The sequence below is a fragment of the Poecilia reticulata genome, chromosome 2, assembly GCF_904066995.2.
Source record: "Poecilia reticulata chromosome 2, P_reticulata-male-v2, whole genome shotgun sequence".
Classification (NCBI taxonomy): Eukaryota; Metazoa; Chordata; class Actinopteri; order Cyprinodontiformes; family Poeciliidae; genus Poecilia; species Poecilia reticulata.
The window spans coordinates 18,389,819-18,528,179 of record NC_088831.1 but is presented as its reverse complement, the minus strand read 5'-3'; the positions used below and the strand labels follow the sequence as shown (position 1 = coordinate 18,528,179).

General features: G+C 41.0%; 3 protein-coding genes across 5 annotated transcripts; all 3 read right to left on the bottom strand.

Annotated features, from left to right (window-relative positions):
- Positions 1-24,265: 24,265 nt before the first annotated feature.
- mao (monoamine oxidase) lies at positions 24,266-62,665 on the bottom strand. Its single transcript, XM_008437263.3, has 15 exons — positions 62,460-62,665; positions 49,524-49,618; positions 48,369-48,506; positions 36,389-36,493; positions 36,204-36,295; positions 35,293-35,434; positions 33,236-33,385; positions 31,922-32,081; positions 31,747-31,843; positions 30,673-30,726; positions 30,521-30,578; positions 30,334-30,431; positions 28,805-28,916; positions 28,039-28,101; positions 24,266-27,961 (listed from the first exon to the last, which is right to left on the bottom strand). The coding sequence occupies exons 1-15, from the start codon at positions 62,638-62,640 to the stop codon at positions 27,806-27,808; spliced, it is 1,701 nt and encodes a 566-aa protein (XP_008435485.1). The 5' UTR covers positions 62,641-62,665; the 3' UTR covers positions 24,266-27,805.
- Positions 62,666-76,704: 14,039 nt separating this feature from the next.
- ndp (norrin cystine knot growth factor NDP) lies at positions 76,705-110,213 on the bottom strand. 3 transcript variants are annotated; one of them, XM_017308164.2, is made up of 4 exons: positions 109,808-110,213; positions 109,626-109,692; positions 84,323-84,769; positions 76,705-79,063 (listed from the first exon to the last, which is right to left on the bottom strand). In XM_017308164.2, exons 3-4 carry the CDS (start codon positions 84,536-84,538, stop codon positions 78,839-78,841), a joined length of 441 nt encoding a protein of 146 aa, XP_017163653.1. In that variant the 5' UTR covers positions 84,539-84,769; positions 109,626-109,692; positions 109,808-110,213; the 3' UTR covers positions 76,705-78,838. The 3 variants fall into 3 exon arrangements, with proteins under 3 accessions (XP_017163653.1, XP_008435495.1, XP_081455219.1); XM_008437273.3 differs by lacking the exons at positions 109,626-109,692; positions 109,808-110,213 and adding an exon at positions 105,830-106,164; XM_081599093.1 differs by lacking the exons at positions 109,626-109,692; positions 109,808-110,213 and adding an exon at positions 104,898-105,448.
- Positions 110,214-121,148: 10,935 nt separating this feature from the next.
- efhc2 (EF-hand domain (C-terminal) containing 2) lies at positions 121,149-137,658 on the bottom strand. Its single transcript, XM_008437294.2, has 15 exons — positions 137,517-137,658; positions 136,271-136,456; positions 134,967-135,117; positions 134,624-134,847; positions 133,423-133,674; positions 132,551-132,658; positions 131,343-131,481; positions 130,554-130,719; positions 129,068-129,210; positions 128,085-128,281; positions 127,454-127,587; positions 126,759-126,953; positions 123,350-123,442; positions 123,122-123,221; positions 121,149-121,349 (listed from the first exon to the last, which is right to left on the bottom strand). Exons 1-15 carry the CDS (start codon positions 137,556-137,558, stop codon positions 121,221-121,223), a joined length of 2,259 nt encoding a protein of 752 aa, XP_008435516.1. The 5' UTR covers positions 137,559-137,658; the 3' UTR covers positions 121,149-121,220.
- Positions 137,659-138,361: the final 703 nt, after the last annotated feature.

Sequence of the window (138,361 nt, the reverse complement as noted above, 5' to 3'; positions counted from 1 at the left end):
GTAAACAAACAAAGGTGGTAAGAAACAGGAAGCTAACATGAGAACCCCGACAAAGACCTGAGAAAACCAAAGGCTTTATGTTCCATGGGGGGGATTAGTGGTGGATTACAGCTGGGAGGGAACTCTGACAGATGTTTAGTGGAGAAATGACACAAGGAGAGACGATTAAAAAGAAAATCACTGAACACAAACGGAACTAGAAATACAAGAATCGGTTCGGTTCAGTTCTATAGCACCAATTCACAACAAGTGTCATCTTGAGGAGCTTTACAAAAAAAAAATCATAGCAATTCAATCACGCATACATTCTAATTGACTCTAGTTCTAAATCACTTTATTATGCAGATTAGTTGAAAACCTTTTCTATCTAAGCAAACCCAGCAGATTGCACCGACTTGCAGATTCACTCCTCCTGGACGAACACATGGATACAATCGTTTGTGTTGTGTGTTGATGACTTTACAGCGATCCCTCATACAGAGAAGGCATGGAGCGACAGTGGGGGAGAAAAACTTCCCTTTAACAGGAAGAAACGTCCAACAGAACCAGAACAGAGATGGATGAACTGATGTAGGATTATTGTGGATGTTCAATAAAGAGTTAAGAGCAGGAGAGGAAAGCAGTTAGTGATACAACTTCATACCAATTTAATGTTTTGGATGTTTTGATTCAATGTTGCATGACTCTGTGCTATGTGTTTAATAATGTAAAGCTCTTTGAAATGCCTTGCTGCTGAAATGTGCTATACAAATAAAATCTGATTGATTGATTGATTGATTGATTGATTGATGACATCATCAACTCCAGGAAACTCACAGGCAAACACAAAGTCTAGAAAAACTACTGAGAGGAAACAAAGAGTTAAAGGGGTGGTATTATGTTTTCCAGGCACATAGTGCCATTTTATAGAACAATCAAGTAATTATGTTGTTAATTTAACTTTGTAAAAGAAACTGGGTCTCTGTCTCTTTAAGAAGCTTCTGCTCTTTCTGAAACTTCGCCTTCAGGAAGTCATCACAATTTCACTCCTCTATTAACTCTTTAACAACATTTTTACCAGCGTTGCACTGCGAAGTATCTCCTATAATGAGCTCAGCAGATGCTCAGGTCCACCAGGTCTTTGCTAATTGGTGTTGGCTAGTCTGAAGGAGCTGATTGGGGGAGTCGTGGGGGGGGGGGGGAGAAGGCTGCTCTATATGCCAAAAACTCAGAAGCTTGGAAACTGCAGCTCAGAGGAGGAGCTTCATCCTCGATCCAGCGCTGCACAACTAAATGGTTGTCATGGAGATTAAAGATTTTCTTAAACATGCATGATAGAATCAAAGCAACACTGCAGCTATGTTTTTCATGAGTGGATAACACTATAATATAATTTAAAGCTGAAAAAAATAAAATTTACATGGCACTTCCCCTTTAAGAGTTGAAATCATTCTTAAACAATGAATGCAAATCGGAGAGTAGTAGAAGAAGAAAGTGAGGGGAAAACAGCGGTCAGTTTGTCCTCCAGCCGATGGCAGCGCAGAGTCAGCGCTCGCACAAACGAATACACAAAGAACAACTGGGATCAACATCACTAACGCCTACTGGATCTAGAACATGAACACAATCTCATAGTAAACAAAGTGATGTTAGATTACAGGCCTAAAGTGATTTCCCTTCAAACAGCTAAAACTATTTCTTTATCCAATTTCCCGGCCACTTATCAAGTAGGCCACTTTTTAAGAGTGGCCTAATTTCACTCTTAAAGTGGCGCCGCCACTTTAAGATCTAAAGTTTCCTTTCAGTGAGCAGCTTTGTCACAAATACAGATGTTAACACATGGCGGCAAAAGCTTTCATTTGTTCGGCCTGACTTAATGTACAATTATAATCAGTGCCGTTATTTTCCTTCATAAGCGAGTTATTGTTTGATCGTGGGAACGATTAATGGAGATTGAATGAAAAGGTTCACGAAAAAAGATTCCAAGAGTGGAGGAAGAGAAGGGAGAAAATAAAAAGAGTCATATCTAAACACAACAAATGTGTAATTGTGTACAAATCAGTGAGGGTGCAGTGGGCCGATGGTGCTTCTGTGGGCCGTCTGCGAAGTGCTAATGGGCCTTTGGAGCCGCGCTCATCAGAGGAGGCTAATGAAGCATTTTGAGTGTGTGCAAGCATGAGAGTATCTATTTGTACAATTAACCTACTGGGGCAAAAAGATTCCCGTCAGACGGTTATTGATACAGAATTTTCCTCTGGACACCCTGAAGTGAGTCAGTCTTAATGAAATCACACGACTTCCTTTTCATTACGCAGAACCAAACAACTCCTTACTCTCCCGTGTTTTACAGAGGAAGTTGAATTTATTTCTGAGTGGGATCATTTATTTTTTGAACTCGAGTGTCTGAATGCTCGTCCTGCATGTTTTAGTCGTTTCCCCGTTTCACCCTAAATGTGAAACGTGAAGCGTTAGCTCATCAGACGTTGACGGCCTGTGAAAGTAAAAGTCACAACTGAAAAGGTCGGTGCGGTTTGGTGCGTCGTGGCCAAACGTTGATCGGGTCAGTATCTGTGTTTCCATTCCAAATGTGCGCAAAACTTTGTCAATATTCAATGAATGTCAAAAAAAACATCCAGCGTTTCTTAATTGGAATCACACATGAATAAGCTTGTTCTCATGATAAGTCATTATAAAACATGCCACGCCATCATCCTCCAGCAACTTGCCATCAGTTTCTTCTTCATGGTTTTTGCACCAGTGGTAGTTTTTTCAAAACTGGCTTGTTTCCGTCAAGCAAACTTATTTTCAAGATGTCAAATTGCGCAATTTAATGGTCAACGGAGACGCAACTAGCGATGACCGTCTTCTCTTTGTCAATTCTTCCTCACTAGTTGAGTCATGCCTCACACTGCTGACCAGTTTTTCTCCAAATAACTTTTTTTTCCAGTGCAGAGGAGCAGCATCTGTTTCTATAAAGCAGTTCTCATATTTCTGTGCAGCAGGTGATTGTAGGCCCATCGATTGAACAGTTGATCAACCGACTCGTTCCTTCCCCTTTTGCTTGTTCGCTGAATCGATTCGCCTGCACTGGTAGGCATAACACCAGCCCCAACCACCACTCAGCAGAACTCGCTGGCTTGCATCCAAACACTCAAACTCCAAGTGGCAGAACTGAAAACTCCCAGACAGTCATGAAGCTTTAGAGAAGTCCTGGCTGCTCCCCGTCTGTCTGTTAGCATCAGCAGCGTGTCGCTGCAGCTGCTCTCTCCTCCTCAGGATTAACTCTGATACGTTTCCTTGGTTGCTGGCCCCTCACCATGACAGCCACCCTGGAGACGCCACAGGTGCATGAGGATATTATAATCTTCTGATCCGGTGAAAAGCTCCCCTGTTCGTTTGATTTGCTGTAATTGCAACAAAGTGCCAAGGTATGATGGAGTGTATTTGATGTGTCCTTAGAGAAAAGCGTGCACACACACACACACAGAGACACACACACACCCACTGATTACAGAGGAATCCTCGTGATGCGTGTGGACCCACCGCCGGCCTGGGGAGACCACGCATCTCAGTGTTTATTTTTAGTGAGATTATCTCCTTATGTTTTCAGCCCGAGGCTTTGTCAGTCTGTCTCTGTTTGCAAAATCTTTTCCTTCATCGCCGTTGTTATAATAACATAATAATAAAGTCATCCATACGCAGCATAAATAAAAACGATGCTGCTTTGGAATGTTGGCTCCTCATAATCTTGAGTTTGTTCGTGGACGATATGGTTGGGGAAAAAAATGACCTAGTGGTTTCAAATCAGTCAATATCAATGATTATCAATTAGGTTTTTTGTTTAGAATATCTGACCTTTCCTGTCCTAGCCACAGTTTTAACTCAACACCAGTTTGTTATTTTTCAGCAGTGATGAGTCATGTTGGCAAAACCACATGTTACTCAGCAGGTTGTTGCTAGGTAACCAAACAGGAAGTGAGTTAGTTGATGCCACCAAGTTTTCTTGGCTGGATGTGAGAAGCTGAGCAGCTAAAGCCTTTCCTCTGCCTACATCCCCCAGAATGCTGTGCGGCTCTGGATCAGAGTTTAGTGAAATGATCGAACATTCGATTGGACGATACATTTTTATCAATGGCGATAAATAGCACCATTGATTTAGAATATAATATACTTTACTGATCCCCAAGGGAAAAGTGCTTATTAATTAACAAGCTAGTCCATCCAAGGTGTAAAAGGTTAAAAATGTTACTTATAAAAATAAGTAAGTAATTAAAATATGACTGAATATGAATAAATAAATACATTTATCGCTTAGACCTAGCTACATGGCAAAAGTCTAGATCCTGGCCGTTCTTTCTGGGTACACGGCCTGTGGACCAGGTGTTTGTCCCGTCAGACCGTCAGTTACAGAAACAACACAACCTGAAGTAAGCGTTGTTCAGAAGTTCCCTTTTGCAAATGGGAATATTTTTCCAAGAACAACATTGGTGCTCATGGCGCTACGAAAGTTATGCCATGCAGTCATAGCTTCACAATTACCTAAAAAAAAACTAAAAAAAACAGAGTATAATCTTTATTATCACAGCAGCAACACAAGCTCTTATTGTGATAAAATTCAAGGTTTATGTCTCCAACCTGTAGTTCAAATTACTCCCAGCTCTTGTTCAGGTTGTTTCAGGCTAATTCTGCTGGAAAATCATCTTAAACATCTCACCTCCCCGAGCTGCATCTGAGCCCACAGCGAGCATCCGCCTCACACACACACACGAACGCACACACACACACACGCACGCACGCACGCGCACACACACACACACACACACACACACACCCCCCCCTCCCCCCCACACACACACACGCACACGCACACACGCACACACACACACACTGAAGCTCATCAGGCTCTATATTTTACCTCAGAAAATGCCCAACATGGAAATAATGGCATCAGGAAAAAAAACAAAAAAACAAGGCCATCTTCCAGTAGCAACACAGCTCAGCATGACTCAGTTAAAAGACAAACTACCACATCTCGTTCTCTCTCTGCTGCACACGCAAAGGAGGAATCAAAGTCTTTGCAGGAAAAAGTGAAAATTGGAATGGTTTGAATGTTTTCATACACCGACGTTCACGTTCGGACTCTGAAACGGCCGCGTCAGAACTGAAAACAAAAACAAGGCGGGGTCAGGGGTCGTTAGAGATCACAGGAGATTCTCCATGCTGGAGTATTTCCACAGAGCAGAGCAGTAAGAACAGCCCAGATCTGCTGCTGTGCTGCTGCTGTAGCTGCATCTCAAAACACTTTATCTCTCTCTGCCCGCGCTGCTGCCTCTCTGCCTGCTCTGAAGGGAACAAAGCTATTAAAAACTGCACACATGCATGCACACAGTGCTGCATGCTGGACGCTCAGGCCCCCCTGTGCAGGCAGTCATTCACCCGGACCGGCTGTCAAATTGAGATTGTGGCTCTTTTGGACCCAACATGTCACCAGGAACATTTCTTCCAGAAATAATAATTTTAAAAAAAGAGTAGCAGCTCAGCTGTGACCTTCAGGATCTGTCTTATTAATCTTAGTCTGCTCAGAAATTCGGCTTTGGACATAGAGAAAAAACATGTTAGTTTGGTCCTAGAGAAAATCCACACACTGACGTTAAAATGAATTTGGCCCCTTTCAGATTTACTCCAAGTGGTCAGATCGATACAAAATATTAATAATATTGATATTAAGTTGGTATATAGGATTGATTCTAGCGTGGTAATATTCATACTTTGTTTTTTTGTTTTTTTTGGTATTGTAGTTTCTCAACTACCTCAAAAAATTGTTCAAGCAGGAAAAGATGCACACAGATATGTTTTTAGTCTTTCTATTTATTATGATAATAAGTTAAAGGATTTTGCAGACACAAATAAACTTTGTCTAAATTATTATTACCCACGTGTTTTTTCTATTCAACAGGCTAAATAAACCAAATTATTGCCGTTATTTTTTTAATGCTAACTTTACAAACTCCACCCCAGGAACCTGCTCTGCCCTGGAATTTTGTGACAAAGTAATTTCTGATACCAATACAGAAACTTTTAATGTCTGAAAACCGTTTAAAAAAAAAAACACGTTCAAGTTCTGATATTTATTTCCCGCCTTTCTTTTCCTCCCATTGACATAAATTGTCTTCTCCGAGCCCTGACTGACTCTAATGTCCACATTTCATTTGTAACACATCTGGGGTTTTCTCTCCTGTTTCCACATTATCTGCCATGATAAAAGAAGCCGTGGATCCATGAACCCACAGAGGAGAGACTTTTAGGAATCCACTGGATCAGCAGCAGATCAAACTATAGAGCGGTTAAAGAATGACACAACTCTATATTACCGTCTCTTCTGTCTTACCTCATTTCTCCACGCTCACACAACTACAGGTTACTATGGAAACTGTTTCCCTCCCTCCTCCTCTCCTACTTCACATCCTTCCTCTCCTTAGTCACTGTTGCATTGCTAATCTTTTTTTCCCTTCGTTCATACCAGTAATTCATCCTATTTGTCTCTACCTCCCCATTAAGACCTGACATTTTGTTATCGACTCCATCTGGAGTTGTTTTAGCTTCTTTTTCCGCTCTGCTACCTGACTGTCCGCCCCGCTGAACCCAAAAGTGGGGTGCTGGCTGACTGGAAGGAAGCTGTAGGAGAAGCGGAGGGAGGTGAGGGGATGAGGCCAAGGTCGAAGGTTCACCAAAACTCATCCGTAGGATTATCTGACGCTCGGATGATATCGAGATTAGCAAATTAGCCTCTGTCCAGCAGACAGAGGTCAGCTGGAGTTATGGCTGATGTGGCGAAGGAGGATGATCATTTCCTGGAAACGAGGGCCTCAGAGTGGTGAGAGGGTAGGGAAGTTTGTTCTAAGTTTGTGTTATTTCTGCTGTAAGTACATCAATGTCACAATAAACAAGATAATAAAGTTTGGCTTGTGAAGAAACGGTGGAGATTTGAATCTAATTTTAGACGTGGGCTTCAAGACCTAACAGAGGGGAAAGTCAGTCTGTCACTCTGAGGCCTTTTGCTAATTTAAACCAGTGCAGCCAGTTATGAATCAAGGCGCTGTGGGAACTCTGGGCTGAACCTTAGGGAACCTTCAGTTCATATTATAAAGCTGCCTAATGAAGAACCTAGTGAACTAGTAAGAGTCTCTCTGAAGCCAATGACAGACTGAGACCAGGCTGCCGGCGAATTTCTGAGAATCTTAAACCGTTACAAGGTGATTTAAAGGAGGGTTACTATGTAGAAATCAACTTTATATCATGTTATAATGTTACATTCTCATCAAATCATATCTGGAGTGATGCGTTGATTGTTTTCATGCATGTTTGAGAAGTTCTTTAGTCTCCCGTGGCAACCATTCAAGGTGCCTACGCACAAAGCTCCGCCCATTTCCACACTGCTCCTCCAGACTTCAAATCAGAAGTTTTGTGCAGCAAAAAATTGTTTGTTTGTGCTGCTATCATTTTAAAAGGTTTCCAGAGGTCGACAAAGGTCAACAAGTTCCCTCATATTTACAAAATCAAACACATTTGCTGTCAATCAGCTGTTCTACAAAATGTTTAGCTGCATAAACACGTCACAATTAATTTATGTATATTTTGTTTGACTTTGGTCATTTTTGGGGGCGTATGGTTGATGTCTGGTTGAAGATGGTTTTTATTTTATTTTAGGGAGTATAACATCATAAAGGAACATTTTGCTGCACAAACCAACACAAACATAACACAGCTGACTGCCACCATATTTGGTTTGATTCTGTAAATGTGGACTGGATGGTTGACGTCTGTTCAGAGTCCAGGAAGTAAATGATTAAAAAAAAGAATTGCATTAAAGAATAACAAAAAAAAAACAAAAAAAAAACGTACAAACTGCAGGGAACCTGGGAACACGGAGCAAACGGAAGGAACCGTAGAAAGAGAGATGGTTAAATTCTGGGAGAGTGATTACTGACCGAGTGCAGCTGAGAGGGAGGAGGAGAAGGCAGGCTGCGGGAGAGAGAGAGAGAGAGAGAAAGAAGGAGGGATGGCACACGGAAGAAAGGAGAAACAAACACTAATACATGGAAAAAAAAAGATCAAACTGTGACAAAGAATAACTTGGTCAAACCTCAATGAATACTGACAACGACAGAAACAAAGATTCATCATGAATCAACAAACAAGCTGAGATCCTCCTGCTCTCAGCTGTTAGATCATGTCTAACTATCTGCATTGCTTTTATTTATTTATTCTCTATTATTTTTATTAGAATCAATAAAAAGAAGAACATACGATACACAACTCTCTACACACACACACTCACCCATCAACACAGTCAACAATACAATACTTACAAAAAAATGCAAATAAATAAAAAATTACAATGCACCAGTTTCAGCCCTTATTATGGCATTTTCAGCAGAAAAAAAAGGAAATTAAAAATGAAACTAAACCCCCACTCCCCGTCCCCATCTCAGCTCAAAGTTAAGAAAAAACCCCAACATAACTCTCACCGGACGTGTACACCCATATTCATAACCAAAACAGTTGGAACGAAAACGTTGCCATTTTTGGTAAAACTTTTGCTTTTATTTACTTTGAACCAAACCAGAGCACTGAGTGTCCAACAAGCGTCAGAACCCCATTGTGCAGCCAAGGACACAAAATGACCTCGTCGGCTGCACAGAGGTGCATTGTGGGGAGATTTGAGCTTTACGCCATATTTGACTTAGCTTCAAGATCAAAGTTTGTTTTTTTCTTTCCTGCTGGGCGTAGGAGCACTCACCTCTTTTTTTAAAATCACAAACACTTTCATCACCTCCTCATTACGTGGGGCACATTTTCAGTTCGCTGTGACTTTGAAGCATTAAAAGTTGATGTTTGTGAGGAGCTGATATTATGAGGCTGCTTCACTTTCATGACCAACAGCATAAATCTTAATTTTCTCTTTGTCATTTCCAGCATCTCAACAGCTGGACTGTAAACATGGAGCTGAAACCATCCACTGCATTTCTGCCTCGTTCGTCTTATTGGTCCATCTTTGAGTTGGCAGGAGGACAATAAACCCATTTTGACATTTCATACTCCCACATCAAAGTCAGTCTGTCTAATACTGGTTAACTTAACCATCGCCTACTTTAAATGGCGATGGTTATGGGGACTAAAGTGACTAAATCTTACATGTGAACTGTATTCATACAGAATTCATACTCCTGTTTCCGTTGATATTGGTTCTTTAATTCAATAAACAAAGTCAAGTAATGTGTATTTAAGCTCATGTTGGGTACAAAAGCACCTGGCAGTGCTGAATGAAAATAAACATGTGGTTAATAAGTAAAACAGCAAACTGTTTGTATAGTTTCTTTCCTGTTAATTCGCCATCTGCCAAAGTGCCTATGAGTAAGACTTACATGCTGCCCAACAATACTGCCAGTTGGTGTGTGAATGAGTGACTGTTGTGGACGGGTGAACCTGATTGTACACTGCAAAATCATTTTGAGCGCTTGGTATGAGCTCCTGATCAAAATCCAAACTATTTTGCTGCTGTGAAAACAGTAGAGGATAGTTCTGTTCTCCCACAGGACTGAGCCGCCATCTTGGTAGGCAAACGCAGCACAAAGCATGATGAACCATGACGATGACTTTGAGTCCAAGAAAAAAAATCAACAACAAAAAACAACAACCGTGTAGACTCTTTTGACCAACGTGGAACAAAAATCACTGCTGTCAGGATCGACTCGAGAATGTGGCTTTTTTATCATCGTCATAGCAACCGTCATGAGATTTAGTTACGGATACCTACCAAGATGGCTGTCAGCTGCAAAGTTCCTGGAAGTGCGACGACACAGAAGAACTACTCTACTCCTTTCTTCGTTTTTACTTCAAAATAAGAGTCTTAGGCATCGATACAGGGTGTCAAACTGTTGCAGTCAGAATAAGGTTGACTGACTTCATCAGGTGAAGAAGGTTCATGCAAACACCAATTTTCATGGCATCAATAATACACATGTTCACTTGTTCTGAAACTGAGTCAGAGTAAAAGACCCAGCTACCGTTGAAACCCAGCAATGTCAAAAAAATAAATAAATAAAAGCCAAAGTACACAGCGGCAACATTCGGTCTGGTTAAAAAACGTCTCTGTGGAAACCTCATACGCCTTATGGACTGATTGATACAAGCAAAATGTGAACATTAGGGGGACAAAAAAGCTAGAAGAATCACCACCTTCCAGCATTCTTCAGGTGAATCTCTTCATTGTGAGCCTCCGCCTCTGCTTTTGCTCACCGCTTCTCAGCCTTTTAGTCCCGGCCTGTGAGTCAGAGATTAAGGTGAACCTGTCTTCACCGGGCTCCGGACCATCTGCCCACAATGCAAGCGGCCACTGGAGCGTGTGAACGGGGTCAGGCTCGGGAGGAGGGAGACGGAGCGAAGCCGGCCAGAAAGAGGAAAGGGATAACTATTCCTGAGACGGTCTCCTGTGGCACGGTGCTGTCTGAGGACCAATAACGTGATCTGCCTTCGATTGACTCTGCCTTCTACGGCTACTTAGAGCCACCAAAGAAATCTAATGAATAAGGCAACAGTGTTTTTCTCCAGAGAGGGCTTTGAATAAATCAGGAGAAACACTTCAGCACTGTTGTGCTGCTATCTAAGCCTCAGAATAACGTTTTAAGCTTCTGTGGCAGGAGAAGAGATATCCCCCTTAATACAGTTTTAAATGGCTGACTGTGTCTTCACTGTGTTCCTGAGTAAACTGCCCCCCCTCCTCTTTTCATGATGTCCATAAACACATTTCTGTTATCAGTGCTTCGGGACAGAAGGAACCGTAAACTAGATATGTGGCAGAACGTTTCCATATTCATGCAGCGGCTTTGAATTCAATTAACAGGGTAATAGATACACACTCACCCGCTCCTTCCAGGGTTCAGATTAAAAATGTGATGTGATGTGTGTGTGTCATTAAAAGCTATTTGTATTTAAAATAATGAATCATCTTGCCACATGTGTTGCCATATTGAAAGAGGTCTAAACGTGAGGAGATGAAGCAGCTTTAAAGTCTTAATGTATACGATGTGCTTGTTCCTACTTTGAATAGTGTGGTGTGTGTGTGTGTGTGTGTTGGGATCAAACATGTGGATTTAACAGAGATCTACTGACTGCTGCTTGATAAAGACATTTCAATACTCTGAGCGCCTCTAGGACAACCGGACAACCTTATGTGAAATTAGTCAGAATGTAGGTCATGCTGTCAGATTCACCATCAACTTCAGGCAATGAACATACATTAGAATACGCACAGAGCATTTGCTTAATGTTCCATGAAATTGATTAATGCTATGACTGGCTCATTGGTAAAACATCAGAGTGACAGTTGTGTAAATGTCGTAGCAGTGCTGCATATTTCCAGTATTTTGTGTCATGTGGGAGCCATGACAGTTTGGTACATTTGGAGTAGTTTGAGCTCCAGAGGCTTTCCAACGATAAACTGGATTCTATTCCCGTTTCTGACCAATAGAATTTCCTCTGCCAGGCACAAACACAGCTTTAATGCGTGGCAAGAAACTACTTCTTTGCTCTACGTTAAATGTAGACAGGTGACTATGAACCCATCCAAGCACCGAACAGATGCTTAAAACAAATCAAGGTGTGGATGTGCCAAAACTTTATACAACTGACAAGAAATAAAACTCTAGTCGTTATCTTTGGACCTAAAAAAAAAAAAATCAACACCAAAATACATTAAATATCTGATGTTGTTGAATCAACCCTTCAGGTCAAACATGGAGAAGCAGCATTCAGATTTTATACTCCACTAACCAGGAACAAACCTCCAGAAAACTGTAAAACAGCTGAAACATTGTTCCTTTAACTCATTTGAAGGAACTTAGTTCACTCAGTTAAAGGCAACCTGCTTAGAGTTCATTTTTGTCTGCGTAACACTTTTCATTATGTCTCTGTTTTGCTACTATTATGTCTTTTTTTGTTTGTTTGTTTTGAACTGTCTTGTTGGTGAAATGAGCTGTAATAAACTTGACTTAATGATAAAATGCATAATACTTGTCACTTTGTACATGTCTCTTCTCGGGTTTCGAACACGGTTAGATCGGTTCTGGAGTCATTCACATTCTGGAGCTGAACTTGTGAAGTAAACGGATCAGAACAATGGATTCTCCTGCGTCTGGCAGAGAGCACAGATGCTGCTCAGCTCCGACTCCTTATTGCGCAGGCAAGACAGCAAGACAATAAAAAATGAGGAAATACAGCAAGATCCGTTTCTGCTGCGGCTCTATTAGGACAAATGCACCGAGTTATGCAAAGAACTATTGTCTAATAAGACAGAACAACTCCTCGCATAGTCACTTTACCAACAGCCACAATATACTCTCAGCTTCCTCTGTTGGTGCAGCTCAGCTCAACAACTTCGACTTTGTTTCCCAGAGAACAGAATATTATTTAAAACAAGGAATTTGTCAATTCAAATACAGTAGAAAAACAATTTACCCTTCGGGTTCAAATTTGAATCGGATTAGAACTTTTGACATGTACAACTCAGAAGTTTAGATTTTCGTGATAAAGTTCGACACTCATTTCAGAAGGAGAAACTCTTATTGGTGGGTTTCAGACACGTGACCCGGAAATTCAGATGGGGATCTGGAAGTGGATTTCTCCGGTTCAAAACAGAGCAAAGTGGATCATAATGAGTACGATAATAGGCTGGAACAGACGAGGACTCATCCAGCATCGAGGCGACCGACATGACTAACCATCTGGTGCTGCAGATCAGATGAAAGCTTTCAACATCCTGGAAGCATAACATTTATTTTGCTTCAGGTTGGGTCAAACATTTAGCATCAAAAGAAGCATTAAATGGTTTCTGCCTGGGTGAACAGCGAGTTGTGCTATTTTATTAGTCTACAATAACAATGCTCTCGCTAACAACAAGCTCACCCATGTTATTTCTATGTGCTTAGATCTACTTGTATTTATTTAGCTTCTGTAAATCCGAATTTACGCTGGAGTCGTATGTTAATGTTGAGTCATACTGAACTCCCACAAAGCAGGTCACCCATTTACAGTGATCTACAGGAACCCCATTAAAACATGGTTCGACCAAGCTACAGCGCTAAAATAATATATCTTACCTTACATATGAATGCTTGTCTTTGTAAGAAACTATCCTATAACACAACTGAAAATACAATTTAAACGATGCGATCACTACCTGCAAACTCTGGCATTGTTAGTTTCTGCACCTCCAGTTTTACAAGCTGTAGATTGTTGATCCACTTTTCTCCTCTTTTTTTTGGTACGTTTCTTAAAATTAACTCCCTTGTGACCAACTACCTTTGAAACATGAAAATAACACTTATCTGTCTCTAAATTAGAACGGTTGGAACAACCATACAGGACTCACTTTAGGCATTTTGTTGATGGATCAACAGAAATCAATGGGCTGCTTTTACTTCCTGACCCCCGCCTGCACTACGTGACGTCGGTGCCGCGTCATCTGAAACCCAGCAGTAGATCTAATGCACATCGAGTGAAACATTCCAGGACGACGTTTTTTTTCCTAGAAGTGGAACAGAGAAAGGTGCAGCAGCAGGGATAATCGTCGTCTTCACAGGATTGAAAATCTTCGTCTACCTGTAAAATCGAGGACTTTCTGAAATTACGACATTCTTATTTTTTGTGCTGTACTTGTTGAAGCGGTTAACAGCATCGTCAGTTGATACAGCGGCGATTTTAGGCTTGTGATTTCTTTACCACCGGGTGTTTCCAGAACAAGGAACGCCAGGTTCACTGTGGAGGTTGGTTCATTAAGGCGCTCAGTAGGAGCAAGCACAGCAAGCAGGGCGAGAGGTTCATCAGTGAGTGGGAGCAGTCGGGCTCTGAGTGATTAGGGAGTCGCAACAGGTGTTCTGGGTGGGCGTGGGGTCAAGAGATGACTAAAGGTCAGCGTTAGCCGGGACTCTGCAGGGGAGGAAGGAAGGTGCAAACCTCTGACATGACCTTAGGGGGAAGTGATAACCACAACAGGATGCGATAGATGTGGAAAATGTACTCGTAGCCGTTTGTAGTCATGACAACCATTTCTAAAAAGTCTCCTAACTTCTAATTGAGGCTGTGGAAATGATCTGAAAGCAGGTGTTTGTCTCCGTCTTTCAGGACAGGTTGACATGTCAAGAGAATAGGAAACGCCGTTTTCCATTCTCACTTTGACGGATTTATTTCCAACTCTCCTGTTTTCATAAAGTGAAAAGTCAATTCGTTTGGCCGTCTCCTTTTCCCCTCCCCGTCTTCGAGCCATTCGGAGTAGCGTCGGCACTCAGGTCTCCAATCCTCTGCATATTTGTCTGTCCTGTCTGGTTTATTAGCAGCTGTGATAGCAAACGATGGCTGCTCTCCAAAAAGCACTCAAGGGAGACATTATAATAAACAGTGTCGCTGAATATGACAGACAAAATGAAGCACGTTTTTTTGTTTTTTTGAGCTGAATGACAATGGATTGTAATCACAGAGAAAGTGACACACTGTTCCCATAATGCCTTAAACAAGAGCAGCCAGAAATGGCAGCACTGCTGAGGTTTTGTTCTGCGACTGAAAGCGATGGAACAATGGACCGAGCTCAGATGGCGGAGGAACAAAGGACTTTGCTCCATGTCGGCTGACGGCGTTCAGAAAACTTAACGCAGGCAAAAAAAAAAAAGGGGGGCAAACTAAAATAACCTTGATAAAATCCACAACCATGCATCTACAGGATAGTCATGCCTTGCAAGAGTATTGCTAAACTAGCTTGATCCGAAGTGAACAACTGAGTTGCAGCTCTGTCTGTATGTTTAGAGATGTAGCTCTGGTTAAAGATGATCGTCCAATCAGACCTCTAAGGGTTCATCCACACCAGCCCTGCTTAGTCTGTGTTAATCGAACTCTGGTTTGTCTAGAAAGCCAGGTTTGTTTGGGGAGGTGTGAATGTGCAACTCTGATGAACTCTGGTCCGCCAAAAAACCTCGGCCTCGGTTCGGTTGAAGTGAACTCTGGCGCGGTTTGAATGCAGATGTAAACGCCAAGTGGATCGGAGACCGCTCCAAAAGCAGGAAGTGGACTATAGCGCAGGGCATTCTGGGTAAGTACAACCAAAACAAATGAGAGTGTCTAGCGCTGGCAGGAGAAATGGCTCGTGGTCTTTCACCAGCGACAAAAGAGAAATCTTACAACCACTAAAATCATTTGCTGGTCCATTTTTCTTTGCATTTTTTAAAGAAAGAAGTCGCGCTCAGTGTCTTCTAGCGAGATTTTTGTGTCATTTAGTGGTTCTTGGTGCAAGTTTTTCAAAGGGTTTGGTTCATTTAAAACAGTGAAACGTGAAAACGAACTTGCTCAGCCTACACTTGAGCGAGTCATCTTCTGATCAACACCTCCCTGCAAATACATACCAGGACACCTTGCTTCATCTACAGTCGTCGTAGAAAGTCCTTTCTCCTCCATTCCTCCCCTTTGAATTTTTCTCTTTGATGGATTTTTTTTGTGTGGTGAAACTTTAATCACCAAATCCCTTTAAATTCCCTTCCTGACTCACTTCTTCCAATAATCCATGACTTGACATGTTTGTAAATTCACCGCACTCACACCAACTTCCTCCCCCACTTGTCTCCTTCAGCATGGAGTTTTCCTGAGTGATTTCTGCTCTACAGGTGAGCCGTCGGGTTGCGATGAGGCGCCATGCATCATTGATGTGCTGCTTCACCCCGTGCACACATGCGCCCAGTTTTCCATGGCACCTGTACTGAGGTGGAATAATCCAACAATGATTCTGATTTGATTTAGCCGGGGTCGGCTAATTGAGAACAAGTTGAGATCAGTGGTGTGGACCCTCTGAGGCATTACGTGTTGAACTGGAATATGACGGTGTTCACCGATTCCCTTAAGTGCTCCCGTTTCAGTGTTTATGTCTCTGCCTTGGCTGTAATGGGCTGCTCACCTCCACAGGCAGGACACGCAGCAGAGAACTTCTGTAGCGCAGACGGACAAAAACTGAGAGCGAGTCTGCAGGAAGAGACTATTTTGCTGGAGCTGCAGTCGTTTCTCTCCTTCCCCCTGCAGCCTGTGGGTGGATTTACTCTGTACTTCGGTTATTTGATCACTTTTAGAGGAACGCCTCGCGTCACCATGGAGAGAGTGACAGACTGATCGGGCCTGTAAATTAAAACTCCAGACTTTGACTGGTCCCTTCAGCTCTGCTGGTCTGGTGCAGAGCCTGACTGGGTCAAGACTTGCCTAAAGAACAGGAACTTCTTTGTGTCAATAGGTAACTTCTCATCTGTGCAGACAGAAGTCACATGGGGGGAACCCCAACGTTCAGCCATGGGACCCCTCCTGTCTATATGCTCCCACAATCTCAGGTTTTAACATGTAAGGAGGTTAGTTACCGTTACTATGCAGCAGGTGATACTTATGTATAATGTGGTGAATCCCAAGGTTCAATGTTGGGCCCCGTCTTATTTATTAATATCTACATGCTCCCAGTAGGTATAGGTAGTAATAAGATTAGCTACCATGACGACACCCTACGGTTCAGTCCTGGGTCATACACATGTGACATTTGATCTACATGCTCCTGCTAGCTCAGGTTGTTTGTTGTTGCTTTGCAATAAAAATTAAAGTGTTTGTGGTATTAATTTTGGAATATTTGCAGTTATGTATGATGGAAACGTGACTTTTTATTTCTCACCGCTTCATAAATCAAGTAATCCGAGGCGGATGTAAGAAAAACATCCACCTGCAGCTGGACGTAAACAGCCTCTTGGATCCAATATTTTTCACCACTTTTGCCAAAAATCTGCAATAAACTCACAATTATGTATTTTTGTGTCGAAAAAAAGCAGGGATTTGTTGATTTTGTGTGAATTTCCACGATAATTAGCAGAAAAGTGAAGGGACTGATTGATGTGATTTGGCGGTAAACAGATAAAAACTTTAATTTGATTGAGAAATAAGGTTTAAACTCACCGTTATCTTAACGGTTGTATTTATGTGTCCCTTAAGAGTCTAGACGGCCGCACAAAAAGCTGTGGTGGGCCAGATTTGACCCCTGGACCTCGAGTTTGACTCATAAATTATGGATATAAACTCACCTTTTTAGAGGCATTTTTAATAACTGGAACATTGACAGGATATTTGATGTATCTTGATGATGGCATTTGACAAAATCCAATATTTGTTGCTGGTTGCAGTGTCGTGTGTTCATGGCGTGCAGCACCTTGACCCGCCTCGCTGCCGATTTAAACTCCAGCTGCTCGAATCGAGACGCAAACGTCAAGTCAAAGTTTCGTCCCGGTTTTCCAGATCAAACCTCCACGTTCTCTTCTTGACTTTCTTCTCTCAGCTCCGCACCGTCACCTCGTCGCCCCAAGCCCCACATGTTCAAACATCGCACCTGAGCTTTAACTTCTCTTTCCTTTGTCTGTGGGGTTTGACAGAGTGACTGATGGTGGTCATTACTGAGCTCTGACGGCTCCTTATCAGAGGAAATTCTCCTCCATGCTCCGTCAATGTCACCTGGGCGCCGCCGCTCGGCTTAATGGTCTGATTATAGCGCCGGGATCTCTGTAGCAGCTCAGACTGCAGGGAGGCCAAACCTCAACGTATGGAAACAATTAAGACTCTGTCTTAATGTAACAAAAACCCTGCAGCTCAAACTCTTTCCCTGTAAACTCATCTGTAGACAGTCTGTGTCCCGATGGAGCCTGGGGAAAGTTTTCACACCCCCTTTTAACATTTTGTCTGAAATGATTGACCCCCACGGGAAAACTGCTCCATCCAAAGTGTTAGATATTGGTAAATACAATCAATGCAACGGAATATGAAAAAGAAAAATACTGGGATGTAATTTGTGACTAGTTACATTAGTAATTTTTGATCAAACTTTTAGGAGTGTTTTTGGCTGTGCTTTACTTACTACTTTTACTCGAGTCATATTTTTATGAAGTATCAAAACTCTTAGTTGAGAAATTCTGAGCAACTTTCCAGAATAAAGTTTGTTTTAACCAAAAATTCAGCAGAGACAGAAATCAGGTACTTTCACAGCTTCTGTACTGAAATAAATTGATTTGGATTTTTTTTCTTTTTGTCGAATTCTGTTATTTTCTAATTATGGTACTTATAATTTTCATTTTGGTCTTAAAATATCAAAATTGTCACAACTTTATATTTTGGTCCATCTGATGACGTAAATTTACTATCATTTTGATTAGTTACTCAGTACTATAGTTAACTTTTTACCAAATTCTATTTTATTCTTACTTGAGGTAGTTTTTACTTTTACGTGAGTAAGAACATGTTGAAGCCGTGTTACTCTTCCAAAGTTTCACACTGACAAAGTTCATAAATATCATAAATGTGACATGGCAGGACAACTGTGTGCATGTTTTCCAAATCATTTAACACTTAAAAATCAATCAATGTTTGATTTTGTCTCAACCAACTAAATAATTTGCTCATTCTTACCAAAATACCTCCATGCTCGAGGTTTCACCACATATTCTTTCTTAGATTTTAGAAAGCAAACAAAAACAGAGGGCTGCACAGTGGTGCAGTTGGTAGAGCTGTTGCCTTGCAGCAAGAAGGTTCTGGGTTCGATTCCCGGCCCCGGTCTTTCTGCATGGAGTTTGCATGTTCTCCCTGTGCATGTGTGGGTTTTCTCCGGGTACTCCGGTTTCCTCCCACAGTCCAAAAACGTGACTGTCAGGTTAATTGGTCTGTCTAAATTGCCCCTCGGTGTGAGTGTGTGTGTGCATGGTTGTGTGTCCTGTGTGTCTCTGTGTTGCTCTGCGACAGACTGGCGACCTGTACAGAGTGAACCTGCCTCTCGTCCAGAACGTTAGCTGGAGATGGGCACCAGCAACTCTCCCAACCCCACTGAGGGACGAGGGTGCAAGAAAATGGATGGATGGAACAAAAACAGAAACAATGTCAAAAGGATGCTATTTTTTTTATTGTTCAGAGAAATAAAAGTAGGGAACAGAACAGCTGGATTCCCATCCAGAGAACCTGAACTCCAATCAAAATACGTCAACATTTGCGTTTGCGCCGTGAAACTCGTCAGCGGTGCTGAATGCTGTGATTTCCGGCGCATTGATTGGGACACAGTCCGAATAATTTGTGTCCTCTCTGTCTGAGCGCGTCCACGACGTCCACAAACATGTTCCATAAATCGTGAGGGCGGACGACTAAAGAGATTGCCTTTCCTGCCTTTCCTCGAACAGAAAACGTCTAACAAGAGGCGATGCTGTAATCAATTTTGGGATCTCGCAGTAAATCTCGCCGAGGTCCCAGCAGCCCAGAACAATAAGTTAGAGAGCCTATAGCGGTGAGAGGGGGATGGGAGGCCCCTCAGGCTCGGTTCAGGCAGGAATGACTCCATCCGGCCCGCTGATTCACCAAAGACCTGCTGCAACAATCAGCCAGAGCAGAGCAGAGACGCTGTAGGAAAGACTGATGAGTCTTCACCGTCCGTCCAATCATCTGTCGCCTTCCTCTTTATCTCGGGTACGTAATCAGAAACGAGTCCAGATCTTATGAACCTGAAACGGCTGTCTGCGTTTCCAAGGCAACAGGCGTCAACAGAACCAATGTGGTTCAATACCACATTCTGGTGCATCCCAAAAACAAAAATCCAACAGAATCGTTCAGACTGAGGCCCTGTTTACACGACGGTGAGCCAACGAAGATGTAAGTTCTGTTCCATTTCTATTAACACGTTTACATGGAGACATTCTAACTACAATGTTTGTTTACGTAATAACGGCACACATCGAAAAGGTGTAATGCCCCTCGCCAAGCCACTAGGTGGTGGTAGCGTACGCGCGCACACACACACGCGCACACACACAAGCCCACTCCCTTCCCGCCCCAGGTTTAATATGCCCATACAGCTCTCCCTTATTCCTGCACTCATAAAATATAGTAATTAAATTCAAACCATCATAGCATTTAGGTTTTTGTTGCCTCCTTAATTTAATTATTCTTCCCTGATGTCGTCACCACTTGTCTCCTCTACATCACTGACCTCATGTCTGTCTCCTTCACCCCTCGTCTTCGGTGTTCTCCACTAAGTCACATGGTAAAAAAAAAAATAGCATTATACTGTATATTAGTTGTAAAAACGACAGATCTGCCTCCCCCTGTCTGACCCGATTCATCTTCTCTTCTTTCTCTCCATGAATGACAGGAATTCTGTGTTAAGTAGGTTAAAAAAACACAGCAGTCAAAGCAAATAAAAAAAAGAAACTTTAATTTAAACGATGTCCTTGTTGGATAACAGTTACTCACTGGACCCTGCGTCTGACCCGACTTATCAGATACATCACAACAATAAACTGAGTCCAGTGGATTCTGTGCTGAAGCACTGAATGTGCTTTTTCTGATCAATATTAAGGAATTATTTACTCTATTTTTCTGAAAAGTTACGTTCAAGTTAGTTTCTTATTTCGAGTATATTAAGACATCTGTATTAGAAACTGGACCAAATCTACTTGGTAAGATTCAGTGTTTCTGCAGCGTGCGTGATGATCCGCGTATCAACCTGCAGGGAAAGACGCAGCTAAAACTTCATAGATGCATGTTTTATTAACGTAGTTCCAGGATTGATAAGAACTTAACTGCTACAGTAAACAACGAATGATTTGTAAGCACACAGCGTTCCTGCTCCCAATAAACACCTCGTAGTTTGGCTATAAGACGTTTTATTAGCCATTAATAAACTGGACTCTGTTAGAAAACAGAGTTTTATGGATGATATTTCCAGGGTGGATATTGATCTAAGGAGCATAAAACAAACTGCGGCCCCTCTTGGAAGTGTCGTGCGAACAGCTGAGCGGGAACGGTTCACCTCGTTTCCCCTCCGCAGCCCAGAAACGGATTCTGATCACATCCTGGAGAAAAAAACAAAACTCTCAAGTAAGAGCCGGGACATTTACTGAAAGATTGCAGCTGATTACATTGCTAAGTAGTTGTGATTTTTTTTTTTCCGAGCCGGTGGTTTCTAGGTCACACTTCAGGCCTCTGAGTCCAATCGGCCGTCTGACAGATTGGGAGGCAAATTGACAGTCAGGTTTCATATATCGCAGCGAGCTGCACTGGGGCCGGAGCTGCAGCCCAACAGAAACAGGAACTGCACTGGATCTGAGCTCACTATGGGTGTGTGTTCATCTGTGAACGCGTACGCATCTGCATGCATGTCAGTTGACACCTGTGTCAAATGATGGGGGGGAGGGAAGGCAATCCCAGCAGCAACCCATGAGGCTGCTGCTGCTGCTGCTGCTCACGCTGCAGTTATGCAACCTCTGCTGCAGCCTGGCGAGCGCGCTGTCACAGCCAGGGAGAGTGGGATTGGGAAGTGTTTACAGTGACTAAGCCTGGTGTGCCAGGCCGGGATTGGACGGGCCTCTGGCTATCACTGCTCACACGCAGAGTGATGAGAACAACATGAGTGCCATATGTCAACCAGCAGAATCAGCCCCGAGACAAAACATGACCAACCCCGGCCCAGGATTAATGTGACAGCTTCCCTCCTCCGTGTCAGTCTGCGTGCGTGCGTGTGTGCGTGTGTGTGTGTGGCAATAAACATGAGTGCAATGAGAGCTACTGTGTGTACATGGATGACAACACTTATGTTTGCACAGGCATTTGTGTTGTTGTAGCAGTTATCATCTGCCCCCTAGTGGACTCAAACAACACAGCCTGGGTCTGCATCCATCTATCCATATTTCTAGCAAAAAGATAACTAACAAAATAGCAAGACGGATAGCAAAATAAACAAAATAATCAAGATAGCTAGCAAGATAACAAACCCCATGACCAGTAAAATAGCTAACAAGTTAGCCAGCGAGATAGATGGCAAAAAGCAAACAAGATAATAAAGAGAGCAAAAAAGATAGCTAGCAAGATAGATAGCGTAATAACAAACAAGATTAACAAGACAGCTAGCAAGATAGCTAGCTAGGCTTCCAAAGGACCAACTGAGCACTTTTTTCTCACTTTTTTCTTCTACTGTGTCCTAATTTGCATTATTTGCCGTTATTTCACTGTTAACTTTGTTTTGTTTTTTTCTCCACAGAAGCTACATCTGGTCTGTCGTTCTGTTTCCTGGAGGAGGGCCTCGACTGAGACGAGGCCCTCAATGAATCGTTCTCCCTCTGCTGCCATTAACATTTTACTTTTCATTAACATAAATCACTCCTGTGTCAGGTCATCTGTTTCTAGTTTGTGTCTCCGTCTTCTCAAACCCCCAGAGAATCGCTGCAGAAACCCGACGGGACAAATTGGAATGTGTTTATGACTGAACTGAAATGACTTCTTTTTTTTTTTTTTTCTATTAAAGTGCCCCGAGATGACATTTGTTGTGATTTGTGTTGTAGAAATAAACTTAACTGAATTGCAATTACACTGAAAGACACAATGAATAAAAAGAGTTTGAAAAACCCTTAGAATGTCCTCCTGATGCATCATCTGGCTGTGATTTTTGACCGTCTGCGAATGTTGAGTTTCCCTGAATGGTTAGCAGCTCGAACAGGAAGTTGAGCAAATTCAGGGACGATAAAAGATGGCGGACAGCGTCTGGTCACAGCAGAAGTCGCCGACACACCGAGAACATCAGACTGGTCTGACAGAGATGAGCTGCTCTGTGTTTGGTCTCACAGGGATCAAAGTTAATGTCTGACATCTCTGACCAATGCCAGCGTTCTACTCTTTCTCTGCCATCTTTCAGGTCACGCTGCACCTTTTGCTGTGGTCGCATCACTCAGCTCCGGATCTATAAAATTCAACTTTGCGTTGAAGATTCCTCACTTCCCCTCATCCTGTACTCAGTGGACACTCAGTAGAGTTTAGTCTTGGACAATCATTTCATCCACGTTGGAAAGTTACCTGCATATTTTCCTTTTCTTGACTCTTTTGTCATTTTGAGTTATTTTTCAGTAAATTTATTTCAACCACCATAAACTGCTCCCCAACTTCCTCGGCATGGTTTAGAAACACAGTAATTTGTTGTCTTATTATTATTTTTTTTTAATCAAACATGCAGTTCAGAACATAGACCATAAAATTTTAATGAATCAATCAGTGAATCTGATTGGTCGGTAAACCAAGGACCTTCAAACAGCCCGTTTCACTGTTATGGTTGTTTGCAATTAAATGCATGCTCATATTTTTTGACTCACTGCCATTTTCTTCTCTTTGCATTTTGAAGATCCAACAAAATATGACCATCCATCCATCCATTTTTTTTCACCCTTGTCACTCAGTGGGGTCGGGAGGGTTGCTGGTAAAATATGACCGTTTTTGTCGCAAATGCAAACTTTTTAAAAAATATATGTCTTTGAGAAGACAGAGAAGAACATCTGTCAACTTGTCAATAAATAACTAAATTCACAAATAAATGAATAAAATAAAAAATAATCAGACATTGTCAGTAATGTCCGACATGTTTTCACAATCGCTGCATCTTCAGTGTAAACTATGACTTTATATTCTTGCAATTCCGACAGTAAATGCTCAGATAAAAATCCAAAACAGAAGTTTATGTTTCAGTTTTGACCTTATCTGATAAAGCTAACAGAGTTCACCACTATGATGACAAGAACATAAGGTCACATTTATTCAAATTTAAATGTTCACTGAGGCTGGCTGACCTCCCTCTTTTCAGATTAAATTTTAAAATCGTGTATGATCATCTTACCTGTATTGTTACATGAAGTTCATGCACCTCTTTTTCTTTTAGCACTCAGTTGTACAAAACGTCCTTGTTCCTTAAACATCCGGGATTCAGAGACGAAACGACTGTATTTTGAAGCGTGTTTTCTCTATTTTCCAGATTGATTACAGTCTTTTCAATGCGTCGAAGAAGAGCGACTTTTGCGTCTATTGGACTCAGCACTGCCCCCTATCAGTGAGGCGCGGTACTTTCTGCCTCACCCTTCGCATATTTCATTGTTGATGGCCGCTCAGAAAGAACACATATGTCACACACATTCATTCAAATTTCATTACCATACATGGTTTTGTACCGTATCTATCAATATATTTCTAATAATCAATAAAAATAACAACCTGATCTTATTATACAATGTAAAGTTTTCATAGAATAGGGAGCTCTTTCCATTCACGCCCAACTTTTTCTTACTACTCCAAACTTTTCATGCACTCCCTAAAAACTGCAGCAAGACCAATGCTGACCATGTACAAAGCTCACAATGACACGCACAGACGGGTAGAATCAGATGAAATTAGGATTTATTTCACATTTTGAATATCACCAGCTTGCTTTGAGGAATCAAAGACATCAAAGAACGGGTTACAGGATTATTAGTTTGGGGAGGTTCGTGTGCACCTCAGGTGAAGAAGGAAAACAATCAGTAAAAAAAAGAAAGAAATCAACAAGGACTTGACCATGTAGGTTATGTTTGCTGATGGTTTGGTGTCGGCGCTGTAGTTCTCAAATGACAGACCTACAGAGAGTGCTGGCGTAACATCAGCCGACTAAACAAGATGGGTTCAAATGTGAGCAACGTCACCAGCTGCATTTCCATTTGCACAATTTTACATTTTAAACGTGAAGTTGCTTAGTGGAAACGTGGCAAATTTGGAAAAGCTCTCATTTTTCGTTAAAACGTTTTGGCGCTAGCATGAAGTTGGTTTTTTTTTTCCGATCGCATCAAAATTGGTTTATTTCACAAAACTGCAATGTTTGGACTATCAAGGTATTGTGATCTCTGATGACTTATCGCATGGACAAACCTATTCACTTGTGATTTTGTGTTTTTTTATTTTACAGAAACAACCCGATTGTGAAATTGTCGATATACAACTAATGTCAAAAAAACCCAAAGTTTTTCGCACGTTAGTAATGGAAACGCAGGTACTGACAGATCCTTTCTTCAACATTAAGCTTGGCAAACCTCTACTGGTGGTTGGATGTGAGACAGGAGGCGACCATGAAGACACGAGGACGCTACAACATGGCGGAGGGGACACATGGTGAAGCACTGCAATCACAATACAAAACGCTCACGAACTCGGTTCCGCTGGAGACAAGTTAAGATCACACCAACGGTCAGAGTGCTACTTCATACGCCTGGCTTTACCTGAGTCAAGTTTATTAAGAGGGTAGAACTCAGGTAACGCAGGGGGCATTTAAAAATCGAATTTTGAGTTGAGCGTCACTGAAGATGCCTTGAGGCAGCGACCTGGTGGGTGTTATCTACAACAGTGTGTTGGGAAAGGTAGTCGAAACAGTCAAAGTTACACAGGCACTTGAGAAAAATGACAAAACACCAAGACGTCCATTAAGGCACAACAGACACAAGTACAGTCACAAACACGTCTTTGGAACAAGAACACGAACCTCACTGTAGCCACACACTGTACACTTCTCTTAACACGACCGACTCAAGTTCTCCTCAAAAGATCGGCTTCTTCTAATGTGACTTTCCTTAGGAAACCCCAGCCTGTATTTTGTTATTTTTAATTCAGTCTTAAATCAGTAAAATATCTTTAGGTTTTTACATCTTAGGTTTAAAATAATGCAGTTCTTACCACAAAGTTGAAGCTTTATTGCAGATTTGCAACTGAACATTTTCACACATAAGATCTGTTCTGTATTATGGTAATTGAAAGGGGGAGAAAAATGAACTCCGTTCTGCTTACACCTTTTAGTTTAAACTAACACTAAAATTACTATTTTGGTTTATGCTAGGTGTTAGCAAACTTTAGGTGACTACGAGGATTTTTCCATCTCTAATAACTGAATTCAGTTACAGTGGAGCCCTATTCATTGTTCACAATTTGCAGATCCATCTATTCACTGTATTTTTTTTTTGTAGTTCACCAGCCAACACTAGTTGGCTGGTGTTTGCAAAGCAACCAATCCAGAAGCTGCATTTATTTTTCTTGGCGCTGATTGGTGGATAAAATTTTAAGAGTGCAAAAAAGGAAGGCTGTATGATACCCACTGCAGACAATTTCCACGGTGCTCACTGATGCTTATTTATGTATATTTGGTATGTGAATTACTAAATTATGCAGTTCTAAGCATTTTTTTTGAGTATTTGTGGATTTTAGCTAATCATGGACAGCTGTGCTCTCTTAACGTCGGGGAATACCAGGAGTTCAGCTTATAACAGTGAAAATGAAAACTATCGCAGGATGTTCAAGAAAACTGTTCGAATACACAGTTATCACTATAACATATTTAGCTAGGGAGCGCTCATAACTCAGAGCTAGCGTTATAATTTATTAGCTATAAATGGTTACAGCCAACAGAACACAGCCAGCTTTACCTTTTTAATAGCCACAAGTTTTGACAGTTTTCTCTGGCTAGATACAACCCAAAGTCCACAGTTAGTTTTAAAAATGATCAACCAAAGATAGCTACAGCTAGCTAGCCACAGCTAGCCTCACGATTTATTGTCCACAGTTAGCTACAGATAACAGGCTACAGCCAACTAGCTTAATTTGCTCCAGATAGGGACATCGTACAACTTAAAACTAGCTACAGTTAATGAATTAATTAGCCACAGGCAGCTACAGCTAGCCAGCTGTTGCCTAGCTATCTCTGCGGTGTGGAGCTGAACAGTTGTTCATCAATTACAACTCAACTGAAAAATGGCCCTGGATTTTCACACATTTCCAAAACTTAGCCGTGACTTAGGAATTTATCCATAGAGTGACCACAGCTCTTTACCAATGATGGCTGGAGATGCACGCCGTAACAACCCCGCTTCCCCACTATCTACACCATCAGCCCCGCTAACTGCCATGGATGTAAATTAGTTTAGGCAATAAATGAATGGTTACTTTAGATTGGCTTCCTTTAGATTTAAAAAAAACCAAACAAACATAAATTTTGTCCTGTCACGTCATCCAGGAAAATTCTGTCAACTTTGCCAGAGTAACTTCTCTTACATATACAACCACATTTTTATGACATAAATCAAACATTGAACTTGAGAATACCCTACTGTTAAGCTAACATTACCGGGACACGGTAAATACTGAAGACCGATTAGCGCTAAAGCTCAGATAAAAACTTACAGCAGCAGCAGCAAGAATGGCTCAAAGAGACACACTATGTCACTGAGCTGCTGTTTTATTTTTCTTTTCTTCACGTTTTAATGAAACATTCAGGTCACAAAATGACAAAAAAAAAAAAAAGAAAAACAGATTTAATCTTGATTGTCCTCTATGATATTAGAACTGATGATGGCACAGCCCTACTCACTTTCAGTGTTACTGGATCTCATTAAGCAAGAAAGGTCAGAATGAACCAGCACCTAAAATCAGCTGAGGTAATTAGAGACAATAGAAACACACACACACACACGCACCCACACACACAGAAATGCTTACACACATTTCAACAAACAGACACTCACAAAGGCACATGCAAACAGACAGAGCTTACACACCCACACACACACACACACACACACAAAAGAAGGATGAATATGTGGAACATTAGTAGAGAATATTTATTTTGATTCCAGATTGCTTTTCCTTCATTGGTTTAGTAATCTGAGTTACAGATTAAGTGCTAATTAAACAGTTAGCTCTTCTTCTCTCTGAGACTAAACAACAGCTCACTCTTTGCCCTGAAAGTGAATCTGATTTTGCTTCATTTGGAGAGTCTGCCTTTCATGGCCTGGCGTTTCAAAATCCCCCAATAAAGAATACAAAAACAAAAAAAAACCCCAGAAGTGCATGAACACGGTTTCTATTGAGTTGTGTCCCGTTGAGTTGCAGACGAGGTGTAGGCAGTTTAACTCCTGGGGAAGAGGCCCTTTTTGTAGGCCACCAGGCCCGCTGCGGCGGCGGCCGACAGGACGGCGGAGACGCCCGTGAGTTTGAGGAAACCTCCGACCGACGGCAGATTCCTCTCCCAGAAGCTGGTGACGAACGGAAGGGCAGGAACTTCCTGCAGGGGGAAGAGACGGACGTTACGGCTGGCTGAGCGGCGTCTGCTGGAAGACAAGACGTGAAAAAAACCCTCACCTGACTCTCAGGCTCTGGCTGGTGGATCTGACTCTGGTGGATTTTACCCATCGCACACAGGACCTGTGAGAGCAGCGGGTCGTGACATGATAAAGACGAGTTTATGGTGTTCATGGATTCTACAGGAGACGAGGGGAGTCAAAGACTCAAGTCGACTTTCAGACTAAAGCCAGACTTACGGCTGCAGGATGTAACTTACGTGGAAAAAAAGATGTTTTTACATATTTGTTAAAATAATCATTACATTGTGAAAGTATAAGACAGATAAAAAAACTGAGCTCCTTTGCCTTCTCCCAGTAGTAAGAAATACACCAATCAGAGACAGGAGGCGGGTCTTAGCGCTGTCAATCACTGTCGTGCTCACTTGCTCTATATGCTACACTGCGGCTGGTGCACCGCAACATAACCTGCCATGAATGCTAAGACTAGTTAGCTTAGCAGAGCCACTGATGACGATGGATAAACAGTACTCCTGTGTTGGTAAGTTGCAGCATTGATTGACAGCGCTAAGACCCTCCCCCTGGCTCTGATTGGTTGTTTTTGACCGGGAGCTGTGCATTTCTTCAGGCGGCAATAGAAGCTCAGGGAGGAGGTGATGTTAGCTCGTCTATTGTAGCACTGATCTTATGTTTGGAGCGATAATAAAGCTGGAAAGTGAAACTTCCCTCTTACTTCTACCAGATAGTGAAGTGTTTTTGTTGTTGTTATTTTTTTTGTGGTCATAAATGCGTGGGGGGGCTGTAAAAAATGCAGAGCGTTGTCTGACCTCTCTGGCGGCCCTCTCCCCAGCCTGCACCGCCCCCTCCATGTAGCCGCTCCACTCTGACGCCGTCTCCGTGCCGGCGAAGTACAACCTGCCAACAGGCTCCCTCAGAACCCTGCAGACAGGAAGCGACAGCGAACACGCAGGAGGAGTTATTTTACGTATTTGTGCTTTGATTGATAGCGTTAGCCTCCATCTTCTTTTTATTTCTACACTTTTACGCCACTGGAAAGCTTCCTAGTGCTGCTGGAACACAGTAATGTTATGAGAAATGTGCTGGATTTATTGCGACTGCTTTAGATGTTCATTAAAATGAGTATCTCCAGTTCCTGATGTCTTACATCTGTTGATCTCATCCTGAGATCCCCCTCAGCAAAAAGTGATTTATTTTATGCTACAAATGAGGCAGTGTACTTGAAGCTGTGTTTTATATGCTTAAGAGCAGTATAGTGAAGTATACTTGGCTTATAATGCAAAGCATAAAGAAAAGTCTAACACTGAGATTGTTTTCACACCTGACAGTCCGGGAGACTCAGTTAAATCTGGGACCAAAGTTGCAACATTTGTTACATTTTCAGTTGCTGCAGTTATTTTTCACACTGCAGAGTCAAACCAGCCAAACCCTGTGAAAAACCTGTTCCCCTCCTCACCTGTGGTGGCGCTGCACCAAGAACCACCGAAGGAAACGACATAAAATCCTCAGAAGACGAAATGAGAAATACTGAACTACTTCTTTTTAGTAGTTTGTAGGATGAGAGTTCTTGAATGTAGATTTTGGTCAACTTAAAAAGAGCTAGTAACAGACTACTTAAGGCATGCTTTTTATAGATTTAAAAATGTAAGAAATATTAAGTTAGTATACTTTTGTAATCAATTAATTGCTTGATAAATTAAAATTAGTTCATTAATTTCTGTTCTAATGATTGTTTTTTTGAAGGGTAAACTTGTTTAGAGACTTAATTTTAGTTACAGTTTAGGTTTTAAGTGGGTTTTTTAAATTTACATTTTGTTTATTTTTGGTTGCCATGTTTAATTTTGGATACTTAAAATACCCACCAGTTCCAGTGTTAAGTTTTCTTTACAAATTAAAGTTTATTAAACTCTGAGAGAGCAAACTTGCATTATTATTATTGTTGTTGTTATTATTAATACTATGCCATTATCAATTATTACTTGAAAATGGTCTCAAGACAACAATATGATCATTTATTGCAATAATAACTGGGACAATTTATTAACCAACAAAATGAAGATTTTACTTTATTAAATAAATTGAAGGAACTTTAACTGTACTACATCTTGCTAACACATTAGATTTACATAATGCAATATTTAATTTCCCCCTTTGGGATTAATAAAGTATTTTTGAATTTGAATTGAACTGAATGACAAATAAGAAGGAAACCTTCCTGTGCACCAGAACTGAACCTGGACTCACTTCGCTCTTCAGCCTTTAGCCCTGCGCAGCAGCAGAGGCCTCAGCCTCGCTTTGAAAACCCAACATCTGTAACGAGAAGCTGCGGATAACTCGCCTGCCAAACTGGGTCAGGGTTCCAGGAGGAAAGTAAGCTGTGTAGCAGCCGCCGGAGTATTCCTCCTCACACCAGTTCTTCTCTTCGTAGTGCACCGGCTGAAAGACACCAGAGGCCATGTGAGAAGAGGGTTAGCCGTTCCGCCGTGATGCTGCTGCTGCTGGTGGTTCTGCGTGTCCGGACTCACGTGGAGAGCCTCATCTGAGCCCAGCACTCTGGAGTAAATCTCACAGATCCTCCTGAGCCTGAACGAAAACAAAAACCAGAGTTCAGGCTAAAGCTAGCTTGTAGCTTGGGGGAGGAGATTGAGCTCAGCTGGCGGCCGGCGTGTTTCCACACCTCTCCTCTTTGCTCAGGTCTGCCAGCTTTCTGCACTTGCGAGCCAAGATGAACCTGCAGGAAGAGGGAGAGATGCAGATTTATGCAAAATGGACTTTTAAAAGCTTTGTATCATGTCATGATTTTATTCCATCAAAAATAAACCTGGAGTGTTGCTTTGATTCTTTCAACCATGTTAGAAAAAAAAAATCCGTTAGTCTCCATGGCAACCATTCAGCTGTGCAAAACACCTGGTTGGACCTAACTCCACCTTCCAGACAAGGCTTCCAAGGTTTCGCCCCACAGAGTAGCCCTCACCCATGAACCCCCCACTCAGTTCCTTCAGACTAGCCAGCAGCAATTAGCACATGGTGGAACTGAGCATCATCTGAGCTCATTAGAGGAGCTGCTGCTTAGTGAAACGTTGTCAAAGGGTTAATAGAGGAGCCATGTTCTGATGGCTTTCTGAACATTTCAGAAAGATCTTAAAGAGCCTCTCAAGGCTTTAAATGAAAAAGTCCAATTTCTTTTAAGTCATATTTGATGGGGAGTATTTTTATAGTAACTGAAGGTAAGATAATTACTGATTGTGCTATAAAATGTCACTATGTCCCCCATAAAACACATGATACTGCCCCTTTAGATGATGTTTTAATTTACAGCTCAGGGAATCCGTTTGTAGCAAGTAGAACTGAGCTGCCTTTTCCAAAATTGTGGCTCACCAAGTTTAATTCATAATGTTGTTGTTTTTTCTGTTTGCAAAATAAATCATTTGAAAGCTGCTTTTTTAGTTTTACTCATCAGAAATAAAAATTACTTTCATAATCTGAAATGTTGAGATTATTGTACAAAATATGACTTTTGCACTCCTTGTTCAAGTGTGTGATTTTATACTTCTACCATGTATGAAATAAATAAATAAATAAATAAATAAATAAATAAATAACTTCTTAAGTCTTTAAAGTATGGCAAGAACAATAATAACACCCTCCCTCTCTTCCTCTCTCTCTCTCTCTGTGTCTCTCTCTCTCTCTCTCTGTCTCTCTCTCTCCCTCTCTCTTGAACATTTTGGTCTGTTTGTAACTGGCGGCTCACCCCATGATAGCGGGGACGGTCCCATCAGGCTTTGTGTCATCCAGAGTCAGGCCAATAGGAGCCCCCTCCTCCTCGATCACCATGGTGCCGCAGTAACCTGACGAGACCAAACGTTAGAACCCGCTGCCCCCGGCCGGGATGCAGCGCCGCCCCCCCACCGCCCCGCTCTCCGTACCCTTCTTCCTCCAGAAGTTCTCCTTGTAGTAGACCATGCACTTGATGACGGAGCCCATGGGCACGCGGTAGATCAGCTGGTTCCTGAGGGGCGGCAGCTCGGGGTTAAAGTGCATCTTCAGGTTGAGGGCGGGTGGCGTTGCCACGACGACGTATCTGGCCTGAAGCGGAGAAAAGCCGGCAGAACAAGTCAGGACAGATACGGCCAGCAGAGGGCAGCAAAGCACAAATCTTCTCTCCTCCTCTGAGATTTGTGTTTCTGCTCTGAAGCTGCACAGTACGGCCAAGTTTAATAACAATGTTAATACATATAAAGTTATAAAAAGAAAGAGAGGGAGGAGTAGAAAGTGATGGAAAAACTAAAGTTATGGGTCAAACAGCAACAGAATGAAATCATTTGAAAGCTATATGTAGTTGAAATGAGGCAACCCCAACCCCAGTCAAGTTGGGACGTTGTATAAAACATGAATAAAAGCAAAACATGATGATTTTAAAGCTCCTTTCGACCTGCATTCAACTGAACTCACTGCAAAGACGAGATATTTAATGTTCTAAGGGGAAACTTTATTGCAGTTATGCAAATATTCACTCATCTGGAATTTGACGCCGGAAACACGTTCTAAAAATGTTGGGAAGAAGAAAATGGGAAAGTTGAAAAATACTGAAAAATCTCTGGTTTGTTAACTGGAAACAGGTGAGAGAGCCAGGATGGGAGCAGAGGGAGCGTCCTCCAGAGGCTCAGGCGTTCACAAGACGTTCATCACTTTGAGAACAAGCCAACAGTTCCAACGTTTTAGGAGCAACGTTCCTCAACAACTGCAGGGAGTTTAGGGATTTCATCGTCTGCAGCTCAAAGTGTCACCGAAAGACTCAGAGAATCTGGAGAAATCTCCCCGAACCAGCGCTGATCGCCCCGACTTCTGGAAAGGTTTGTCGAATCGCAAAATCAGGCTGTTGAACAACTGAAGCTGCATCTCAAACAACGATGGGAAAAAATCAAAAAGTACAAAAGCCTCAACAATGAGTTCCCAAAAGCTTACTGAGGTTTGTCAGAAGGTAAACATGGTTCTGTCCAACTAATTTGGACCGTGCTGCAGACATCAAAATGCAAATAGGTGAATATTTTCAAAGAAAACAATAAAGTTTATCAGTCAGCTCTTTAAAAGTCTCGTTTTGTAGTGAATTCACCTGAATGCAGGTTGAGAATGATTCATAAATCATCGTGTTCTGCTTTACACGACGTCCCATCTTCACTGAAGTTGCGGTTCATGTCGATTCCTCGACTCTCGTCGCTCCGCGGTTTGGCACCACTCACCGTGTAAGTCTCTTTGTTCACTGTCTCCACGACGACCACGTCTCCGGTCTGGTCGATCCTGTAGACGGGCGACTGCAGCTTCACCCTGTCACCCAGCTCTTTGGCCATGCACTCGCTGATCTGACTGGAGCCGCCCGCAAACTTCCTCTCCTTCACCAGACGACCAAGAGAACGCCAGTCAGAGAGAGAGAGAGTGTGTGTGTGTGTGTGTGTGTTCTGATGCCGGATAAAACATCTACACACCTCAGACTTTACACGTTTGTCAGGTGTGTGCAGAGGTGGTTTGAAACAAAATAAACAACCTAAGAGGGAAAGTTTAGAAAAACAAAAGTTCAAGACGAATCTGATTCATGTGAGGAAGAATTATTGTGAGGACAAATTATTACAAATTATTTTACTGGAACTTTGTTAGTTTTACTGCAACACTTTGTTTTGCAGAATTATTTTACAGTTTTGCTGCAATTTTCTTAATTTTGTTGCAATTCTGTTACTAGTTTACTGTAATTCTGTTGATTTTACTGTAATTCTAATGCATTTCGTGCTGTACAGTCATTATGTACAGTGATTCTTTACAGTGCAGATCCAAACTGTTCTCTTGAGCCTCAGTGAAATCCCCGCCCCTCTGTCCGGTCTCACAGAGATCAGCTCTTCCTGCAGATCAAAGTGGAGGATCTGATCAAATCTGTTTTCCTCCCAGATGTTCTGCATTACTATCTTCACTCGTCCTCCTTTCCCTTCGCTGCAAATTTGCGAGTGCAGAGCTCCGGCCAGCAGCTGCTAAATCATGAAGACCGTCTTCGTTTTGGGGCTGGGGGGCTTGGAGAGAGATACGGTGCTGCCGACGCTCTGACTCACAACATTGATTAGGCAGCGACCTTTTTGTTGTACTCGGCGTCTTCCCCGATCACTAACTGCGTTGGGCGGATTCCATTCTGACCTTTGGGTGCAGTTCACCAGTCAGACGCGACTAAATTAAAAGCTGAACCTGAACCGGTCCTGGCAGAGAACGGAGCGAGGCATTAATCATCACAGTTTAAAAACATAAATAAATACTTGAAACAAATGTTTTTAAAAAGTTGCGGTGACTGCTCCCGCTATCCTTCATGCATCATTTTGTGTAAGTTTTAGAACTTGAAAACTGTAAAGCGACGTCAGTGTCACCAGTTTGCAGAGACACAGTCCCAGGCCCCGGTCGTTATGGCAACGAGGGGTCACTGAGCTCTGGAGTTGGAATGAACTTCCCCTAGCACCGCAAGAAAGCAGCCTTTGTTAGGCCTGTAATGAAGCTCAGCCGATGCAGCGCAGACACAAAAACAAAACACCGAGACTAATTCAGGATCTGCCACTAGCAGCACCAGACCCGGACCCGGAAAACCAGCGTGGCTCTGTCTGCTCCGGACGCTCTGCATCACTGTACTTCTACCTGGAGAGGCGGAGGGATTTCATAATGTCCAAATTTAGGATATGAGTCAATTTGTAAACAAACAGATTCAGATTTTACTTCATTTAAAGAGGCGGTTTTATGCGTTTTCCAAACATGTAAAAAGTTATAAAAAATTCTGTAGATATCGAATGAGACTTGAGACATGTGACTTTGCTATATACAGCCTTGAAATTTGGCTTCTGTCTCTTTAAGAAGCTCCTGCTCTTTCCAACACAACGCTTCCCCATTCAGCCTTTAACATCGTTCGTAGGAGCTGAAGGCTAGTTCCTAAGATAAGATCAGCGAATGCTCAGCTCCACCAGGCGTTTGCCAACTGCTGCTGCCGCTAGTCTGAAGGAGCCGCGTGTGGAAGGAAACTGCAGCTCTGAGGAGGAGGAACTGTGTGGAAAAGGCAGAGCTTGGGCAACGCAAGCGTTTAGGCACCTCCGTGAATAGTTGCCACGGGAGATTAAATGTTTTCTCAAACATGCATAAAAGAGTTAACATTATAACATTAACCTGATAACATTATAACATCATGTAAAGCTTAAAAATAGTCGATTTGACATGATACCGCCCCTTTAACGTGGAGGTTTTCCATTTGGATGACAGAAACTCGGCCCTGCACACACACCTGCCCGCCGTTGGTGGTGGAGAAGATCCTCATCGTCCCCCCGCACTGCTTCACGTACCAGAGGAACCACAGGGCCGACACCTCGTGGGGTTCAGAGGTCACGTTCACGTTGACAAACAGGGTGGCGAAGCGGCGAACTGCACTGTGGAGGGAAATGGGAAAAAAATGCATGAAGCGCATGGTTCTGGTTTTTATTGAAGACATAATAAACTTTTTTTTCTGTCTCTAAAGATGCTTTTCGATTTGGTCTCAGTTTCTGCAAAACTCATTTTGCATTAGCTACAATTTTCATGAGCAGAAATAAACCCATTTCAGATAAATCACTCTGTGTGAGACACCAGATGTTCTCTGGACCCCAGCTTCAATCTCCTGGCTGATGTTGTGTCTACATTTTCACGTAATGTTCTTTCCTCATGAGGTTTCTACATGCGAAGCGCACCAGTCCCTCCTGCAGCAAAGCGCACTCTTGTACAGTTTAGATGACGTTCTCACATTTCATCCCATTTCCTCCAGGAGTGAAAACGTCTGTCCGTCTGTGTGACCTTTCAACTCAGACGTGTTTGACATAAAAGTAGAGGAATATGTCATTATTCTGACTGATAATCTGGTTGGAAAAAAAGAAAAGCTGGTTTCTTTTTGACAGTGTACTTAAATATCTGGTTCCAACTGTTTGCTTCACCTTTTGAATAATTTGCATTTTTAATGATCTTATAATTTTTTTAAAGCCGGGGAAAACGAGGTTACAGACTTGGTGACGCTATTCCATGTGTTGTTAGGAACAATTTACATTTGGTATGATTTTATTTCTGTGACATTTACAAACCAGAGGCATGTTTTAGGATGCTAACAAACTTAGAGAGATTTTTTTTTAAAAAGAAAGAAAAACAACTGGAAATCTTCAGTTCTGTCACCTGGTCCAGCAGATTTTGTTGAACAGCTCCTGCATGGTCATGTTGTCCCACTCTGAGGCGTGGGGAGCTCTCCAGGGCGCCTCTCTGGGAATCTACAGATTCAGACGACAGCATGAGAGAACTGCAGAGGGACGCTGAAGCAGCAAAACGGCGATGTGAATGATGTAGACTGGGCGTAGCGTCACCTCCTGGCCCATCTCGTCCATCGTCCTGAAGAGGTTGTTGAAGTCCATGTAGACGATGGGGTTCCACATGGGAGGGAAAGAGCCTTTGAACGGGTACGACTTTCCCTGTCCAATCGATAAAAAACACCGTTATAATCTCCCCGTGGACTTGATAAGTCCCTGCAGACTGCTTCCGTTATCGCAGGATTTACAACGGAAACAGATAAGATTGTTTACAGAGAGACAAACGGCTGATGCAAGTACTGGCGGCCATATTGGACGCATCAGTTCCACCGATATTCTCCGACTGCAGTCGCCTCGAGCCACAACTGTTCCCTTTCTCTAGATTTTGTTTTAGAATGCCCTGTTATGACAATATCTTTTACCAATACTAACAATAACGTTACAACCGAGAACAGATATTCATTGGTTATAACATTATAACTGATAATGTTACAAAATATTAGATACATTGTAAGTGTCCGGTAAATAACAATGGAAAAAAAACAAAACAACCACAGCGCTGGCATCGCTTCTTGGCTTTAGTAAAACACTCCATAGTCCTGTGATGCATCATGATCACTAGCTGGATTTCCATTGACCATAAATTGGAATTACAAAAATAAAGTTGCTTTATGGAAACACGGCAATTTACAAAAAAATAACTTTTTCCATAAAAAGCTTTTGCACTGGGATAAGGTGTGTTTTTTTTTTTCTTTCAGCCATATTGGAATTGGTGTGCTTTCAGCGAAACTGCAACAGAAACACTTTGATCCCATCATGCCAGTTAGCATGATGGGAACGTTACATCATGCTAACCGGTTACAAACAGCAGTAACGTGCTTATTTGAGGCACTGGCCTCCTTGGAGGACGCTCAGCTTTCTCAGAGCAAAATCACAAACACAGAGTTTGTTGTTCTAAGGTGTTGAATCCACAGCTATTCCTTGAAAAATATCGCCCACCATGACTCCCCCAAAACGCTGCACACATGCGTAGTCGCTCCAAAGTAAAGAGCTTGTTGCTTCAACGCCCCAATAAGACGCCAACGTTTCCTCTGTTGGCTAATAATGACCGCTAGCGTTGTTGCCGACTTATGAATAGATCTCATGAAACTGTTTTTTTAAAGACTTCCCATAGCAAAGCTATTAAATATCAGTGTCAAAATGACCATCATCTATTTTTCTCCACAACAACTTGAATGGAATACAACACAAACATATTAGCCAAGCAGCAGTAAAGACCTGAAGGACTCGCATCAAAGTTCTAAATGCCAATCAGTTCAGAGCATTATAAGTAATCTTTATTCTTTATTCACCCTGGTTCTGGACTGGAAGCCTGGGTTAGGGTTAGGGAATGCCCTTTACTCCATACTGCAAGTTTGCTGAATGAGTGTGAGCTTTTCACATTAGCATAGCTGTTGACCTTTAACCTCCGGCTGACCTACAGACTGCTTAGTCAGAGTGACTGATCAGGACTCAAAGGGCTGTGTAGACAAGAGGAAGGGCTTGTGTAATATTTTACTACTCCAGATAACAGCATCCATAACTCCACACACTGTTTGAATGGGACCACCTGCTGTTTATGTGCCACATTGGAAAAAAGTGCTGAGAGGGCACAAATTGAGACAGATAAGCTTCACTCACACGCTATCGGTGGAAACGTGCCGATTCCACGTTCACTCTGGTTTACGGCTGACCTCCAGTGACCGTCAGATTGTCCCGCTGATACCGGGGCTTCTGCAGGTCTTCAAGTCAAGTTTGAGACTTTTACAGATGTTTTTAATGCAACCTTGACTTAAATTTAAGACCAAAAAACTCAAAACAATAAATCTATGGAATGATGCATTACAAACAAGCATAGCGAAAAAGCAGTGAAGTTTCTGCTCTGCTTTGTGCTTCTCACACAGCATGCGCCCATGTAGTGCCAAGCTTTGTTGTCAGTATTGTGCAGGTTGACAGCAGAAGTGAAGACAAACATCGTCCAGCCAACCGCAGACAAATTTACACTGAAATATGCAAAAACAAAAACGGTAGCTAACAAGCTAGTAAGGGTATGTTAGCAGCTAGTTAGCATTAGCCTTAAGTCACAACTCAAACTTTCACCTGACAGAAAATGTTACATATACGAGATGAAACAGACCTGACCTGCGATTAACTTATTCAAGGTCTTAATTTTAGATACATGAATTAAGACATTTTAAGAATGTGCAGACAACCTGAACACTGATGTCTGCATGCAATCTGCAGTAGGTAACGTTGTCCAATCAGAGCTCTGGAAAAGATATTATTATCCACTGCATTGAACCCCATTGAAAACTCATAGTTATTGCACCAGATACTGACTCCTGAACTCTTCCTGAGTTTTCAAAACTTTAGTATTGTTGTTTCTAAATGAACTTGTTTTCTTTGCATTGTTTGAGGTCTGGAAGCGCTGCATCATTTTCGTTATTTTGACCATTTCTTATTTTCTGTAAATAAATGCAAAATTTTTGCTTGGAATTTCAGAAACATGTTGTCAGTAGGTCATAGAATAAAAGAACAAAGTTCATTTTACTCAAACATATTCCTATAAAGAGTAAAATCAGAGAAACTCATCATTTTGCAGCGGTCTCTTATTTGTTCTCAAGAGCTGTATCTGTTCTGCAAATCCCAGAATCTCTACCAGGCTGATCCTCTGTCATCAAAGTTGGTCTGTTTGTGGTGACTAGAAGTCTTTACATTGAACAGCCATTACTGGCTGTTCAATGTAACTTTACTGTTGGTTAATTTGGTTTTCTGCAGATGAATCTTACACAAAACCGCCACATCAGCCTCATTTTTCCTTGTAAAGACTTGACTTGAGCTTTCACCAGCTGTTTTCTGCTCATAAAATCCCGTTTTGATGTTAAGCAGTAACTGAATGATAGCAGACATCAGCCTTTGACGACAGATAAAATCGGTTTGGGAATGTTGTAACTGTAGACGCTGTTTGTTTCCTTTTTCTTTTTTTTTTTTTGAAATGCTGAAAATCAATTGAATAAACTTTAAAAGTTCCGATTGCTTTGGATAAACCTTCTGTGACCCTGGATACGCTCACATTTCCAAGGGCGCCCAGGGCGCTGTGCCAAACTCAAACAGTCAGCCATTTCTCTTTAATGAGAAATGGCTGACTGTTTTCTCCAAACCAGTTGCACATCATAAATTCAAAGAGCTCCAGTCTGGTCAATAAGACATTTCTCTGTTACACTGTTTTTGTGCTTCATGTGGACCAGAAGTCACCTTCAGCAGCCCAGAGCAAACGCATTATTTTAGATTTATTCAACTTTTATTTTACTAGGTGAGTTGAATGTGAACAAATTCTTTTTCACAACAACTATTCTTAAGACTTTATAGAACAGAATAATGATACAAAACTTAAAGTGTACTGCGACAGACTGGCGACCTGTCCAGGGTGACCCCACCTCTTGCCCTGAACGTTAGCTGGAGAGGAACCAGCACCTCCTGACCCCACTAAGGGACAAGGGTGTAAAGAAAATGGATGGATGGAACTTAAAGTGTACAAACATTTTCTTACTGATTAAGTGTACTATACATGACTCGGCAATTTTTAAAAGTACATTGTTTTTGTTCTTTACAGTTTTTTTAAAATATAAAGATATGAAGTTAACTTGCTTAGCTTTAGTTCTTCCAGCTTTAGTCAAGTTAAATTCAAGGCTTTTAAAGACTTTTTTTATTGATACTTGAAATAAAATCTAAGACCAACCAACAGGAAAAGAAAAAAAAACAAAAAACGAATTATTTCATCCAAATGTTTATTATGACTTTTTGGTCCAGTGTGAAAGTTTAAAATGTTTTAAAACTTTTCCAAAAATGAAAAAACAAACAAAAACTTAAATTAAACAAATGTCTTATAATTATTATTTCCAAGCAACTATTTTACTGCATTCATTAAGTTGTTTTTTTTTTGTGTCTCCTAGTCAAGCACCATAAAAATGTTTGCAAAAAGTTTCTGTCTCGTCTAAATGTCCATTTTCTGTCGCGTCCAAGCTGTCCAATATTTTGTCCAGTTATGTTTATGATTTCAAAACGGCTGAATGTTGAAATGAAACTAAAAGCTGCTGAAATACAGAATCAGTTTCACGGCGTTAACATTTATATCATCTGATTAATGCAGGTCTTCTCGTCTTGCTTTACGTTTGTCCGTCAAACAGCTGTTTGTGTTTTAGTTGAATAACAGGTCGTGTGTGACAGTAAAAGCTTTGTGCCGGGGTATTTTCATGGTGTGGACTTCTTTTCTGTCCACTGAAGTACATGAGGTTGTCGGTTTGGTTCACTTGTCGTATGAAACGGCAGCCTGGGCCTCCTGAGCCGACCCTCAGGCTGGGCCTCCATGCAGAACCATGGAGCAGCTTCTGACAGCACACACTGTGCAGTCTGTCCATTCTTTAAAAATCTACATCTTTAAGATTTTTTTTTTTTAAATGAAAGAAAAACAACTACAACTTTTCTGAAAATCAAACATTTCTATAAACGTGAATGCATAAATTTTCTTTAATTCTTCAAATGAGACTAAAATAAAATAAAATATGATGGCTTATTAGGTCAATGTAGATAGAACAAAAATGGAGGGGTAAATTTACCCCCCCAAAAAAAACTCAGACTTTGAGATCAATCTCAGAAAATTTCTAGAAAAAACTCTGAAATTTCAGAGATTTAAAAGTTGGAAATTTGTTAAAGGAAAAAAAACTAGCAAATGTTCAACTTGTTGAGTCTTTTTATTTTGGGGGTTTGGGACAATTTCTGAGATTAATCTCAACATTTCAGAGTTTTTTGGCTCTAATGTGCTGCTGCATAAAAATACTGCAAAAACTCTCTCTAAATAATAGGTATTAGAAACTGAAACTGCACTTATTTATTATTTCTGCATTTTTAAAACCTGCTTTATTAGTTTTGGTCAAAGTTACCAAGAGTCAACACTAGAGGCCCTAAAGAGCCACTTGTGGCTGCAGACCCCTGATGGTTCAAATGGGCAGAAATAAACGATTCAAATAAACCGATATTATTCATTGTGCAACGGCTCCATGTAATACGTGAATTTCCCTTTCAGCTGAAATCCACAAAATGTTTAGCGATATTGTCATATTTTTTTCAAGTTACACCTGCAGAGGATGAGGAACAGCATGTATATTACCCGGTGCTGTGATCTGTCACCATGGTTACGCTGGCCAAATGAATAGAAAGACAGGAGAGCGGAGGGAGGAGGAGGACGGCCGCCGTCCTTCCACATCAGTGAGCTGCAGGTCAGTCAGAGCAGAAAGCGGTTCTCCAGGATGGAGCGGCTCTCTGACACTCAAACATCACATTAACTGGGATTTAATCACAGCATCTGCTCAGCTACTGAGTCCTGATCCGGTGCTAGAATTATCCAACAGCCCACAACTCCAATCTGCCATTACACCATCATGATTATATCCGAGTCAAACATGTGTACAGCCAATTTTGCTATCATTTATGTTTGGCATCATAGTTTCTTTTCAATGGATAAAATTATTTTTTTTAAGTGAATTATAAATTAGGAGTAAAACAACAAGGGTTGTTCCATTTTCAGCTGGTTCTCTTTCACACAGCAGAGTCAAACCAACCGAACATTTTGAGAGACCAGTTCCCCTCCTCGCCTGTGGCGGCGCTGCACCATGAACCCCTGAAGAAAACGCTATGAAAAGTCATTGGAGAAGACACTGAGCACAACTTCCTTCTTCACCAAAGGTAAACAAAAATGGAGTGGCGGTTGTAGGATTTCTCTTTTGCCATTGGTTGAAGATCAGCAGCTATTTCTCCTGTTAGCGCAAACTGGCTAGCTTGCTTTGGTTGTATTTACCCAGAATGCCCTGCGCTAGAGTACGTTGCCTGCTTTTGGAGCTCTCACTGTGCCAGAGTTTACTCCAAGACCAAGTCTTCCTAGGCAAACGAACTGGAGTTCGACTAAAGCGGATTAAATGCACCGTAAAACTCCCATTAATTACTCTAGACATGAAAAGGTCTTACAAAACATGAGCATGCTTGATTTCAGCAGCTTCTCTCAACATAAACAGACCAACAGCCAGAGAGGAACAGAAGTTGCTCAACCCAACAGAACTCTCCACTGTACAGAGGGAGCAGCAGGGCTCTTTCCCAATCTCTGATAAGGAGCAGCGTATTTATTCAGAGAGTATTTCCCCATCTCTGACAGCGAGTCCACTGCGGAGCTGCTCTGCCTGTTAGACACTAGTTTGCTGATAAAGGAAACCAGCTCTGGCCTTTAGGATTAGAATCTGCAACACAAAAGCTGATTAGCTTGGCGGCTTGCTTGAAAGCTAACCCTAATTACACAAAGGCTTGCCAGATTACTACAAACTCCCGGTTTTACCAGAAAAAAGACAGCCAGATGTTGTCATGCTGGTGTAAACATCAGCCTGAATGCTTCCTGTTGCTTCACAAAGCGACATTAAGGTGATAGGAGACGTTCTGATGCCGCCATCTTTTTGGCTTTATTTTTCTAAAGCGCTTCTGTACAAATCAAACTTCAAGCTTTGTTGGAATCTTTACAACTGTGACGTTCCTCGTTTTCAATTCCATAAGTTGAACTAAAGGGAACTTCGAAACGCTCTTCGGCCAAGAATGACGGCTTTTTATAAACGTCCGTAGGTAAACTTTGTTTTTCTAAAACACCATGAAGTGTTTGTCCTGATTACCAAGATAGCTTTTATTACCAAGCTAAAATTTGTCCCAGACATATCTGCTAGAGTGGATCATCTCACACCGATCTTGGTACAGAAACAAGATTCTCTGGTTATGTAAGTTTGAGCAAATAAAGATCAAACATGGTGTTCCTCAAGGCTGTCTACTTGACTCACTTCTGTTTGTTTTCTACAAGAACTGAATAACTCAGATTGGACAGCATTACACCATGCTGGTACAGTTGTTAATTTCATTCAATTCAGTCTACTCATCTTGCACCAATTCACAAAAAATGTCATCTTGAGGCACTTTACAAAGTTGTGCCTCAATTCATTGTGATTATTTTAATGTACTTTTACTTATAATAATGTTTTTGCTTGTGTTATACAAATGAAACCAGCCTTGTCTATCTGCACCATAACCCAGTGCAAGCAGTCACTTTATAAAGTATGAGAAAAAGGAAATCTCAAATTCAATCTTACACAACTTAAATGGCAACAAAAACAAGAAAACACAAAAACGTCTTATAGATTTGAGCAGAATGTCACAGAAAGTGCCAAAGTCTGGTGATATCCACTGTTACCATATCGTGTTAAACAGCAGCATTTCTGCTCTAAATATATCATTTAGACCATGTAACACAATAGGACAGAAGAATTGACTATTTCTACTGGAGGTTATACGGTGGAAATAAAGCGGCCTGTGTTTGGATTCAGACAGTGACAGGCTGCTGTTCGATATTCAACACGGACATCCAACCAATCAGATTCACCCAGGTTTCTGCAGAGTCAGCGGTTCGATCGATGCCAATCAATTCCACCCCTCTTCACATATCTGTATTCTCGAAAGAATTAAAGCACAAACACACACACGCGTACAGGCTCTTTCTATCTTCACCAGGACTTGGCATCGACTTCCATTCATTTCTATAACCTAACCCTAACCTGACCCTAAACCAAAGCAGCATGAGGAGCAAAACAGTCGGTCCCCACAACACAGTAGTTGTTAGAAAAATGGTCCTTACACTGTATCAAATACAAAGCCACACTCTCACACACAAAAACATCCACTCAGAGGCGTCTTGTTGAGCCGCTTTTGATGAGGATGGCTGCCATGGAAACCAGCCAGGAAGCTGTGAGTGCTGCGCCGATCATACATCTTGCAGTAGATAGTCGCCAAGGAGACGCAGGAGCTCACGTGACGACAACAGTCAGTGTGAGGTTTCTTTTCCGACTGCCGCTCGTGTGTTTACTGGTGACATGACAGACGGCCGCTGAAGTAGGTCAATAGAACATGAGAGCTACTGACACAGTGGTGGGTCCAAACCACGCTTCACTGGCAGTCATTATATAACTGGTGCAGCTTAATTGCAAAAAGAGGCTTAGGGCCAAAATTCCAACATAATAAAAATAAAAACTCAAAACAAGGATGCATTTTGAGTGCATTTGCATTTGTACCTTTAATAAACTGATAAAGTTATTATAGTTTGATGAAAGGATAGAAAAGTCCCAACCAGCGTTTAAGCTGAATGGTTGTCATTATAAAAACGTGAAACACTAATGTAGACATGCTGCAGTGTGACGTCACACGGGCAAGATCCCGCCAGCCAGCTTCCTGTTGGGAGGGGAAAAAAATCGCCAATGATGACTGGTTTTAACTGGCAAGTTATCAACATGACACGCTGAATCTTAAATGTTCAATGGAAAGATATGACATCGAAAAGAAAAATAGACAAATAGCAGGGTTTTGCTACTAATTGTCAATATTACAACAACACATGATATGGTCGGGAAAAATTTTAGCGAGGGAGAGGAGGATGCTAGCTTGACTTTGACAACCTTAACGTGTAGATGTGCTGCAGAAATTGTTGTGTTGTCCAGTTAGGACAAAAAGGTGACCTATAAACCTGCTCTGACAGATCAAAGTAGAGCAAATGTTTAAATTAGCTAATCTAGTAGTTTCCACAGCAGTATCTAATATACCACAGCAATCACTTATCAATAATTGTATTGACAATCAAACAATAAACATCAAACCTGAAAACTTAAAACTGTAACAGGCTGAATGTTCTGTTCCTTGTGTGGGAAATGTTTGTGCGTTCTTTGGTGTTGAATCCCGGTACGTACAGTGGCATTGCCGTTTGCCAGTTGCTATGGCAACAAGTCTGTGCGTAGCGTAGCCGACAAAGAGAGCGAGAAAAAAGAAGAATGCTTGTGGTTTTACGTTTTTCTTCAACAGTTTTTCTGCGTTATTTCACACTGCACTGAATTCATAACACCTGCTGCTCCAGGTTTCACTTTGTCCATGGAAATGTTCTACACAGGGCACATAGTAAACGCGTTTAATCATTTAACGTATTGATTTTTTTGACACCATCACTGGGCAAACAGTGGAGAAAAATAGCTAGAACAATAACCCTGACAATACAGTTTTGGTTTTGAAATATCAATAATTGGAATTTTTTTCTGACAATGATCAAAATCAAAATCTTATAAGAAAATGTTCACGATAAATGATAAACGATACGACACGTGTCTGCCCCTGTAAACAGTACTATTTGCTTTGTGACACAGACAGTAATAGAGAAGAGAAAGTGTTCATGAATGATTTGCCAAAAATAGATAATAGAACGCAGCGCAGTGTCTTCAATTGCCCTGCTATACGCCCGGCACTGTTAAATTACTACGGCTTTAATTGAACGCTACGGTGTACGGTGGTGGACATTTGAACAATTTTCCAGATAACGTTTTGTAAGTGTATTTGCACGCTATTGAGTCCACACCTTCAGAACAAAAGCTCAAAGTCCACCTGCACTTATGATTGAAACACAGCCTGCACTGCCTCTGGGAGAGCTGCCAGCCGCACTACTCAGCTTTACAACCTGACTATCAGAGTATATGGCAGTGAAGGATAATTTAATCAGGTGAAGGAGCTCAGCTGTGCCAGGGAAAGTGGTGCACCCACCCAAACGAGATATGAGGCAAAGAACAGAAAGAACAAAGGGAAATGGTATCCCTTTGTTTGCCTTTCATTTACTTAAAGAATTAAGAAACTACATTACAGAAATCCCTTAGGCAAAGACTAGCTTCTCTGGTCGCTAATGGTGGAGAAGAGAGGAAGGCTGTCCTGCTGGCTGAAACAATATGGTTTGGTTTTTAGACACTCCTGTCCTTAATAGTCAGGATAATGTAGCCCAGGGTGTGACCAATGTGAGGGGGAAAAAAATTATCAAGAGTGACTGCAAACTTTTAGACAACTTCAACAAGAATTGTAGCACATAAAGCTAAGTGAGTAACTCTGTGCCAAGCAAAATAACCAGGATTATTTAAGAGATTTGACTCTCCCACACTGCTGGAGCCCAATCGAATATATTCTGTAAGGATCATATGTCACAATTATATTAGCAAAATTTGAAGATGCTCCATACTAATCTATGTTCAGTTTAACTGACCCTGAATGGTGACCGACTGGTCGGAAATGTGGAAATCTGATCTTTTCCAAGCCAGTGAAAGCAACATGCTAATTTAGACTCTTCGGTGTGGATGGCGTTACAGAGGGAAGAACCCAGAGCCAGCTGTTGTCAGTGTGAGCGTCACAAAAACACAACATCTTACCAAGTATTTTTGGTCCGGTTTCTAGTGAAAATATCACGGTAAAAACAAAGCTAGCTTAAGCAAAAAAGCTTCAAGTGGCTCCTATATCTTTTCATCAAGATACAGAAGATTGTTGTAAGTAAATAATTTCTTAATATTGATAGAAAGTGCTGGTTCCACTGGCAGATTATGTCACTTCTAACAAGACATTTTTCCCATGTTATAAGTACTCTGCTTTTTCATCAATATTAAGGATTTATTGACTTAAAACAAGCTCTTGTAGCTTGCTGAAAAGTTACTTGCAAATTAGTTTTACCTTATTTCAAGCACACTAAAAATATCTGCTCTAAAAACCGGACCAAAAGTTTTAATGGCAGCCATGCTAAGTGTGCTAACCACTAGCATGAAGACAGCTTAAAATGTCAACTCTGTAATTATAGCTAAATCCTGTTTTTCACTGACTTCTCTCCCGCACGGCAACGTGACTTTACTTGTGCTCTTAACATAAAAAGTTAATGATCCACTACAATCCCTAAAACTGGTTTAGGGTTATCAAATCTTCACACAAAACCTGACTGTTGTAATCACAACATCTCAGGTCTGTGAACAAAGTATGAAAAGCCAGACTGCAAGAATGCAGCTGACTATCCAACATTTAGGAAAGAAATGGATGCATAATTTTGGTATTTTAAGAAAAAAGGCCGGACTCATGCTTTGTTGGAATACAGATATTACAAACTGTTACATTTATGAACTGGGTTTTATGCTTCTGATAATACAGAAAATAGATTTTTTTGTTCACAAAGGAAACAAAAGAAAGCGATGAGCTATTCTATACCAGACAATTCTGTCAAAAACATGTGAAGATTTAGTTTAGTGTCAGGGTGGATATTTTGGGTCTAAAATATCCACCCTGACAAAGGCTGTGGACATGGTGTCCAATCGTGATCCAACATGACTAATTAAGTCTAATTAACTACTCTTTGAGCTTCCTGCTCCTCTGTTTAGACTAGATAAGTAGATGAACACGAGTTTTATGGCGCGTTCTTATTATACAAGCCTACAATACAACCTGCACAGAAAAGATGATTCTCTGTGCTGGCTGTATTGTAGGCTTATTAAAAACGCCTGAGCCCGACTCGACCATCATGCATATCGTTTCAATTTGGGCCATAAATCTAAACTCTAATTGCTCACTCCAGTCACCGACTATTGAATCACACAAAAAGAAACAGCCATGTTCAATAAACTAAAATATACGAGCCTCATTCATCAGAATAAACGAACCTTTTGAAAATAACTTTTCAAACATTCTTTTAACTAAGCCCACATTTCTGTTTTAAACTGTTTTTTTCTGATCTGATGTGATATTCTAATTTGAAATGTCATGTTTTCATTAAGCAAGCAGAAAATCATCATAATTACCATTAATAAAGGATTTCAAACATCTGTCTGTGTGTAATTACTCTAGAATTTGTTTTTCCCTTAGTGATAAAGTTCCTGAAATAAATGGACTTTTCAATAATAGTGATGTAATTTATTGAATGGGTCTGTAAATCCTGAATAATAATCAGACAGTCTCAGGATATCAGCAGCTTTAAGTGGAAACCATCAGCAGAAATGGGGAAGATGAAGAGAAAAACATCTCAGGAACATGTTAATGTTTCATCAGAAAGAAAAAGTGAGGGAGTTAATGAAACTGAGGGACTCACGTTGACATAATGCACCAGGTGTTCCTGCTCGTTGACTTTGTAGGTCTTGACGCCGTACTCTTTAGCCAACCGTAGGATGCGGTTCTGAGTCGGTCCGACGTAGGCCCCGCCGAGGTCTACCCACTTCGCCTCCTTGTTCTGGAAGCAACAGAGGGAAACAAATTGCGTGCCAAAAAGAGGTCAGAGTTATGTTGTATAAAACAGGGCTTAGTCTGCTATATAAGCAAAACATATGCAACGATTATTTCACGAGATCAAACAGAACGAAATACTGTAAGCACCAGAACAAAACAAGAGTTCAACATTTTCAGAAAATGTGAGTAGATGCTTTTGTTTGTAGAAAAAGTCCATTGAAAGCATCAACTTTGAATTAAGTGTCATTATTTACTGAATGAGTCTTCATGACAGTTGTAAACATTTATGAAGACTGCTTCATGTTTACATGTGTCGTGTCAGTCTTATGCACATCGCTTCAAATAAACTGGAACCAAAAATTCTTTCCGTCTTTTCACAAATAGAACGAATGTTCAGGTAAAAGAAATTTGACTCTGTGTTTTAATGCCTTGAAATTGGGCCTCTGTCTCTTTAAGAAGCTCCAGCTTTTTCTGAAACTCCACCTCCAGGAAGTCATGACAACATGGCTCCTCTATTAACCCTTTAACAATATTTTTACCAGCATTGCTCTGAGAATTATTTAGTATAATGAGCTCAGCAAACGCGCAGTTCCACCAGCTGTTTGCTAATTGCTGCTGGCTAGTCTGAAGGACCTGGGTGGGGGTGCTTTAGGGGAGGGCTGCTCTGTGAGGCAGATCTCAGTAGCTGGGAACCTGAAGGAGGTGAGGCTAGGTCCAGGTGTTTTGTACAGCTGGATGGTTGTCATGGGAGATTAAAGGACTCTTCAAACAGAAGAGTTTGTTGTGGAAAAACAATCAAGGTAACACTCCTTTCCTTGATTGGCAATCCTTGCCTTGTACATGTTATTACATGCACATCATACATATACACTGTTGAATATGTATGAAAGATTGTAACATTATAATAACAGGAACATGACATGAAGCTCAAAAAAGTCAATTTTACACAACACCGCCCTTTTAAGGCTTTATTCCAGAAGCACATTCCTGCTGTACCAAACAGCTGACCATGTAGTCGTACCCGGACAGTAAAGGTGCGGCCGCCGACTCGATCCCTGGCCTCCAGAACTACAGGATTCAGCCCGCTCGCTTTTAGCAGCTTTGCAGCGCTCAAACCTGAAAAACACAGGAAAACACACAAAGGAGAGAGATGTAAGTGGTTAAAATATGTTCATTTGTATGTTTTTTAAATTTCTTTCTTTACTTTTGATAACCACAGATCAGTGCAGAGAGTTGAAAACAAACACCGCCGCAGGGCTCGGGATACTTCTTAGCAATAAATCACAAGGCAGCTACGTGCTGATCATGTGAGACACACAGACCAGCGCAAACGACTCGGCTTCACTTTCAGTCATGGACTGTCTGACCCGGTGCTGGGGGGCAGATCTCTGGTTAGCAAAGCCTTAGTGTTAGACGGTGAATCCTAGGTGCACAAATGAGCGTTAATGCAGATCCTTCCTCCCAGTAGCCTTTAGACTTTGCAACCATCACTGCTTTTTCAATATTATTGACTTAAAACAAGCTCATATTTCTTGCTGAAAATCTACTTGTATGTTAGTTTTGTCTCATTTCAAATGTACTATGATATTTGTACTAGAAACTAGACCAAAGATACTTTGGGAAGATTTTGCTGTGATCTCAATTGAAAACTTTATTTTTCCTGCAAGCACTCTGTTGACAACAATATTAAATGGCCGTGATCATTTTATTGTGTCTTCAGTCTTTCAGTACAGCAAGGAAATAAAACATCTTCCTTCTAAGATTCGAACCAGTTTTTGGTCCAGACACACACAGAGCAGCTCACAAACTATCCCACCGCTCCTCTCACCAGGTTACCACATCTGTGTAAATATTTTCCTGTCCTTTGGCCCAAATTCTCTTCTTCCCTCAACATCTTCACTAACCCCCACCTCTTCCCACAACTTGCTCCTCCTGAGTCCCACTAAGCCTGTTGAGACCAGCAGGGTTTAAACCAGTTTAAGTCCAGTTTGTAGGGTTTTATCCGGCCTCAGCCCTGCTTGCCTGCCTGCCTGCCTGCCTGTCTGAACTCCCCCCATTGAGCCGAGCTTATGAAAGCACATCAGCCCGGACCAGAGACGGCTCACAAATCTTCTGCCTTTAAATTGATGCCATTACCTGCGCGCGGCTCAAAAGGGCAGCATCTGTCTTGGAAAACAAACAGGCTCTGTCTGCGTCTCTTGTTTATGCCTACAGCTATCACTGCTAAAACCCAACGTCCTGTTGAGATAACACTCAGATCACAGAGATGGTTTTCCATTAGCGAGGCTTCCTCTTTTTTTTCTTTTTAATTGATAAAAAAGAACTTTATATATATATGTGTGTGTGTGTGTGTGTGTGTGTGTGTGTGTGGAGCTAGAAGATCCATAAGAATAAATCACTACTTTAACTTAACTAGGATGAAAACCTTTTATGTTCAACTCCATTACTGAATGAACACACAATAGAAAAGCATAGAAATATATTTTATAATCTCACACTCATGAAATTTAACTGTAAATGAACATATTAGTAGAATCCATGAGGAATTTGTCATTTTTCTATTTAAAAACAGAAAAATGATCTAATAAACATCTCTAAATCTGTGTTGTACATACATGGTCTGTCTATAACTTACACGGCAGTCAATGTCTCACTCAATAAGGTCGTAAGAATGTAAAGCTTGCTAGGTTTTTTGTTTTTGACTATTTCCTTAGCAACCTCTCTAAATCTAACTGGGTATACAAACCAGCTGTATCCTGCTCCTGTGGTGAATATCTGAGTTAAAACCAGAAGTGTCCATGTTTTGAACTCCCAGGGACTGCTGCGATCCTTTAGCCTGGAAATCGCCTTCCTACCCAATTCCGCTAGATTCTCATCTCCTTTCACGGCCCAGTCTGGGTTTTCTCCCATTGACTTGGATTCCTCCAGCAGAATTTCAACCAGGCTAATCAGCAAACAGATGGAGAAGTTGTAAACATTGATTTTCTGCAGTTTAGAATTTTATTCTAGCTACCTAGCTAGTTTCAGCAGGTTTAGCTAGTTTCAACGAAGCTGTTCAGTCCGTCTTGGCTAAGCTTCCAAACACTAAATTAACATTAACAGCCGCCTCGTTCAACTCAACACTTCTCTATTCGCAGTAGAGAACGGTTGTTCCTTAAAAATATCCAAAGGTCAGCCTCCAGTTAACTGAAACGTGTCAGTTAGCCTATCAGAGGTTTCCAAAGCTGTGACATCATCATCTGGCCCAGATGATGATGAGAAATCATTAAATAAATCTGACCATTTCTTTCTATTGTTATTGTGGCTTTTAGCAACTGAAACAAGAGAAGTTTGGCCTGATGTACCATCAGAAGGAGAAAAAAGATGTTTGTGTTTATTTAGGTTTGTGTTTATTTAGTAAACTTCTGGTTTCAACTTGATGTTGATGTGAAACGCGAATCATATCTGATCAATTCAACGTGAAGTTCATATCAGCATACGGAGCTGGATAAAAAAAACAACTCATGAAAGTCAGGACTTTCATGCTTCTAGCAAGGGAGAGGTAATAACCATGAAATGAGAAGCAGGAAGAGCCTGATGGCTGGTCCATGATGATGTATCGCTTTCCGTTACTCACTGGGTGCACTAATCAGTCATACTTTATGGTTTTTGTTTCATTTTTGGACAGAAAAGGCAGCTAATGTTTGTCAGTTTGCAAGTCTGCGTAGAATCTGTTGTTTGTATATAGTGAATTCCTAAACGGACAGAAAAGGTCAGCTGGTCGATGGTGGAGACTGTGAGGAGAGGGAAAGCAGTCCTCTCTCTCTCTCCCTCCCTCTCTGCACCTCGGGACATGATAGATGATATACAGATGTAGACGCTGACGTTCATCAAACAGGTGCAGATTCCTTGAAACGCAGAGCCGAGGCTGCATACTTAAGAAGGATAAGTGGTGTGTCCGTCACGCTGAACCACATTCCCGCTTTGCAATAACAACTTTGAACTGAGATTAAGTGTGACACCAGTCCCGTTTAGTCAGATTTAATCCAACTCATTTGCCTTAGAAAGTTTGGTTCACTCGAGAGGAGCAAACGCGCAATTGAACTCTGATGCAGACCAAAAAAAAAGCGAACTCTGGTCCGTCTGAAAACCCAGGTCTCTGTTCGGGTGAAGTGAACTCTGACAAGGTTCGAAAGCATTTGTGTACGTCAAGCACTGTTCCAAAAGCAGGGCATTCTGGGTAAACACAACCAAAACAAACGCGAGAGTCTTACACTAGCGGGTGAAATGGCTCGTGGTCTTTTACAAAGACAAAATCCTACCACTAAAATCTGACACCGCTCCATTATTGTCCATATTTTTCAAAGACTCGTCATACGCACACAGTCTAGTGTGAATGTGACGAATCAAACTACATTAAACAATATTCTCATGAGTGGACGTACAGTTCTTACAGTCTGAGGTGATTTTGTCCAGTTTAACGGTTATTTACACAGAGAATCTCCCAGCCAAAGATGTTTCTGTTAGAGCTTGTGTAAATACAAGCATTCCTGCAGGACTTGTTGTTTATCTGAGCCTGTTGGATCTTCTCCCGGCTCGGTCTGTGATCATGTGACTATTCCAGCCCTGCTGTCCTTGAAGGGCCATTTCCTGTGCGTGGCGTTATCTCCTTGCTGCTGCTCACTCGTCTCTTCGCTCTCACAGCTTCTGTCCCCCCAGGGCGTCTAAATCACATCAGCTTTCTTCAGGGACAGAAAACGTGAGGCGACCCGGAACCTTCTGGTCTGGCTTTTATCACGAGTGTGCAAACTGTACGCAGTCACACCTGCAGACCGGTTCAGGAGTTCAAAACGTGTGCATTAAAAGCAGAATTGGGGTCGTCTCAATATGTCTCAATACCAAAGTTTCAAACCCAGTGAAGGCAGGTTTTGATACAGGAACACAGAAGAAAGTGTAAAAAATGTTTAAACTGCTCAAATTTTTCACTGATAGCTCTGATTTTACTAAACAAAATTTGAGAGAGCACCAACAGAAATGTATAGTCGGTAAGAAAAAGGCAAAATTGGCATCAATGGGAAAGTCCCAAACTCAAACACAGCACAGAGCTCCTTTTCAATTAGACAACATCACATATTAATGTGAAATTGGGAATTTTTTGTAGACAAAAATCAAACTTCATAAAAGACGTGCACCTTTTAGACCTACCCAACAACAAGTCCAATTTCTTGTCCTGAAATGTAATTTTATTTTATTTTTTTTACATGGTCGTTGACATTACTAATTAAACCCGATCGCAGTCAGACTTCAGCGTGAAGGCGACCTGCATGCGCAGAAGAAGAACGTCGACGTCAAGCAGCAGCGAACAGTTTATGGACGTAATAATGGATGGAGCCATTTACGTATTGATCTTAAGTTTATTCAGCGACGAATCGTCACAAGATCATAACAAGACGAAGAAAACAAAAAAGAAAAACAAAGCACAGCTAACAGCGACGGTCTTTTGTGGAGCGTTGACTGTAAGCTGTACAGAGAAATCTGTCTAGATGTGCAGTCAGAGCTCAGAGTGGTGGGATTTCTTTTATAAGTACATAATCAGAATTTTCTGAGATTGGATTCACTGCGTCTGGCTTCTTCTGATGCAGAATTATGACGCATGTCACACGACAATTACATAGAAGCCAGGTTGGTTTGGATAACTCTTTCCCTTAGTAACTGAAATCATCATTTGTGAACTGGAATACGGATTTACATGGGTTATCCATATCTAATAGGTTGATAATATGAGACCTTTAAAGGTGATTAAACAAAAAGTAAAAAGCAAAAAGGCTTCTAAAGCAGGCCACAGTGTTTTATGTAACTGTCAGCATCTTGTCTTCCAGCTCTGTGGAGTTAAAAGTCAAACTAGTGTCTCTCTGGTTAAAGACGTCTGCATGTTCCCTCCTTAATGCGAGCCTGTCTCGTCTGGATCAGGGTGTCATTTACACGCAGGCACAAACAAGAGAGATCCAACAGGGGCTGACTGACAAGCCTGCCACTCGCATCGGGCCCCCGACAGGCTCCGTATCGATCTACGCTGGGGGAGGCATTTACAAAGCGCAGAGCAATCACATTAGGTCCATCTCGTGTTCCCCAGCAGCAGACGCTTTCCGCAGCCGTCTAACAGCAGCGAAATGAGTCGAAACACCGTCAGTCACCAAGAAACCGAACAGACGACTTGACCTTTTCAAAGTATTAACCAGAACATTTAGAGACCCAGACCAGGGAGTCTGTAACCTGCGGCCCCATGTGGCTCTTCAGGCCCTCCACAGTGCGTCTTTACGATTTCGGTCAAATGTTATACCAGTGAGTTATTTTCATAAATTTAAATAAAATTAGACTTGCTGCACTTTGGTTCAAAAATTTACATTTTCAATGAACTCACGTGTTTGATTCAACTGACTTTGATTTTCATGCTAAACACAATCTGCTAGCGGGTTTCTGGCCAATCACCGATCTTTAAAAAGCCTGACTTGCCGATTCCTAATTTCACTGATACGTGTTTCCAATAAATAAGAAACACGTAAACTAGTTTGTTCACATGAAAAACAACACGCTGCACCATCAACCTGCTACCACTTCCTGTCGACTTCATCGTTTTGGCCAGTAGCAACAACCGGTTGTTGATCACATGACTGGTGTAAAGCGAAAATGTTTCCATCAGTTTCGCTAAATACACAAATTTCAACACAGCCGAAAAATCACCTCATCCTACTGCAGACTTTTCCAAAATAAAAAATACATGTATAAAACGTGTTTTTTTCTAAATTAGCGTACTCCCGTTAAGCAAATTAATTTTTGTAATTTCAATTTGCGTGATTATATGGCCAACAGAAACACAGTGTGGCTGAATTTCCGACCTGTGGAGGTAGATAAGATAGCTGGTTTCACATGAGAGTATTGCCGATTACCTGAAAATAAAAATCTGGGCCGTCTGATTGGTCTGCCAGTTTATCGCCGCACCTTAGATTCTTAGGTTAATAAACTTTGTTTCATATCGACTGTGAAACCTCTGGAGATGATTATGCAAAGAAGGATTCTTCATAAGATCAAGAAAATCATGGACAACCCTGACCGTCCTCTTCACGGTACTGTCTTGGGAAGGCATAGCATCTTCAGTCAGAGGTTTCTTCAGACTTAGTGCAGCACAGACTGCTGCAGAAGTCTTTCCTGCCAACAGCCATCACCATCTTCAGTAACTCTTTTAAGAATCTAAATTAATGAGTTACAACAGCATTTAATTTCCCTTTGGGATTAATAAAGTACTTTTGAATTTGAGTCTTTAGCAGTATCTTAGCACCTTAACAGCATGTGCCTTTGCTCTGTAAGTAGTCAGATGGATCTAGTTGTTGTCAAAGTTGAATTTTCATTGTTCTAAAACCCTAAAATAGAAACACAAATGTAAAACACACATTTACCAGAAGGATTGTGAATTCAGCTTGATCATTTTTCAAAGAGTTTGACAGTTCAAGCCTAGAGCACCTCCCTCAGATGTGCTGCTGGAAACACACACACGCACACACACACACACACACACACACGCACACACACACACACACACACGGAGATGAGAAACTTCCAGTTGTACAAACATCCATCAGCTCCATGTCTTCATGTAATCAGTGTTATGATTCAGAAGATTAACAGGGCTGAGGTTATGACACACACTTCATGGCTTTACTGGCCACACACACCCAAGAAAAACAGGGAGGAACGTGAATACACATAATTAGAAATGGAAACACACACACACACACAATGACTAACTGGCAGCTCTAATAAAATGTTCTGCTGTTTGCACAGCTGGAAGCAGAAAGTAGTGATGTGGTTCTGGAACCACGTTGACGGTATTTAGACAGGTTGTCAGAAAAATGTAAGTTTGCTTTGCTGAATGAGCGATAAGGTATTATGGCGCCTTAGCCTGAAAAATGTGAACTGCATAAAAAAAAACCCAAAAACACTAAAACCTTCAGAGCGGACGGCTTTGGAGATGATATAAAGCCTCCTTGAAAGTTGCAATGTGAGGCGGCGGCCTGACCTGATGTTGGAGTGTGAAAACCACAGTCAGTATATTACATTAGACACTCTGAGGCAGCGGCGCTCCAGGAAAATGTTCATACGGGTCGCCAGACCAGGCAAGTAAAACCTTTTGGGAGGTCAGCTAAAATTTTTAGGAGGAAAATCCCTGTTTGCCTGAGTGTTTTTGTCCTTAGGACCCAAATTCATCAGTCGCACTAAAACAGTGAAGGTCACGCTGAAATACTGACATGAACAGTAAGAACAATCCAGATTTCAGTCATTTACTGTTATCGCTGTTATTTATTCCCTGCAAACAATAGAATTTATGGCTCGCACCATCCATAACAAACCTGATGACTTCTAAATAGGATCAGAACTGAGTGCTATAATCACAAACTTGCCTTCCTGTTTTTAGATACGGAAAAATCTCACCAATCACTATGATCAAGACATGAGCCAAAAAGCTTTCTGTAAAGTAAACTGCACTGGATTTATGGTGTATTCAGATTCAGACACGTTACGCAGGAAGGTCTTTCTACTCAGGCTGGTTAAGTAAACTGACGGACTGATCCTGTGCGTTTTGTTTTTTCTGAAACCCTCACGCTGGCGCCTCCTTGACAAGCAGTGACTCACCAGAATCAGGTTCTGGATTATTCAACGGCATTCAAACACGAGAGAAAAGCAGACCCTCAAACTGAACCGCTCTCAGGCTGAAATACCTCTGAGCAAGGCCGTAAATCCCATCTCGTTATGGAGGGGGGGGGGCCATAGACAGGAACATGTCTTAAGAGCAATTTTCTGAAGAGGGGGAAGCAGGGGGCCGGCAAAGTTGCAGTGAAATGTTATGTAAAATGAGCTGCAGGACCAAAAATGACTAGTAAACACATCAAACATGTTTTATTCTCAGTAAGCAGCCTGCAGAAAAGTAAAACTCAAATGTTGCTTAAATAGCAGTTTTGTTCAGTCTGACTGATCTAATCTCTGCTACACCTTTACAAAAATGTAAGGTTCTAAATAAAAAAGCTTCAATGAGCAACTCCTCTTAATAAAATTTCTCATAAACATTAATTTATTGAAATGTCTCCCAATACAAGTTATGGTCTATTTAAATTATAACTTGTTAAGTTGCTTTATTTTTAAGCCTTTTTTAGTTTTGTCAGGTCAGTATCATAATTTAAACGTATCACTTAAAGCACCAGGGAATATACAGAAAAATATTCAGATTTTATTTTGTGGTTTTAAACACTCTATATTGAAGACAATGAGAAATAAAGGCATAACGTTTTATAAATTTCTATCTGTTCTCGCTTCTGTTCTCGGCTCCCACACACAGAGCTTATCATCACACAGCTGTCGGCCACTCCTCAGACTCCCTCCCGTTTCAAACTCTTCTAATTAACTAAAACTTAAAGACTTAAATATAAATTAGATGTTTGCTACCTTTGACAGGAAAGCTTAAGTCTATGAAAGCAGTGTAGCAGTTTTGCTAATGAGGCAGCTTGTCAGTCAAAGTAATGAAATAAACTGCAGTCTGATTTTTATTGTTCATGTGTTTCTTCCCACTGAGCAGTAAAAGTAAATAAAATGTTTACATGTCTTTTGCTGTAAGTATTTACTTACCGGGGAGGGGGGTTATTTGTGATGCAGAGCTACAGCTAACAGCTAGCTCCTCACTTCAGCGCCTCTGACCAGCCAGTGGTTCAGCTGCTGTTGCTCCGCCTACATTTTGGACTGAACCATTGTTCTACTAATGGTAGGGGGGGCTTAAACATTTATTCTTATATTTTTCTGACATAAATGTCAGATTTATTAGTTTTTGTTGTTGTTGTTTTTTTTTTTGCCTTTTCATAATCATATTATTTAAACGCAAACGTTTCTTCAATTTTTATTTATTTATTTTTTTTGGGGGGGGACAATTCTAGACTTTTCCACGACCCCCCCCCCCCCGGGATTTACGCCTATGCCTCTGAGGGCCGGTTCTATTGAGGCCCGGACTCGACTTCTCTAGTGATCAGACACAGAGACGCTCAGTTTTATTTAAAGGGACAGAATGCAGTTTTTTTTCTTCCTTTTTTTAATTTCAACTCTTGATTGATATGTAGATTTAAGGATGACAGGCATTTCTTAAAACTGTATGAAGCCCCTTAGCGGACATGAGGTAAAATGTTTCTTTTGCGTCATTACCTCTCAATACTTTAGCATTACCTCACAATAACGTACTGATCAGTTTAGGTGGCATATTTGAATACCGAAAGTCTTTCATGGTGGCCACTGTACATTCTGCTACAATATAAGGTCATCGTAAGGTTTTTCCATATATGTTAATATCCCGTTTGTTAGATATATGGAGCTTTATGGCTTTTTCTTGAGGATAGAAATGCGTCACAAACCTATGTGCAAAACGCAAAAGCAAGACAGGTCAAACATGGGCTGTTCATCTCCCTTCTAAGATGTAAACAAACTTTCCATAAGAAGGAAATAAAGAAAAAATACATCCAAACTATTTGGACTATTTCTGTCATCTGACTGTGTCTTTTATGTGTCGGTAGTCTGAATGGTTAATAAAGGGCCGTTTTTATGTGCAGTTCCATCTCTATGATATCGCATGACTTTTAAATAGTACAGCTTGGAATTACGAAAATAACTGCTTAATGAAAACACAGCAAAAAAAACAAAACGTTTTGCTCCAAGTTGTGGTTGGTTTATCGACTGTATTTGTGCAACAGAAACACTTTTTTCACATATTTACCAGCAAGAAAAGAGGAAATTTGATTTTATTTCTTATAAGGATCACTTATGTCAATATGACAGCTGGTTAATGATACCCAGGGATTGAGTCAACTTTTGTATTAGAACATAGATTGAATTTGAGTCCACATATTTGCGCTGTGCAACAAGGTTGCACGTTGGTGCTTTTGATCTCTAAGCCTTAGATGGAGGAATTTACTTTGATCAGAATCACGTCCAGAGTTTAGGCTAATAGACCATACACTGTGTCCTTATGAATGTGTAAACACAAGCACTTCCTGCTCTCTGTACTCAGAACAATGCTCTGTTCCTGGCTAGCCACGTCCATTTCTGGACGAGTTCATCAGTCGACACATTCCACAAATCCTCCCCTTCGTGGATTATTAGGAATAACTCTTGAGAATCGCCTCATCGGTGGTTTACTTTAAAACCACTTCCCTTCATCTTTCCGTTTTCACATCTCCGACCCTCGACTTCCCTGTTTTCAAACTCATTTCCCTTTCTTCGTTCCCCAAACTCTCGGCTCCTCCTCCTCCTGCCCCTTCCTGTGTTTACCTCATTAAGTTACCGTCGCCAGCACCTGCTGAGGGGGGATAAAAACGAGGGGAAGAGCTTCCCTCCTCTCCCTCATCATTTCTGCGTCTCTTCTTCCTCGGCGTGCCCTTGGCTCGCCGGGTTTGATAACAGCCTGTCACACACATTGAGTGTTTCCTCCGAAAGCGTCGGCCCACTGTCTCACAGGCAGGAAAATGACGGGAGCAAACACAGGGAAGGCGAGGGATGAAGCGCGAATGAGGAGAGGACAGGGACGTGTCCTCTGATTGGACACTGATTGTGGTTAGCGTTAGAAGGTCAGCGGTGAAACAAACGGCGTGATTACGGCGGCCTGATGGGGAACATCAGCGCCTCGTTGTGTTGGTGAATGAACGTTTCCTCTGCAGGAGCTGTTTTCACCGTTTGACTGGTATTTGACCTGACACTGACCTAAATTCTTCCAATAGATCTGCCAGACTGACGGAGGGGGCAGTGGTCACTGGGGGCGAAGGGGTTTAGGGGGGTACGCACTGTTTTCCACCACCCTGAACAGAACGGCGTGGCCATCAATGAACACAAGCGCCATAAAGTAATGTCCTACCACTGCTGCGGTTTAGAGGAGAGAGCTCGCCCTCCCCCACCTGTTGCTGTGCACTGCTGTCAGGAATAAGGCCACTAAACCAGGGTTTCTGCAACAAGTCTAACCAACTCAAATTTAAGACTTTTAAGACCATTGAGGATGAAGTTTAAGATGTGTACTACGACAGAAATGTATATGAACATTAAAAATTACACTTAGGAAGGAATGGTAACTTGGTAATAGTTGAATTTCCATTGACCATATAATCACTGTGTAATTTGATATTTCGCAAATAAATTTGCTTCATGGAGACATAAATTTCGGGGGGAAAAAACAACAATTTGTTTTTTGATAAAAAGTTTCAGCATTATCATGAGGTGTTTTTTTTAGTTTAATCAAAAATGGTTTGTTTTGCAAAACTACAATAGAAACATTTCTATTTCTCACATCACACGAGTCACATGACCAGCAGTCAGATGTTGCCGGTGGTGGAAACCTCGAAGAAGATGATGACAGATGGCGAGGCGCGTTTTTTAATGACTGATTGCGAACAAACTTCTTCACGTGTGATTTTAATTGTGTTTCTTATTTAATGGACAAACCACAGTCGCAAAATTGTCGTTTTTCAACATTAGTGGAATATTGACAAAGTTTTGCACTCATTTGTAATGAAAACTGGATAATGTGAGAGAAATAATAGAGAAAAGTGCTTGCTACACAAGCCTGGAGAGGACAATTTCCTTGTATACTTTTTTCCTGCTGGTTTTCTCGAGGTAACAACTTCATTTTGTCATTCGCAGTAATCATTTGCTTAACTTGATAATGAATAGCAGTGATACTTGAGCTGTACTGTCTTCTCTCAACACCATAGTGCTGTTATCTGATAAGTCTCATTAATGGCCCAGTTGTTACCCAAAAAGAATATCGTTTAAAAATAAAAGGTTGTGTTTTTTACAAGTGGTTCTGCTGTATTTCTTAAACTTACTTAACACAAAGTTTACGTCATTCAGCTGTAAGCAGCGGCGCTTATGGCGGGAAAATTATTCTCTAGGCCGGCGCCTCAATGTGTTACAACCCTGCCAGCATGCCTAGGTGGGCCCCATGTTGGGAAAAGGAGGGCAGACCATATGGGTCCCACATGGGTTTGCCAATCTAGGGCCACAGCCCACATGGGCCCTACATGGTGGTGGGCCCACATTGGGTTTGTCCATTTAGGGCCCATGTAGGCTGAGGCCCTACATGGGCAAATCCATATGGGACCCATATACCAGCCCTCCTTTCCCCCACATGGGGCCCACCTAGGCATGCTGGCATGGACATAGTACATAGACAGTCGTCTATGTACATTGGCTGTGAGGATGGAGAGAGAGAAGAAAACAAGAGCATTCATTTTAATAAAAACAAAAACAAATTGTGGGTTTAAAAGTGTAGGCCTTTACACCTCAGAAAGTTGTAGTAACTATAGTAACGGCAGCAGACTTGAGTCGTGTTCTGCTCCAGGCTAATCACATCACCGTGATTTAAGTTTGTGTCGCCGTGGAGCCAGAGCAGCCTCCCCCCATGAAACAACATCTGTTCGGGCAGATTCCTGGAACTACTTGGCCTCTCTCTCTCTCTCTCTCTCTCTCCCTCTCTCTCTCCATGACCGAGCTTCCTCCATGCTTCCTCTGACAGAAGGTGACCACCACCATCACCACCACCAACAACAACAAGCAGCAGCGGTGAAACCAACAGCTGCTCAGCCTCACTGATGGAACCAGGAATGATTTATGCCCACCCTTCCCTCCTCCAGCAGCCCTCCTCTTCCTCTTATGCAATACAAAGTCCGCTGCGGCTGATTAGCCGTTACTTAACCCGCAGTAAAGCAGCGGAGGGAGGGGCGGGACGGAGATACGTGGATGGAAACCGGAATAAGGAGAAGCGGATCGCTCTGTGTCCGTTTCCTCCCCCTGCGGTGATCCAGCGGCTCTGGTGCAACAGTTGCGCCGGCCACCCCGCCCACAGCGCCCGGACTCAAGTCTCCCCAATAATCAATAATCATCCCTGGAAGTCGCTCCTTACCTGATATCCCCGCTCCGATCACCACAACGTCGTAGTTGTTGCTGGGTGCAGTCATGGTTCCCGTCTGCCGCTCTGCTCCGTTCCGAACCGAACCGTCCGATCGCCGCTGAACGCAGGGCTGCACACCGAGGAGCGCATCTGTATTAAACAGGCCCACTCCCACCTGGCTCCGCCCACACATAGTAAAGCGGCGCCGGGGAAGGAGGATTAATTCAGGGAGGTGTCCGTGGGTCTGCGGGGTGAACAGGACCTGAACTTCACTCCTGATCAGATAAGATTTGCCGGGCCCAAAGTCTTCTCTTATCAAGGTTTTTTTTTTCCAGTCAAAGATTGATGGCGGAATGATCGAAAATCTTTGAGTTGATTCCAAAAACCATAAAAACAGGAGAACTATCCTGCTTTCACAGCTGTGCTGTCTCAACTTTTTTGCCGTGGGAAGCAAAAAAAAAAGCAAAAAAAAAAAAAAAACTAGTTCAACTTCAAATCACTTTGAGATCATAGTCATTTTTTTAAATTTCTTCTTCTGCACAAATTAAACATGAAGTCTGAATTGTCATGTTTAAAAACACAGTTTTGTTATAAATATATTTGCTGAATTCATCCAATGTGCTCAGATGTTTATGGTTCTATTTACTACTAAATTTGAATGAATTAAGAAATCTCGTAAATAAACGAGAAATAGTTTATTATATCCAAGGTTTTCATTTTTAAAAAAATTATTTTTAGATTTTGTCTGCGAAAATTTCACTGTGAATAAAATTAATGAAAAGTGTGAAATTTTCACTTTTAACATTAATAAAAAGTGTTGAGCTGCAATGCAGATGCAGACCATATATAATCCATTCTAGAGCTGTACACTGTAAAACGTAATAAGTGGACTTTACTTTAAAAATTATACTTAAAAAAGATTTTTCAAAACTTAAAAATGTTGTTTCTGTTCATCTTAAGTTGAAACAACTTGACTAACTTGATCATTTTTAATAAGTTTTAATGATAAAAACTTAAATACTGTAAAACCTAAAGAGTATGCAAACAGACTTAATCTTTTTTTGTTTTCATTAAATTAGCTGATTAAGTAACATTAGTTGGATACAAAGTGTTCCTGACTTCTGCTTTCTGTTTGTTTCTTTGTTCAAACTGACAGAATACATAGAAAACAGTGATAATTGCACTTTTTCAGCTAAACAATCAACTTACACTTGATAAAAGTGTAAGTTTATTTACACTTTAATAAAGTTTATTTTTCCTTGGATAAACTTTTTTTAAAAAACTAATCAAATTAAGTTGGATCACTTGTTTTCATCTTTCAGTGTAGTTTCTTAAAGCTGTGCTTTGTTAAAGTATTCATAGCCCTGGATCTTTCTCACACAGTGTCACATTATGCCAAAAACTTTAACATATTCAGAAACATTAAAAGCCAGATTTCAGTTTGCAGGTGAACACTGGGGTGACAAAGATCTTCATTTCTGGAGAGATGGATTGTACTCTGATGAAACTAAACTGTTTGGCCACAATGACGACTGATACATCTGGAGGAAGAACAGGGATGCTTGAACCATCCTAGATGTCAAGCATGGTGGTGGCTGCATCATGTTGTGGGTTGTCTTGCTGTAATAGAAACTGGTTCATTTCATAAAATAGATTGCATCACGAGGAAAGAAATACTGAAGCAACATCTCTAGACATCAGTCAGGAAGTAAAGCCAGATTGGTCTTCCAAATGACCCTAAACATTCAAACTGGTCACAAAGTGTTTTGGTGGGACCATCACAAAGTTCTGACCTCAGTCGTGTGGAGACGTTGTGGTCAGGTCTGAAAAGTGTGTTTGAGGGTTTTCAAAATGGACTCAGTTCCACCAGTTCTGTTCGGAGTAATGAACCAGAACTCCAGTAAAATATTGGGAGAAGCTTATAGAAGGAAACCCAAAAGGTTTGACCCATCCTGTACAAAGCTGATGCTACAAATACTGAGCAGATACGTACATTCTCTCATTCTTGTGGCTTTTGGGAAATAGAAATGATTTTGGTGAATCTAACTGACCTACAACAAGAGAGGTTTGGTTTTGATTTATTTATCTTCAGACAGTAAAAAAAAAAACAAAAGGTTTATTAGTCTTTTTGTTCCTTGAATCTAAACATCTGGTTTTGACTGCATGAATCGTCTCCATCCTGCTTCAGATTTATGCCCCACTCTGTTCTTGTCTGTCACACAAAACACTAACAAAGTACATGAAGGATTATGGCTGTAGTGTGGCAAAATGTACCAATGTGTATGAATACTCTTGCAACTCTTGTTACCGTCTCTGCAATGTTGTGCTTGGGCTGATAACGATCCAATTCAGAAACGGAGCTGAAATGACTTAAAACGTGTCTTTTTTTAAATACAGACATACATGTACTGAATTAAAAATGTATTTGATAACTCTGCACCAGTACAACACACTTAAATACACCAATAGTTTCACAAGTTTGGTCAAACATAGAAAAATAACGCAACTTCAATTTGTTCGGTCAGAACAGACAGGAGTAGAACAACAGATTGACTATCTTGGTCAAAGATGTAAAAATAAATAAATAAACTGCAGCAAACGTTCCTTCAAATGGTTCAGAAAGAGCAATTAGGAATTCTGAATATAATGTAAAATAAATAGTAAAGTCTGATGTCGCTCAGAGGCATAAAGCATAAAGTTAGACTGAATAGATCTGCTCTTATGGATAGGAAACATTGTCACCAATACAAGAGCTAAAATTTGTTTTTCAATACCGATGCAGATATCAACATCGACGCTCAGAGCGACGCTGGTAAAAACGAGCAATCTTGTGACGACTTCCTGAAGGCGGAGTTTCAGAAAGAGCAGGAGTTTCTTAAAGAGACAGAGGTCCAATTTCAAGGCGTTAATTTACCAAGTAAAAGTTATTTTAACTAATTTTTGATTCATGCAGCATTTTGTAACTGAAGGTTACTTAATTGTGCAATGAAATGGCACTATGTACCTGGAAAACACATACTACTGCCCCTTTAACTCTGCAGTTGTGACCCTGTGTGTCCTGACATGCTATGGCACAGTGGCCTACATCCACTCAGACTGTGTGACTCAGGCTTTGGTTAGAGACTAAAACATCGCTTTGCGTTCTTCAGCTTTTGTTTCCCTCTTGTGGCCACTTGCAAGTGCTGCGATGTTCACTGCAATTATAAACCTCCAGCTTTTATTGAACACATTTCAGTCATATCTGATAGAACAGAACCCCCTGACTTAGGTTGATGTGTAAAACAGTTTGCCAAAAAATTTTTTTTATTTTATTTTATTTTTTGGCAAACTGAACACAGAAGAAGTGAAACTCTCTGCTTTACCTACTAAAATTTGATGCAATGCACAGACATACATTTAGTTCACATTTCAGCTGGGCTGGATATACATTAAGGTTCTCCTCTTGGCGTAATCTGAGCATGATTGTCGTAATCCTAATCCTCATCTATGGAATAAGCTACTAAAGTCCGACGCTAGCACATCGCTGTCCTTTCAGGGAGTAGGGCAGTGAGACTGAGCAGGAAAGGAGAAGGTGAGCGTGTCGATGCAGAAATGTTCCTCTGACTGACGGATGATTAACCACAAACTGTTCACTTCTAGAACCTCCTTCTTTTATTTCATTTTCCAGAGCCTTGCAATGGAAGACATTATGGTTAAATAAAAGTATTCTCCCTTTAAATTCATGGATTTCACATCTCTTGTGCATATATAAATGGTTTTTAAATTCTTTACAGACCTTTTCCTTTTAAATACATTTTTATGTCATGAATAATGACAATATTTGCACAAATAATCAAGTCTTTTAGCATTCTGTAACGTTTTTAGTTGGCTTAAAAGTTACAAAAATCGTGTTTTATTTTTCTTCCACTATAAGCTGTGTTGTGTAACTTTTAGAAATTTATTTTAATTTTTTTACATATTTGTTGAAACTATCTCTATGTTGTGACAGTATGGTACGAGAAAGATAATCAGTGAAAAAAGTAAAATAAAAAAATAAAATATTGAGCTCCTCTGCCTCCTCCCAGTGCTAACCTAGAGACAACCAATCAGAGAGAGGAGGTGGGTTATGGTGCTATCAATCACCCTCTGTGTGGTGCAGCTCATCCTCTCTCTCTGCTACACTGCAGTTAGCATAGCGTGTCATAAATGCTACAGCTAGTTAGCATGCCCAACGATGACGGTGAATAAATGTTTTTCCTGTAGTGGTAAATTGTTTCTCTGCCATCAACACATTTAGCAGCACATACATTGATTGATTGGCAGCGTCAAGACCCTCCTTCTGGCTCCGATTGGTTGATTTTGTTCTGGAGCGCTGAATTGCTACAGATGGAAATATCAACTCAGAGAGAAGGTGGAGGAAATCCATCTTTTCACAGATTATCTGTCTCATAAACTGTCACAACTTGTTGAGTTTTTTTTGTAATTGTAAAATACAAGGTTTTTTTTTCTATTAAAGCAATTTCTGTTAATGTGACAACCACCTGAAAACATACAATAGTGGTTGTGGTTATAACAAACATGTCTAAAATTTCAGGGGGTGTGAAATTTCTTTATAAGGTATTGCACATTGTTTTGCTCTGGTTTCAAACACTTCTGTAGAGTTTTATATGAGATCCAACATATAAAACTCACTCATCCAACACCTCCTCTTAGTTATTATTATTATCATTTACCTTCATATTTACTCTCTGTGTTGTCTGAATAATAATCAGAAAATTCCACTCTGTTTACGGTCAGGTAGACCAGAGTGAACACAATGTGTGTCCTGGGACTTGCCAGCAGAGGGCAGCAGCGGCCTGGCATCGTCGGAAAGGCTTTGTCCGCCTTGAATCTCGCCCAAAAAAAATAAAAGAAGAAGAAAGTCTCCGTTGCCTGAGCAGGTCCAACATGTAAAATTAAGCCTTACCACAATATAAAGCCCTACTTCCTTTCCACATAGTCGTACAGTGACCTTTAATAAGTCAGAATACTGAAAAGGTAAATTATTTTATAGATTACTTACACTGATGTTTCAAAGCCTTCATTTCTGCTAATAATGATGATTGTTTGATTACGGTTAATAAAAACCCAATATCTAAAGGTCGGTTGTCTTGCTATGTTGTCTTATTGTTTTTTAAAAATGTTTTATGTTGTTCGAAGCCAATCTGGTGACGCACTCTGCAAATTAGCTTAGGCTACAAACGTTCATACTTGTAAAATTCTCTCTCTCGTTATTGTTTATTTGCATGGGGACAACAGAACAATAAAAAGCATTTTAAGAAACAATCATTGGATTAAAAAAGGAAATAGATTGAGCACCTGCTCAATGATTATTTTCAAAAGAGTTATTCTCAACCTGGCAACTGAATCCCATCGGAATGCATATTCTAAATAATTGAACATGACTGCGCATAGCCCTCCAACACAATTTTCTAATCTTACCTAATAAATTCCTTTACCCTGCAATCGGAACATTTGGTGCCGGTTTAGCTGGGTTTTCTTTTTGTCCTGCCAGTAAACATTTTCAGCTGGTCGCAGTCCCAGAACCTCCTCATTAGACTCTTTTAGGCGATGTTTTCTATCCGATTTGGTCAATTAAGTCAGCATTACACACTTGGTGAAACCCCCAATTTACGGAAAACAGAGAATGATAGAAGTCTATTATGCCTCGCCGGCCACACAGCCGAATCTTCCTCTATGGTTTCCAAATGTTTTACAGGAATTTCCTCCTGGTTGTCCAACACCAATAACCAAAGAGAATAACCAAAAACAACCTCATTTTAACTTTATATAAAACTGTGGCAGACACTAAACCTCAAAGCACTGGATATGTGAATGCAAATAAAGGTTTTATGTGAATGAATAAATATGGAAATTTTATGACCAAGTACATTTTATTTTTTCCACAATAAATATATTCTAATAAACTCTGCTTGACACTCATTTCGTTTTACGAAGCTCACATTGTTTTGTGGCAATAATCTTAGTCATTTGGCAAAGGATTGCTGTGGAATGCCAGTTTATAAGAAATGTCCAGCTGAATTTAGTCACCATAAATCCCTATTCATACATCCGTTTCAGTTTTCAGGTTTTCTGAAATGCTCCTAAATTCTGGTGCTTTTTGCCACATCTATATTAGCATACTGAGTGCATCATGTATGTATCAATATAGCCGCCACAGATCATCTGATCTGTGGCGGCTATATTGATACATAAGAGAAGACTATAAATTAAAGAGCTGCTTCAGCCGCTTGGCATGTTGTTTCCTATCTTGTCCTGCATGTTAGTGTATTGTAAAATGTGTGTAAAGCTGATCTAAACATGATAAAATGGAGGAGAATCTGCTAAAAAAAAATGAATAAATGAAGTGGAGCTACTTCTTTGAAGTAGTGAATAGTACCTGTGTATTGGGATCAGTGTTGTGGAATTCAGGACAGTGAACCTTACTTTTGATGTGGCTTCACCGTCTCAATTTTTTATTTAATTTCTTTATTCTTTCACAGGTTTTTAATCTTCTGTTCATTTCAGTTTACTTTCAGTTTCAAGTATCTGACATAGCACACTATGCTACAGTATGTATGAAATTATATAACATTATTGGGTCATTACTGCCATATTTGAGCCTCACCTGCATTAGTTCTGTAGAAACGTCACATGAGTTGCGCTTACATTACAAATGCGCTCAAATCTTTGTCTATATTCTGCTAATGTCGACAAAAACGCAATTTCACAATTGCGGTGTTTCCATTAAATAAGAAATGAAATTAAAACCACTTGCGAATAAGTTTGTTTACGTGATAAGTTATTAAAAAGCTGCAACGCCACCTGGGAATTTAATATCAACTAAAACTGCACTGAAATATGTTAAGAGCTCAGTTATTATCAACAAGTTACATCCAAACATCATTAGACCAAAACTTCAGCAAACCGATCTGCATGAACACAGCAATTTATTACCAACAGACGTACCTGTACAAAGGTACGTCTTTGTACCTTTGTACAGGAGGTGACGCAGCAAAATCCAGGAGTTTACTTTGTTCTTGGTAGAGTCTGTGTGGGCCTGGCGGATTGATACAACAGGAACGCTCAACCGGAGAACTTCCCACAGAGACATCAAGCTGAACAAAAGAGCACCGAATCTAACAACAGGCTCTTGTGAAATTGTAAGCTGTTAACATCCAGAAAAAAATATTGTATACCACTGACATGAATATTTACAGTTTGAGGTTGTTGTTTTTTTTATTTTTATTATTTATTTGTTTTTTTTAATTGCCAACGTTGGCTGGAACAGAAGAACATCTGACCAGAAATGAGCGCTTGGGGACAACGCTGGTTCACGCACTGTTCCCTTCTCAGTCGGCGAGGGTCAGTAAAAAAATAAATGGAGAAACGACACGAAAACACCCGAGCTCAACTCTGAAACGCTCCTGTTACCGCTCACACGGGCAAACGGTTATTGTCTCGAGACGGACCCGCAAGCCCCACGAATCTATTCTTTCAGTGCGTTCGCATAATTGTCCAGATTTTTTCGCTGTAAATTTGTGCTGACAGCTTAATCACAGGCCTCAAAGTAGTAAATGTGAAAGGCAGTGAATAGTCATATTGTGAGCCCTCCAGCACATGGCTGTTGTCCATGTCTGGGATTATAATGGAATAATAAACACAGGGACGTGAGTTTCTCTTTAATGAGGAGGCTGCATCGGAGCGGTCCAATAAAAATCCCTCCTTTCTATGATTTCTTATTTATTTATTTTTGTTAAATAAACGATCAGATGGTTATGATTAGCACGAGGAACAAATGACCGTGTGGTGTCTGCTGAAGTATAGGGCTATAAAAAGATCACATCTGTCCGCCAGGTTGCCTCACACCTGATGAAAAACACGATTTGAGGAATGGTAGTTTGCCCTTTAAATAAGTGTGACCGCAATACGTTAACCATCTTTTCTGCCTCCTTCTGTCCGCCGTTAGACTCTGAACAGAGAACATTTACAATCAGCCTGACAGCCATTATCTTGTCACTCTGTCGCGCTGTAGCGTTGCTAGCTAATTGCACCGTTTTCCTTTTTGTCAGAAAAGGCCTTCTCTCTGCTCTGTGTGCAGATTCGGAGCGAGAGCCGTGATAAAGGAGCGCCACAGCGAGAGGAGACAGCAGACAGAGGCAAATTAGTCTCCAGAGTCTTGGGGGGGAAAGGATTTTATTAGGTTCACGTGTGAAGGAGAGGCCCGAGCTGTCAGATGCAGTCGGGATTGAAATGTTCCGTCGGTCTGAGTTTTTACGCCGTTTCAACGGAGCCGAGCAGCGTTTCGGCTCCGAGCACAACAGAGACATATCTGCGCCGGGTGGGTGAGGAGCTGAGACAAAAAACCACGGGGTTTGGCTGCACCCCGACCCCCAAACACAAGAAACAGCGTCTAATGAGATACTGGAGGCCAGCCGTGTCTCCCGAAGTAAAGAGTCCGACCGGCAACTCGGGCACCCCGCAGTCCCTCAGCTCGCTTTACGCCTTCTTAACGTGCCGTTTTCAGCTTTCTGGGTTCAGTTAAGAGTTACGATCCAGCAAAAAATGTCAATAAAAAGCGGGTTTTATTTTTATTGTTAAAAACACGATTATTTGTTGGCTGGTAGCTTCAACGGTGGAAATAAAACATTTCTTGAAAAAAAAAAAAGTACACTTTTACCAGCCACTTTAGAAATTTTACAAACCACTATTTATTTCACATACTGTAGTTGTGTAATGTAGATCTGGGTCTTCTAGAGCTACTATTAAACTGAGATATTGATTGTAAAAACTTTTTTTTTCAGATTTCAAGATCAAAATTGGGAATTCAGTTACATTTTTGTATTTTATTGTTGCAAATACTAAAAAATTAAGGCTCCATATTTTTTCTGTTTAGACAGCAAACACACCACTCTGGCTTTTTGGGATAAATAACATAATTTATCATTCATCACAGGGTGGAATGCTTGTATGTGAATTCAAAAATAATATTTTTTTTGTGTGTGAAACATGTCCCTTGGCAACAAGCCCCGCCAGTAATCAAATTACACAAATACTTATGCATCAGTTCCCATGTGGAAATGAACGTGGATGTCAAAGAAACTCTTGTTTTTTCACTGTTTTATGGAATAAACTGTTTATACAAAAGCACAATTATGCCCATAGTAAGACCATATTTTTATGGAAAAGAAATCGCTCCATCAAAGTAGCAGCTTAAAAATAAGTTTCGTAAAAATTTCCTATACTATGCTAAGCATTTTTGGCCAGATAGCATTTAGAGCACATGTGTCCAAATATCTTTAAATGCTATTAATTCTAACAATTTTCTAACTGTTCTGTTTTTTTCTAACTTTTTCACGTTTAGTATTTCATTTCTCCAATTCTTATTATTATCGTTATAATTACAAACATCTCAAAACGTGTTTATTGTTAATTCCACGAGGCGGACTCACTCACACAAACCTGCTCTCCTCCCAGCATGAAACGCTCCCTCTTCGTGAACATGTCCACTAACTTCTTACAAGATAATCTGCCCTCTCTCCCTGGGTAACATGTCTGTCATCATCCAACTACGAATCACTGGAAGCGCTAATTCTCCCTCCTTCTCGGCTCCTGAATTGCTCCAGCGGTTAAAGTTTGTGTGTTAAATATTTCTGTTAGTTTGACACTTTTTTCCGGATGGATTTCAGTGCTTTTTAGTTGTTGTTCTTGCAGTTTTTATAACCCATCCCACCACATTTCTGTTCCCTAGCGCTAATTATAACATGGGAAGGAGAACGGAGGGGTGGGCCAAGGAGGAATGAGGGATTTGATTGGATAAGTCCAATGTCCGTCAATGAAATCAGCCAATGGGCCGTCGTGGTCAATAAAAGTTATTTATAATATACATTTTTGATAAATGGCAACATTTATCAAAAATATGAGGAGGCCCTCGGGCCCTCATATGCGTCAGTCAGACTAGTACAATCTGAAGCAGTTTTAATTTCTGTTCAAAATCCTACATTGCTTAAATATGAAAATATAAACTACTCAGATTTAACCAATCCTCTACATCAGAAGCTCCGTTTCGATTTACCATATAACTGCACAATTTGGCATTTTAAAAATGAATGTACTTAATGAAAATTTTGACAAATTTCTTGTTTGCTGATAAAAATAAGTTTTGGTGCTAGGATGAGGTAGTTTTTGATCTTATCTCGCAAAACTGCAATGGAAACACTTTTGTCGCATCACACAAGTCACATGAACTGACAGTAAAAAATACTGGTTTATTTTCATAACCCAGTTACTGGGTTGAAGCTGTTGGGTCATAGGTTGGGTTAGTTTAACCAAATATTAGGTCAAAATTCATAACTCAAGAGTTGGGTCAGAAATTTACCGGAACTCTATTGCTTGAACACTCCTGTTGGGTCAGGTGTTGGGTAGATTTACCCAAACGGTTGGGTTAAAGACGAAACTTGGAAGAAGCCACGCCCCTCTTCACAAGCCTCCATTTTCAACAAGACTGTGAAGGTTGCATATCGGGCTTCTCCTCTACTTTGAAATAAGACATGGTAAGTAGAAAGAAGATAAAGTTTCAGTGTGAATTGGATTTTATTAATAAATAGAATTTATTTAGAACACGTTTGATATTGTTGGTCTGACAAAGAGCTTTGGTGTTGCTACAACACGACTGTTGGGGGAAAAAATTAAAAAAGACAAGGAGTAGAGCACAATTTGTCAAATAAATTAAATTAACCTCAGTCATATTTGTTCGTAACTTAGCATAGTCATTTTTTTAAAAATCGATTTAGTTTGAAAATAAAAGATAGTTGACAGTTGGTCCTCTGATTTTCGCGGGCTTAGTTCACTAGCAGGGTGCAATATGCGCGCGCATCCTCAGGCTGAGGCTAGTGAGGAGAGCGAACAGAGCTATTAATAAAGTTGGTATATTATGCTTTTTGGAAAGTAAAATAACTTTTACAAAGTGATTAGGCGATAAATTAGTTGTGTAAACCTGAATTATGTGCTCGGTTTATTAACATACGGCAAATGTGTTTGGACTTAACCGCTCCATCTCGCCAGCTCTGTCAGGTGACCGGGCGGAGCGGCTCGTTAAACCGAGAGAGAACCACCGTCTCCCGGCACATTCCTTTCAAACTCCCGTTGGTTTTCGGCAATGAGTTAAAAGCAAAAATACCGTATTTTTCGGACTATAAGCCACTACTTTTTTCCTACGCTTTGAACCATGAGGCTTACAGTCGGTGCGGCTTTTCTGAGGATTTTTCTTCAACCGCCAGGGGGCTCTTTAAGAGGAAGTGAATCATTGGAAGTCAAGATTGCTAATTTTCATTTAGAACAAGAACATGCTAGCAGCATGCACGACGGAGAAATTTCTTAAATCTCATATGATGCCGCTTTAAAGTTGAAGGTTATCGATCTGGCAGTACAGGAGGGAAATGGAGCCGCTACTCGTAAGCTCAGCGTGAACGAAACCATGGTTCGGCGTTGGAGACGGAGGGCTGCGTTCAGCAGGTTTAGTCCTTATGGAAAACCGAGAGTGGCGGAGATACCAGCGGCTTATAGCCCAGTTTTTTTTTAAATGTTTGGGAATGTTCTTTGATCCATAGTCAAAAGACTATTGATGAGTAATGACTATAAATAAAACTAAGATTAGCTGCACTATTCCTACAATTTGGCATTTTTAATATATCCTATTTACAAGAAAAACCTTAAACATCAAAGGGAAAACAGATTTTTACAAAATAGTGACAGGTAAGATTGGAGATAACCTGAGTGCTTTAAGTGGGTCTCTACTGGTTGTAGTATAAAGACACTGGGTCTAGACTCTAAGGTCTGGTTAATCTGCTTTCAGGCTGATAATGTGTGCTCTTGGATTATGGCAGAAAGGTTCCCCCATACAGTCACATATGTCAAGTTAAAGTTTCAAATATATACACATTTAAAGAGTTTCAGTGAAAACGTGTTTATTCGTAACTCTTTGGTGCAAAACAGTGATTGAAAATCGATTTATTCACTTCATGTTTATGTCTGTTTGTGCATGACTGAGATGGAACTGCACTGAAAACAGCCCTTTAAATTATTCAGACTACCAACACAATAGAGACACGGGGTGATAATAACCAGGGGTGAAAGTAGTTTTAAATTCTAGAATCATAACCTGTTTGTTCTGAAGATCCTGCAGCTTCCACTTCTCTTCCTAACATGGCGCCTCCTCATCCTGACTCTCACACTGACAGGAGGAACCACAGAGCTCTGTTAGGTTAAAGCTCATCTTCTGAAGTTGGGATATTTTTCCTCCAACAGGATCCAGAGGAATCACCTCAAACCAGATGTTGGACTGGATTTTATTTCACTGTCATTTGTGAATGTTAGCTTCTCATTTTCAACAGTGGAGCTATAAAGGTTGAAAAATGTTATTATTTTGGAGAAAATCTCATCAACATTAATATTTCCATTAAATAAGAGGCAAAACAAATTTGTTTGATAAAGGAAAAGCCTCTCAGAGTCTGAGCTCAAAGCACCAAACTATTTTTATATCAGACAATTAATTTAATTTCACATAATTATCGCGGTAGAAGCCATTTGTTTGTTAAATACTTAATGAGACATATTTACTGTGTTTGATGTTTGTTGTAAATGACGTATACTCAAAGAACGAGGTAATTAGTCCAAGTTTGTTGTTTATTGAACGTTAAGAAACTACAGCGGCTGTGATGCACCAATGCAAAAGTAAAACAACCTGAACAGATGATCAACTCTAAACCACCTTTTTACTCTCCGTCTCTCTCTGTCACTTAAGCACACCCGTTGCCATGGCAACCTCCTGCACTCCAATAGCCGACCAGAGATTATGTTAAAAACATTCAGTCAGTTACAATATTAGGTTTGCAGGCTTGATATTTAGTTTGCGATCATCAATAAACCTCTCATGAACACAGCGGTGGTTGATTAGTTCATTTTAAACTCCTGCTCTGCTCGTTATTTTGGTAATGGAACCGAAACGCACAGAACACCTTGTTGAAACAATAATCACTGAGATTATTATTGTTGTTGGATCATTAATTTGAACACGTTTTATTGATTTTTTTGTTGTTCTTTAATAAAGCTATGAACGTTTTAAGCGAGCCAGAGGAGGAAGTGCAGGTCTCAGCGTCCTGGCGTTCAGTTTGTCACCTAATGCCGAGATCGACTCAAAACCTTCCGCTATCGGAAGGTTTTGCCCCCCTGCTCTAGCAAAGCACAAAGAGTTCAGAAACAATATGAAATGGGAAACAAGTTATTTATTAACTGATTAAGTCTGTTTTAGATTGTTCTTGAAAAACTAATCAGTCACGGCTGATTAGTGGGCGCACTCGCCCACTAATATCAGTGAACCCACTGATATTTTTACAGCAGAGAGCCGCTCCTCTCTTGAGGAGAGGAGCGGCGTACCCCCGCTAAATCTTTTAGGGGTACGCAGTACCCTGCCGTACTCCCTTACTTTCACCCCTGATAATAACTCCGAAATTGTCCAAATAGTTTGAATGTATTTTTCTTTCTTTCCTACTTATGGCAAGTCTGTTTATATCAGAGGTTTGTGGTGCATTTCTGTCCTGAAGATAAAGATATAAAACTTCAGATATTTCACAATGAGATATTAACATACATGAAACCTTACGAAAACCAGAACTTCTCCTCGCGGTCACACTCTGCTCGGACTCTGCTCGCCTTTGGAAACACCTTTCGGCACAGTCGTCTGGCAGCCTCTCAGCCTATAGAATGAAAGTGTTGTACTGGGTGCATTTGTTTCCTTCTAGTGGGTGTGCCTGTGTGGCTACTGTCGATTGTAGCAACCTGCGCCACCCGCTGGATGAAGGGAGTTGGTTGGGCGAACAAACTCCTGCCTAAGATCAGTAGCTGTTAGTGATCAGTACCACACTGCTAGTGGATGTTTAGTGTACAATGGAGCAGAAAGCTAAGGTCGTTGTTTGTCCCTAAATTCTGCGGGTGGTGCAGGTTGCAACAATCGATAGTAGAACAGAGACTAAGTCTGATCGTAAGAAGTTTTGAGTACAATCATTCCAAGTTTTGAGAAGAAAGACATGAAGTCCTGATCTCAAAATGAAAATGTAAGTAAAAGTATTAAAAGTTTTGAGAAGAAAGACATCAAATTCTGTTTCGGACTGAAAATGTGTGCTCTAATGGGCAAAAAGGGAAAGTCAACCAAACAGCTCGATGCATGTAAGCACTGAACACATTGTGGTTGCAGAGTTTTAATTATACAAAAACCACAATTTGAACACTGACATATTTTTACACTTGGATACACTGACCAGAGACTGAAGGCTGAACGAGTCTCACACAGACAGAAGGAGATGTGCAGGAGTTTAAAGTTTTGTATTCGACGTTGGCTGTAAGGTCAATACTCGCGAGCAACACAGACATTGGCAGAGCAACCGTAGCGCTGATTTAACATGGAAGGAGTAACAATAAACAACAGGCAATAGCAGCAATTGTACAGTGCCTTGTACAGGTATTCATACCGCTTTCACATTTTGTCACATTATAATCACAAACTTGAATATATTTTATTGGGATTTTACGTGATAGAACAACACAAAATAGTGCATAAATATGAAATGGAAGAAAATGCTGCGTTTGTATTCAGCCCTGCTCCGTCAGAACCTCGCAGAACGTTCTTCCATGATGACAACCGAAAACATCCAGCCAGAACTACAGCGGGACAGTTCAGGTCGCAGCACATTCATTGGTTTAAATGGCCCAGTCAAAGTCCAGACCCACATTCAATAGATAATCTGTGGCAAGACTTAAAGATTGCTTCACAGATGTCCTATTTCCAATCTGACTGAGCTTCAGCTGCAGTATTTTGCCAGATGTTTTTGCTCATCTACAGGTGGACTCGAGCTGCAGAGCATTCTTACTCCAGACGGTTTGACAGCGATGTCGGCCCAGCCATCGAAATGATTTCAGCTTCAGTTCCTCCGGGATGGTTTTCCTCAAGGTACAGGAGTGTGTTGACGGGAATCTTCGACCATTTTTTCATAACAGCATCGAAGAGGTAAGACACTGATGTCGGACAAAAAGGCCTGTGGCTCACAGTCTCTCCTCTGATTGACCCCAGAGGTGTTCTAGAGTCAGGAGGCGGTGTGTGCTGCACCAGTTCTGATGGTCTGTAGGAATACTCTAAAATTGCTTCTAACTTCTTTTCTTAATAGTTCAAAGATCAAATATACCTAAGTCTGCATTAATAGGTACAATGGAAACCATCTTACCACTAGACCTGAAGCTAACATCTACAGTCTTCCTTATATCTGCTGTTAGGGGCAACAAAATCAAGCTTTTCTGTACACTCATGTGGCTACTGGATTGTAGCCACAGCTGCTCTGGGGCACACACCAGCTCCATCATTTGATTTGGGTCGCATTTGCCTTCTTATGTCTATCGCATAAAATCTCAATTTCAAAATGTGAAAAAAAGTTCAAGGGAAATAAATTCTTTTGCAAGGCACTCTATCAACCTGGCATGACGGAGGCTGCGGTTACAACAACGCTGACGTGAACATCACAAAGACTCAGGTAGAGATTATGAACACTAACATAAGTGACAGTCTAGGGAGAGTCCAAACCAACACCCACAGGTGGGCTTACGCCTTCGTCCTTGGCTGTGTTTTTAACCTCAGGGTTCCCTTTGCCCTCCGTTTCTCCTAGAACGTCTACATGATGAGCTCTCCTGTAAGCGACAGTGAAGTTTTACACAGCTACATGAAGGTCTGCAGGAAGTGTGTAAATGTTATTGGTTGAGTAACAGTGCAGATGTTCCTGTATAGTTCCACCGTGCGTCTGGGGAGGCCTCATCCTTTTCCATTGCTGCATTTTAACGAGGCGTGTTGTCTTGTTGTCAAACGTGTGGGAGGGGTTCGCTTAGCTGTCACAGATTCTTCGAAGCGCCACACTGCAGTTTGAGAGCGTGTGTGTGTGGATGGATTACTGAGGCCTGTAATGAGCGGAGTGTGTCTCTCAGGCGGGGAAGGGTCTCAAACCTGCCCCCGGGATCAGCAGTTTGCGGTGTTTGGCCTTGTGAGCCGAAGAAATATGCTTTGCATGGCTCGTCGTGATTGAAAGCACTTATAATGGAGAAGGTATGGAGCGTTCTACATGTGTCCCAGAGCTGTGGGTCAGTTATTAGGAGCACGTGAAGGGGGGAGGAGGGTGGATTTGATTCCTCCAAACTGTTAACGTCCAGCATTTTTGGAGCATAACTCTATATCCAAAAATTATTGGAGCATTCCGAACAGTTTCAGAACGAGGTCCGAGGCCAAGAAAAACGAGAGCCTTTGGGGGGCTGGGGCCTTGGGGGGAACTGCCGCCTACTCAGCTGCACTCCTCACAGTTGCAGGCTAGGATGTATCTGTAGGTGGCCGTAATGCGAGTCCCGCCGGCGCAGCGAAGCCTCACCGCCTTCAGCTTGGAGGTGTGTGGTCGGCAGCAGGAGCAGAAGCTCTTGAAGGGCTGCTTGAGCACGGAGCTGAAGGAGATGAGCGGGTCTGAGCGGGTGGTGTGGCTGCAGTGGCCCTCGCATCGCGCCAGCAACACCATCTGCGGAGACATGAGAGAGGCCAGGTCAGTCACACAGAGGGTTTTCATCAACATCAAGGTTCTGTCAGAGATAAGATCCGGGGAACGGGGCAGTGTGAGCACAGCGGAGCATTGTTTGAGTATGCCCTGATAGGAAGTAGCGTCTAGCTCCTCTTTGGCCTCTTACTCCCTGGCCTTGTATCTGCGAAATGAGAGATAGCAACAGGAGCCGGTCCCACACTCCCACACCTGAGGTAGTTTAGTCACACACAGCAGACGGGTGTATCAAGTCTTCCTCAAGGTTGACCCATCCCCACACACGCATACAGACACGCACGCACACACACGCACGCACGCACACACACACACACACAGCAACAGCCTGATTAGTGTAGTGACCATCCGACTGGCGCTCCTCTGTGGGTCACTGCATTCCTGTCGCCACCCCTAAACAGCCTCCTGTGTCACGTCTTCTGTCAGCTGCTGTGTGTCGCCACCCGTGTACCCACTTTGACAAAAGCCTGTCTGGGGCCATAGCAGGATGTCACAAATACACACACACACACACGTCAGGAGCGCTGTCGCCACTTTAAGACCATTTGTCTTTGTTCTGGCCGAGCATTGGGCCGTCGCTCTCTCCCCTCATCTGCTCGCCCCGTCCCGACCCTCGCGCCCCTCTACCCCGTACTGCTGTCCCACCATCCATTCAGAGCTGTCATTCATTCATCCACCGATTCACAGATGAGGAACAACTGAGTCACCGCTGTGGTCCAAAGCATCAGAACTACGAAACACTTTCAAAAAAGTAACTACAGTAAATCTCTGTTGCTTATGGATGTGCCATGACTTTCTCCAGCTGAACAGAAACAAAACTGAAGGTATTATCTTTGGATCTAGAGAATAACGATCTAGAGTCAACGCACAGCTTCAGTTATTACAGCTAGAAACCAGCAATTAGGCATAAAATCTGGGTGTAGTGATGAACTCTCACCTGAACCTTCAGAGTCAGATAAAAACAGTTACAAAATCGGCCTTCTGTCACCTGAAGAACATCTCCAGGATTAACGGACGAATGTCCAAGCAAGATCTGGAGAAACTCATCCATGTGTTTATCTTTAGTCACATTGCCGTATGTTTTTGCCGTATTGCTAAATGTACTTTACAAATAAACTTATCTTTAACCTTCATGCAAATATGTGATGAAATTATACATTTTAGGAAGAAAAGGCTATAAATAAAAGACTTCAATGTGACATTTAAATACCTAGCTACAGGCTCACACTGCGTACAAGAATGCAGAAGAGTAAAAAAAAAAAGATACCAAGAAAGTATATTGGAGCTGGAGGCCTATCATATGGTTATAGTTTCCAAGGAAGAGGGACTTATTGGGCCCTGGAGATTTCTGAAGATCTACATGGGTGTTAAACTATGTTGGTTTAAAAACATTGAGAAGCAATTTAAACCCACACCATCCTGTGGGAGGTTGTATAATAGTCAGTCATGTGCTTGTAGGCACGATGTGACAGAATGTTTTTGTGATGCGGCAGCGTCACTGCTCCACCGTCTTTGTTTTGGGACAGGACGACCGAGCGACCTTGAGCACGCAACACACCATAGAAGGTGGCGTCTCTTCTTCCTCAGCAGATGTTGAGGTCGAGGTCGAAAGACTTGGCGAAATTTGCAACATCTCACAACTTGTTCTCTGGGTGGAGTGGGCGGAGAAGTTATTTTAATTTATTGTGACCAGATCAAGCATAACTTGGAGTTATTTTGTGTTCCAAGCATTCCTGCAGCTTAAAGTTTGGCAAATGTGTGGCTTTGAGAGACCAGTGAGACCTCATACCTGTAAAAGATGGTGACTAGACTGAATCAGCTGCACCTCAGACAAATATTCACCCCCAGTGTTCAAAGGTGGCTTTGAAAATAAGATGGGTTTGTCTAACCAGGGTAATTTCATCAGGTTATGTGCCATGTGATGAACTGGAAACGTGTCAAAACTCAAATCTCCATAGTTTTAATGGTGTGTTGTGACACAGTATGTTTTGTCCAGAACACTATAGAAAAAATGATTAGACTGTTTAATGAAAAATACAACTACATATAATCACACAGACAAATGTTCTCTAGATACATTTCGTATCTGTATTTTTATCAAAAGTTATTTTTGTACAAAATTTACATTTTAGTGGATACAAAATTCATGTATTTAAGCATCTGCTATTTTTTTTTATCTTAAAAGTAAAATGAGAGCTGTGAATTAAAAATCTAAACTGTACATATAGATATAATAAATTATATTTCAACACTAAGGACAGAATTTAAATTGAACAAAAATTATTCCAACAAAATAAATGTAGTTAAGTTATTTTTTATGAATTTTGTGGGAACAGGTCACGCTTTGTTGGAATAAAAAGTGAGTATTTAAAAAAAAAATGCACACATCCTGTTGAAAGATGCTAGTTGTATGCATGAGGGGGATGCAGTTCAATTCACACAGCCCGGCTGTGAAAACACTCCTGTAAGCACCTGTTTGTAATTTCTCAGTCTATCGTTGTAACTGACCATTACTAATAACTGATCAGTTACACATATCCCTCGATAAACATCAGCGGCCTGCAGAAGGCAGCCTATCGCCAGGCAGCTTCAGGTTTCACTGCATCACTTAGAAATGAACGTTTATTTGCCTCAGATGATGAGATCAGCTGTGGGTGACGAATGTCAGGCTAACCGGAGAAACATGTTCATTAATAGTTCCTCCATGTTTCTGCAGAAAAAAAACATGGAGAGATCTCACATCCAGCAACATGTAAGATCTCTCCAATTGTTCAAATTTCAAATTGTTCAAATTTCAAAATGTGTGTCGATACATTTTGGCAATTTCATCTAATTTCTTTTACACTTAATGATTTTGCAAACATGTCTGTGTGATATTTATGCTTACTTGAAATGTATATTCTTGCATAAACTTCCACAGCAGTAGCTAACAAGTCCTTGTAAAAGTATTATATACATTTAGCTTTTCTTTATGTATTAAAACCTGATACATACATAAAAACATAAAAGCTTCGGGGGAATTTAATGTGATAGAACAACACAAAATATTGCAACTTTTCTTACAACAACAATCTAAAACAAGTGGCAGCCCTTTGCTCCAGAAACCCAACAAAGTCTAGCAGAACCTCTTACTTTCAGATCAGTAGTGGTGTGTGTTATTTAATCTCAGTACAAATGTTGCAGTTCTGTGAAGGCCTCAGATGTTTTCTGGTCTGCCAGCATTGAAGTGTGTGTGCTAGAAAAACTACGACACACGTGATACGCACATATATCATACGTGATACACATATTTATTTGCAATTAAATATGCTGACATATGTGTAACACATGTGGAAAAATGGGAATCACATGTTTTGTACTGAGTCTGCATGCATACATGTGCTTTTTTCATGTCATTCACCTGTGAAGATTTGTACCACATGCATTTTTTTATGCAGCACATGGAATTTCATATGTGAAATTCATAGGGGTTTTGTGAAATGGCATCTGGAACACAACAATCCTTTTAAGAAACATGGTGGTGGCAGCATTATTCTGAGGAAACATCGTGGAAGCTGATTGAAGTTAATGGGACGACGGATGGAGCTGAATAAAGACTGAAGGTTCGGATGGGAGTTAATCTTCAATCTACCCTAAACAGACCAGATCACTAGCTTATTCATGTGGCCCAGTCAAAGTATAGGCCCTAAATTCAAGATGAATTAGTGCAGTCAATTGATAAAAAAAATCAGATTAATCACATTTAATCACTATGCTTGACTTTGTAGGCCTGAAATGTAAAAATACAAAACACTGTGTAAGAAAATCTCTTATTGTCTCAAACTGAACATCTCAGTTTTCCAGGTTTTCATTATTCAGGAAAGTTTAAAAGAAGTTCATTTGTTTCAAACGTAATTTAGAAATCATAACTATAAACTGGATGTGCTTTGGTGGTAGGATAATTCACAGTTGCAATAAGTAATGCTGCCTTGGTTTTATCCAATGGGACGTCCACATCTAGCCACATTTACTGACCTCACCTGTCTGACTTTCCTCGCTCAACACTTCCCTCCCGTTTGACTCTACATTGCTGACCGCAGTACAAGACTGTGCATTAAGTTGCTGTAAACAAGGTAACACCTCCAGGATTGGTAATGTGATTAATCTGCATTATTTAATATTAATACTATAAACTTTTCAGATTAACCGCGTGCGATAAGATGTTAATGTTGGCAGCCCTAAAAAGAATCCTTAGCAAGATTTGAGAATTGATGTTATCAAATGTTCTCCATCCAGTCAGACTGAGCTTGAGTTATGTTCCAGACATCCAGTTGGCCTATTACAGAAAACAAATAAACACCATGAAGTTATGATGTGGGGGAAAAAACGTGAAACATGGAGTGTAAAAGATTTTGAAAGACACTTTTCCGATATCCTAGTTAAACACGAGCATTTACTTAACAAGTGAGTAATGTGGATTTTCTGTAAAGTTTTTGCCTATATGTACGGCTACAGAGGACTCATGCTGGTCAGGCAGGCAGGCCTTGCCTGAGCTCTGCTGAGCTGTGGTTTCACCACCTGCTTGATGCACTCAGAGTCAGAACATTAAAAAAGACCAAAGAGCAGATCACTCAAACCAGAGGAACAACTGCTGTGATCCACAACAAAGGAAAGGGGCCTAATTGATAGCACCTTTCCACAAAATGCCTTGGCATGTCTGCTGTGGCTAAGTGGGCCACCAGTCTTCCCACGTGAAGCGGTTGCCTCGAAGCTGTCTTCAGCATCAAAACCAGAACCGCTCCTCTGGATTGTGTTTCTCACAAGCGCCTTTCATATTCTTCCCTCGACCCATCTCTCTCCCTGCGGACCCTTGGAGGAGGTAGCAGAGAACAGACTGACACGAAACGTCCTCTTTGGGAAAAAACAAGTCCTAGCTGAGGTGCAGAACAGGTCTGCAGCGTGGCCCAGGTCCAGCACTCTCTTCTCACACACACACACACTTTTTCTGAGAAACAAAGCGTGACTTGTCTGCTTGACTGAGAGATGGAGATAAAGACACGGAGGTGGAGAGCGGGAGTAATACAAGTACTTTGACCTGTGTTCTGGGGTTTGCTTTGGACCCCAGAGGTTTTATCTGGAACAATCTATTTCCATGATGTTTGCAACGTTTCCGGTGGAACATTCTGGTAAAGGAAGAATGAGAGAACGACGCGGCATGTCGACCTGCGCGTCGGTCGCACAATTTACCTTAGAGTTGCATTTGTAAATAGGATGTGTGATGGTCTCCACAAAGTGGTGCCTCATGCAGCGATCTGGGTCGGTGTCGACCAGCTGCTGGTGTCCCTTATCGCCAGCCTTGTTGCTGCTGCTGCTGCTGGCAGACTGGACGAAGCCCAGCAGAGGACAACACATCAGGACCAGCAGGAGTCTAGAAGGAGGGCCGGTGGAGATGGACGGTTTCATGACTGGGACACCCGGAGGCTCCTGGCGCTGCAGGCGGTGGCCAATGTGTCACGGTTCTTGACTACAGCCTCTCTAACGCTTTCTGACGGGATTCAGAGAAGTCTCACACAGGACAGGCTCTGTCTTTGTTCCTACTGGAGGAATGAAGATTGAAGGTCAGGGTGACGTAGGGAAGGCAGGTGGCAGGAGAGTCGGGCCACTCCATCCCTCGCCGTCTCAGTCCCTCTTGGTCTGGAAGAACAACGAGACAAACACAAAAAGATTGAATCAAATACATAAATATAATAATGTACTCTTCCTTGCAAACATGTTCATGTCCCTTTAAACTTTGCAACCTTTTGTCATCGCCTTTCTAAGCAATGCCATTGCCTTCCTGTGCAAGGCAATTGGCCACAAATTTTATAAGTGTGTCACACACTCCCTGCTGATACACACACACACACACACGCACACACACACACACACACACACACACACACACGCAGGACACACACATGCTGGTAGAAACCACACCAGCCTGACACCAACCAGGCCCTTTCCTCTCTGCAGGGACAACTTTTTCATTAATACACGTTGCTCTCCCCAACAAGCCCTCCCTGGGCCGTAAACGCTCTGCCAGTCCTGCAACATATTTTCATAACTGTTTACTTTACCCCCCTCAACTTCATATTTTTATAGCTCTCCCGACATCAGGGCTTGCGTTAATAGGGAGCGTGTTGCTGGCGGAGGCAGATTTGCTAGAAGGGAATGTGTTACTAATTATGTGGAGGTCTGTGTGCAGGGTGAGGGAGTACAACACCATCACTGAGGACTTTTCAGAAAAATTATAAATACAACATGACGTCATTAATGTCTGAAATGTATGAAAATGTGTGCTGACTGCCGGACTGATTTACACCAGACTCTTGTAACTAGTGTGTTAATTTCTCCCTCCCCTGCTGTTGACCGTCATGAACACTGAAAGTAATCCTACATTGGTTCATCTGTTTCTTTTTGTGTCTCTGCTCTGTCTTCTCAAACCACCCAGCTGGTTCAGGCAGATGGCCCCAATTTGGTCATTTTGATCTAAGTTACTAGTGTTTATTTATGTATGTTTTTTTTAAACAAATGTAATGAAAATATAACTTTGAAAAATGATCCGCCATTTGTTTTACTCTTTTCCCCCCCTTTACATCACGTAGTCAGTTTTCATGTCTGACTGTATAATTTCTGTAAGGTAAATGTGGCTCTAGTGTAAAGTGCTTAGTGTAGTTAAAACTTCAGTATGTAACTTATTACACATATATTTTTTTTACATATATGTTGAAAGTGTTACTTTGTCATGACAGTTCATGACAAAGTGGAGTCAAACAGATTAGACCATACATGAAAGTATGAGACAGAAAATTCGTGATAAAATCTGTTTTCTTCCGCTGGTAAGTAGGAACAACCAATCAGAGCCAGGAGGCGGGTCTTAGCGCTGTCAATCACTCTGTGTGGCGCTGCTCACTGCTAAGTGAGCAGCAAAGCCGGGTGTGAATGCTAAGGCTACTTAGCATGGTCATTGATGACAAGTAATGACAAATAACTGTAACGGTAAGTCGTTTTTCCGCCATCAGCACATTCAGCAGCGAGTTCATGAGGATGATTGACAGCACTAAGACCCTCCTCCTGGCTCTGATTGGCTGTTTTGGCCCGGGAGCGGGGCGTTTCTTAAGACAGCAACAGTAGCATTGGAGGGAGGAGGTGGAGATCGATTTTTTCACAGATTATCTGTCTCAACTGTCACAGCATAGTGACGGTTTTAACAAATGTGTAAAAAACATTTATTTTTTAAATAAAAGTTACATACTGCAGCTGTAAAAGCTATTTAAAGCTGAACTAAGTTTATAAAGCCCTTTATAAACATTGGGTCTCTAACCTACTGCTCCACAGGCAGCATTTCTCCTGACTTTCTCTTCCTTACTGGATGATTCACCATGTCGGTCTTTGTCAAAAGGAGACGCTGGAGACTTAACGGTGGCTTTGATCCTGGGTGGCCTGTGTGTTTTGCATTGATTAAAGAATTCAGGCTTCCTTATGTAACGTCTTTCGGACCATTCCCACTTAGCTGGTTTGGTTCAGGATTTATTTAAGAGTTTTTAACTCCAGACAAGAAAGTATTTTTTTACAAATACGGTAAACAGGCCAATAAGCGCTTTAAATCCAAAGCCTCATGTTTGAACTTTAATAAACAAAATCATTTCGGCCGTCATATCCAGACGGTTAAGGACTGGATATTATTCCTCGTAGCTAAGAGTTCACATATTTCCCAGGTGACAATAGATACAGTCAGGATTACACTGCAAAAACTTTTACCAAGTTTTTTAAATCTAGTTTCTAGTTAATACGCTTGAAATATAGCAGAACTAACTTACAAGAAAGTTTTCAGCAAGATAATAGAGCTTCTTTTTATTATTATTATTTTTTTAGTTTGTTTTTGTTTCCTTCAAATAAAAAAAGTCCTGGTGGAACGTTCCATTGGCAGATTATTTCACTTTTAACATAGGAAAATATCTTTTTATGGAAAGCACTTTTTATTTATGTCTACAAATTAGAACATAATTAGATATTTGAAAGGGAGTGAAGAAAAACTTTTTTGCCTTTTGAGTGGATAAAAGTAGCATTCAAACCCACACTACAAAAACACCAAACCTTACTAAGCATTGGTCTAGTTTCTAGTTAATATTTCACATGTAAATCATTTTCCCCATCTTTGATGTGATGTGTACTTTCTTTTTTAATGAATATTAAGGAATTACTGACTTCAAACAAGCTCCTATATCTTGCTGAAAGATTACTTATGTTACTTTTGTCTTATTTCAAGTGTAATAAAATATTTGCACAAGAAATACAGCAGAAATACTTGAGAAGATTTTGTGTTTTTGCAGTGTATAGTCGAAGTTGTTTACTGAGATTATAAGCAGATCTTGATCAAAACCAGCGGATCAAACACTAAATAAATCCGCTGATTCACTTTAGGCTCAGTGAGGCGTCAGTCCAGCCCGGCTTTCGCGATGATTTCCATTTTCCTGCAGAAATCGTCTGACTGGCCCCGGTGCAGTCTCCTCCCTCGGCCCCGGCACTCGTCCCTCGAAGGGGAAATCATTTAAAAGTTAACATTCCTCTCGAGAAAAATAGACGTATCATTTGGCCTGTTAAAATAAATACTGCCCAAGATGTTTCGCTGGACCGTCGAACATGTGCTGCGGGGTTTACATAGCGGGCGGCCCGGTCTCCTCGAGCACTGCCAGAACCTCTCAGCACCTCGGGCCCTGCCAGCCGTACGACCAACGCCGTTCCGCCGGCTCTGCTGCCCGTATCGCTGTCAGCATCATTAGTCTGCTAGTCTTTGGCAAGACGCTCTTAAGTGTTTATGGAGTGCGAGTGTCTGAAATCAGCGATGGACCGTCTTCCAGCAGTGGAGTTAAACAGATTAGGCCAAATGAAGAGAAGATTTATGCCCCCTGTCAAGAGTTCCCAAATGGAGACACAGATGCTAATTTAGGCAAAACTCTGCGGTGGAGGGCCCTTCTCACCGCTATTAACCCTTACCTACCACATACTGCATGTGCCCTTTGACCTTTAGCTCCACTGAAGGTGGATCTAAAGGGATATGGTATCTTCCTTTCAAGCCTATATGTAAAGAAACAACTAACTAAGAGGTTGTTTGTTTATTTAGTCTCACAATCTAAAGGACCAGGGGTGGGTTCACACTAGCCATGGTTAGCCTGCTTTAATCCAACTCCAGTCCATTTGTCTAGAAAGTCTGGTTCATTTGGGGAGGTGTGAATGCATAATCAAACTCAAAAAGATCAAACTCTGGTCCGCCTAAAGACTTTGATCTCGGATTGATTTAAATGAACTCTGGAGAGGTTCAAATGTATATGTGAAGGAGACCAGAGACCGCTCCAACAGAAGGAAGATGAGTACACTGCAGGGGATTCTGGGTAAATACAACCAAAGCAAACGCAAGATTCTGGCAGGAGTGGGAGAAATGGCTCGTGGTCTTTTGCCAAAGACAAAAGAGAAATCCTATAACCACTAAAATCTGATGCCACTCCATTTTTATCTATATTTCATGATGAAGGAAGTTGTTTCTTTCCAAGGCTTTTGTGACATTTCCTTTAATAGTTCCTGGTCCAGCGCCACCACAGGTGGAAAGGAGAACAGGTTTTTCAATTAGTTGAAAATGTAACAAATGTTGCAATTTTGGTTCCCAGTTGAACTGAGTCTGACAGACCATCGGCTGTAGCTGCTAATACTGGACAAAGACGACTCGAAGCTAGCTGGTTTCAGTGATTCACTTTCTGCTCAATCCAAGGCTACTATGCCCAGACCTCTCAGGTCTTCTGGTTCTGGTCTGGTCTGCATCCCTAGAATCAGAACCAAACATGGAGAAGCAGCATTCAGCTTCTATGCTGAGGCTAAAACCCCCAGCTGTTTGCAGTTGTCTTTGATTAGTAGTAAGTGGAACATTGACTGATATATTTGATGTATATTTTCTTGATGATTTTGATGATGGCATTTGGCAAAATGTAACATTAATTTTTTGTTTTATAAATGGTTACTGTACCCATCATGTAAAGCACTTTGAACTGCCTTGTTGCTGAAATGTGTGATACAAACACACTATCAAAAAATTCAAAATGTTATTTTTTTTCTTCTTTTTGTTTTGTCATATTAAGAACTCTGACTGAATCAGACCTGAAAAGAAAAAACTAGAGACTTGTACTGGCAGAAAGAGCTTGATCAGTGATTCTCTAATCAATCAGTCGACGTAAATCAATCATCGTTACAGTTCCTCAACCATCTCTGCCATGAACTGTTCAAACTGTACCCATTCTGGAATAATCCAAGTGTTGAGAGCATGACTAAAGACTAAAGAAATGTTCAGCTTTGAAGCACATATGTAAAAGGAAAGCTGCCAAAGCGGTCTGGGTTTGATAAGCCAAATATTTCATTATTTTTCATAAGTGAGGATAGCTTTATATATTCACCAGACACCTGGAGATAAGACTTTGCCTACATTAAGGGCGTCTCAATACAATAATCAATCACGCAAGTGGCCTTTATTAACAGAAAACAGCACAAACAAAAAAATAAAACTATTATGAAAAGACAAAAGCAATTGAATCTTTTATTATTTTGCTCCTTTTGCCTCCAGCAAATGGACGGATTTGGGTTTAGCTGAGTTTTAGTTTAGACTAGGCACAGGTCTGTGATAGAGTGAAAATGTTCACATTTCTTCTCATCTTGTCCTCTTGACATCTTAATGTTTCAGACTAAAGTAATTCATCATATCAGACAAAGATAACTGGATTTAATACAAAAATCTGTTTTTGAATCACAATTTCATTATCACGTGAAAGAAAGGGACAGAAATCAGCTTGGTCTTATTTGAAAAAAAATAATGACACCTCATTTATAATGTAGAGAAACAACATCAGTTTCACTAGTCAAATAAAGGCCTGATCACTGCATGTAGGAGTGGGCAATATGGACTAAAAGATTTGTCATGAAATTTTATGGTATTGTAATAACGATAAAACTGAGCAAGGACGCTTTATTACTTTTTTAGGTTGCTGATTACATGACACAGCAATAATAGCATCACAAACACAAATGCTATATTGTAATAAATATCTTTATGACACCAGTCACATAAAAAGGTAATCACTAAAATGCACACAGTAACTGCATTTAATCATATATTCAAATATTGAACAAACAGAGGAAAACAATGCTGACAATACGGACAGTTTTGGGACGTTTTAAACATCATGAATCGGATTTTACCGTTACTACGATAAATCAGAATTTAAAGTATCGTTTATCATTTACCGTGATAAATTTCTTGTCATGATGAGATTCAGATTTATTGCTGTAACGATAAATTCCAATTAATGACGTTTAAAACCCCCTAACATTGTCAGGATAATTTGTAGGGCGTTGCTGTTGTTCACAATTCAATAATAAGAACACAGGAACAGGTTGGTTTGGCACGTTTTTCCCTCAACAAATTAAATAATTTAAAAACTGTATTTTCGCAAACAGAAGAAATATGTAAAGGGGTAAATTCTGGTTGAAATTATAGTTTAGAGTCATTTTAAAGAGATGCCAAAGATAGTTGGAGTGGCCAAAGTTTTCTCTAGATGTATGAAGCGAGAGTGGATTAAGTGTTACATAGAGTAACACCTGTAAAGGCATGATCTCTGTTTCACCAAGGTTTGGGCATTTATCGCTTTCCATTTATCGTGATAAATTTCTTATAAAAATGCAGATTTGTTGTTGACGCGATACATTCCAATTGACGATGTTTAAAAAGAAATTCTCCACCGTTTGTTCAATGAGAGCATCAATAGAGATCAATACATCTGAAAATATGATTAAATGCAGTTACTGTGTGGATTTGAGTGATACAATGAACACTTCCTGGTGTGACTAAAGAAGCATATTACACATTTTTTCATGAGCAGTATTTGTTTGTGGAACTATAAATGTTGTGTCAAGGATTCACAGCCATCCCTAATGTTACCTGAAAAAGTAGTGATAAATAGTTTATCACTTTTATCGCTATCATAATAGTACCACAAAATATTGTGATAAAATTTTGAGTCTGTATCGTTTTACCTTCTCTTCTGTTCCAAGAGATGAGTATTTCAGACAATCATATGGAAACTATTATTACTACTGTTAGCTACTAAAACATGACTGTAAAGCAGCAGACTGTAGGCTGGCTGGTTGACGAGCAAATGTTTCAGCCTTTTCCAGCCTTATTGCTTTTTTGTTTAAAATAAAAGTAACTAATGTTTTATAATTTTGCATAAATAGCACAATATCATCAATGTTTTTTTCACTACAGGTTATCACATCCTACCACCCCAGTCCTTGTTTTGACCTTTTGTTCCCAAAACCATTAAAAAAATGTTTTTAATCACATGTAGAACAGCAGAAACAAAGAAAGTAAATCTTTCCTGTAACCATATACATCGTGATTACTCTAATTATATTTAAGCCATGTGAGCTGAACAGGAAGGGACGGCTGTCAGCTATTCCACAGTCTGTGGTGGATCACAGTTTCTGCTGATAATTGGAGTGAGAATAATACTTTTCACTGAACCGCGGCAGCCAACCCGACATATGAAACAAAAAAACCCAAAAAAACAGTCCAAGTGCTTTTATAAGCTCCTGTCTTCTTTGCGGCCTCCGTGTGAGACAGAAACGGCGTGGTTTTTAAACTTCGTAGCTTCGCTTGTTCTTGTGTCACGTTTCCATAACTGCCAATCAAAGATGGAGACAGCTGAACACCCGTGAACTACCCACGGGTGTTGTTGGGGGTTTCAGCGCGCAACGTTTCCAATCAAATCCACCACACATGTAATGAGTTTGGGAATTTCAGGGATCTCGGATGTTTTCTTGGGGTGCGGGGTTGCATGGAGGGGTGACTGTTGTGAGTTCCAGCTACGCGATACTCCCGTTTTGCATGAACGGGCAGAAAAGCATGTGCGAGTGTATTATCCCGTGAAGCCAGTAAATGGATTTTATTAAGTGAAAACATGTTAAATCAATTGAGATCAAACAGGACGATGTAGCTGCGGTTGCGGTCACACTAGGGGAAACATCCTCGGCATTTCCTCGTAAATCACAGTTCCCCTTCGGAACATGTGTTTTCGTTAAACAGACAACAGGTCCTGGCCTTACCGTGAAGGAAAGCAAACAGAGATAATGACAGCAGTGGTCCGGCAAGTAAATACCCCGACAGGCCAAATAAACTCTCTTTTTACCTGAAATGTGGTTCTGGTCCTGGTCCAGCAGCATCCTCCATGATTAACACTTGGCTGAGCTGGCCAGACGTTCCCACCTCTTTAAGATGATTCTCTATTGATTGTCGTCTGCCTGTTGCGCCACCGGCACAGCAAGGCAGGGACATATCTCCGTACAAGGTGTCTGCACATCATAATTACTGTCTCTTTTTGTCTACTCAGGATTATAAACTCTGAAAGCCGCCGATAGCAACGCACAGTTGTGAAAGGCAGCTGTTTCAGAAAATGGGGGGGCTTTTAGGATAATAATCAGAGAGAGTTCATTACATGTCCGTGAGGGTGAGAACTCCAGTCGCATCATTGGTCGGAAAGTGAAAGAGGTCGAGAGGGTTGAGGAAGGACAAGGGCCACATTCAGACTCCTCTGCCTGAATTCACCCTCAGCTGAAAGCAGCTGGATCATTTTGACCATCCTTATCGCCCTGCGCCACAGACACAACAGCATAGCCCAAACTCAGGCTGTCCGCACATCCTTAGAAAGTCTTAAATTCATGTATTTAGAATGAAGGTCTTAAAATGTCCTTAATTTATTTCAAAAAACGTATGTTGGCCTTAAATAAGTGAATAACAGGTCTTAAATTTTGCTGTGGCAGGAGTATTTCATCTTGTATTTTCAATGCAGTTTTTTTTTCTTATAGGACTTTTCTGTCACACAAAAGGTTGAGTCAAGCACAGACATCTTCATTGTTCTGTGATTCAAGCTGCTAACATACTCTTGGTAGCAAACAAGCTAGCTGTGGGTTAGGTGAAAATGTATCGCCAGTTGGCAGGATGACCTTTGTCTTCACCATCGGTTCACTTCTATGACTGAAAGTGGTTCTGGCTACGAAGCTGCGGGTTTCCAACCCGTACGATGCGACATGCATTCTACAACACGCCGCGTACACAGAGGCTGCAGACCTGGACGCTGCCATCCTGAGTTCAACTCCCGTTTTTTGGTTCCTTTGCCACATGCCTTCCTCACAGAAATGTCAGTTTTGCTCCAGTGGGATAATTAATGGCCCTGAAAAAGATTAGTGCTGCTACTGCTAGAATTGATCTAGGAGCAACATTTGATGCAACAAACTCTGGAGACAGACGATTTGTGGATTTTAAACATGATGGTCAAGCACCGGCCTTACTTATTGAAGAATTGTATTTCATTAAAAGCTGCTAATATGGAGGGAAATTTAACTTTTCTGTCTTGAAACAGACCTTAAATGTCATTCATAATGGTTTTAAGTTTGAGTTGGAGAAACCAGCAGAAACCCAGAAACTGCTTCGGTCCACATCTTAGTTTGATCTATCACTTGAAATTACCCTCATCCTCCGCTCAAGCTCCACTCTTGTATTTCTAGTAATCACAAAAACACATTGTGTTCCACTTTAAAGTACATTCTTTTCCTACATCCTTTTTCCATCACGTTCTCGTTCACACCAAACTCTAAGTACTCGTACTATTCTGTTGCAGTACGGTGTTCTAAACTTCCCTGATTATGTTTGGAAAGAGTGCTGGACCCAAACTCACGGTGTCACCTTAGGTCCTCACTGTTTTCATTACAAAATCCAGCTACGCTGGCAGCACAGCCCTGCAAAATACAACAAGTCATTCATTCTGAATTACCCATGAAATTTCACCTCCTTTAAAGTAAACTACTTCGCTTAATGACTTGGAAGCAAAAAAAGCTCCAAGAAGTAGACCACCGCCAACAAAGACATTTCCAGATGTTTCCAGTTGATTAGAGGGGAGGGGGTTGTTTGTTGTGAATTGGAACGATCAAAATAAACAGAAATGAATTTGGAAGGCAAAGCCAACTTACAATGTCGTCGTAAAAAGCAACAAGCTACAATCAGCGAACACATGAGGTCAACTGCATTCTAAAACATGACGTAAAGTTTTGCTTTTTTTAAATTAACTGGTGCATTTTAAAGGGGCAGTATTGTGCAAAATGATATTTTTGACCTTTACATTGAGTTATAAATTTATTCCCTCATCAAAAACATACCTGGAGTATTTTCTTAATTCTTCCATGCATGTGTGAGAAATCCTTCAATCTCTCTATGGCAACCACTTATCTGTGCAAAACACCTGAGTGGACCTAGCCCCGCCTTCAAGGACAAAGCTCCTTCTCTGAGCTGCAGTTTCCAAGATTCTGAGCTTCTGCCTCGCAGCGCAACCCTCAGCTCCTTCAGACTAGCCAGCGGCAATTAGCAAACACCTGGTGGACTATCAGCAGAGCTCATTATACAAGCTACCTATCAGGTACCTATATGTTGTGACAACTTCCTGAAGGCGGAGCTTCAGAAAGAGCAGGAACTTCTTAAAGAGACAGAGGCCCAATTTCAAAGCGTTAAATTACAAAGTCAAATTTCTGTTAAGTCATACTTGACATATACAGCAATTTTATAACAACTGAAGTGAACATAGTTTCTTGATTGTGCTACAAAATGGCACTATGTTCCTGGAAAATACATATTACTGCCCATTTAAGAGTATTGAGTTATGCATTGGGCCATTTCCATGTCTCTGCTTTATTTTTTAAGTGTCAGTCTCAGTCCGCCGTGATTAACTGGTACTAGCAATATATACCTATCATGTTGCCTGTGGATGTATAAGGACAAGTCAAAGCATAATTAGTGAATTACTTTCACTAATTCTCTAACACTCTTTCAAATTTAATGAGAAACATTTTCCAGCTGTGAAATGAGAGAAACTGCCATTGTGAGTTCACTTACATCTCATGCCATCTTGTCCTGATGGACCCAATACCATCTTTTCTCATGAATGGGCCTTCTGAGTACTTTTCTAAGGGTTTTTCAAAGGTTCAGCGTGTTTGTCAAGCCCTGTTTCTCCATATTTACACCAAAACACCACAATTATCAACAATCCTGATTGGGCTGGAGGTAACACAAATATACAAACTTTGTTAATTTCACCTACAGTATGTTGGTCCCTTATGACTCCGTTTTAGAGCATCATGTTTCTCAGCAGTCAAAAAAAAACTGAGTCAATGAATAAACAAAATCTCAGCCCCATCCATCTTTCCAATCCCACATTTTTTCCATTAATTTGCTGGTTTGTTTATGCAATTTCTCAGAAATTTATTTTCTCCCTAACTGAATTATTTTTTGCCATGTTTTGGGGGTCAAACCGCACCTTTATCAGACACTTCATACATACAGCTGACAAATACCTAATGGCAAGGCCAACTGATCTCAGGAATGGAGACGAAAAGTCTCTGTAAAACCGACAGAAGCTTTGTTTTATAAACCTGTTTGAGTGTAAAACCTCCCTGTCTTTGTCATGTTATCTGTTCGGTAAGCTGAGACATTCAGATCTGTTTGATTTTCAGCTGGCCTCACTCATAACTAGAATGTTTTACCCTGGAGACTCACAAAATGGAGAGTCCAAGTCCATAATGGAAAGTACCGAAGACCTCCGGGGACGGAAGAAGTTTTAATAGGAAGGAACTATCATTTTATTTTCAACATTAAAATATTTGTAGCTTATAATTATTTTGAGTCAAGGCAAATGTGAATTCCTACCATGGTAAAACAATCTCAAAAGTCAAATAATCTTCTAGTAATTTATGGAGATGTTATTTCATAAACTGGATAATCTGCCAATGTTGTACTAAACGGCTGACTTCATAGAAATGAAAGGATTTTCCAGGGAGGTTGGTTGTAGGAAGCAGACTGTAATAATGACCATCAAATTTAAATACCTAATATTAAACTGAAAGTACTCGCTGTATCTGGGCAGAGTTAGAGCTAGCTGATGGAAAACAATGCATGGGCTTTCTAACATGCAGTAGGTGTTTCAAATCTCAAAGTCACTGTTACAGACCCAGGTTTATGGTAAAGAACGTCAGAATTTAATTTAAATTACCATCTCATTATAAAGTTTTGTAAATATGTACATTTTGTACAACTCTAAAACGGCACAGAAAATTGACGTCATCATTCACAACTTCTTCTGTTTGCTGATTAGCAAGTTTGAAATTCTATTGGAAAAATCCAAGTCAATGGGAGAAAATCCAGATAGGGCATTGACGGGAGATTAGAACCGAGCAGAACTGCGTAGGAAGGCAACAACCAGGCTACAAATCCACAAGAAGGCCTTCAAAACTGGAATAGGTCCATCAGTGGGGGGAGTCCACAGTTTCTACTGTGCTGAGACATGATCCAAGTATCAGTCATTGTTAAACTTAGTTCACCTTTTGGGACTTAACTAGTTTGAAACATGTGATCGGGTTGCTGATGGGAGCTATTGTTGACTGTTACTTACTGGGTTTTCATTGACAATAAAATTGTGTAAATTGTAATTATGAAAATACATTTATTTAATAAAAACATCCCAATTGTTTTTTTCAAACGTTTTTTGCGTTAGGCGAAGGTGATTTTTCAGTCGTATTGAAATGTTTATATTTCGCAAAACTGCAACGGAAACACACGAGTCACGTGACCAACAACTTAATGTTACAAAAACAAAGAAGACGACAGGAAGCGGCAGAAGGATCACAGCGTGACATATTTATTAATGACTTATCACTTGAACAAACTTATTCCCATGTGATTTGAACTGCATTTCATATTTAACGGAAACACTGAAATTGTAAAATTGCATTGTGTTTTTTCTGGCAGAATCTTTTGTGCACATTTATAATGGAAACGCAAATACTGACTGAACACTGGTTGGTTCATCTCTTTGGTCCTCCAGTCTCATAGAACAGAGAAGAGAACCCTCTCGGTTTGCAAATGAGGGTTTTATAAAATAACCTCCCTAAATAAAACGGAGTAGCGTTCTAAAACTCCAGGCTCTTTACGGTTGGGAGGAAGGAAATACATCTTGAAGGTCGAGGAAGTGGAAAATGTTGCACTTGTGCCTCGGCTTGGTGATGGATGTGTCTGAATAAAGCCGTCAGAAACATTAAAGTTTAAGCAACCTGTGTCGGAATCACTTATCACCACCACCGTGACGGATTGAACATGCCACTAATGTTGTGCCTGGTCTCTTCACAAAAACGACAGGCGTGATTAACCGAGAGTCCGCTCCCGTGGTTCAAAGAGTGGAAACTCATTTGTGGTTTGCACAAACCTTAAATACCAATTACTGAAACATGCTCAGGGGACTAATAAGACAAAATGTCACAGCCTTTCCCAAATTATGACGACATGAAAGAGAACGAGCTGAAATTATTAGGACCTCTGGATATAATTTTCTCATCAAAAATGTTTAACCAGATACTGAAAAGTGGCAGTGCGTTCATTAGCTGCTCTGCTTTCGTTACTTCTTCACAAGAAACTGGACTTAGAGTACATCCTGAACATGAACTGCAATGTCCCACCACCAGTTATTAGTGGTTAAGAAACAGAGAATGCTAAGTTGTTTAACTGGATATGGAAGCGCTGAACCTTGCAAAGCTACTGAGAGCCCTTCAACATTTTGTCCTGTTACAACCCACCACTGAGAACTAGAAGGGTAATGTTGTCAATATTTCTAACAAATAAAAATCTATAAAGTATGATACACATTTGTACTGAGCCCTTTTACTGTCATATGCCTAAATAAAAATATTCTGTAAATAAAAGTATGGCTCCAAATTAATAAAAGATGCAGGCGCTGATCATGTGATTCTTATTTTTATTCTGCCATATTTTTGTTTTGTTTCGTGTTGTTTGGATTGTGATCAACTTTTGTGCTAAACGGCTTTTAATTCTTTTTAATTCAGTAACAGTTTGATAACAGAGACCAGCCAATTAGTGCAATTTTATAGCACAATCAACTGTTACTTTCAGTTGTTATAAAAATGCTGCATATATAAAACATATATTAAAAGAAAATGTCCTTCCTAGTTTAATGATTTGAAATTGGGCCTCTGTCTCTTTAAAAGCTCCTGCTCTTTGTGAAGCTCCACCTACAAGAAGTCATCACAACATGGCTCCTCTGTTAATTTAACAACACCTTCACCATCATTGCACTAGTAGTAGCTCCTATAATGAGCTCAGCAGATGCACAGTTACAACCAGGTGTTTGCTAATTACTGCTGGCTAGTCTGAAGGAGCTGAGTGGGGGAGCTGTGAGGGAGGGGAGCTCTGTGAGATGGAAGCTTGAAAGTATCCAAGTCATTTTAACCTTGTTGGTATAACTTTTGTTTTTAGCTAGCCAAATTACTCATTGTCAAAGGAAAACAGATGGAAAATAGCCTTTGGCTAATTCTGCAAAAATGTCAATTAATGTGGATTGATCCTACCAAATAAATGAAATGAAACAGTCAAAGCTTCCGGATAAAATCTGGGGAAAGGTCTAAACATTTCTCTCATCAAACTGATCAAACTCCAGGTGTTTAGCCAAGAGCAATAAGGTGGCATGTTCATCTCCAGGTGAGCAAACCTGATACAAACGTACACCAAAAGACTTGTAAGCGTAACTGTACTATTGTTATTCATATACAACATATGTAAAAAATCCAAACTTAACAGAGCTGCATTGGGAAGTGTGGATATTTCAATTGGGACTGGACAAACAGCTAACGCTGAGCCTTCATTCCTGCCGTTGACCTCCATCTTACTTGTGATTTTGACAACTATCAGTCCAATCTCTCCTTAACCACAAATCTCGACCTTCAAAGCAATAACTTCAGTAATTTGGCGCAACAGCCCTAAAATCCAAAGACATCTCAGCTTTAATCGACCAATGTAGCGTTCACGCTACTCCAGAGCTAATTAAGCACGCAGAGGCTGTGGGACCAGCGGCACACTAAATGATTAAACTGCATCCAGTTTATAAAACCTTAGACCAATATCTGGGTCTGCATTAACTGCTCATTAAAAGTAATATCATCTTGCGTGGATCAAATCTCGTTAAGCAACTTCCATCTCTTATGTAGGTTTGACTTCAGGGGCCTCGCTGAGGGGCAGATGATTTATGAAAGGCTCAGCTCACATAAAAGAACCGGTACTGCATAAGCACAACGAGGCCCGTCCTTACATAATGTCCCCCTGCTGGGAAAGCCTTTTGGATTTGGAGAGTTATGAGAAGTTGAGTCCCAGCTTAATTTCTGAGGAAGGTTGAGATGCTGTTCTTCGAAGCGACGGTGGGAAAGAGGACTCCCACTCTCACCCACGGTACACTGGTGGATGAATGTGTCTGTCTGCCCCTGCATCTGCGAGGATTTAACAGTTTGTTCTTAGGTATTGTAATAATTGTCGAGTTATGTCACTAATCTTACTTCTGGAAGAAATCAGAATAAGTTTCCACGGTTTAACTGTAAGATGAGAAAGAAAACACAGAGAAGTGTAAAGTAGTTGGGTACTTTGTCAATAACTGAGAGATGGAAATAAATTGATAGATGGTTACTTTTATAGAAGTCATAAAAAAAAATTATTTTGGGAAATATTTCTTAAAATATTTTTCAATTCTCTAGAAAAAACTAAGGCTGCGTTCACACCAGCCCAGTTTAGTGTGTTTGAGAAATCCCTTAATCTCCCGTGGCAACCACTCATGACATGCAGAACACCTGGGTGGACCTAGCTCTGCGTTTGAAGGTGAAGCTCCTCCTCTGAGCTGCAGTTTCTAAGCTTCTGAGTTGCTACGTCACAGAGCCCCTCTTCCCCACAATCCCTCCACTCAGCTCCTTCAGACTAGCCAGTAGCAATTAGCTGGTGGAGCTACACATCTTCAGTGCATACAAGCTACTTCTCAGAGTAACGCTGGTGAAAACGTTGCTAAAAGGCTTATAGAGGAGCCATGTTGTGACGACTTCCTCAAGGCGGAGTTTCAGAAAGAGCAGGAGTTTCTTAAAGAGACAGAGGTCCAATTTCAAGACGTTAAATTAAGAAGTACATTTTCTTTTAAGTCATATTTTATATATATATATATAGCATTTTTATAACAACCAAAGGTAACACAGTTACTCGATTGTGCTATAAAATGGCACTATGTGGCTGGAAAACACATAAAACTGCCCCTTTAACTTACTGCCAGAGAACGGCTGGATGCTTGGGGATTTTATTGCATTTGGACTGCAGTAGAGACCTCAATGGAAATACAAAAATGTGCACAAAGTAAATTTTGCATAATAGGTCCCCTTTGATGAAAAATGAGCTATTGCAGTCCCTAGTGCATCCCCATCAATAACTCGGCATCACCAACTGAATGTTATGTTCCATGAGTTTCCAATTATCCATCCATCTGTTATCTTCTGTTTAACCTGAGGTCAGGTCATGGAGGCAGCAGCCTAAGCAGAGAGACCCAGATTTCTTTCTCTCCAGCTACTTGGGGCAGCTCCTTTAGGGAAATCCCCAGCTTTTCCCAGAAACATAGTCCTTCCAGTGTGTCCTCGGTCTTCCTCTGGGTCTCCTCCTGGAACACATCACCAAGTATGCATCCATTCTAACCTGATGCCTGAGCCACCTCAACTAGCACCTCTCGATGTGGAGAAGCAGCAGCTCTAGGTCTGGTAGAAGCCAGACCTAGAGCTGTGACTCAGTCAGGCCAATCAGGGAACAGAAGGAGAAGCTGTGAACAATGACAATGATTTTCTCCACTGTTTTAGGATTATGGTCTGGCTGTAGTTTTAACAATGGCAGCGGAGGAAGTGAAGAAAGGTGTTCAGTCTGTGTTGGCCACACTTCCAAATATTGAATTAACATCAAAAGCCACATGGTTCGGCTCAGCACTTCTCCCTTCGCAGTGGAGGAAGGGTGTTTGCAACGCAGACAATTTCTGGTTGGCTTCATAGCGTCAAACTTGCGCGCTACATATGTTGCACCCAAAAGTTAATGACTGGGTAAAACGTAAAACTTCAACAGAGTCCACGGCACCAGGAAGCAATAGCGAACCATAGAAGAACAGGCTGGTTTTTAGCAGGCTACAGAAGCCTTGTTAGGTTAATTGGCGAGTCCCGGCTGTTTCCTACATTTTCAAGTCATCTGCATCAGAAAACTCTTCCCTCCTCCCAGCCACCACCCAGAACAAGATGCTGAGGCGGCTCAGCCAGCAGACATCAAGTATCAGCACTGTTCTGATGTCTATACGTTCATGAAGACCTGAGCAGTAGATCAGTCATAAAACACATCTCAAGAGTACCATCGTGCCTCCTAACTGTGCAAGCCATATGTTGTGTGGCGTTTCTACATTCCTGTGAAATGTGTTGTTTTCCCCGGTGGAATGCTAGTGTAAATATCCTCTAGTTTATGGGAAGGGTAAGGTGCCATTGTGCAGCGAACTCCGCTCAGATGCCAGTGACCTGGTGGAGGAGCGAGACCTTCCGACGGATCCACGCCTTCATCTCGCTGGGCCAGCCAGCAGCTGTGGCTGGCGTCCAGGGACAGGCCTGTCTGTGGAGGGGCTGGGAGGGGAGGGGCTCAGTTATGCAGCCCCTGCAATCAGGCTGAGAAAACAGGTGTGTGAAAGGGCACTGGAAGATGAAGAAGAAGATGAAGTCAGAGGGAAGTTGCAGGTAGATTAGGGAGAGTGCTGCGTTTCGGAGCCCCTCTATGTCTCCCTTTCATCTCTGTCACATCACTCGTCTCCCATTGGCTGGAGCGCCCAGAGTTTACGTCATGATTTTCTGCTCACCTCCCCACCTGCCCTCATCCCTAGCCTCACCCCCTCCATTGTTTCACCAGCTTTTAATAAACTAAAGGGCAGATTCCTGACTGCAGTGCAGCGGGTTGAGGCGGGGAGCGTGAGGATGGAGGGGAGCGGGGGTGTAGAGACCTGTCCTCCAAACACACACAGTGTATGCACACGCATACACACACAGACACACACACACACAGTATGGCATGCGGCGTGCCAAGCTCTTCCACTGTCTACTGACGCCAATGCACACACACGCATCTATACTTCCTCTCTCACACACATACACACACTCCCTCACCCTCTCCACGCGCCAACCTCCTAAAAGCTAAGCTCCTCACTAAATATATCCCCTTCTGTAAAGATAAGACAAACAGTGTGGATTTGAGCGCGCGCTACAGCCAATGACAGGCGGCAGTGTGAGCCAGGGCTCAGCTTGTGTTAGCTTTGCACTTAAGGCTTCTCAGAAACTTTGGTGACACAGAGGACACGTCTGCATGAGCGTTTGCAGATTTCTGTCTCTCCCCAGGCCGCTGCAGCGGCGGCAGGAGAACGGGGGGCACTCGCTTGTGGTGCTGATGCGTTGCTGTAAATGCGTTGTCCTAATGGTTTACCGTACGCACCTCACGGTAAGGGATGGTTTACGGTATAAAAGTGTGTTTTAAAAATTGCTCATGGGAGATTGTTAAAGTCGTTTTATTGAGGTTCCAGACAAATTGTACAAAGTTACGGGCCGTATTTGGAAACCCTCCCTCACTTGTTTCTGCAAGCAAAGGTGAAGTTTTAGGCCTGATGAAAGATGAAAAGTTTTTAACTCAACCTTATATAGTCCCTCATTGCATGTTTTCTAAAACAAAAACTCAACTATTCAATATGGGGGGAGAGTTAGTTTATTTCACTAAAAACAATTGGAAAAATGTCTGTTATAAGTGAAATTATCTCCCAGTGGAACTCATACCTTTTTTTAAATATTTATATTAATTATTAAGGAATTGCTGACATAAAACAAACTCTTACACCTTTCTGGAAATTTACTCACAAGTTAATTTTGTTTTATTTCAAGTGTACTGAGATATTAGCACTAGAAACTAGACCAAACACACTTGGTAAGATTTTGTGTTTGTAGTGTGGGTTTGAATACTACTTTCACACATTCAAAATACAGTTTAAAAAATATATTTTTCACTCCATTTCAAATATCTAATTATGTTGTCATTTGTAGACATAAATAAAACAGACATCTTGACATTTTGAATTATTTAATTTAGACAGTTGGCTATTTATTATTAGCAGTCTCACAGTCAGCACAGCTATTATTAAATGTGACTTCATGGCTGTTCAGTTTTCACTGTTAGTGAAAGAAAGACTAACAGTATAGGGGGAATATTCCTTTTTGATGAAGTCATTTCTTAGGTCATAGATTGCTTTTTAAGGGTTTTTAAATAAAGGTTTCTCTTTTGGCACATGGCTCTTTTGAATGTTCTATAAAGATGCCCAACTTATATTTAGATACCAGAGAGAAAGTTGTACAGCGGCTTTCTCTCTGTACAGCCACCTGCAAATACCTAAAATTCACAAATACTTGAGTTATAAGAACACTTATAACTGCCTATTTTAATAGTTTAAGTGCTAAATATACCCTAATATATGTATTAATGTCTCCGTGGAAACGTTCTTAGCAGTACCACAGAAGCTAAAATGAACAGTCTTCCTTATCTCTCTCATGGTATTTTAGCCAATCACTGCCAAGAAAAATAAATGCCGCTCCTGGATTGGCTGCTTTGCAAACACCAGTAGTGTGCTGAGAACCATTGCGCCATGTCATTTCTGGCTCCCAAAATGCACAGATCTGTCAGATATTTGAGCGACAGGCGAATAGGTGAATCCACGAAAACTGAAACTGAAAAGGCAGAGGTCCACTGTACTGACCGCGGTTTTCTCCAGCAGTAGAACAGCTATTAGGACCTCCCTCAAATGTTTCTGTGCAGAAACATGATAATTTACCTTCCTTACATGAAAGACAACATTGGCTGCTTGGAAAGTCAAGGAATGGAAACTAAATTAGTTCCACAGATCTCTATTGTTAACGTAAAACTGTGTTGAAAAGTGTGGCGAGTAAGCTAGGATCAGCGCGCTAACCCACCACCGACTGGCTACCAGAGCAGATAGTCTGACTAACACGACCCTTGACTTTCAAAACAAGATACTTTTCCTGTCTTTTCTTATATGTCCCACCACTTTCCACTTTTTTAGAAAGTCAAACATCCTTCTGGTTTCAGCCATTATCATTACTTATGCCTTGAGTAACTTTTTAAGTGTATGTATCAACAGTAGAATAACAGATATCAGGATTTTCCTAATAATCAATATTCTATTTTAGCAGCAGTAGGGATAGGAGATTTTTTTCTGTTAGATAAAATCAAATAAAATCTATTTTATCTATAAATATAATTTATTGTGCTAGCACAATAAAAGATTGTGAAATATTTACTGGAGGTTGTGAGAAAATCCTCATGCTGACCCATTTCTACCTCAAAATGTAACTGCTCTTCAGACAGAAGAAAAAAAGCGAGTGCAGTACTTGAACCAGGTCAAACCTCTCCTGGTTTCAAGCCTGAAGTGAGGCAAAGTGGAGCTGGGTCTTTAAGCTTTGCCGGATCGGACCCGGGTTCTCCAGCTGCGGTAGATCAGCCATGGTGGCACTGGGGTTCCTCTGGACCAGCGGTTCATGCACAACAACCATTTGTCAGAAGCACATTTCCACAGCGGTGGGCCGTTGTGAAAACAATATTGAACCTTCACCGTTGTCTAAATAAATAGACGCACTGTGGGCCTCAGCGAAAGGAGAGAGAGTGTGAGTGTGTGTGTTTCCATGCATCTGTGAAAATATGAAACACGAGAACTCAGAGATGAAAACTAAGACTGTGTTGCTCCTCTTGCCGGATAGTTACCGTCTCTCTGCACCTGGCCGCTCCGTCTCAAACACACCTCCTACTCTCCTTGGTCACATTTCCCATCTCCAAATGGTTTTAAAGCGATTCGAAGTTGAAGGCCAGGATTCTAAAACCCCCTTTTTTCAGACTCCGCAAAACTGTTTCTCATCTGGTGTCACCGGAAGTTGGAAAGGGATGCTTGCATCACTCCATCTCTTTGGCTCGCCTCTGGGGTCCGTCTGGCCGTCATTCTCTCTAACCTCTCTCACACATCTCGGTTTCATTCTGTTTCTCCTATTTATTGCGTCCTTCTCCGACTTTGCCAACCTTTCCTTCCCCTCCCCCCCATTCCCTTTGCTTGAGTTGTCTTTCGCGATCCGCCGATCTTTTACGGTCACTTCATTTTTCATCCGAACACCTTCTCCCTTTCCGACGCGGTCAAGTGGAAGTGGTAGCTCGTCTCCTCCTGCCTACCTACCGCAGAGTCTGCTACGTCTGTCAGCGTCTCCTACTGCCATAAGTCAGCAGCCTCCAGGTCCAAAACAACAGGCCAAGTCAATCACAGTCAAGGACATAACAGATCTGTAAAACACATAGCCGTGTACGTCCAGATGCGTGCGCACGCAGACACACACACACATACACACACACTCCACATGAGCTCGCCTGCCCTTCCAGCTTGCCTGTCAGTACCTGATTAGCAAATCCATCAGTGCCAATGCAAACATGTTTCCTGCTTCAGCACATCAATCAGATTATAGATCCATGCAGAGCAGAAAAAGCCATAAGCTAAAGACAAATGTGCACCTGAGCTTTGGGACGAGAGAGGGGAAAGTAAGCAGAGCCGTCCTTCAAACTGTTGCATTTGCAGCCATGCAGACATCTAAGAGATGACATGAGTCTCTAGAGGACGAGCTGTAGGTGGGATGATCAGGTCCCGGTGGTCTTACCTTCAGTCGCAGTCAGCTGAGAGGCAGAGATCTTGCAAGCAACACTGGATTTGTTCTACTATTGTTTCCCGGCCAGCTCCTCTTGTTTCTACCTCTCTCTAACACGCAGGGGATTGTCTGAGTGTTACTCTCTCCTCCCTCTGTCTCCCTCTCACCTCCTCCCTCCGCCTCTCCTCTGTCCCACAGTCACACGCTCCCCCGTTTCATCTCTGACGGGGAGATCGGCGGAGGGAGGGAGGGAGAGAGGGAGGCAGCGAGGCTGGATGCTCTGGCCGTGAGGACGCCCGTCACATGTGGATCGTGACACAGCAATCATATATTATACGCCCTTTCTTTTCCTCTATCCTAACCCCCCAGCCCCCAACCACCCCCCCCCTCCCCCCCGGCTGTCCACCTCACAAACACAACAGCTGACACACCGACACGCTCCACAGCAGCAAATGGGAATTCCAGGCCTGGACGGCCCCACTCGTCTCTATTGGGAGGGAGTGGGGGGAAGGAGGACTGACCAAAAGCTGAAGCCAGTTTTACGAGGTAGGGGTTATAAAACTGTAGTTCAGTTTATTTGAAAGCCCGTGTGGCCTTCCAGTTTAAACACCCTCCGCAGTCGCTTTCCTCAACAGAAAAATTGGAGAATGTTCACTTGACGTGACCTTTTAATAGGACTGGGCGATATGGACTTATCACGATATTTTGTGGTATTATTGCAGGGTTTCCCCCATTATATTATAACCCTGGTGGACCACCACACTTTACCTGCCCCCTCCCAACAGGTTAAAAGTCATTTGTTTATTTTAAATATGGATATTTTTACACAAGTAACAGTGACAGTAAAGATGGATTAAGCTAGGTTTATAGTTGACTCACTAATTGCGGCGTTCCTGCATCTCCCCGTTGGCTTCAAACACTATTATTTCCATATTACGATGCCTGCTCATCCACTTCCAGATTTTGTAACTTTTAACATTTTTCCACACAAAAACTGCCCTATTACCTCTTAGCAGGTTTTCTGGGGAAAACCCAGTATTGTGATAACTGTAAAAGTGAAAAGAATAACTATTTATTGCTACTCTTTTTGGTAACTGTATCATTGTGACTGCATAACATAGAAGTGAAAGGCCACGTTCACTCGTAGCCTGAAGTGGCCCAAATCTGACTTTTTTTTGCCTTTATGTTCCCTGTATCTGATTTTTTCATGACAGTCTGAACAACACAGATCCAATTTTGACCAGAACATTTGGTCCTATATCTGGTACCTATCTGATCTTTTCAAATGTGACCTGAGTCTGTATGGCCAGGTCGCTTTCATCCGACCTGAACGTCATTGATACTCCACCACAGTCACTATTCTGCATCCTGAAACGCGATGCGAGAAGAAAATCAACAACCATGGTGGACGGTGATGAGGATTAAGTTGTTAATGTGCTGCACAGCAACTTCAAAATCAAAAGATGCGCTCCACTCTTACCATCCATGCTTACTTCTGCAAACACTGAGCATGTCGCTATGTGTGACGTTACTGCGTCCTCTGCTGCGCATGTGGTTGTTTGTGGTTCACACAGAAGCTCAAATACAAATTACGTATATTTGGAGATGAGAACAACCATGCAAAAAAAAAAAAAAAAGTGGAGAAAATTTCTAAAGTTAATAATCCTGACAATAAAGACAGTTTTAGGTTTAAACATCATTATTTGGAATTTATTGTTGTAACGATAAATGAAAATCTTATACGAAATTTATCAAAATAAATGATAAATGATATACTTTTGTGCACCACACTGAGCTACCAGAAGCCAGAAGTTCAATATTGGGACTAAACACTAATATTAATGTTTAGTCCTAATAAACACTAAGAAAAACAGCCAAGTTAGCTCCACAAGTAACAGATCCACCCAGAGGACATTTCACCTATCCTCTCTCGTAAACCGTCCAACTACATGACAGTCGGGTGGCTGCATGTTAGGAGAACATGGCAACAATCACAACAGGGCCTCCAGTCGGATCTAAATGGTAGCGTCTACATTAATCACTCTTACAAAACTCAATATAAAAACAGCTCGCAATGTAAAATAGACTGACTACGATCAATGGAAAGCTAATAAAACTCTGAAAGTCATACCCTCTGTGAGACTGTGTGCTTGGCTGCTGCCAAATCATCGCGCTACACTGCATTTCATCAGTCGTCCCGCTTGCTGCGCCGCAGTTCAGGGACCATTTTCACCAACGGCATAAAGATCAAGCTTGACAGTTCGTTCTCATCAGGAAGACTCCGCACTGCTGGAAGTGTCTGAGCCGGCCAAAAGCCTGAAGTGTGGGATACATAAGACCAGGCGTGGACTGGGCCTGTCGCCAGAGGATGACTAGGACTAAAAATTAAAGGGGTTTTATGGTATTTGAGAAAAAAAATATCTGTAATGAAATGGTAAGCTGACTTAAAAGTTGCAGTATGTAACTGTTATGACTTTAACATATTTGTTAAAACTGTCACCATGTTGTGACAGTACAGTATAAGACATACAATCAGGCACCTCTGCCTTCTCTCTGAGGTTTTATAGACGTCTGCAGAAATACACCAAAAACATCCGATCAGAGCCAGGAGGATGGTCTTAGCGCTCTTAATCATCCTCATCTATGCACTGCTCACACCCTGACCCTTGCTCTCTGCTTTGCTACAGCTGGTTCACCACAACAGAGACTGTCCTGAATGCTAAAGCAAGTTAGCATGGCCACTGATTTTGTACAGCTACCTACTGCTACATTAATTTTGCTATACACTACAGTATTGTATGGGAGATTGATTTTGTGTATTTTAATAATAAACAATGGTTGGTTAGGGTTTAAAAGCATATTCAAGTTTTGATTTCCTTGCATACTGTGTAACATCTCTTCTCATCACTCTGGCACCAACTAGTGCCAGAGTGATGAGAAGAGATGGTTAGTGACCAAAAAGTCAAACTTATGCATTTTACTAGATTGGCCATCGCCTTCCTATGCAATTCTGCACCGTTCTAATCTCTTCTCACTTCTCCATCTGGGCTTTCTCAAATTAACTTGGATTCCTCCGATAGGATTTCAACCAGGCCAATCAGCGAACAGAAGGAGACGTTGTAAGCCATGAAGTCAGTTTTCTGCACTGTTTTATAATTGTAGGTTAGTTCTTGATACCACAATTTTAGCAATGACAGCGGAAGAAGTGAAGGAAGCCGTTCAGTCCATGTTGGCCACACTTCCAAATATCGCATTAGCATCAACAGCTGCCTCTTTCAGCTCGGAACTTCTCTCTTCATAGTGGAGGATGGCTGTTTACAGTGGAAGAACTTTCCAGTAAGCTTCATAGCATCAAACAGGCGCACAATCTTTATCAATTTGGTAAAAAGTCAAACTTTCACGCCTTCAGCAAGCCATCGTTTCCCAATAGCCGAGAGCCCAGACCCTCCATACGAAGCGAAGCATAGAACAAGAGCCCGGCTTTCACCAGTCTAGTGTTTTACATCACTTGACCAAACAGGGAGGTGGAAAAGAATAACACTGGATGTGTGAGGTTAACAGCACATGCCAACGGAGTCATTTGATCAAGCACAACGCCCACATGTAGACAGACACACACAACGTCCTGGTATGTGGAGTCAAACCTCTCGAGGGGAAATAAGGGGAGCAAGCTGCTCCACACTAAGTAGGGCTTAGTGGGTCAAAAGTTTAAGAAGTGCAATTACCTGAAGGACCTCGGCTGACCCTAAAATTTTTCACCTTCTGTTCTTTTTAGCGCACACACACATACACACACATACACACCCACCTTCAACAGAGGCGATTTACGGCCAGCAGCGGGAGGGAGTGAAAACTTATACACCACCAACAGGCTCCTGGAGAAAGAGACAAAGAGACCCACGAAAGCAGAGTTTGTGTTTTGAGTAGACTTTCAGGCATTGTAAATGATCACCACAGCGGGCAGTGTCATATTAAATGGCCATAACTCACCTGGACAAAATCTGACAGCTCCTGCTCAGCTTACTCAGCTTGGGTCCACACCAGAGGTGGTGACAGCGAGTAAATGGCTTCAGATGCTGTATCATAATATCGCATTAAGAAAATGTCCAAAGAAGCCAAATGTGAATCCCATCTGTGGAGATGGGAGGAGGGTGGGGTGAGAGGTAGAGAGCGGCGGAAAAAGCCAGAGGATATATCGAGCAAAATGCTCAGGACCCTCTGAGATGACGAACCGCTAGGAAAGCAGCTTTCTGACAACTTGTAAAAACACTTTCAGGTACTATAGCAGTAGTCGGTAATTGGACAGCAATAAAAAAAGACGTAAAGGAGTGTTCTGTGACAGCTGTGGAAAGGTTGCTTGCTTTTTTACGGATTATAATAAACTCCCCTGCTTCCTGAATTGTTCAAATGCCGTCTAGTAATTCGTCGCCTAGTGTTTCGCGCCATACCCAGAGGCTCCTATGGTTTGGGCCCGCCGGTCAAATTGCAGCCTTGTTACATCAGCGCCTGAGCCAGTGGCTTTTGTGAGGGATGTCCAAGCCGCGGTGGAGCCCCACCTTGGCTGCAGGCGGCCTGATCCTGCTGCCACCAGGAGCAGATGAGTTGGGAATGGGTCTGACATGACGTGGGTCATCTTCTCATCAGAGCGAGATTAGCAGGGCAGGGTCAGCCCACAGCTCAGTCTCACCTGAGGTAAACATTTTAAAGTGTTCAGGCCTGCCTGTGGAACATTATCCCTTTTATACTTAAATATGTATATCTAATGTAAGGAGACAACTTAAATTAACAAAAGCTAATGTGAGCAGCAATAAGAATTCACAATTTGAAAACGCAAAAATCTTTCTCACCAAAGTATTTTCTGTCATTCAAAGCTTTATTCAGTTGCTATCAACTGGTAAACAAAGCATAAGTGATTATTCCCTCGAGTGAATGTGTATGCTTTGTAAGGTAGATATAAAATTTTTTGCCGTTAAATACATTTATTTTTGTGTGCTCGAAATGTTGAATTTGGTCACGTTCAGTGATCTGTTCCACTTTCGGTGATCCAGTTCACCGAAAGTGGAACAGAGAATGCAGTTTTAGAGTTACTGAATGTTTGTTTTATTTGTGGAAACAAAACTTCTAATGCTTGAAATCACTCACCGATTTGTAGAGCCTTCATTTGATTGGTTGTGCTTGTTTCTCATGAACTCGAGTTTCCTGTATCATCTCTGTCTCACCGAGAGTTATTGTTCACATCCAGAAATTTCACGCATGCACACAATGGACCTTACCAAGCTCCGCCCAGAAACGCCCTCAAAATCCCACCTAGCTGCATGTCTCACAAACAAAGCCTCGCGGTGCTTATTTTCTATGTGTAAACATGGCGTCTTTCATTTCGACTGACTCTCTGCAGAGCATTTCTGCCGGATTTTCAAAAAATATCAGCCACGACAATGGACAAGGGAACCAACAAGTTCATGTCATTTTTTTTGGACGACATCAAGGTGTTAGAGCCACGCGATGCCTCCAAGATTGTGCGCATCACAGCGAAATGTTACCGGTCGTTGAGGAAAACAGCAGATCCTCACACCCTCAGCATAAATATAGCTGTGGACAAGATCACTGATGCCTATTGTTCTTGCAAGGCTGGGTAAGTCAGGCATTCATGGTTTTGAGGGTTACTTTTGAATCAATGAATTCTGTTGTTGGCAAATGTTCGAATGTGCCTAGACCTTATACGCTGTACTCATTCTGCAGCACATCTACATGTTAAGGTTGTCAAAGTCAAGCTAGCATAGCTAACCTACTTCCCTCTCCGTCCTCATTTTACTTTAATTAAAACTTTTTCCTGACCTGTGAAATATGATTCCCTTGGACATTGTTATCCAGTTGTTGGAGTGTTGACAATAGCAAAGCACCGAGTCCTTATTTCTTTTATATTTCATGTGTACATTTGAAACTTAGTGTGTTATATTGACAATTTCACAGATAAAACCGATGGTAGTCATCGTTGCTAAGCAGTTTTTACCCCCCAGCGGGGAAATGGAGGAAAGGATCTTGTCACTGAATAATAATTGGGACATGCTTAGTCTTATTTTTCTAGCCTCCTGTAGCAGCTAGCTGTGCTGCTGTATTGATTACCAGAGAAAATAACATCAGATTCAGTTTTGTCTATTTCAGACCTCATAATAGTCCTCCTCTATTGTTTTTGTACTTGTACAATGAGGTACTTTGCTCTTAAAAGTAGGTGTAGCCTCTATGTTTATCGTATACACTCCACTTTTCTTATGCTAATAGTTAACTTTTCCGTTATATGACTCTTGTTCTAAAATCTGAACCCTTTGTATTAGCTGTAACTGAGCTTTACTGAGGGTATTTCGGCCACTCCATACCATGGTAGTTTTTAGTAATTATCAGACTGGATGATCATTCAGAGGTTTGGAGCACACAGCTTCAGACTTTTTGGACTCCTCTTAAACTATACGTAGAAAGAAAATCTTTCCTTTCACTTTTTTTTTTGAAGAGCAATTGTTTGCTCGTCAGTTGACGACCTTAAGATGTTCTTTCCTACTTAAGATTGAGACTGAAGTCTATAACGAACACTGAAGGAATTACAATGAACTTTAAAAACAATATCGTTATATTTCATATTTAATTACAGCTCCTAAATTACTCAAGACGGTACAAATAAATTGAAGATGACAAGAACCCCCAATGAAAGGCCGTATTTCCATAATCTCTGCAATGAAATTAGAGTCAAAGTCAATACATAAAGAATTTTTCCAAATTAGTCATTTTCATACCGTCTGAACATTGTCTGATTTGAGGTTGTAAATATATTTCTCTGTCAGTTTCCATCACTGCTGAAGAGTCTGCTTCAAAGCTCTTTTTCTCCCAGTGACTGTGAGATGTAGACTGACTGACAGACTTTCAGTCTTCATTTTGAAGATAGGTTTTCAGCTTTATTTTAAGCTACATGAAAATATGGATGTGGGCTATAATTTTGGAGATTTATTTGGACCGGTGTGCAACAAGGGAAAAAAAATATGCGCCCTTGCCTCGAAAATAGTCTCCGCTGGGAGCCAAACATCTGACAAAAATAGTCCCACAGCTGTAATTTACAGCTGGTGTAGAATAACTTTCTGTGTTCTTGACCAGGTAAAGCGACGTCTGCCAAAGACAACTCGCGTTTGATGAGTGTACCAGGTCTGGTGATAAGAATTCAGGGGGAAACACGAGGCAGCGTAAACCGCTCAGAATACACGGATAATGTCAAGCGCAGGTACCGAACAGAAACGGAGCTTCTCGGATGGCGAGGCTATAGACATAATGGTTTAAACACTCGTTTAAACGCATCCAGAAAGAGCCGCGTTCATTTTAAAGGACAGCAGATAAAATAGGAGATGAAAAGGAGAAAGAGAAAGATTTTGGAGGCAAAACATCGCGAGAGCCACTCAGGGTTTTCCCGTGTGTACCCAATGCCCTCGGTGCCAATGCCATTGGCATAGAGGAATCGCGGGAATGGGGGAGAGCAGCCAGAAACAGTCAACTGAATGAAGCCCCCCTTCGTCTCTATAGAAGAGCCTTTACAGAGAAGAGCGGCCTCCGCGGAGAACCACTCAACAAGCTGCTCCTTGTTGGTGGCAACGTTTTCATGACTAATTTTCGCACATTTTTGTGGCAGTTCGGTGAGAGGTTGGAGAAAGATTTAGCAGCGGTGGTTCGCCACTCTAACCCGACAGTGCATAACGCACTGTTGGAGTATTCCACACTTTCACCTTATTTCACTTTGTCCATGTAAAACCAGATCTCCACGGTGCTGGACTTACATTCGCTTCTCATACATGAGAAAAGTAACCAAAGTTGAACCGCTCTGTACCTCAACAGGACCGACGGTTCTCCTCTCTGAAACATGGAAACGACGAGTTCTTACTCTGTAAAGGATTACAACAAAAGAAAAGGGAAGAGGCCCCCTTGTGGTCACACCTACTCAACTCTAGTAACGAAGCAGTAAAATGACTGTTACAATATTTTGCTAATACTGAAAAAACAAAAACATAATTTCGCTATTGCGTTGTTTCCATTAAATAAGAAGCGCAAAATTGAAATGACACGTGAATAAACTTGTTCATTATTCGGTCATGGTGCTAGCGCTCATCAGCTATCAGCTATAAGAGGAGGCGTCAGGGTCTTATTCAGACTCTTTAGACTGCACTGTTTGGGGGAAATTGTTATGGATTCAACACGTTCAACTTTTAATGAACCGAGTGATGCAGCGAGAGCTCTGGTGGAGCCAGCTGCACATTGACCATCACCTACCACTTCCTGTCTTCTTCTTCGTCTTTGTCACCAGTAGTAGTAACATCCGGCTGTTGATCATGTGACTTGTGTGATGTGGAATAAGTGTTTCCGCTGCAGTTTTTGAAATATATGTATTTTGATATGGCCACAAAAACCATCTCATCCCAGCATAGATTTTTTTTTTTTTTTATTGAAAAACGTGTTTTCTGGTAAGTGAATTTATTTTTGTAATTTCAATTAGCCCAATTCTATGGTTAATGGGAATGCAGCTGACATGGCAAAAGTTATTCTCCACATTGTGATGCAGAGGAACACCATGAATTCCACATCCTTGATTCCTATAAACATGCACTGTTTGGAAAACACACATACCATAAAAATATGACATCATTTAGTAATTCTCATTTCCTGGTGTTATTAGCCAGTACTTTTCAGTTTGCTAGCAAAGTAGGAAAGAATGTAACAGTAGATTTAGACTTTCTGTTGTTTGCTTTTCCTGGTCTGGTGTGACTCCAAAGTTCCCTGCAAACTCAAATATTTGTTAATTGCAAATGTAAACCGAAAGAAATTGGACTAAATCACGGAATTAAAAACATATTTCCTGTGAACTGGAAAACCAAAACCTGCTGCTTTGGAGGATCAGTTTGGGGGGAAAAACAACATGTGAACGCAGGTGCTCTGTGATGCATGTGTTTCCGTGTCCTTCCAGGTTCAAGACTTGTTGTCGGGAGAGAAGGACGGCACGCTGCCAGCAAACAGAAACTTTCCCCCTTCTTGTTTTCACATATCTGTTTAGACTTCATATATTAGCCATGACTCCATCAGACTTGCATTGAGCACCGTCGCCCATGTTAGCACACACACGTGGGTGTGTGTGTGTGTGCGTGCGTGCGTGCGTGCGTGTGTGTGTGTGTGTGCGTGTGTGCGCGTGCGATATTCTCAGATCCTCTCTACTCCAGAGACATGTTTGAGTTTCCTGCATATCAGTTTTTACAGTGAAGCAATCCTCACCAGAGCGGCAGTAAAGTCGAACAAGGACGAGGCAGGAAGAGCAGATTCCGTGCGGCACGCCTCCATGTTGAGGCTCGTGTTGAGCAGGCGCAGGGAGACAACAGGAAGCAGTCACAAATCACGTCAACACATTGCATGCTTAGAGGAGGGGGCTGGATCTGTGCTTGTGCTTCAGACTTTCGTTGCACATGTTGGTCACAATGGCTGAGTTCGGAAAACAAGTTTTTGATTAAAACCTGGGCTGGTTAGCAGTAATCGGACACATATTCTAGTACGTTACCTTTTAATAAACCAAAAAAAAGGATACAGTCTTTTCCAGAATATTAGAAAATTCTAACAGCAGTGTTCTTATTGCTGCAGATGGTGACAAAGCTCGTAAAAGTTTTAGACTAGTACAGGTTTACACAGCTGCATTTCCATTAATCATGGAATCGAGCAAATTGAAATTGCGATAATAAATTTACTTTATGGAAACACACCGATTTCCAAAAAACTTTTTTGATAAAGTTTTTACACTTGGATGAGGTTGGTTTTTCAGCCCTATCAAATTGGATGTATTTTGCAAAATTGCAATGGAAACACTGTTTTACTCATTCCACAGTAGCAACAGCTGGATGTTACTACTGTTAAAAACGAAGAATAGTGGCCTACTATTTCCTACGTAGGAAGACGATGTTTTTTTGTTTTTTTTCAGACAATGGTCCAGCTGGCTCCATCAGAGCTTTGACAGCGTTGCACAGTTTATAAAAGGTTGTGTGTCATTGCAATGTGTTGAATCTGTAGCTCGTCTGTAAAATCACTCATTACAATTTCCCCAAAACATGGCCGCTCCAAAGAATAAAGAGATGACAGGAAGTGGTAATAGGATGATAGTGTGGCAGGATTTTTAATGATGTGAACAAGCTTATTCACTTGTGATTTTAATTTCATTTCCTATTTAATGGAAACACCAGCATTCAGTTTTTTCAATGAGCAAAATATCGACAAAGATCATGTAGATCAGTACATGTAAATGGAAACAGCTAATTTTGCTCTGCTCCTCATCATATTCAAGTGTAAAAAAAAACTAACTCCATTTTGTGTCTGCCGACATCTTTAAACTTAAGTTATCGGCTTAGATCCAATCCCTACTAAACTGCTTAAAAGTGTCGTAATTACTTGGTGTATCAATTTACAGAAGACCCTCTTAACTACTGTAAATCTAATTTGTCTTCCCAGGGCAGAATAATTGCAAATGTTCCATTTCTCTGCCTTTTTTAATGACCGGGACCAGAGTACATGACAAAGTTTATTTTTTGATACTAAGTTCATGAGACAAAAGTACAGCGGGCAGCCTGTCTATTTGCAGCTTAGTATTTGCAGATTCACCTATTGGTGATTTTTTTTTTTTTGTGACTCGTAATTCCAAATTATTAAAAATTCACTTTGTAGAGCATATCTAAAATATTTGAAAGAAAATGCAGATTAGATAGCTGAAAATTGGTTAGCATTCCAGATTCCATTAGCGCCATTTGTTTCCCTTGTCGCTGATTGTTTGTACCACCAAGAGCGACGATAAGGAAAACCGTGGTTATGCCCCTTTTCCACTGGCTCTGCTCTACTCAAACCGCATTGTAAGCATTTTCATTTACCGAAACATGCTAGCTTTAGCCTAGCAAATTGCACGAAGACATCCCCAGCAGGAGCAAGAGGTCTTCATAGAAGCTGTATGTGACAGGTCAAAAATGATGAGGACATATTCCTATTTTAGGAAACATGTCACCACATTTTGTTCACGTTTTGAGCTGAATTGTAGCAGCAGATTGAAACTGACCTGCAGAAACTCAAGATAGGACAAAATAAACCATGAATGTCATCTGTGAGTAAATGTAATGTATTGATGCTGATTAAATGTAGAGTGCTATTTAACTGCACTTCAAAAGTTTTCAAGAATACACATGGCATTGCTTTTATTAAGTTGAATAAAGTATTGGGCTGTGACTCAGTATTGGCCGGTTTCCATCCTTAAATGACTGTGTGGTTTGGCTCATCCACAGGACGGGACAGACCAGACTGCTTAGAACAATCAGAGGATCATCAGGGCTGACCTTCCCTCCGTCCTCGACTTGAACAGATCTAATAATAGATTTTATTCATAATGCCCTGTATATCTTGAGATCTCCAATTGGTAAAAACTAGGGTAAAGAAATGGTTAAGTAGCATCTCGGAAGACTTCACAATCCTGGACACAAACTGTTCAGACCTTCACCTTCATTTGGCGCTATAGAGCGCTATTTGCAAAAAGCACCCATCGTAGCCGACTGTATATACAGGTACAAGTCTGTATGCATACATACATATTTATATATTAATACATATAACATTGAACAGCTTAAACTGTCACCTGGGTGTGCTGTGGTGGCGCAGGGGTTAAGCACAACCCACATATGGAGACCTTAGTCCTCAACGCAGCTGTCCCAGGTTTGATTGGCCTTTGCTGCATGTCTTCCCCCTTCTCTCATTACCCACTGCCAATTAACTATCAAATAAAGGCCAACTGTCACCTGTATTTTGCCTTTTGAGGCGTCATTTGCTCATTTTGAATCTGATAAAATCAACTGTGCCCATGGCGTTCCACAAGGCTCAATGCTTGATCCTCCTCAGTTTGATTCATATACCTCACTGCTGTCATTAGACAACACAACGTAAAGAAAGTCACCACCTCTTTGATACACAGTGAAACCTTTCAGTTTCCTCCATCAAACTTGGCCTTTTGAATAATGTCTTTTCTTGCTTCACCGATGTTAAGTGCTGTTTGTGTAGAATTTCTTGAATGCCAAATGAATACATGATCAATTCTCTTGGAAGATGCCAATAGGCAGTAAAATTAAATGTACCCTTTCACTATTTTTGTTGAATCTTGTGAGCATGTCAAAAAGTTTGATTGTGAATCTATGCTAATGTTTAGTTTTGGGGCTTAATATTTGAATGACCTGGGTTTTTTTACAGGTTCTAAAACAATTCAAATCTAGTCTCAAGCTAAAAAAAAACAAATATTTTATCCCTTCCATGTCCAGATCTTCGCATTAGCTTCCAGTTATCCAAAGAACAGATTTTCAAGCCGTTTTTGTTCCTAAGCTAATAGCAAGACCTCCAGTAATTTGCCTTTGGGGAATATTTGGGCTCATAATTTAATCCTAATTGTTTTTCTAATGGATTTTACAGTGAGAACAGAGGAAGGTTCATTACAGATTGATGAAACCCTCCTCATTTAATTATTACCACTAATTCTGAAGTTGAGCAAAACATCTGGTCTAATCCTGAAGGATGCTCTGTCATATGATGCGATCAGATTTCAAAGACGGACGATGACGACACGGCTCATTCAGCGTGCTGTTGCTGTGCTGCAGAGCTCCGCGGGGGCAGAGAAGGTTTGCAAAGAGAAAGCAAACTTGACAGGAGGAGAAGGAATGAACGCTGGCAGGGGGAAAGGAGGGTGGTGGGGTGGCACTGGGGGAAATTCCTCCGTCATTCACAGCATGCTTAAAAGAAAGAAGAAAGAAGCTCAGCTATGCGTTTGGGAAGCTCCCTGACCACATCACTGTCAACTATTGTAATTCGCCGACTAATACTGCAGCATGTGTGGCAGCAGACTGAGAGCAACCGATAAGACCCTGGCTGATGTAATGCCCTAGAAGCAGGCCAGGGGATTGGCCGGTTGATTACCTAAAGTTTGCTGTGATCTGCACCACAGGCTCTGATTACAGTGGCGCCTCAACCAGGAACAACCTGTGTCTGTTTATATATTTACCACCTCCACACACACAGAAAGCAAAGCATCAGCCATCCGAGGAGTTCACTCAGCGTTCTCAAACTTTCTAAGAATGGGTGGAAAGTTTGTGCCACTTAGAGGTATCACTCAACTCTTCAGTCTTCCTGTGATTTGTGGACTTAGAGAAGGCTTATCCATTTGGAGTACCTCTGTGCTGGCAGGTCTCAATGCACTCAGAGCCAGAGCTGCACTGGCGTGCTCTGCATTGATTTGAGGTTTTTGAATGAAGGGATTGGATGAGACTTGAAGGTGTACACGGGGGTACGAGGACATCTGGCAGAGCCAAAAGTAGATTATATCAATTTAGTGATGTGAAAACGTCTCGCCAACAAAGAAAGAATGAGCCACGCATTGCAGGTGCAGTCCCAGTGTCTCCAACGATATAAAGTATAGAGGTCAGCAAAAGTTGTCACATCCTTTTTTTAACACTTTGTCATGTTACAACTGCAGATAATTAAAGGTGATCTTCTTTTAATTTCCAGAACTTTTAGACATGTGTGTGTGTGGCATTGAACTAATACTGGATGTCTCAATGAACACACCATCACCACAGCGAAACATTACTATCACAGATATCAAAACTCTTCTGTTTACATTCAAGGTCATCTGCAACCTCTCCCCTCATTACTCGTTTGATCTCAAATTCAATTCAAAAGTACTTTATTGATCCCAAAGGGAAATTGCATGTTGTTGTAGCTCAAGTCATTCAAGATTCCTGAGTTGTTGTAGATAGTAATGGTCAAAGACACTGAATACAGTTTTTTTTATGTTAGTCTTATGAAGAGGATATTCAGGGTTGTCTGTCATTTTCTTGATTTTATGTAAAATCCTTCTTTGTATCGTCATATCCGGAGGTTTCACAGTCGTCCCCAGCATAGAAACAGCTTTCTTCATCAGGTTGTTGAGCCTTTTTAAATCCTTAGTTTTTATGCTCTATGTGGCTGGCAAAGAGAAATACAATCCGAAGCCTAGAAACAATTCTGATCAACTCCTTTGTTACCACCAGAACATCAAAAATAAAAAATAAAATAAAATCAATTGTCAGAACATCAACACTCTTCCGCTGTTTAAATTCAGACTTAAAACCAATCTGTTCAAAACTGCCCATTCATTATGATTCCCTTCTAGGTACATACATTTTTACGTTCTTTGTAAAGTGACCTTATAATTTATTAGCAAAGCATATTGATGCTTCATAAAGGACCAAAGTCCAGACCTAAATAAAATAGATAATGTGAGGCTTAAGTTGAAAATATCTTTTCTCAGAGGCTCTCTATCTGACTGAGCTTGAGGTATTTTGCAAATCAAAAACATCAGTCTAAAGATGCAAAAAGCTGGGTGCGTAATACCTGAAAGGACCTGTAACTGACCTGATTTTTACTAATCATTCAAAAGCCGTGAATCATTTTCCTTCACATTCTGATCACATTTGAATCCCCAAAACCAACAAAAGTGGCAAAATGTGAAAAAGATCCCGGGGTAGGTTTAAGCAGGTCAAATTTAAGACTCTTTAAGACCTTTTAATGCCAGCTTGAATGAAATTTAAGTCAGAAAAAAACTGTAAATATAGAGGGTGAATGGGGGATCTTGCTGGCTCATGTGGGCTGGCAGCAGTAGCTAATCAGTGGCAAAAATAATTAGCCTGATTTATTGCGTCTTTCACTTACCTGTGAAAGATGCAATAAAGATAGTTAGCAAGGGCATATTAGCAGCAAGTTACTGACTGAAGATTTCTGCACACGCTACAAACTGACAGGAAAGTCTCGCAAAACCCCCCCCAAAAACCTAGATAAAAGGTTAAATAGATCCGCTACGACAAAATATAAGACCTGTGATTAGCATATTTAAGCCCAATTTACTCTAAAAATAATTTAAGGCTTTACTTCCACATACTGTACATCAATTTAAGGTTTTTTAAGGCTAAGGATCGCCGACACTGTGGATTTGAATACTTTGGAAAGTACGCTACATCGTTCAGACCAGCTGTTTGAATTTACACTATCACTTGTAAACACACAGACACACACAGGGGAAAAAAAACATCAAAAGCATCTGGTTTCTGAGCAGGTTTCTTCCTTGAAGCACCAATTTTCCAGCTAAGTGGAGTGTGCTGAACCAATGGCCTTTTCCTGCCAGACAGCTAACACACAAAACAACAAACATTCAGTGTTCACACTTCTCCCATCCTCTGTGCCTTAGCAAGATGCACGATAAAAACAGAGGAACTGAATAGTGACATTCTTTAATCAGCAGACAATGGCTGCTGGTCTGAGAGTCCACTTCCTTCCCTCCACGCATCTAAGTGGAGGCAGCGGCTTCTGCTTCACCTTTGTTGGGCGAAAAGCTGAATATTTCCTTCACGAGGCTGGAGCAGTTGATGTTTTTCAGAGCAGATCGACCACCATCAAACCTGGCGCTGACCTCATACTGGAAAGAACAGGAACACGCGTCACTGACACACACTGGCGAATAAACTGATGGGAGTATTTATAGTTCATTTGTTCGTCCTTTATGTGCTCCATAAAGCCTCATGAGCTTTATTCAAGCAAAAGAGATTTGTAATTGTTCATTTTTTTTATCATCTGAAACTTAAAATAAAGCAACAAAAAAAAAAACCGGAGTCCTTCTTGTTTAAATTTGACTGTTGGGACATAAAGTGCCTTGAAAAATGTTCCCACATCTTGAGCATTTTATATTTCGATACATTATGGCCAAAAACTTCAATGTTCTTTTTATTGATGGATTTTTAAATGTTTTTACTAATGTGACCTCTGAAGCACCATTTTGGCAATGTACTCTCAGCTGGATTTTGGATGGGAGTTTGACTAGATCATTTGAAAGCATCACTTCTTCTTTATGCATGTTAAGACCTGAACGGTTACCAATGCCTTTCCTCTTGAATACTTCCATAAATTATAGATTTGTTGGGCTTGAGACCCCTCTGAAATTTGCTTTGTTTTTGTAATTGGCCATTATTTGCGCAGGTTAAATCCCATTGGGAAAATAAATCCTCATTTTGAAGGGACCTGAAACTGCCTAATATGGAGCCAGCTTTGATGCCATATCCACCAAGGAAAAATGCTTTCACTAATGATAATTACAGTAAATTAATAGGTACTTCTGTACGTCAGCAGATATGAACTGATGCATTGTAGGCTTTATACATCCTCACGCCAATTACTAATGTTTCCAAGAAATCGACTATAACTTCAGAATTTTCAAGTACTTCAAATCCTAATAGAATCCAACTCGGATGATTTGGGCCTATGAGCCGTATATAACATGCAATGCTTACAAAACCACCATTCATTTGGAAAAAAAATAAAAAATAGAGAATTAAATATATTGAGCCCTGTGTTACTGCCCATTCTACTGTCAAAGAGCACCAAGGAAAATGAATTGCCCAAATATTTCATCTTCCTAAGATGCATTTTCTTTTCGATATGCTCTGTAAAAAAAAAATTGTGAGCAGTTAAATTTTCTGTGAATAAAAATGGAAAAATCTGCGGATCCTAACTGGCAACTGGGTGGGGTCTGCTGTCCAACTGACCCCACCAAATTCACGTTTTAATTCAGGTTTTTTTTTAGGACACCAGATTAAAAGAGAGCAGGGAGAGAGTGACCAGTCAGGGACAGAATGTAGCTGGAAACCGTGGCAGAGGGCGGATTGACTGCACCACTATTAACACACACACACTCACACACACACACACACACACACTCATTCCACTCTCATTCCAACATGCAAGGTTTCCCTTTGTTGTCATGCCCCGGTGCACATCTCTCCCGCTCACCTGTTTCTGCTTAGATCTGGCTTCGGCGCTGCATTCCAAATCAACGTCACGCAGGAAGAGCAGCACATGCAAGGAGGAGGAACAAAGGCGCGGCCCTGCTTTCTTCCTCTCTGTCAGTCTGCGCGTCACTCATTCTCAACTTCTGCTCCCAATCAATTGTCCTCTTGTTCACTTGACTCTTCCTTTCCACTCACTTAATTCCGACTTTGGCTCCCTTCTCCTCTGAGTCATCACAGACGGCGGAGGGTGGGGGGCAGAGGGAACGGGGGTAGCGCAGATTGATTTTCAATTAGATCTCTTTAAAAATCTGGGCACACGCCCGGCCTCCTCATGGCCGACTCTCGTTTTAAAGTTTCGCTTTGCTCTCGACTTTGTGTGTGAAGAAGTGTCGCCCTTATCGCCTACCTTTAAAATGTCGTCGGTCATCACTGCCGGCGCCGGGTTCTCCAGCCAGTTTAGTCCAGCGACAAGGCCGTGGTAGTCGATCCCGCCTCCGTCTGTATACCTGCAGCAGACATGATTAGAAAGCATTTGCATATTGTCCAGGGGTCTCCAGGTGAAGTTTACACCATGATTAAACGGGTTTTAACTATGCCAAAAAAATCTGGGCGAAGGAACAGAGCGGGCACTTACTCTGTTAAGAGGGCTTCCAGCAGGCTCTCAGGGAGGGGGAGCATGAAGGCTTTACAGATGTTCCTCACCTCTTCATTTGGCAGACGTTCCAATCTAGAGACGAATCGGCTCATTAGAAAAAGTTCTGATTTTAACGTGTGTCAATAATTCAAACTGAATCTTCAGAAACGACCAGCGCAGACTGGGATAAGACGAGACTTTTTTTTTTTCATGTTTAGGATCTCTACATCCAGCTGACCGTAGTTTGATCATCAACTTATACGTCTGTACATGCAGCTCTGGAAAAAGTGAAGAGGTCACTGCACTGAACGTTGAAAATCTCATGGTTATTCAACCAAATATTGATTTCTGAACTCTTCCTTGTTGTTTCTAGATGAACATGAACTTGTTTTCTTTGAGGACTGAAAGAACTCCCATCTTTTTTTGTCATTTTGACCATTTATCATTTTTTTTGCTTGGAATTTCGGAGACATGCTGTCACATGTTGTCACAGGAACGATGTCCATTTTACTCAAACATGTACCTATAAAGAGTCAAATCAAGGAAACTAATCATTTTGAAGTGGTCTCTTATGTTTTTTCTAGAGCTGCATCTCAGGATATTGTGTAGCCATTCAAACAATCAGAACAAGTATAAACAGAAATATTTCGAAAACGTAGCATTTCCAAAAAAACATTGTCTTGTGGCTTTACTTGTGCCACGTTCAGACCGAACGAATTTTGCAAATCAAAAAGTTGAGCTGGTTCCCTACGACCTGAAACCCACGCCTCTCTCACACACACTCCCCTTTTCTCACCCCAATTTCCTAGAAACAAGTGGTGGCTCAACTGATCCCAGTTAGTGCAAATATCTCTAACGGTGTGGCAACAGAAACCTTTTAGATTGTGAAATAAACCACAGTGACTTGAAGCACAAAGAGATGAATCCGAGATTCAACTGTCCAACCAAAGAAGGTCAATCCGTTAGACGAAAGGAGACCCGGATGGGTCAGCATGTCGGAGAGCGACGGCAGAACCTCCACGTCTGTCGAGAACTACTGGAATCACTGTCCACACTCAAGGGGATCTTACATTAACATCTACAGCGTACCCACTTCTTTCCCTCCTTTTTTTTTTTTTTTTTTTTTTAAATCCCTTCTGGAGAGAAGATTTATGCTAAAACAATTTACAGATATGTCTCCTAGTGGTGAAAACAAAGCTATGAAGCTAAGGGAACCGAAACTGATGTCCGGAGTTAAGCCTGAGTCAAAGTCTGACAGGAGATGAAGAGATCTATAAAAACTTCTAAATCATTTAGACTCACAGCTGTAACCTGAAAAATATGGCTGAGAACAGCCAATAAATACAGAACTGAAAGAAACCCACAGTCATTACAGTGGATCTGTTGTAGAATGACTGTAAATCACCATGATCAGGGAATCATGCATGGAGGACTCTGGAGAAAAACAATCAATATTTAAATGTTTTCAGGAAATCAGAGATAAATATGGCCTATGCAAACAGGAAGTATCCATTAGCCATTTGATTATGCATTTGATTATTATAATAATCAGAAAAATCCTCGTCACTCAATTTGGTGATACAGTTAATCGATAAAACGTATGAAGAGAAGCCAGAAAGGCATATCTGACCATGTTACCACACATTACCAAGCAAAGCACACTGACCTGGATATAGAGGAATAAAGTGGAAACTTATTGACACTGCTAAAATATTCAACCATTAGGAAAGTTCAACGAGTCAGAATCACAAACAAAGAGAAAACGAAGCTATTTCACCGAAATGACATGAGCAATGAGTGGACTAGTCCAGGGTAAGGCGTCTAACTCAAAGCACACTGTACCTGGAACTTAAAGCTGCTTTTCTGGGATTTTTCTTTAGTGACAGCAGATAGAAAATGTGTTGTATACAGCAATATTTTTCTTCAGTTTTAATATTTCTAATAGGGTCATTAACATGAAATGGCAACAACCCCAGTAATCAGAAACCAAAACAAACTTGTCTGTAAATGAAGACATGTGTAACAACGTGGATCAAGTGCTGAACAGATGAAGACAAGGATGCTCATAAAGAAATGGAAAGCCAAGAAACCAGCTGAGATCTGTCAGGATTCAGAAAGTCAGTGGGCAGAACTCCACTGCTGGAGGAAACGGACGGTGATGCAGCTTTAAATAGATTTGGACAAATCAGAGATGCGCTCATCTGTGTCATGTGTTGTTATAGTGTGGGAAATTAATAATACAACAGGCAGGTGATGAGACAGAGAAGATATTGTAAACAAAAGGCAAAAACAAAGACTTCTTTCAAGTCCAAGTCGAACCTGAAGTCAGTGTGTAAGTGACTCGAGTACGAGTCCCAAACCAGACTCCTCGTCTCTGGTGCGAATGCGCTTCTTTACGGTCTGCGCTCCAAACATCTGGGTTAAATCTGAGCCCAGCTTTAACCTGGAGCAGGTTTTGTGTTCAGCATCAGCTGTTGCAGTGATTGGGTCAGATTTAGAGTGGAGTGCATCCAGGACATGGAAGAACTCCTGCTTTCCGTCTCCACACACATCCCAGGCTCTCCTCCGCTGTGAGACAGAAGACCTTTCCAATCAGGACTGACACAGAGTCACGAAGCCTGCGCTCTCATGATGACATTGTGTGAAGTATTCAGACTGTGTGTGTGTGCATGTGTGTGTGTGTGTGTGTGTGTTATACAGGCTGCTTGTTGTTTTCCACAGTGATGCAGGATACTCCATTCCTGCCATACTATTTTCATGTCAGGAACGCTGATGAACAATGTGACACTGTGAGAGAGTTAGCTGGTTCTACAGAGCCAGCTAACTCTCTTTTAGTGAGAGTTACTGCTGCAAGGTTAAAGGTCACACCATACTACAGAGTATTAGGGCCACACTAAAGACGAATAAAAATAAAATAACCAGAATAAAGTCTTAACATTGCGAGAATAAAGTTGTACAAGAATAAAATTGAAATACGAGAATGAAGTTGTAATATTTTGACAATAAAGTCATAATACTGCAAGTGCAAAAGATTATTCTTGCAGTGTGACAATTTATGAGCAAGCCTTGCCTCGTTGCTGAAAATGTGCTATATGAATTAAATACCGTTCTCATAAATAAAGTCACAGCATGACTTTATTCTAGTATATTATTATTTCTTATCGCGGCCCTGATACTCCGTCGTGCTCTCCATCCTCATGGTTTTGTGCAGAAAAGAAAAGGCCAGACTAAATGACACATACATGTCACCCTGGTCTGAGGAGTCCATCTGCTTCCATTAACCCCCCCTTACGTTTCTGGAACTAATCGTCGCCCTGACACGTGAGGCCGCCAGCGATTGTAGCGATGCAAGATCTGCCTGCGTGTTGCTACGGCATCTTTGGTGTGACACAGTGCGCGTGCTGCCTACTTTTGCCTGTCGGTGTGCACAAATCTGGCTGAAAGGAGATTGTAGTCCTCAAACCGGTTCCTCTTCAGGTAGTGCTGCGCCACAGACAGCATCAGCCTCACGTCCTCTTTAGGCGGCGGGTGCTCCGAGAAGCGCCGGGCCAGCACCAGAGCCTCGTGCTCCGTCAGGCCGCAGTTCAGGCCCATCACCAAGTCTCTGCGATGGCACAAACACACACGAGAAGAGAACGGGACCGTCACAAATCTACAGAAGAAATCTTTTTTCAAGGACAACTTTGTTTTCAGAGACTTCAGGATCCATTTCATATTCTGCCTTGCTGATTTATTTCTTGATATTTAAAACATCTTCCAGTTCTCGTAGAAATTAAAGTTATTTGATCTTTGAGGTATTACAATGGTATTTCTAGCAATATAGGTTAGAAAACGTTACTTTTACGACTGCAAACGATCGGTTTAGTATTTTATTATTCTATCAATTATTTATCAATTAATTATTGTGGAGATTTTTTCCAGTTAACCACTTAAGAGGTTTTTTTTATCCGATAGTAGAAATACATTAAAAGATGTGATGCTCTGAGAAAAGGTGTAGCATTTCTAGAGTTGTCATTTTCCACTCACACGCAGATGAACAAGAACAATCAACTAAAACAGTTGAAATATAATACAACTCTCCCACATTCATTTTAATAAGTGTACCTGAAGGACTCAAAGGAGACGAAGCCACCGTTGACGGGGGTGTTGTGGGACAGGAACGCCCTGACCTCATTCTGTTTGTCCTCGGAAATGGAACGCAGTTTGCTGAAGATGGTGCCGACGTTGGTTATGGGGAACTTAAAGAAAAACAGAAACCAAGGTTAGTAGAGTTAACTACAACTAATGAAATAACTAAAACTGGAATTGAGAAAACATTTCCGTTAATTTAAATAAATAAAAGTGGGGGGAAAGCTACAACTAACTGGCACTACATCATGCGTTTATCAATCTATTCACTGGCCTTTCAAACTGATGGCTGAGTCAGTTGTTGGTCAACAATAATTGAATACATTTGTTCAAAATGGCAACTTCTGGTGAGCGCTCATTACCCAACTGATGTAAATATACTAACAAAACTACGCATTTTGAATCACTCATCTAAAAGTTTACCAAAATATAAAAACAAGCGACAACTTTAATAAAAACTAAACTGAACAATATTTAACTAATAACAATAATAAAAACTAGCAACCACGCTCTAAACACTTCAGACTAACTGAAGTAAACAAAAAACAACAACAAAATAAGACTGAACTACAGTGAGAAGACTGACATGCTCTTCAAGCAAACATACCTCGTCTGAATGCAGCTCCATGTAGCCGAGTGTGTAATCGTCGGCGTCCACAAGCTGGAAGTTCACTCCGCTCACGTAGATGGACCCTCCGACGTACAGATCCTGGGCCTTGAAGTATTCAGGCAGCTCACTCTTGAACAGCTCCTGGCCCGGTTTCTTAACCCGCTGGCGCTCCAGGAACTTTCCTCCAGTTACACCTGGAGCAAGACGTACCACGTTTATTGACGTTTTCCCAGTGGACCACAGCTTTTTATGTGATTATTGACCTGATGTTTCTTTTTATATCGCATTGGCAGCCTGTTTTTTTCTATTTTATTTATTTATTTTTTTTCATTTTTATCTTTACTCTCAAAATAAAATTAAAATTCCCCTCGTAACATTCAGCTTTACATGCTTTTAAATTCTTGGCTCTTGTTCCAAACCCACAGCGCAGCATTCGTTTCGTTTTTAACCGTAAAAATATTAATGGAGAAAACAATTCCTTCCAGAAACCAACACACACACTGCAAAAAATCTTACCAGGTATTTTTTTTAGTCTACTTTTTAGTGCAAATATCTTAGTACACTTGTGACTTGTAAGTAACTTTTCAGCAAGATATAGGAGCTTGTTTTTAGTCAATAAATCCTTAATATTGATGAAAAAGAACTAGATCCATTGGCAGATTATTTCATTTGTATCATGAGAAAAATGTCTGGTTACAGATGAAATAATCCGCCAGTGGATCTAGTACTTTATATTAAGGAATAATGTACTTCAATCAAACGCCGATGTCATGCTGAAAAATTAGCTGTATCTTACTTCAAGTATACTAGGACATTTGCACAATGAACTAGGCAATAATTACTTGGTAAGATTTGCGTTTCTGTAATGCATTGTCAGTTTCCACAGTATTCTGGAGCTGGAGGCGGAGTCTGAGACCTTAACATTTACCAGGATTAGCACCTCCAGGCCGGGGAGCATTTCTGGAGCCGAGCGACCCTACCTGAGTTCTTCTGCTCCAGTTCGAACACGCTCAAGGAGTCATCAGACAGGAAGTAGCTAATGAGGAACACCCGCTCCCTCTGCACTGGATCCGTGGTCATCTTCCTGGCTTTGAATCTCAGCACGTTGCTGTTCAGGCCACTGCTGCAGTGACAGAAAAAAACACACAGGGTTTCAATCCTTCCTGCTCAAACCTGTGCACATTTTATCCCTTTACAACCACAACCTTAACTCTATTTTATTGGGATATTATTGGATTGACCAACACGATTTACCTGTCAAGTAGAACAAAAATTACACTGCAAAAACACATTTTGTGAAGTAATTTTGGTGTAGCTTCTATGTTACATTTCTTAATTTAACATAGAAATTATTAGGTATTATAATCAATAATAATTCCTTATTATTGATTAAAAAAAGCACTAAGAGTAATTTCACTGGCAGAATTTTTCACTTATAACATGGTAAAAATGGCTTGTTGATAGGGGTGGGAGATATGGACTTAAAAGTTTTATCACGGTATGTTTGTGGTACTATTGTGATAACAATAAAAGTGACAATAAGACCTTATTACGTCTTTTGTAGGTAACTTTATGGCTGTGACTACATGGCACAGCAACTGTAGCTCCGCAAACAAATACGCTTTATTAGGACACCAGTCACATGAAGAAGTGGGATTTGTATCATTAAGCTGCACATTGTAAGTGTATTTATTATTATAATTGTTGTTGTTTTTGTTATTATTATTATTTATTGATCCCCTAAGGGGGGATTTTGTTTGACCCACCACAGTACACAATAAAAAAATGTAAATAAATAAGGTTATAAGAACATACAACAATAACAAATAGCAATGAGTAGTTACTAAATATATGTTCAACATTTTAGCTCTAGAGACTATGTGTGTATTATAAAGTCAGATAGCCTTTTCAATTTTATATTTTATAATATTTTCAAATTTACTGATACTTTTAATGACAAAAAACGGTGGAGAAAATAGTAAAACTAAAAATCCCAAAAATACAAACAGTTTTTTTTTTTAAGCAATTGGAATTTATCATGATAACAATAAATCAAAATCCTTATCACAATTTTAAAAAATCACAATAAATGATAAACCATATAATAAATGCCCATCCCTACTTGTTATAAGTGAAATAATCCGCCAGTTGAACTAGTACTCTTTTTTAAAATCAATATTAAAGGAATTGTTGACTTAAAACAAACTTCTATATCCTGTTGAAAAGTTACTTTTAGGCTAGTTTTGTCTTATTTCTACTACACTAAGCTATTTGCACCAGAAACTAGACTAAAGGTACTTGGTAAAATTTGCGGTTTTGCAGTATAACACATGAACCCCTAATAAAATACAAAGATTTGCTTCTCTAATGTGGCAAAATGTGAAAAAGTACAAGGGGATGTGCACCCTTTTGCAAAGCAAACACTTCACTTTTCCATTTCACTGCTACTTTTTGAGTCATCCTAACCTGTCTTTCTTCATAAATTTTTGGAAGTCCTTGTGGACGGGTTTGGGCATCAGGCCATGGCAGTTGCCCAACGAGTCCTCCTCGGAGCCAAAGCCATTGTAGGGGGGCACGAGCCTTGGCGGTTTGGGGCCTGGAGGAGCTTTGTGCTGGACTGGGGTGAAATCCTCTGAGAGGAAGGAGCAGACAAAGACACACACAGAGAGAGAGGGAGGGAAGACAAAACAGTTTGAAAGAAGAAAGAAACCTTGGAAGAGAGCTGAAACAACCCAGGGGGAAGCAGGTAATCCATCCCTGATCTGACCTATGACTGCTTGGAGTCGGACAGGACCCTCCATCACAGGGGCCTGTCTGTAGGGGCTGCGCTCGCTTTTTACTACTGTGACTAATCCAGAACCTGCTCCGAGTGGCAGCTACATCCAGGAAAAGCTTAGTTTTCAACTGCAGGGACCCCCGTATGGCCTGCTGCGGCTTTAACTCCCAGACGTAGGGGCCCCGGGTTTCTCCGAGGTGTCGAACTCTTTCGACATGTCGAAAGTGTTTCGACCGGTGTGCAACAGACACAACGAAAAACATATGTGCTCCCCGCCCCTTTTGCGAACATGGCCTGTGACACTGCTTTCAGGAAGGAATCAAGTTGTATGGAATAGTAACTGTTGCAAATGTTTGCACTTACTGCCCTCAAGTGGTCAGAGTTAGGTAATGCAGCAGAAAGCAGGAGCTCTAGTAAAAAAATAACTACACATGATCCAATAAAGCGGTTGTTTTCTCAACAAAGTAGTGATTCCTTACCTGTGCCGTATTTGAAGCGGTAGTACGCTTTGGTGAATTCATCACAGTCGGTGAGGACAACTCGTCTTCCGAAAACGTTTATTTCTTTGCCTATAGCCAGGTCACAGTCCTTGTAGAACTCCTCAGTGGCACCTCCGATCTGCAGGAGAGCAAGAGAAAACTGAATGGCAGCAGTTTACATTTCTCAAAAGACGGCTATGACATTACTGTAGAGTACAAAGCTACGCTAAGCCAAAAGGTAGGACGATCTCCCTAGAAATGTAGTGGAGTCAAAATTAGGCCTACATCAATAAGCATTAAGTCAATTCATTGCATGATAAATTAAAATGAGCTAAATAATTTTCTCTTTTTCTACCAAAAACAAAAGTCTTCAGTCTGGTGCATTGGTCTCAACAAGTCCCTTTCCTTGAAGGACATTTTCTTTTTTCATAATTCATTTTATTCGTTGTTTCTGTTGTTGTTTATTTATTTTGAATGTTTAAAATGTATACCGGGGGCTGCACAGTGGCACAGTTGGTAGAGCTGTTGCCTTGCAGCAAGAAGGTTCTGGGTTCAATTCTTTCTGCATGGAGTTAGCATGTCCTTCCTGTGCATGTGTGAGTTTTCTCAGGGTTCCTCCCACAGTCCAAAAACATGACTGTCAGATTAATTGGCCTCTCCAAATTGCCCCTAGGTGTGAATGTGTGTGTGTATGGTTGTTTGTCCTGTGTGTCTCTGTGTTGCCCTGCGACAGACTGGCGAACTGTCCAGGGTGACCCTGCCTCTCGCCCGGAACGTTAGCTGGAGATAGACACCAGCAACCCTCCTGACCCCACTAAGGGACCAGGGTGTAAAGAAAATGGATGGATGGAAAATGTATACCAGTTTCAGTGTTAAATGTTCACTATAAATTTAAGTTTATTGATATTTGACTATGTGTTTTTGCGATATCATGCCATTGCCATTATATTAGATGGTCTCAAAGCAGTAATATTATTGTTAATCACAATAACCTCTGGCACAATTTATTGTCCAGCAAAATGTTTTATTCTGACAGCCTAGCCGAACGTCATAAGTTCCCCAAAAAACTTATGAAAATACTCAAAGTAATTTGAGTAAAAATACTCAAAAAAAACTGTACTCGAGTAAATGTACCCCTACAGTCCACTCCTGCTAACCCCTTTCAAACGTTATGCATTGAGCTTCCCTGCTACTGAGACTGGACGTACGTCACAGCTGTCCAGTACGACGTGCTTTCCTTCATTCATGGTGCCAAACACGTTGAGGACGGTCCGGGCTGTCACCGCTCCAGGGGGCTTCATCTGCACTGGAGCCTTCTGCAGAGACAGAAAAAAAGGGTTAACACAACAGATGTAAGAAGCATTCTACATAGATACGGAGAGAAGCAGGGAGAAGAACAGATCTGGAAGTGGGAGAGAGTGGAATTTCCCTCGATGGAGAATCCTGCTGACCCTTTTAAGGCTGACATTTATGAAAAGGCATGGAAGCAAACAAAATGAGTGTCAACACACACACGCCTACACACATACAGTCACAATCAGGACTGAGGAATGGCTGCATTTCAAGATGAATTAGGCTTCAGCGAGTGAGCAGGAGAAGCCAGAATGCTTGAGGGAGACTGGAAGTCCTGTCAATATGGATGAGTTTTTTTTGAAGACTGGAACGCTGAGGGGCTCTTTAATCGCCCCTTAGCTTTTAAAATCTTTTGAACTTTTCCCTCTTAAAACTGTCTTCTCTACATTGTGATGTACTGAAAAGGTCTTTCCCTCAGGAGGAGCTTGAACAGTGGTAACCCATGTTCTGGGTACGTGTATGCATATGGTCAGGTGGGTAGCCAAACATTCTACTCTAATAAAAGTAGAACTACTTCAAAATAGTTTTACTCAAGTAAAAGTAAAAAGTAACAAGAAATTATTCAATAAAGAGTAAAATGTATCTGGTTAGAAGGACATTAGAAAACAAGCCGCGCCACGATCCTCCATCTACTCATCGTCTTCTTCTTCCTGGTGGCAACATTCAGTTTTTGATCATGTGACTCATGTAATGAAAAAAGTGTATGACTGACTTCGTTCGCCCTCACCTTAGGTAGTTTGCAGCGGCGTAAGAATTTGGGGACGTGTACTCTTCCGCAGTTCGGCGGGATCACCTCCATGACATCAATGGTGTCATCAGCCAGGTAGTAGTGAAGCACCAGTTCCCGCCGATCTCCAAACAAGTTGTCTGTGTCGTCCCAGAGGCAGTAGAAGCGCAGAGTTTTACCGTCATTCTCCAGGAACTGCTTGAGCGGGTGCAGTCTTTCGTACGGACGAAGAGGATTCATGCTCGCCTCGTGCTAAAATATCAGGGAGTGTAGTGAAAATGCTATTGAATGACCAGTGCTAATTTCTCGCTATGTGGAGAGGCACAAACGAGCAAAGTCACTGCCTAGACTGCTGAGGCCTGCTGGAGGCAGCCAAGAACCCCAAAATAGTTTCTTTTTTTAACAAATTAAACAAAAATATCAACAAAAAAGGTGTTTTCTAGCTGAGCAAGAAGTTAGGACACCTCCTTAACTGCCCCCCTTTGGTTTAAATACTTTTAGTAAGATACTTATTGTAGCATCCACCAATCTCTGACACTGGTCACGTTCAGAAATTAGACGTTTGACAAAGTTTGCATGTCACAGTAACAAATTTTTCTAGACGATAAATTGTCAGCGTAATTATTGTTATAAGTGATAATTTTGTTATTTTGAAACCATTTTCAGATAACATGTTGATAATGGCATATCACTACAAATTCGCTCTGTCAAGGCAATCCATCAATCCATTTTCTAACACACTTACCCCATTGGAAATCATATGGTTTTTTGATTGTCAGTACACACTGATGTACACTGGAACTGGAAGATATGTTAAATATCCAGAATATAACACAACAAACATAAAGCGAAAATAAAAACCTCACACAACTAAAACAAGGAATGCATCGATATAAAAATTTGGGTCAATATCCAATATGAATATTGCTGTTACGGCCAATAACCGATACTGGATATATTACTTACACAGGTCTATTCTTACTTTTGGAAAGAAAGGGTGTGACACACTTGTGTATAGTTTTAGCTATTTTGGGTGAGAGTAAAGCAGGAGGTGTCCATATACCTAACCAGGTATTCTTCTTCTTCTTCAGTTTTTGCTGTTTAATTTTCAGTACTGATAGAACTGATTGTACAAAAATGTGTATGTCAAAATAGGGGAGGGAGGTATCCTAATCTTATCATGTGACTGAACGAGCTCTACCTGCAGGCGGAGGTTGGTGTAGGGGTCCTCCGGCACCGTGCCTGGCTCATTCAGCGTTATACCAAGTTTAGAGAGGAAGTTCTTTGTGAACAAGTCGCAGTTGGTCACCGTGAACGTGCGAGAGTAAAACACTATGTCTTTGTTGATGTTGAAATTGAAAACGTTGTAGAACTGGTTGTCGTTGGGCGGAGGCAGAGGGATGCGGTGCCGGTGGATGAGAGTTCCTGCCACAGGGATGACCAACGTTATTCACCGTTTTACTGCCATACCTGTGATTCTCTTCGACAGCTGGACCGAGGAAAGTACATGGTTTCCAAGGTAGTTTCAGACGTGTCAGTGGCACCTTGAGGGAGGCCGCTGTTCTTGAATCTCGGCTCTATCACCTGGATGGTGTCATCCTCCAGGTAGAAGAAGATCTTACACTTTCTGATTCTGTGTGTCTCGACCTTTGCATCAAATTCAAGTTCCTTGAAGTAAGCATCAAAACGAAGAGTCTGGAGGGAGAAACTGGCATTAATTACACCGTAGTTCTGTAGTTTACAGATGACGCAGTAAATTCACTTGAAATAAAGAATCGCAAAAGTATTCAGAACCCAGAGCATTATTCAGAGAAGCAGACAAGTGACTGATGGGAACCATCTGGAAGTCCTCACATGATGCGAAAAATTTAGAAAAATGTTCTTAATTAGAACATGTTAAAATATTTCCTTTTATCTGCTCCATTACAAACTAATCATGAATATTTAATGTTCAAAGTTGTAAATTAGTTACTTATCTGTAACTCACTAGTTGCTTTTCCATTACTAGCGCGCGTAAAACTTTGGCAATTTTCCGCAAATGTCGAAAAACACAATTTGGCAATTGTGATGTTTCCATTAAATACCAAACACAATTAAAGTCACCACTTCCTGTTGTTTTCTTCATTTTTTCACCAGAAAAAAAAGAAAGAAAGGCAAAAACTGTGTAGAGCAAATAAATATCTTAGCTCACTTCAAATAAGACAATAAATGAATTTCAAAGAAACTTTCCAGCAAGTTTCTTTTACACTTTTAAACAGCTTGTTTTAAGTAGATAATTTATTAATATTGATGAAAAAGTTCTAGTTGGCAGATTATTTCAGTTACATTAAGACATTTCCCCCATTTTATAAGTGAAATAATCTGCCAGAAGAACTAAAGCCTTTTTTATATCAATATCATGCACTGGTGGTCCTAAAATAAGCTTCGATATCTTGCTGAAAATGTACTTGTAATTTAGTATAGCCTTATTTCAAGAATACAAAGATATTTGCACTAAAATCAGGCCAAAAATACTTGATAAGATTATGTCTTTTTGCAGTGTATGGAAGTCAAACTTTAAAGAATTTCAAATAACATTTATCATCAAAATTCCTGACTCTGTTTTGATCAGTCACACATAATCCCAATGAAGTTCATAGAAATTCATGATTGCGTTTTGACAAAATGTGAACAAGGAGTATGGAAACATTTGCAAGGCTCTGTGTGAAGATATCCATGGCAGTTATCTTAAAGTGATCAAATCACTGACTTGATTTGGTAAAAGGTGTTATAAAAAAAATATACTATTAGCCATATTATTAGCCATTTTTGAATCCATAACAGAGGAACTGAGTCCAGTCAGTTTTACCTGTTTGTCAAAAGCAACCCATGAAGGCAGATCACTTCCCTCTCCTTTGGGATAGACAGAATATTTTGGTAGAAACTTCTGGCCGACTAAAGGCTCTCCTCCAATACCCGGCTTCTCCAGGTCCAGCACCATACGTCCACCGTAAACCATGAAATGCTGGGATTTGTGAAATTTCTCCTTCTTTAGCTGTGGCACAGAGGAGACAGACCAGGATCTATCATGACTCATTCAAGATGGAGGCTATCAAAAAATGATCTTTTTTTTTTCTCTCGCTTTTTTACTGTCAGTACACAGTGATGTAAGAATATCCTGCCGAGTAACCACATGTATAGTTCATTTCAAATGGCTTCTTAAAGGGGCAGAATTATGTATTTTCCTGGCACGTGGTGTAATTTTATAGCACAATCAAGTAACCATATGTTACCTTCACTTATTGATGTATATGGAAAAAAATATGACATCACATATTTCGTTACATATGACTTGCTTTCGAAAAATTCAAGTGAAATTCAAAAATACTTGATTCATCCTAAAGAGAAATTAAATGTTGTCACAACTCATATCATTTAAGCATCTTCAAAGCTTGGTGGCGGATGGTGACAATACTGGAGACAATACAAATTGTTTGTTGCAGCAGAGTGATGCAACGGAAGACTTCTGGGCCCATAATAAGGTAAGGCGATTTTATTTATATAGTATATAGCACATTTTCAGCAACAAGGCAATTCAAAGTGCTTTACGTGAGTTAAAAGGAAATACAAACAAAATAACAAACCAAAGGAAAGAAAAAAAGGGGGAAAAAATAATCTAATGTTGTTCTAAAGTATGTAAACTAAGTGCTCCTGTTCAGGGTTGCTAAGTATTTCTAAATAGTATAATAACATGAAATAATTTTTTTAAACAGCACCTCGGGGATAAAGTTATTTGAATTGAATATTACACATAGATGTTTGACCTGAACAGTTGCCATAGTTACGCCTTAACAACTGTCCGAAAGTTTCAAAGTAAGAGCAGAAATCATTCCTGCTCTTACTTTCCACCTCATCCATAACCAGAGGGAATAGCTGTCCACACATGCAACGATTCAACCAGAACTATTGTGAACTAAAGCCTACAAAAGGACCCAACGTAGCAACGCCGCTTCTGCTGCCACCGTAATGCGACGCAGCTGTGGAAAAAAACAAAACCCCTAACATAGCCGAGCTAAGGCTGTAGTTTGTTAGATAAATGCTGACTGAACTCTTACCTGGGCATTAGGTGAGTTTCCGGGCATAAGTGGTAGAGCCATTTTGAAAAAAACTTCAAAATGTTTCACTTTATCGACTTCTCTAAACTTACAAATGGTGAAGGTTGCCAAGGAAGCGCTTTTTGTTTGGAGCGTCTCCTAGCAACGCGAGGAAGAAAATATGGCGAAACAACACCTACCTTTAAAATCAATGGACTTAGCGAAAGAAAAACAAAATCAGACATTATCATAGTGAATTATTTGGATGTTGGTTGTTTTTGACTTTTTACGCTAATTGTCATGTACTCGCCTAAGGCGCTCAGTTTAAATGTTTCTGCTTTTCAGAATAGTGGGTTTGTGTGTCTTATGTAGAGCTTTTGCAATACAAAAAGGTTAAAGAAAATGTTACTTCTGGCTTATAATAATGCTCCCTGGCAATAAACCCTTTACAGATGCACAGTTGTAACGAAATGTTGTGGGACGAGCAGCAGAGTGTGTGAGTTGCAACCACGGAAAACGAGCTGGATAAACTTTAAAGAAATTAGACATAATGTTGACCAAGAACAAAAAACCTCAGTACTGCATGTGAGAACCGTTCACAACCACAGCAGCTGGGGTTGCATGATAGCAATAAAATCCTGCTCCTGATATTGCTGGTCAACATCGAGATAACTTGGACTACATTACCAAATTAACATTGTACACTCTTGCATAGTAATGATAGTGTAGTTGGAATATATTACCCCCCAATTGAGTTGAATGTTTACATTCAGTTCATTCGGGTTGGGCATCTACTGTTTATCATTTATTGTGACAAATAAATTACCATAAGAAATCTCATTATGACCATAAAGTCAAATTAATGT

What these genes read in the sequence shown, in the direction of transcription:
- ndp (XM_017308164.2), bottom strand. Translation starts at nt 84,538, where the DNA reads ATGAAACCGTCCATCTCCACCGGCCCTCCTTCTAGACTCCTGCTGGTC. An exon ending in TTTACAAATGCAACTCTAAG is followed by an intron (nt 79,064 to 84,322) that starts GTAAATTGTGCG and finishes ATGTCTCCGCAG; the next exon opens with ATGGTGTTGCTGGCGCGATG.
- mao (XM_008437263.3), bottom strand. Translation starts at nt 62,640, where the DNA reads ATGTGTGGGCGGAGCCAGGTGGGAGTGGGCCTGTTTAATACAGATGCG. An exon ending in ACCTGGTGCATTATGTCAAC is followed by an intron (nt 36,494 to 48,368) that starts GTGAGTCCCTCA and finishes TCGATTGGACAG; the next exon opens with GGAAAGTCGTACCCGTTCAA. An exon ending in GGGAGAGGGCCGCCAGAGAG is followed by an intron (nt 28,102 to 28,804) that starts GTCAGACAACGC and finishes CTGCTCTCACAG; the next exon opens with GTCCTGTGTGCGATGGGTAA.
- efhc2 (XM_008437294.2), bottom strand. Translation starts at nt 137,558, where the DNA reads ATGGCTCTACCACTTATGCCCGGAAACTCACCTAATGCCCAG. An exon ending in GAACAGCGGCCTCCCTCAAG is followed by an intron (nt 134,848 to 134,966) that starts GTGCCACTGACA and finishes TCCCTGTGGCAG; the next exon opens with GAACTCTCATCCACCGGCAC. An exon ending in AAATTTATGAAGAAAGACAG is followed by an intron (nt 129,211 to 130,553) that starts GTTAGGATGACT and finishes CTGTCACTGCAG; the next exon opens with CAGTGGCCTGAACAGCAACG.